Source organism: Xenopus laevis, chromosome 5L, assembly GCF_017654675.1.
Source record: "Xenopus laevis strain J_2021 chromosome 5L, Xenopus_laevis_v10.1, whole genome shotgun sequence".
NCBI lineage: Eukaryota > Metazoa > Chordata > Amphibia > Anura > Pipidae > Xenopus > Xenopus laevis.
Window position 1 is genome coordinate 52,048,520 of NC_054379.1, and position 113,971 is coordinate 52,162,490.

Here is a 113,971-nt window from a genome sequence, read left to right on the forward strand (position 1 = left end):
AGCAAGCCCAGCAGCCATAATATTGCCCCCAAGTATCAATGTTGTATTATGGGTTTTTCTTTATTTCTGTTTAAATGGCTTCAGTGCGAGCAGCGAGTCACACCAATGCACCAGCTCTATGCAGCTCTCTGCCGCCCAGCCGTGTCAGTGACGTCATCGGCGTGCGTGCGAAACGCCACACAGGAGTATGTTAATGAGAGGCGCCTACGGTGATAACTACTCGCTGGCAAGAGAGAAGTGAGGGAGGTGGCGGAGGAGGTTCCGCCCACAGTATGCTAATAACGCAACGAGAGGGCTGTGGCTTTGTTAAAAGATAAGAAATTTTAAAAAAACCCTTTTCTCTTAAAGGTGCGCCCCTCAATGATGGCACCCTAGGCAGCCACCTACTCTGCCTACCCCTAGTTCCGGCCCTGCAAGTGTGTAAATAAAAGCTACTTACTTTACCTGGAATAGGAGGCAGAAGCCACCGATGCAAAGAACCTTTGTCTGCACAAGAGCATACCTATGACATTCTTGACAGATAAAGCCTTTTACCTGTATCCTCCAGCAATAAAGAAGTTATCAGTGCCCTTCAACTGAACCTGCCTGTTCAAGGGAGTCCTAGATTCTCCTGTGGCATGCTGGTTCTCCTGAGGGAGACTGGCCAGGCGGAATCTCCTTATGCACTAAAACAACAGAAAATGTTTTTCTCTGCTGAGGAGATTGACCCCCATGAAAGGGCGAGCATGTGCAGTGACGCTGCAGCAGGGGGAGCACATCTATGAGCCAGGGGACAAGGACCAAGAATGAGCTGCCAGTGGGGACATGGGCACAAACTAGGTGTAAGCAGACAGAGGAGGTACGTGCCTAGCACCCCCTCCCAGAATTGCACCCTAGGCACATGCTTCTTCTGCCTACCCCTAGTTTCGGCTCTGTCGGGGGCCTCCGGTAGAAGGTTTCCAACCACATGCAGAGGGCAACAGTGCTTTTGCCTCCATACTCCCTCCATCCCTGGATGGCTCCAGTTTTCTTGGAGGCCGGGTGCTGGGTCCGAGCTCACCTCCCTACCACCATGAGCCTTTGACAAGTTGGTCTGGACCCCCAGCCACCCCTGGTGTCCACAGCTCCCTGTTCTCTGGAAGCGGCAAGGAGGAGGAGCAAGTAAGCTTCTCCACTAGGGGGCTCTCCCCAGCCCAGGCTAACCAGGAAGGTGTCCTGCGCTTGTCCCGGGGCCCGGGCCAATGGATTGGTGTTGTTCCCCGATTTGGGCACTGGGGGGCTACCCTAGGACCAAAAGAGAGAGAAACCTGAAATAATACTACTACTTCTGATAAAAAGAAAGAGAAGCGCGGAAGAAATAAATAAAAAGAGAGAAAAAGACAATATTATCCACTAGGGGGCACTGCTGGTGGGTCCTCCCCAGGCCTAGGCCTGACCAAACAGATGGCTCCTGCTCAGCCCCGCCGCCCTGGCCACTGGGGGGCACTTGTAGGGAATGGGGGAAGCTAGTGCGAACCAGAAAGAAACCCAAAATAATACTGCTACTACTACTACTACTACTATTACTACTACTGATAAAAAATAAAGGAAGGGGAAAATGTAAAAACATTAAAAAGAGAGAAAAAGCCAAGTTTCTCGACAATGAGGTAATGCAGGCAGCCCTGCACAGCTCATGGACCAAAAGAGAGAAACCAGAAATAATACTGATACTACCACACTCTGCATGCGGTCCTTCTCCGGGCAAGTGCCATCAGAGCAATGAGGAGCAGTACTTCTGCAGTGCGACAGATGGCACCTTGGAAGCCCAGAGGGGACAAACTCGGTCTCGGCAGCCATGCCTGTGGTGTTTATACAAATGGCCTGTAGATGGCACTGTGCTCATACTTATACTGTGCATACCTCCTGGTAGCTTAAAAGTGAAAGCTTACTGTTGTGTAATGCCTGCATGACTCTGCTAATAAAGCACTGTTATACTCTACTCATCCTCGGCTACCCAAAACATAACAATGCCAGTGTTCCAGGAGCCTGAGGAAAGAATCCAGTGGCCTGTCAGTGGGCACCACTGTCAGTCGAGGGCTACTGGTTGATCCAGCCAGTGGCATGTGATTATCTCATAGATTAAGCCATACATGTGTAAGTATGCAAGGCCAGTACAGTGCAACTGTGAATGGCTCATTGGAGAGCTTCCTTAGTACCCTTAAAGGAGAACTAAACCCCCATGCTAATAAAAAAACCCTACCCTCCATAGTCCCCCGTCCCTGCTCCCCCCCTGCACAGGTGTTAAGACAACTAAATGCCCCTAAGCCAGTAATTACCCCTCATTGCAGAGTCAGTGCAGCGGAGCTTACGGGGGCCATCTTCAGCGCTTCGGTGATCTTCAGTAAGTAGGCGCTGTATCGACGAATGCACAGTTGGAGCAGTTTGGGGGTTCATTATAATTGCGCAGGCGCCAAAAGTGAGGAAAATTACAGAAGCGCCAGAAGAAGACCCGGAGATTACTGAAGCGCCAGAGAATGGCGCCCGTTAGCTCCTCTGCACTCACTCTGCAACGAGGGGTAATTACCAGTTTAGGGGCATTTGCTTGTGTTAACACCTGTGTGGGTAGCAGGGAGGGGGTACTATGGAGGGTAGGGGTTTTTATTAGCAAGGGGGTATAGTTCTCCTTTAAGGTGTCCATACACGGTCAGATAAAAGCTGCCGACAGACCAAGTCGGCAGCTTATCGGCCCGTGCGTGGGGCCCTCCAACGGGCTTTCCCGATCGATATCTGCCCGAATTCCCCGTATTGCCTACATTATGATCCGATCGTTCGGCCCTAGGGCCCATGATCAGATCAGCCCGATATTGCCCATCTCAATGTGGGCATATCGGGGAGCGATCTGCTCGTTTGGCGAAATCGCCAAACGATCGGATCTCTACGTGTATGGCCATCTTTACTCTTTCCATTTCAGAGATGCCGACAAATATGAAGCATTCATTATAAGTAGAGAGTTTCATGATCATTTCTTTGTTATAAGTGCAAGCTACCAGTCCTTCCTAATGAGATATTTGCATGCCTCTGTCATTTCTCTAAACCACAACTTACTGACAGTCTGACCGCAGTCAGAAAGGACTTTACTAAAAGGAAAGGAATTCCCTAAGAGTCCATCACTTTTGGTCACAAACACAAAGGGAACATGACGAACTCTGATTTCTTTCCTACTTGGAATGGCCCCTCCTTAGCAGGAGAGGGGAGAATGTCTGACTTCCAGAAAGGGAGGGCTTTGGCATCACCTTCTACCAGACTAGAGCACATTGTCAGGTCTGGGGAGGATTATGTCATCCCAGCTATGGAATGATGAGCTTTTTTTTTAACTTCTTAAAAATGCTTCCTTATGGAACTGATTGACAGAATGGAGAGAAGAGCAGAGTATATAAAGAGACTGAACTCCTATTCCAAGCCACTCCAGACAAGGCTCCCCTGAAAGGAAAACTTTTGAACTTCAATTCATGGTCACCTCTGTGCACTTTATTACGGATATTTGGCTTGGGCTATAAACAAGGCAGTCAAGTTTTACTCGGCTTTGCTCCTTTTTTATCAGGTAAGATATATAATGTAAACAGAACTGTAATCTTAGGTGACAATGAGCAGCTGTTCTATTTGAAAAATGCCTATAGTGAATCATGATAAAGATAGAGTGAGATGAATAATGACCTCTGCACTACTCTATGACTTATGCATGTGCTGCTTGCATTTGTTTCTATTGTGTAAGTTAGCAGACTCAGCAAAATGAATTTCTGTGGTCCCCTGTCTCAGAAATGGAAGCTGCAGGGATGTTACGATTGCCTTGACATTAAGAAAAAAAACACCTCTGTCACTGGTACATGTAACCCCTTGAGTACCTCAGAGACAGAGATAATGTTGGAATTAGTAATGTATTATGCAATTATTTTCCTGTTGAGGTTTCAGATGATAAAGAAGCTTGGTTTTATTCCCTGTTCTGCTGCTGTTGATAAATGCTGTGTTTAATTGTTAATATAACTTTTCACATCTTGCCTAACATTTCTGTGCACATTTATGAAACTCCATTATGCTAATTATTATGGGATATAGATCTGTATGTTTTTCAGTTTCCACTTCACACACACACCTGGGAATACACAGATTGGTGCAAAAAATCATTTCCAGGGGAGCATGATTGCTTCCAAATTGAAGAAGAATGACTAGCTGCTCACATGAGCTAAGCTGCACATAGTTGGCCCTAAAGGGATGCAGGGGGAGCCAGTTTAGTGTAACTTTGCTGCAATGTGATGGCCATTGAGAGCAAAGCATTAGCAATGTTCCACAGCAGCAATTTAACTGATGAGCAAATGCAAAATTAACCCTTTGCAGATTTACTAACAGTATTTCAGATAGATTGATACCCTGTTCACTTCTACATAAAACTTATTGAATTGTACGCTGCTAGTTATTTGTCAGATACATCCATTATTAATTACTTGGTGCTATCTTTTACCTGGAATAGCCTTAGGTGTGTACAAATAAAATGCTGCTGATGCCAATTGTATTTTGAATGCGCAGAAATATTTTATTATATACTCAAATGTTTGTACGGTGACTTAATGAATACAGTAGAACCCCAATTCCAGGAAACCATTAAATCCTGGAAAGAAAAAACTGCATCAATTTCAGGAAAAAAACATGTATTCACAAACTGCTGTATACAATAGGATAGAGGGATTTTAGCCTGGGCCCTAGGGTTTTCCAGATAAGGGGTCTTTCTGTGATTAAAAAAAAATTAAACCAAAGGGGATTGTTTTTCCTCCAATAAGGATTAGTTACCTCTTAGCTGGGATCAAGGTACTTTTCTATGATTACAGAGAAAAAAGTAATCATTTTTTAAAAATTAGAATTATTTCATTAAATCTGAGTCTATGGGATATGGCCTTCCCGTAATTTGGAGCTTTCTGGATAATGTCTTTCTGGATAACAGATGTCATACCTGTATTCAAATGTGCTGTTTTCAATCATTTAATTGCAAAGTCTTTGTTGTATGACATTTACAATGTTAATGCAACTTCATGGTCACTTCTTATATACTCATAAATATCCGTTGGGGATACATTATTCTTTCCTTATGTAATGCTGCTGCAGCTGTTAAGTTTTTACTTTTATGGAAACCATTACATTACTTACAGGACAGTATAACAGTATTAAAAAGCAAAATGTTCTATGCATATTGCCACACATTGCTTAATAAAGGATTTCAAGAAAATACTCATTGGAAAGATATATCTGAAAACATATTATAGTATTTCTAGTTAGAATGTTAATAAATAATAGCCATGGCTTTCGCAGTTTAAAAGGAAGCTTGTGGCTAAAATACAAGTTAATCATGTGATAAAGTTTGAAATACAACTGCAGTCTGACTTTTAGACCAGTGTTACCATTGTCATATGGTCCAGGATATATCCAGTGCTTTGAGAAGTGCATGTGGGTGAAGCTGAGAATAGTTTTATATTTAAAAGTTTGTAGAGACACTAGACCTCTGTACAGTTCCAGAGTTGGGGGGGGGGGGGGTTTGGTGCAAGTGTATCAACTTTACAGTGGTTTGCAAACTAATGCACCACTTCAGTACGCATGTGCTAATCCAGTATTCTGCATCCCATATACTTTCAGTTGCTGTTTTCATTCTTCATACGCATCTCCATGCACAGTCGTAAGGGTAAAGTCACACTGGGCGATTTGGGGAGATTTAGTCGCCTGGCAACTAATCGCCTCGTCTTTGCGGCGACCAATCTCCCCGACTGTCTTACCTCTGTCTTGCGTCGGCTAAAATGAAAAATCGCGAGGAAACTTCAGACGATTTCAAGGAAAACTTCGAGGATACTTTGCGCAATTCGGAATATGAAGAGACACGTGTGCCATGCCGCAGGAGATTTTTCATTTTAGCCGGCGCAAGACAGAGGTAAGGCATTTGGGGAGATCGGTCGCCGCAAAGACGAGGCGATTAGTCGCCAGGCAACTAAATCTCCCCAAATTGCCCAGTGTGACCTTACCCTAAGATTTAGAATATTAAATGAATGTGCTGTTTACCACCAGCTGTAGTTTATTCTCCTAAAAATTACAAAATGAAGAAAATTTCATCACCATATGTCTGAAAAACAGCACAGCCAATTTTGTCTTGTATGATGCTGGTGATGCCACACATAGTACAATAGCCGCAGGTGTGGATTTGGATGGATTTTGCAGCTTCCATATGGCAGGGCCAAAAAATGGTAACATTTCAGTGGTAGTTATCATCTACATATATTAATATTATAGTAATATGAATATTATTAACATAATTGCTCTCAAACACTTCAGATGCAATGTTCACATCCACCACCTAAATTACTATGATACACTGTGTGTGTGTTGCACCTCTCTCCTGTGCAACCACTGTCATGACTCATACAAACATTTGAACCTTCATCCTTACTCTGCATCTTTTTCCCTAACATCTGCTAATGCCTCCAGGAGAGAAGATCAGGCCTGGACTGGGAGTCAAAATAGGCCCTGCCATTCCATGTACGCAGAGGCCCAAACAGCCCCCTACCAGCCCAAACAGCCCCCAACCAGCCCACTCTATGGTAACTTTCTATGGAACCATACAGCAGCCCCTCTGGCATTTGCCAGAACCCACAGATTGCCAGTCCGGGCCTGGAGAAGATATTGTAGTATATAGTAATTTATGCAGATACTACTGTTGGACTAATTAGATGCCCATACACATAAGATTTATTTGGTACCATTTTCTGTACCTCTGGGCTTTAAACATTTCATCAGCTAATGCAGCGTGTTGGTCATTTCACAGTGCAGTAATAGAAGCGGTAGTGAAGTGGAACACTGTGAGCCCATAAGACCAATGGACAGAAAGCTAGCCATACAATGTAGGTCCCAATTTCTGGTATCTTTCTGTTTTGCCAACTGGTCAGCTACTGAACTGACCAGTACATGTATGGCCACCATAAAAAATGCATTTTCGAATTTGTTATTGTGCAGCAATAACAGGTGACAAAATCCTAATTCATTATATATGCCAGACAGATTATTGCTAAAGGCCTGTGTCTCAGTCAGGTTCCTAAGCAATCTCCTCTTGGCAGCGCCAGTGTATGCCATAGGCCAGAGGTCCCCAACCTTTTTTACCCATGAGCTACATTCCATTGTAAAACGATTTGGGGAGCAACACAAGCATGAAAAATGCTCCTAGGGGTGCCAAATAAGGGCTGTGATTGGCCATTTGGCACTTATGTGCACTGGTAGTCTAAAGGAGGCTCTGTTTGGCAATACATCTGGTTTTACGCAACTAAAACTTTCCTCCAAGCCAGGAATTCAAAATATGTACTTGCTTTGAGGCCACTGGGAGCAACAGCAAAGGGGTTGGTGAGCAACATGTTGGTAGTGAGCCACTGGTTGGGGATCACTGCCATAGGCAATGTGGTTTTCATTCATGAGTAGGCTCTGACTGCAGACAGAGAAGAGCACTTTGATCATTGTGGTCCTTTGTGAGGACTACAATGGTCAAAACTCTTGGTCTGCTATAGAGCACTGCATTTTGAGTGATGGAGATGCACCAATAAGCAACATCTACCAGTTATTGCTGGTCAATCAATCTATAGTCTTTTCTCTTTGCACAATGACTTGAGGAAGGTGATTGAGTTGAAGTTGATAATGGAAGAAATTGTAAAGAATAAATACAATACATAGATATTGTGTTTTCTCGGTTCATCCTTAGAATAAGTTTACTAGAAATAATTTTAGAATTATTTGTCTAAAATTATTTGTTTAAAAGCTTGAGATTTCTGCCTTATGATTTTATAAGGTCACTGAATTCCTTGGTGATTTTTAATACCCTTATAATATAAGTTGGAGCTTACATCATTTGCTATATAATATCTGTACTGAAGATAAAAATTTAAAAAAAAAATAGCCCAGGCGTAAGGTTGGGTACAAGGTAACTGCGGTACAACGCATATTCAAATGTATTTATTTACCCAGCTGTGAGGAAATGTTGTTTTGCACTTTCTATGGACTGTGGTTTCATTATGATTTCTTAGTCTATTACAGAGGATGCTTAATTGCTTTATTCTGTGTGCTACTGTTGAAAAAGGTCAGAATAATTCTATTTGCATCAGAACATTCTTAGCATTATGCTGCCAACCTTGGCAACATCTCTTTATTGCTCACATAAATTGGTTTTACATTTGTTTCTTTTCTATTATATTTGTTAAGCATATTGCATTTCTTGTGTGTTAGATAAATCACACAATCTTTCATCAGTAGGTTGATTTTTCAGTATTAGCAGCAGCGCCTGAGCTAGTGGTAGACAACAGGGTACAGCCATTTTGGAAAGGGAAGGAGCACAACTTAAGAAAATATTTTATTGCTATTTATTTACAGAATTTAAGCAAGTCAACAATAGCCTTGCATCAAATGAATTAGCCTGGACACCCTTTTCTTAATTAAACTCTATTGCACAGTAATAAAGCTGGTCTGCATAGCACCTCTTTGTATTTGACCAGCTCAACATTAGACCCGGAAAGGGGAGGGCCTATATTACATTTCACCATCAATATAACCATCAATATCACCATATAATAAATTTACATCTGCTGATATACAGAAGCTAGTGACCCCAAAGATCTTGGTCAGCACTAATGCATCTAAAATGATTGGAAAAGAGCAACTCAACTTTAGAGCATTTGAAGTTCAGTAGTCCCTGACTTTATTGCTACCGAGAGAGCCATATAAATACTTGCTCTATTATTTCTAGACCAAAAAAGGCAAAATTCTCACGGTCAGGCAATACATTGTGACATGCATCATTCTGCTTTCATTTATAGCCATAAATGCTTCCCATGGAGCAACCGGTAGCCCCTCGGTGTTCAAAGTGACATATAATAATTGCATACAGGAGCAAAAGTAGATCTGTTGATTTATACAAGCGGTTTGGTGTCACATACTGTTCGTGGAATGTCAGATTCCTAGAACTAATACATACCACATAGCCATGAGGCTCCATGATGATATCTTAGAGTAGACCAAGTGAAATTTAGAAAAACACAAATGGGGTTGATTAAGAAGACAATGGACAGAAGTGGGAAAGCGTGCCCCTCGTGCTCATGAGGGCATACTCTGTTCATCCAGGGAGCAATTCGTTTGAAGGTCTGGCTGTGTTCTGTGCTAAAAAGGTAACTCAGCAACTGACATGATCTTAGTCTAGACGGATTTTTTGTAAAAGTACTGAATTGCTGCTGCCTGCTGTCGTCAAGCCTATCCAGTAGTAGTGGGCTGGAGTTCATGAGAGTGCCCAGTGGGCGGTTTAAGTCTTGTAGAGTTGAATTATAGTCATGATGCAGCATTCCAACAATAAAGAAATTGCTAAAATTCAGCACAAAGCTATGTCTCTTGGTACAACTGATTTACTATTTAAGTGGCTGATAGGAGTTAATGATTGTGATCAATGTCCAGTTACCAGTCAAATTCTGTATTTGTTCCAGTCATACCTGTTCTCATTCTGGGACATTGTCCTCTTCAAATCTATAGGGGTAATTTATTAAGTGCAGTTATATCCATATGTTGCACTTGTAATGTTTACGCTCCTACTTGCACTACTGTGCAACATTTCACACCAATATGCTTTTTTTTATAAGATATACCATTTACATGTGAACACCATGTGGACGAGGAATGAGAGAAATGTGCAGTGAGTTAATTGTCTGATGTGATATCATCTCTGGGGATTTCTCTGCACAGTTCTTTTGTTCCTTCCTAGCTGTTAAATTTAAAATATTAACAAGGCGACGAGTGAAAGAAAATACAATTTTGCATTTTTTTAGGGGATTAATCGATTATTCAAGTACTTAGTGGAGGTATATGACAGTTTCTTTACAGGATAATCTAACCACAGGATTTTAGCCCAATCTTTCCAGATATGTAGTGGTGTCTCAAAGGAACTGCATTCTAGTCCCTACATGAAGCCCCTACTTTGTGGGGTGTCACCCTGAGGATTAAACCCACACTGACCCTCCTTGAGTAATATGACTAGACTGACACTGAACAAAGCCCTCATTACTGAAAGTGGCCTCCACACCATAGGGTAAGGTCTTTTTTCATTAAGCTGTCTAGCAGCATCTACACACTCAATTAAGTGGAGTTCAAAGAAAATTACTATGGTATCCCTTCCCTTTATATAATAAGGAATACCACTGGGCCAGTTTGAATACATCCTGCCCACAATGCATAGGTTACACTACAAAGGATTTCCCACAGTAGTAGAGGTTAACATCCCCTACATATACCGTATATACTCGAGTATAAGCCGACCCGAGTATAAGCCGAGGTACCTAATTTTACCTACGAAAACTGGGAAAACTTATTGACTTGAGTATAAGCCTAGACACAACTACAGCCCTGTCTCCCAGCAGCGCACATTCCGCCGAAGCGACCCCCCCAGCGATCAACCGGACTTCTTTGCAAAGTTGATGGTGACAGAGAATTGCCAAACGGATTACTGTGTCCCACTACCATGTGCAGAGGGTGCTGTGTGATATTGCCATCACTGTTAATCTTTCGTACAACCAACAGAGGGTGCTGTGTGATATTGCCATCACTGTTAATCCTTCATATAACCAACAGAGGGCGCACTGTTATTCTATCATATAACTAACAGATGGCGCTGTGTGATATTGCAGTCACTGTTATTCTTTCATATAACCAACAGAGGGCACACTGTTATTCTTTCATATAACCAACAAAGGGTGCTGTGTGGTATTGCAGTCACTGTTATTCTTTCATATAACCAACAGATGGCGCTGTGTGATATTGCAGTCACTGTTATTCTTTCATATAACCAACAGAGGGCGCACTGTTATTCTTTCATATAACCAACAGAGGGTGCTGTGTGATATTGCAGTCCCTGTTATTCTTTCATATGACCAACAGATGGCGCTGTGTGATATTGCAGTCACTGTTATTCTTTCATATAACCAACAGAGGGTGCTGTGTGATATTGCAGTCGCTCCCCAAGCAAACTGACTGGAGTATAAGCCGAGGTAGACTTTTTCAGCACGTTTTGGATGCTGAAAAACTCGGCTTATACTTGAGTATATACGGTATATCTAAATAAGTAGTAGAAAAATCCCATTTGGTTGCATGACATGGCTGTCCAGTTCTTTTGGATCATATTATTGCATTTCACAATGTCCTTTTTTCCCTTACACTGATCTTCATGTACTGCTGGCTATATAAAACAGAATGCTGAAAAATAAAAAAGCATATAATGTATTAGACTGACCAAGAAACATAATTGCTAACACACCATTTAGGATCTTTAAGAAATTAAAATTCTTGAAAACATGCTAGCTGGTTACCTCCTCTGCCCTTAATTCTGCCAATTAAGTTTAAGATTTAAGATCTGATGCTGGATCTGACTTAGCAGATATTCAGTGCTAACTGGTTTCCTTTGTAATAATTTAACACGTGTACATGTGTTTATGTGCCAAGTTGTTTGAATCAGGATGTAATCATTTTAACAAAATAAATGGTTTTGTATTACTTTGACTCCCTTTGTTTAATGTTTTTGTAATTATTGACAAGAAATTTACATTCCTGAAAGTCAACCAAAAACAACTTGCTTTCATTGTGATTATTAATGACCATGAGATTAAAGATCTTCTAAACTAAACCCTTTTTTGTGTATTTGTGTGTTTCTTTATTTGCTTTTCTGAAATTAAATATGTACATATTATATGTCATGTGTATTTGTAGAGCCTTTATTTACTTTTCTGGGTGTTTTTTTTTTAGAATAATTACAGTTGTGTTGCAAATTCTAATACTATTATGGAAATATTTGTGCCTTATGATGTAAATATTCTTTTAATGTAATGTTCTAACACTATGTAAGTGCTTTGTTAAAAAAAAATGAAGTGTTATGCAAATGTATTATGTCTTTGTTGAAAAGATCAAAGGAATTATATGGGATGTAAATGAATGGCAAAGGAATTTTTCATTGCTTTGATTTTGTATTCTGCATATTTGTTCTGGTGAAGGCCAATTATGGACAACCTTATGTATGATTGGGGTAGCGTTTGCTGAAAACTGCCTTCAGCTCAGGAAGGAATGAATGTGTAACATAGTCCTTTGTATCTTGAGTTCTTTTGGCATAGTGAACTTTATAGTACCCTGATTGTATTTAGCCAGCACACTGGTGCACATAACACCTGCTTCCCTCCTTTGGGCATTTACAATGATGAAAGACTTCAAATGAAATTATATTCAGGGGAGTGGAGAAAGATGCACAAATGTACTAACTCATTTATTGGAAGAAACTGACATTATTGTTTCCAACTGACCGAGGCTAAACTATAGCAGATGTCTATAGAACATAGACATTTACTTGCACCACAACCCTTGATGAATATCTTCATCAATCATATTACGCAGTATAATACCTGACAGAGTTTTCTTTCATCTCTCCATATTGACTGGGTCTTTAGAACTCTACTTACTGAGTTCACTTATCTTCATTTGATTCATGGATGCTTTGGGCATAATCAAACATAGCTAGAGTTGTAGTAGATAGAATTTGGCCCTCTTGAGGTGCAGAATGATTGATATTGATTATGTTATTAGATATAATAATAGATATTGCCACCCAGCTGTTATTAGATGTTACATTGTTGTTGTTAGGTGCTCAGAGGTTCCATTATTGTTCTACAAACCTTGATGGTAAAAGAGTAGAGGATAACCTATGTTCTAATATGGTGTGTCATGCACCTCATCCAACTGTCCTTTTTGTGAGCATACTGCAACATATTTTGCATTATTAATATATATATATATTAATAATAATATATATTATTAAATGGCACACTGTTGGCTAAAAATTTAGCCAACAATAGAGAAGGTGTCTCAAGGCAGGGCATGGACATATGCTTTAATATTCCTCCTGTATTTTTAAGGCAATGTACTCACACAAGTTGACAAGAAATTGTAAAGCAAACTAAAAAAAATGTGTAGGCATCCAAAGTCACAGTTTTCTTTAACCAAAAAGCATTAACATTATCTGCAATCCCAGGGCTGCTGAAATCCCATTACATAGGTTGGTAAGGTCTGCTTGATGAAATAGGAAATTTTTGTTATTGATATTTTAATATGCACCAATATTTTGGTCAAATTTGTTTTACTGCTTCATATCTTTCCAACACAGACAGAAACCAGCAAAATTCATCAAAGTAGCAAACATTGCCAGTTTTGAGAATTCATCAGGGTCCATCATTTATCCTTAGACCCCTACTAAAAAAATAAAGGTAACTGGTAGTCACATTTTGAATTGACATTATTTGCCCTATGTTCTGATCATAAAGCATCTCTGTCCTCTTTGTATAAAGCACCTTCACTTTTAATTTACAGTATAGAGTGCATTATACTATTTATATAACCAGAGGTGTATAATTATACTATTTATATAATCAATATTTCAACTTTCTGTACTTTCCTTGTTAACAGTCAATAAATAAAATTTAAAGGCATATAACGACATTCAAGAAGCAAGAACAATAGCCCTATACTGAGATTTCAAGAAAGGTCCTCAAGAAATGGCACATTTGTTAGCCCAAGAAAGCATTAAATTATATGGTTATTACCCACAGTTATTTTAAGAGCACATTTACAAAAAATAATGCACAGTACCTGTTTCTTGGATCTTTTATCATATTTTGTGGATCTCTCTGCTTCACTTATTTGTAGTCAACCAATTCTCTATGGGACTATTATACTGGGTAATAACAATTGTAATTTGTTTTTTGAATCAATAGAATTCCACATTTAACATGGAACAATGACACATACAAAATTTAACTTCATGCTTCTGATAACCATTTTCAGTGTGGGCAATTTTGAAACAACAGGTTCTTTCACTTCTCACTAGCAAAGAAAGGACCCAGTATTTGTTAATGATTTCCCACAATCTCATTGGCAATTTCAAAAACACTTTCATCTTTAATTACTACAAAAAACCATAGTAAGCAAACTTGGAATAGCTGCATTTAGTGGCCTATGTATTAGTCCAATATATATAATTGCTAAATCATGGCTTTTAGAAGTAGAAGAAGTTAAGAGTATACTTTTTAATAATTGGCATACAAATGTTGTATGTGTGTGTATGTATAATTCTAGATGGAATAACAATGGAGAATAACATGGTATAAAAGAAAGGGAATAGGTTATACAAAGGAATTGTCTTCTAACTTGCTTTTTCCTCTGATTGTCTATGCTGGAAGGGATTGATACCACTGGCACATACTATGATTCTACACATCAGAAAGAAAATTATTAAATTGAACATAAAATTGATATTAAAATATCAAACTTGGTGGTAGAATTTATCAAAACTCTCCATCTATCATATTCAATACCTGTGTCAACTACCTAGCAGCAGCAGTGGCAACCAGTCTGAATTCTTGCTCCCCAATTTGTATGGAAACATTAATACTTTATTTGATTATTAAATCATGAACCATTGTTACCTTTTTTACAAGCAGTACATTTGTATGTAGATTTTAAAGGACTAGAAAAGGCAAAATACCATTAAGTCTTATTTTGATTCAGCACATCATACAATTTTCACTAGTAGCAGCAGATTGGGCACATGGCTGGGGTTGGGCAGATGGACACTACATGGCTATGAGTGTGAAGGTATGGTAAATTAGCTTTCCTTGTGTTTTTTTAAAGTTCTTTTTTTTTATAGTCTTTATATTGTGGAGGTATTCCCTCAGCTCAGCTGGCAGTAGCAATAGCAAAAGACAGGGGCAAATAATCAAACTTATTCAGCGAAGTGAAACGGCCCATATTCGCCCATCACTACTTATAATCATCATGCCACAGTAAGTTTATATTTCTTTTCTATTGATTAAATCAGTTTCATTTGATGGCCACTGGTAAACAAGCCAAGACAACTACAAAAAACATGACATTATTTTACCCAGACCTAAGCATCAATAGATAATAAATCTGCCCCTAAATGTGCTATATGGACTTAAAATTCCGGTTACTGTATTTTAAAAGTCTAATATTCTAGGTGGCTTAATCTGTAGAAATATGGGTTTAATGACATTATAAAAAATGGTACAATGAAAGATACAGCTTGCCTGCATATGGTTGTGCAATCAAAAGAATTTTCTAGCCTCAAAACACAGATACCTACAGTTACTGATAAAGTTATTTAGAACCTGAGGCATTGTTTTGCTATGTGAATTTTGTGTTTCATGAGATTCTTGTTCTAGTTTTATCTTGCCGTTTTAAAAATAGCTTAGGAATTTGCAGCATATTTTTAGTTTTATATATTTTGCATATTCAGCATCAGTGGTTGATACAGTATTTGAGCGTAATAGCTCTCAAAAGTACTATGCAACTATGTGCTTTTTTTGCTGCTAAGACAAATGGTCGCAATGGTCCTTTAGTTTAAACTGAATATGAGTAATCCTTATTGATTTACTGCAGCCTGTATTTTATCCCATTTATTACCACCACATTCCTTACAGAACACTTGTAACAATCACTCCATCACTGACCATGAGCATGACCATGTAAAGCAAGGAACATGTTGTCTTCAAGTGCGCATGCTCCTATCTCTGCAGATGCCACCTTTAGTAGAACAAATAACAAAAGTGCTTTTAATGAGTCACTTAAATCAATTTAGGGAAACCCACTGGAGATAATACATCCCCATTTTCAGTCTTCAGTCTGCCTTGTTTTTTTTCTTTGTTCCTTTCCATCTTAGGTCACTTGGCTTTATATTATGCAAAGGGAATGCATTGTGAAAAAGGTGCCTTTATTGTAGTCACAAGGCAACATTTCCGGCTCTCATCAGCCCTTCATAAAAGTTTGATGAAGGGCCGATTAGAGCCCAAAATGTTTTCTTGTGTGAAGTTGTAACCACAATAAAAACCCATTATTTGCTTTGCAACTAGATTGTTGCTGTCTACATGTGTAATATAGTATACTAGACACAGCAGGTGTGTTGCACCCATCCACACCACAATCAATCTGGCTATTGAGCATTTCCTGACCCATGACTCCATTCTGTTCTTGTGTAGCCATGAACATTACAAATTTAATTGATCAAACAATTAATGTCTATGTCCATGTATGTAGCCATATTGATTTCCCCAATCTGTGTGGATATTCAGACCTTTTTTTCCTTAGACACTTTTCAAGAATATGCTTCCTCTGTTGATTTCCAGAACTTAACTCTGGGCTTTGACTTCTTCTTTCTAAGAGTGGGAATTGTGTACATAAAGCATGATTCATAACTGATTTTCCTGTAAGAAAATTAGAGCCAATATATGTAGTGCACGGTAGACGGTTGCAGTATTTCACACATCTCTTGCAGTTACAGGCATCAGTTTATAGCTTTTTCCAGACCATTGCTTAAAACAAGAAAATGTGTTAAGGATTATAAATCTAATACCTTACACCTGTTAGTAAAATAAACCACATTTTGTAAAACCTTGGAATAAAACTAGTATTGAAATGTCTATTAGAATTATTTTGGTTAGCATAATCAAAAGAAAAATGTTTAATTAGTACTTTTATATAATTATTGCATCTTTGACAATTTGGTTTAAAGGGGAATTATCGAAAATGAAAATTTAAAATACAGTAAGCTTTATAATACTGAAATAAGAAACTTTCTAAATATGATCAATTAAAAATTCTGTATCATTTCTGAAATAATCAAGTTTATCTTCACTATCCACCTTTCAGCATCAGCTTCTCTTCATTCTAACTTTCATACAGGAGCTCAGATTTTCATTGTTAGATCCAATATACCTTATAGGGGCATACCATTCCTAGCAGATGTATTACAGCTTACGCAAATAACTGATTCCAGTACAAACAAAAACTAAAAAAATAACTGCCTTTGGCACAAATTGTGCATGTAGAGAGATGAGTTGTAATGTAGGGTGTCCCAAACTCAGAACAAACCCAAAGATCCTGGTCATGTTTCACTCTTTCGCCTATAACAGCCGCCTTTTGCTTTGGGGGGAGCCCTTTGCTAATCGGATGCCACCAGGTCTTATAGTGAGGCGACCAAGAGGAAAGTCCAAGGGGAAAGACACCAACGTCAATCCCATGCGTCAAAACCTAGATGCGGCACAACCGGGTATGAAGCGGCTGGTTTCCCCGCCGGTGGAGTGGTGGGTGTCCCTGCCAGCCCCTTAGACCACCAGGTATTCTCACATGAGTTTTCTAGTGATTTTAATAGAATGAGCTCTAATACAGTACATCTTCCGGGAAAGAGGAGGATCTAACAGTCAATCAAAATCTAACACCCAAAAGGTTCATGAAGAGAGATAGATGCTGAGAGGCTACCATTCCTAGCAGATGTATTTCAGCTTACTCAAACAACTGATTCAATTACAAACAAAATCTAACAAAATAACTGACTTTGGCACAAATTCTGCATGTAGAGAGATGAGTTGTAACGTAGGGTGTCCCAAACTCAGAACAAACCCCAAGATCCCGGTCACGTCTCTTTCATCTATAACAGCCGCCTTTCGCTTTGGGAGGAGCCCTTTGCTACTCAGATGCTGCCAGGTCTTATAGACAGAGGACCAAGAGGAAAGTCCAAAGGGAAAGACACCGGCGTCAATCCCATGAGTCAAAACCAAGAGTCGGCAGTGCACAATGAGGGATAAAGAGGTGGGTTTCCCCACCGGGAGAGCGGTGAGCATCCCTGCCAGCCCCCTAGACCACCAAGTATTCTCACATGAATGAGCTCTAATACAGTACATCTTCCAGGCAAGAGGAGCCCTCTAAAAGATATACTGGGTCTAACAGTCAATCAAAATCTAACACCCAAAAGGTACATGAAGAGAGGATGAAGAGAGATAGATGCTGAGAGAGGATTAGCGAAAAGTAACTTGAATATTTCAGAAACAGTTCAGAATTTTTAATTGATTGTGTTTAGAAAATGTATTATATCGGTATGATGAAGCTTGTATAAAATTTTCGCTTTTGTGACAGTTCCCCTTTAAAGGAAGATTGATAATATGAGTGAAAGGTTTGCAAGTGTTTACATATTCTGTGAAGTATGCCACATTCCTTTAAGAGTATATTTGTGTAAAAAAAGACTTGATATTTCCTTGATAAATATGCATGCATAAATATATAATAATTCATGCAAGACTACTATAAAGGCAGAAATTAAAACTATTACCATTCTAATAGGGAAGAATGTTGATACAGGTACATAAGGACTATAATAGTTAAAAAGGGTAATACTGCATGCAAAGGATGATAAGGGTGCAGCAAAAAATGAGATAAAAAAAAATCTTGTCTATGTAATTATAATTTACCAAATTACAAATGTGTGCCATCAAGTTTACCTTTAATAAAAGGCAAGTACAGGTATTATTTCTGTTATGTGGAAACCCGCTATCTAGCAAGCTCCAAATTATGGGAAGGCCATCTTCTATAAATTCCATTTTCATCAAATAATTAACATTTTTTAAAATGATTTCATTCAACTATAAAAGAGTACCTTGTACTTGTTCCTAACCAAGATATAATTAATCCTTATTGGAGGCAAAACAAGCATATTGGGTTTATTTAATGCTTACATTTTTTTTTAAGTAGACTTAAGGTATAGAGAACCAATTTATGGAAAGACCCCTTTTCCGGAATACTTTAGGTCCCAAGCATTCTGGATAACAGGTCTGTACCTGTATATTTATTTGACAAGATTTTTCAAATAATTCCACACTAATTACTTAATATAATATTTTCCCCCAAAGTATATACCTTGTGTTACAGCACAGACATTATTTTTTGAAAGTAACTGAAAACAGCTAAACTAAGTTAATATGGCTAAAAATTCCATATTTTTTCTCAATAGCAGCAATGATCCAGGATTTCAAACTTGTCAAAGGGGGTCACCATCTCGGAAAGTGTCTGCAACTCTCAAATGCTGAGTGGGCTCTAAGCAGCTGTTGAGAAGCTAAGCCGTCGCAAATAATCAACCAGAAAATTAAGTTGGCCTGTAATACAAGCTGATGCTACAGGGTTAATTATTAAATTCTGATGCTAGTTGCACTAGTTTCTGTGCTGCCTTGTATTGTGACATTTATATTATACATAATCAGTATATTGTGCGTTGATCTCAGTAAGTGACATCAGCGCAGAGCATGTGCAGTGAATCAGCAGAAAAGAAAATGGGGACCTACGAAAGCATCTTTGGAGACTCAGATCTTGTGATTGCCTTGGATTGATACAGAAGTCCAAAACATTATGTACAACATTTATAGCCTACTTCTTTAGTTAAGCTTTAGTTCTCTTTAAAATCTTTGGAATGATCACAGCAAACTGTGTATTTTATTAAAGCAGCACAATTTCAACTAAAAGTTTTTCAAGGAATTATACAAACCAAGAATTTCTTTAAAAGCCACTATATTCCAGGGCTAATCATGTGTACCAACCCATTTTGGGTCACACTTGTGTGGCCAGATTTGGCAAAGATCTACTCAATTAGTGATTTATCCAAATTATGAATATTTATGGGTGTGGGCAGTTTAAGTTAAAGAGCAGTAAACATATAAAATCTCATTTCTCAATAATATCAAAGACTGCAAACAATCAACCACGCCTGTTGTGATTAGCAGAAAGAGGAATAAAATATAAATGTTCTTCAGCTCCCATTGATTTAGCAAAGAATTTCAGCCCTGTTTTTTGTCTAATTAAGCAAATCAAAATCAAGCTTTTTATGATGGGAGAAATGTCAGTTATTCTCAGTGACATTTGGTTAGGCCTTATTGTGTAATACTTCACATTTTTTTATTTAGATTAGAAAACAGTGCCTTGATGGTAAGTAAAGCTCCCCATAGACGCGACGATTCTTCTTGCAGAACGACCGATTTTAGGGAAGCCCGACCAATCATTCGGAATTATTGTGCGGTTAGTGGGATTTGAACGATCGTACATCTTACGATTTTTCGGCCGACATCTGTCAGGAAATTGATTGGCCAGGTCAAAAAATCTTTGTCGGTCCCAGTGCAATCTATCTATGTTTGCAGAGCCAAGCAGGCAGCTACCCTTTGTTTTCCTGGCAAATTGGTCTTTTTAGTTGATGGTAAATTCGTACGATCGTACAATCGTTCTGAGAAGATCGTGGTCTCACGATCAGGATCTGATCTTTTAAAAATCTCACCATCTATGGCCAGCTTAAGCTAGCATGAATTGATGTTGGTGGCAAACCAAAGTTTAAAGGCTTAATAGACTTAAGTTGTGGAGATGGCAGGTCCCAAAAATTCTGCATCCTATACCTTAACAAAAATTATTTAGATTAAGCCACTTAGATTTTTAAGGTCTGTGGGGCAGGGACCTCCATCCTCTTGTCTCATTAACACTTAGCACTTAATATTTAAAGGGATACTGACACTAAAAATTTTATTTTCAAAATATTAATTTTATTCTTGAAACTTTATCATATTTATTTTAATTGACTTTTTGCTCATCACACTGGGATATTACTTAATATGTCTTTTTATGTTGTTTTTCTAGGAGTTATGCTACAAAGAAAATTGTTGTTACTACACATCTTGATATCATTCGGTGTTTCTATCTATGGTCAAGGTAATCATCTCCCTTACCTTCTATTCATACAGTTTTTAGTTCCTTTTATTATTTTATGGTCTTGTTTAACTACCAGCAATACACTCAAAAACCTACTAGTACTCAGACACTATCATAGATTAAATACAGCCTATAATATGCCAGTATAAAATTTTCTAGATTCTCGTATGATCGCATTATAAGTTAAAGGGTTGTTCACATTCCAAAACTTTTTTCAGTTTAATTATTTTCATTTAGTTCACATATAAATGTTTTTCAATTACTTTCTTTTTTCTATTTGTGACCGTTTTTGTAATATGTGAAATTTTAAGTATTATTTTTCACCTTCTTAAGTCTTTCTAAAGACGCTCTTTTGGAAAATTGGGAAGAAATAAAAAATATAAAGCAATTGAAAAAGAAAAAACATTATTTCTGGTGAACAATCTGAAAACAACTGAACAGAAAAACGTGTTTGGAAGGTTAATTAATACTTGTAAGAATACTATTTGAAAACGTTGTCCTAGAGTGCAAACTCATACTTTTCAGTTAATATACTCCTCCTTTTAAGAAAAATAATGTAAAGAACTGCACTCCATTGTTTGAGTGTTAGTTAACTAATCCCTTTACTTTATAGTTCTAGTGTTACCTGAGTGCCTCTATTCCATACAGAATAAAGTTGTATGGAAGGGTTTTTCCATTGAGATAGTCAGTACCGCCGCCGGGAGCACACATTGGCGCGTCTTCTCCCAGTGGAGCAGAATCCAAAATGGCGGCGCCCATGCGGCCCACGTGGCCCATGTGTATGCGGCACCGGCGCAATGACGTCATAGACGGCGCCAAAGTATGATAAATGAGTGTCTCAAATGCTGTATCCTTGCCAAAGTATAGGAACTGTTTGCTACTTTGTTCCTGGGTGATTTATAATATTGTAATAGTTTATTTGGATCTTGACCCCTGCCTGAAACTATCTTTCAGGCAGCCATGTCGGACAAACGTTAGAGGTGATCTTGGAAAAGCTAACTTCTTACGCCAACAACAGCAACACCAGTTCCAGTTGCTGGAGTCGCAGCTCCACATCCTTCTACCACTGGTCCACGTATTGCGGGCACCACCTCTCTATAGTGGAGATCCCCAAGCATGTTGTGGTTTTGTGAACCAGTGCCAGATCCAGTTTGCTCTGCAACCCACTCAATTTGAGTCTGAGCGAGCCAAGGTGGGATTTGTAATTACTCATCTGGCTGGTAAAGCGCTCGAATGGGCATCTCCGCACTGGGAGAAGGAGTCTCCGGGAGTTCCGGACTGTGTTTGACGGTCCCGTGTTTGTGTCCGCTTCATCACGGCTGTTTCAGATTCGCCAGGGGAGCCGCAGTGTTGCTGAATATGCTATTGAATTCTGTATGCTTGCTGCAGAGACTGTCAAGCCTATCATGCTGCCTTCTTCTATCATGGGAAAAAAAGTTTTTTCAAAATGCATCAGTTAATAGTGCTTCTCCAGCAGAATTCTGCACCGAAATCCATTTCTCAAAAGAGCAAACAGATTTTTTTATATTCAATTTTGAAATCTGACATGGGGCTAGACATTTTGTCAATTTCCCAGCTGCCCCTGGTCATGTGACTTGTGCCTACACTTTAGGAGAGAAATGCTTTCTGGCAGGTTACTGTTTTTCCTTCTCAATGTAACTGAATGTGTCTCAGTGGGACATGGGTTTTTACTATTGAGTGTTGTTCTTAGATCTACCAGGCAGCTGTTATCCTGTGTTAGGGAGCTGCTATCTGATTACCTTACCATTGTTCTTTTGTTTGGCTGCTGGAGGGGAAAAGGGAGGGGGGTGATATCACTCCAACTTGCAGTACAGCAGTAAAGAGTGATTGAAGTTTATCAGAGCACAAGTCACATGACTTGGAGCAGCTGGGAAATTGACAATATGTCTAGCCCCATGTCAGATTTCAAAATTGAATATAAAAAATCAGTTTGCTCTTTTGAGAAATGGATTTCAGTGCAGAATTCTGCTGGAGCAGCACTATTAACTGATTTATTTTGGGGAAAAAAAATTTCCCATGACAGTATCCCTTTAAAGACGACCCGGTCTCCCATGAATTACCTACACTGGTAGAAGACCTTATTGCTTTAGCTGTCAAGGTGGACACTCGGCAAAGCGAACATCAGGTAGATAAGGATCGTATCAAGAGATTCCAACCCACGTTGGCTCCCCACTTCCAAAGACCCCTGTTGCCTCTGTCACCCCAGCAGCCTTCTGTAACTCCTTTTGAGGAACCCATGCAAATCGGAAGGACACGTCTTTCGGAACAGGAAAAGCTCCGGAGGCGTCTAGCAGGACTATGTCTGTATTGTGGGGGTCAGTCTCATTTTGCCAACTCCTGTCCTGTGAAGCCAAAGGGTCCTCTTCTTCAAGGTAAACCTGGGAAGACATATGTGGGTGGCATTAATTCTAAATTCCAAGAGAACTCTCACAGATTTCTTCTGCCTTTACAGATTAGTCTGGCCACTAAGACTATTGTCGGCTCTGCTTTCATAGATTCAAGGGCAGCCGGGAATTTCATTGATGCTCTCTTTGCCAAATATATGGAGGTTCCCCTGTATCCATTGTCCACTCCCCTATGGGTTACAGCAATTGACGACAGGCCACTTAAGTCCGAGATAATTTCCATGACGACAGGGGAATTGCCTGTGCAGGTTGGGACTTTACATAAAGAAAAGTTATCATTCATTTATTTCCTGTACTTCCATTCCTGTCATCTTGGGTCTACCCTGGCTTCATCTACATAACTCCTCCATTGATTGGTCTTCAGGGCAGATCTCTCGTTGGAGTCCATACTGTCAAGAACATTGTCTTCCCGCTAATCCCCTCCACAGGGTGACTATCTCTTCAACAGATCTGTAAGCCCTGCTTTCCTGCTATAAGGAATTCTCAGACGTTTTCTGTAAAAAGTCTGCATAGTTCCTCCCTCCTCATCGTCACTACGATTGTCCCATCGATCTCCTTCCTGGGACCATGCCTCCCAGTGGTCGCACCTATCCCCTCTCTCCAGCAGAGATGCGAATTCCCATTGTGTTTCATGTTTCTCTAGTGAAACCAGCAATTTCCTATCACTTCTCTTCTGATCAGTCTCCTCCTTCAGCTTCTCTGTGGAAGGCCAACAAGAGTACGAGGTAAAGAAGATTTTGGATTCCAGACTTTCCAGGGGTTCCCTCCAATTCCTCATCGAATGGAAGGGCTTTGACCCTGAAGAATGCTCTTGGGAGAAACACTCTGATGTACACGACCCTCATTTGGTAAGGGAATTCTGCAGACAATTTCCCCAGAAACCCAGACTTGGTGGTCCAGTGGCCCCCTGTGGGGGGGGTACTGTCAGTACCGCTGCCGGGAGCACACAGCGGCATGTCTTCTCCCGGCGGCAAAGGATCCAAAATGGTGGCGCCCATGCGGCCCACGTGGATGCGGCGCAGGCACGATGACGTCATCGCCGGCACCGAAGTATGATAAAAGAGCATCTCAAACGCTGTAAGTATAGGAACTGTTTGCTACTTTGTTCCTGGGTGATTTATAATATTGTAATAGTTTATTTGGATCTTGACCCCAGCCTGAAACTATCTTTGTGAGCCTGTGCTGCCTGCCTCCTGAATTCCTGCCTGGACATTGACTTCTCTCCTGTTTAACCCCTTGATTACCGTATATTGAACTTTGACCCAGCTTCCTCCTTGGTCCTTACTTCTCCCGGCTGGGAGCCGATAGGCCCCCTGACAGAGATATACATGATTTCGGGCAATAATAGAAAGAATAATTTCTGTCATTCTACTGGTCACATATTTTCCTTGCTTTAATGAATAGTTCAGTGTAAAAATAAAGACTAAGTAAATGAGTTTGGACATTTTCTTTTCATCCCTTTTCATGTACCCCCACAAAATGGCATTCTAAATGTCATCAATCCAGCTAGGTATTGCAACTAGTGATGGGCGAATAAATTCACCAGACACTAATTTGCGCAAATTTTCGCATTTCACCACAAGCTAATTAATTCGGAAAACTGCAGCGGCAATTTGCCAGCAAAAAATCTGGCACTTCAAACAAAAATTGGCGCGCATCAAAATTGGCACACGCATCAAAATTATTTGGACGCCCATTGACTTCAATGCTTTGCTAATTTTTTGCCATTTTGTGAATTTTGCTGTAAATTTGAGATTTTCTTTGCGAAACTGCACAGATTTGCCCATCACTAATTGCAACCTTTACCCAGAGGAAGCCACTCCATGCCTATAAGGACTACTTAGGATACACAAAGAAGGGGCCCGATGAGGCCAATTGTCAGTAGCATCAGCATCAATTCTGTGACTTATAATATCTCAAAATACCACCTGTAGTTGGTTACATGGAACACCAAATCCAGAATTCAACGCGCTTTGTCATCAAAGTTTGTGAGGCAAAACTGGAGAATGTGAAAGACAACACACTGGCATTTTTGGACTGTTGCATATTCATCAAAGAGGGTGGAAACCTGAACATTAACATATAAAGGTAACCCACTCATACTGATCAGTATTTGCTGTTTGATTCACACCACAATCTGGAACATACATTTGGGTTATAAGAACCATCTGGTGGAAATGGTGAAAACCAATGCAGAGTCTAAGAGCAAGGAATACAAGCATCTCAAATAAGCTTTGATAAGGTGTGGGAACCCAGACTGTCCTTTGTCAAAACAGCAACAAATTCAAGCAAAAACACCAGACCAACAGAAAGAGGGGAGGCTCAGAGTAGATGAAACAACATAGTCATCCCATATGTTTTAAGAATATCTGCAAAACTTTATAAACAAACATCACATTCCTTTATTTTTAAAACCAAGCAACACCCTATGGGGCAAATTTACTTACCTTCGAAGTTGCGTCAGCGTTGGCTTCGCCGAACTTCGACAGGCGAAGTTTCGACAGGGCGACGATAATTCACTAAAATCCGAAGTTGCGCTCAGGGAGGTGAAAGAAAACAAAATTGTGCTACAGTTAATTCGTCAAGCAAAGCGAAATTATGCTAGCGATGCCTTATTTGCATACAGCGCCAAGTTAAAGTACAATGGACATATATGTAGCAGCAAATAAATTACACTACACAAGCCTGGGAAAGCTCGGTGCCATATGTTAGGAAATGTAGGGGGGAAGGGGGGTACCCCCAAAAAAATGTACAATCTTTTTCAGCCTATTACCCTTAAAAAAGTAAACAATGCCAGCTTTTTTTTGGACTTAGAGAAAATTTTCAACTTTTTTTGAAGCAAGCCCTATCTACTCTATTGCACTTCACCTGGTCTGAGGTGGCGAAGGCAAGTCTGGCGCAAGAGGTAACGTTCAGTGAAATTTGAAAGTTAGTGAATTAGCATAGTTACGTCCCTTCGCATAGCGCAACTTCATAGCGCTAGTAGCGCTAGCGTAGGTCCACTTCGCCAGCAAATTTACTCCAGCCCCCGTTAGTAAATCGGCAAAGTAACGAAGTGACGTCACGCTGGCGAATTTTCACTAGCGTTGGCCACTTCGCCCCTTATTTTTAAATTTGCCCCTATAAAAGAAACTGGTATATCTGAAAGAACCAACACCAAAGCACATGAAAATGAATGTGATCTCTGCTGTCCAATGTAGTGAAGAGTACACAGATCTGTGCATATGGGTTAACTGCTCAGTAAGCAAATACTGAGGGCTAGCGCTCCAGGACAAGACACAACAGTCTATCTACTTATCTGAAAAAGGACATTACTTTGAGGACAGCATATATTTTTGACAGAGAAGACAGATGGCGTGAAAGAGGGCTGAAGGTGGCCATTCATTTCAAACTGGAACAACCATACCTAAACAGAGGGTGGGGGCATGGTACTTCTTGTCAGCAATGTACACTGCGGATTTGACATCCTTACTCTGGCAGTTTCACTAAAACTCACATTTCCTTTCATGTAAATTGAAGAATTGGATTTTGGTGGCTGACTAACTTGAACTGAAGAAGGAGCTCCAATAAGTTGTGAAATGTTTTCAAGAATACTCAGAGAGTTCAGTAGCTTTAGACTTATTTCTACTGAATAGGAAAAGTGTCTTCCAGACCACTGTAAACACATTACGACGTTGAATAAACCCTTTCCGTTGTTGCTGACTGCACAGTCAAAACTCTCTCCAGCTGTGCCCACAAGCTACTCTACTGCTTGTTTCTATGGCCTACATGATGTGCCTTACATTGTACATAAGCTGCCTTATTGGAACACAAATTGGTCATCACTTTGCTGTGGAGAGAGTGGGTGGTGTTAATTCTGTATGTTTATGGCTTGGAGGGTTTATATACTCTGCAAGCTATGACTGTCCATGTGACAGAAAATTTTAATATATATTTTGTGGATTTATGTGTACTGTTATCGCACTGAGCCAGTGGGAATTCCAGTGGCTTAATAGAGGGGAAAGGGCCAGCAGTTTGCTTTATGCTTTGAAACTGAAGCTAGAGGATTAGGGGCTCTACCAGGATTAGATTGCAAATGTGTTGAATTTGCCTTAGGGAATCTATTCAAATAAAAATAGATAAGGGTGGACTTCCCCTTTAATATTTAGCCATGTAATTACACTTGTTTTCACGAATATTGTTGCTCAGATTCATGAAACATTTTTCTAGTTCTTAAAATGACTTGTAAAGACGGGAATGTTTTGTTGTGTCAGTTTTATGACTATTATGATTTATGAGAGTGTCCTAAATATATGTAAAGATGAAAAGAAAACCCTTTACAATTCCAGCTGTGATAGAAAGAGTAATGTTAAAGAATCATATGTATCTAAAGTAGGGATGCCCAGATTTTAAGTTTGAGTGGTCTACTTGTAATGAAGTTAGGATATCAGGGTCTTCCACTGTATGTGTTGCACTTCCATGGAAGATGGCACCTCATTATGTAACATAGAAAGAATCGGTTATATAAACTTAATTTAAATTTGGATATCTGGAAGTACCCAGTAGGAAGCTGTAATTGAGCTTTATGTTACAATGAAGCAGTGGCCTAACTACCAGGGGTGTGGGGGTGCAATTGCACCCGGGACTGCACCCACTTGGGGCCTTGGGGCCACTTGGGGTCTGACAGGGCCATGATAATTGTTATTGTCGGTGCAGGGCATGGGGAAATTTCTCAGGGCATGCATCGGGAGCGCACTGACACACAATTCTTTATAAAGGGGGCCAATGTCTGTCAATCGCTAGTTACGCCACTGAATGCAAGGTTCCTATAATCTACAGTTAGAACCCAAATTTACCTTTTGAACAACCCTAATCTAAAGTAATTTTACCACTGCCCTTCTTTCATGCTGCTTATAAACAGCAAATCTTCATTTTAAGAATGAAACATTGTTGAAAAACAAATCTGCTTTTAAAATTAAAGCTGTTAAATTTAAGCTGTAAAAATAGCAGCTAAGTGGGTCAGGCAAATCAGTGATTTTTATTCAAAATACTTCATGTCTTGCATCTTCAACAGATGTTTCTGATACCCAAATGTAGAATCAGATTATAGAGAGGTTTTCTGTTATATTGTTATGTCAGTGTATTAAACCTGCAGTGCATGTAAGAGGTCAGGAAATGATAAGGTATGCTACTCCAATTTTCACAAGTCATCTATTTATTCTGCCCATGGGATTGTCACCATTTAAGCCAATACATGCTGGTCAGTTTTCCCTATCTAAAGCTCAGAGTCAGCTTTAAAACCAGGAGAATAAGCAAAGCCCATCTGTGCTTTATTGTGCTGCAACCTTGAGCAGACATATTGGAGCAGAAACTAAAATTAAGTAGGCCTATACAGCTTGGAGATGGGCTTTAGGGGATGTTTATCGGCTAGTTTAAAATCTTGCTATAAAAGGTGAATGGCAATATTCCACCTAAATACAATGATATTAAATAACATACATTCTTTTTGTTAAAGCTCAAAGCAGTTCCAAACAAAGCTAAAGTTTTAGTGCAGCATTAAACCCAGAGGCCTACCAACCATATGCCAAAATAAAAGGAAGATTATTTCATACTTACCGAGATCTTCCTTTCCTAGACGTACTCCATGTCAGTACGTTACGGGATAGCCCCTCCTCCCTGCTCCAATTAGAAGGAACCTCCCCAAGCCTTTAAAAGGCCAACCACACCCACCTACCGGCGTCTTTGTAACAAGCTCTTAAATTACCGGAAAAGAAAGGGCGGGTGTACTGACATGGAGTACGTCTAGGAAAGGAAGATCTCGGTAAGTATGAAATAATCTTCCTTTTTCCCTAGACGTACTCCATGTCAGTACGTTACGGGACATAGCAAGTTAACGTTATCCCATGGGAGGGAATATGCTTTAAGAAGAAACTGTAATAAGGAAAGGAGTATCTCTGACTAGATAGTCCACCATCATGCAAACTCCTTACCTTAATATAGAGAGTCCAGGTGAAAACCCCAGAATAAGTTCACCAGGCTAAGAATAGAGCTATAGTATAGCATATACTATAGAGAAAGAGAGAGAGAGCGCGAGAGAGAGATGTTAGCCCACTGAGAGTGAGGAACAAGTTAGCTCACTAACCACCACTTCACCCTCCAGAAGAGAGAGAGAGGAAGACAGTCCTGTAAAAGGCGAATTCAGCAAGCTGAAATACTTACTCTCCTACTCACCAAATAGCATTCATCACATGTATGCCTAAATTCAGTGCAAATTGCAAGGTACCTGTAAGAAACACTTGGTAGGAGTAAGAACCCAAAACAGACAATATAGAAATGATCTTCTTAGGATATATCCATAAATGTAGGATATCCAATGAACCCTGAGGTACCCAAGGCCAGTACCATAAATATCTTCATATCAGAATGCATGTTAGTCAGGACTGTTCTAACCGAAAGCAGATCCTAAAGATCGGAGACAAGGGCACCTGAGAAAATAATTGGGATTCGAATTCCTTACCCTGTGTAAGGTCCTGTGATGAGGCAGACTCTATTAACTGTAAAGAGTTGAGCAACTCCAGTACCTAAGAAAGAGCCCCTGTTGGTTGACCCAACCTAGTACTCTGAGAGGTATAACTGAATACCCCTAAGGTTACAGCTCCCAATAACCACAGTGCAACTAAAGGACTAATTCCAAGATTTATGGAGGCAGATTATATGCCCTGGATAAATGTTTCTAGTCACCCACAAACCTGTGTTCTCTCTACCCATAAGGGACCCACTTATATGTGGAATCAACTATACTACATATGTAATCGTTGAGGCTGACCTTGGAACTGGAGGGACGCTATGGATGTTCCAGTAAGTGTCAGAAGGGCCTCTGATCTACTAGAGTCATGCTGGGTCATATGTATCAGGAGTGGCGCAGGAATGTGAATCCGAGAACAAACCAGGATAATAGGAGTGTTGTATCTGGAAGTTACCTGGACATTGAGCTCTGTGCGAATGTTTCAGACACAATTTTCAGCAGGTGTAAATGTAATCCCCCTAGCATAGGGAATAATGTGACAGACATGGTCAAAACAGACAAAAAAAAAAAAAAAATACTTCCAAGCATCCCATTTGAAGCTAGACAAACCTGTATGACAGATACATAAAATATCCTTAATTCATTCTCAATGAAATTAATGACTAGAAGTGGTAAGAGATTACACTCTACTGTAATGACTGCAACCGTCCCACTTAAGGGAAGACTATGATCCTGCTCAGAAGAGCCAAGTACATTTTCGGCCGAAACAATAGGACAAGTAGCAACTGCAGTATGTAACTGTAAGGAGGAAAGATCCAAAACTGCTGGTGTTCCAAGAGGGCACAGCCATAGAGAGGGAAAATAATTAACGCTCCTAGGACGCCTCCATCTGCTGTCCAATCAGTTACCTATCTGGTGTGGAAGAACAGCCAGCCCTGTATTCTAAAAAAAACACTAACTAGGGGATTGAGAAATTGAAGAAAAAAATAAATAAATGGGCCCAAAATAAGTGCCTTCTGGACACAGAGCCTTAAATCACAAATCCGTTTTGATGATAGTATAAGGTAGTATAAGCAGAATATCCCTATCCTGGGCCAGACTTGAACAGAGGTCATCTCTATGGACTAACAAGACACTTTGAGGACTCCTATAGCCTGAAAACCCTTGGTTTGAAATATATACCTTATGCAAATTCCCAGTGGCCTGATATGTATGTGTACCCTGTCTCTATAGACACCCTGTATTGGCAGATAAAATGTCCCATCTATCCTGACATTAAGAATATCAGTAGAAATAGTATAGGAATAACACTGGGTAGTGGCTCCCCTCTCTAATTTGTAGGAGGCACTAAGGAGTCACCCTAGAAAATGGTAGAAATACATCTGGGGATCCTTCAGCCAAGCATAGAGAACTGTATACCTTGTTCTTCCTTAAACCTATGAATATGGAATTTCCACAGGTTGCACCCCTAGAAACTAGCCAGATGTCCTGGCTGCTATAGTGAAATTTATGGATGAAGAGTTCAAGTACTGATTGTTCCAGGAATCTTCAAAAATACTATATGTTGCATAAAAATATAGGTTTATTGAGCCAACGTTTCTGGTTCCAAAAAAGAACCCATCCCAAGGACACAAATCATATATAGATATCTGTGCAAACATATATACACACTCATATACATGCCTTAGTATTAAAATATATGCACCTGCCTATGGCCCTCTTATAGATGCAAACATATATGTTGCTTGGTAGACCAGTTGTATTATGGAGTTTATCCATTAATTGAGCATTTGTTCTGAAGGCAGTAGAATCCCCCTGCAGGATGTGGGCCATGGTGCAAGCATATATTAAAATATGTGATAATAATATGTACCTCGGTCAGAGTCCTAAGCTCCTGGTAGAGCACAGTACCCGACCCCAGAGCTCGAGCTGCGTGGGTAGTAATAAACTGCACAATTGACTGGGCAAAGCAATTATCTGGTCCTCCATTCGTTCAGGCAGTGATCGGTGATACAAGGCTGCTGAATCTGGAAAAATGTACATTCAATGGTCCCAAAAGTAGTACATACCTGTGGTTATTGTTAACCCAGCAATCCTTATGACAGACAGGCTTCAGAACTCCTGTAGTGTTTATCAAGACAAAGTTAAGCTTACCTGCCATCGGGAAAAAATATTGCATAGTGTCTAATTTATTAAGCCATATCTTATCCCAGGAGCAATGCCATGGAATGAAAAGACATTCATATGTAGGTATTCCTATCAGTAGTCATCTGGATTAAACCTGAATGTACCCCAGAAACAATTACAACCCCATGTAATGCATAGTTTAGGTTAGCTGCAGTCAGAGCAAACCTATATCCGACCTTCATAGCCACCCAGTCCAGTGATCTACATCTATTAGAGCTACTGGTTCAAGGTGAGCAATAATTAGAGCATATCATACTGCAGAGAATAGGAGCATACCGATATGATCACAGCAACATGTAATACATAAAATATTAGCTACTGCTTAGGGCAAGCGTAAATCTGGTCCTAGCCGTTCCCAGGCCTGTGCTTTACATACCTTAGGGCTACCTATTCCAGGTGAGCCATAGCCAGGGTATATACTGCAGAAGAAAATATAAGCACAGATTCAATCACAGTAACATGAAATACATAGTTTATATTAGCTGCTGCTTAGGGCAAGCATATCTCAGGGCCTAGCAACTCAAAAGGCCTGTGCTCTACATCCATTAGGGCTACTTGTTCCATGAGAGAAATAGCCAACTCATAAACTGCAGAAAACCTGTAGTACATAGTTAGGTTAGCTGCTGCTTATAGCAAGCATGTATCAGGACCTAGCAGCAAGACAGATCTGTGCTCTACATCTCACAGGGCTACGTGTTCTTTGTGAGCAATAGCCAGAGCATAAGCTGTATAACAAAATAGTAGCACAGCTACAATCACAGCAATATTAAATACATAGTTAGATTAGCTGCTTCGAGCAAGCATGTCTCAGGGCCTAGCTGCCAGCCAGACCTGTGCTCTACATCCTGTAGGGCCACGTTTTACCTGTTAGCAATAGCCAGAGCTTAAGCTGTAGAACAAAATAGGAGCACAGGTACAATCACGGAAACATGAGGTCCATAGTTTAGATTAGCTGCTGCATAGAGCAAGCTTATATCAGGCCCTAGCATTCAGCCAGACCTTTGCTCGACCTCTATTATGGCTACCTGTTCTATGTGAGCAATAGCCAAAACATAGAATGCAGAACAAAAATAGTGCAATACATATTATGGATTATCTGATGTTTATAGCAAGTATATATCAGAGCCTAGCAGCCCCCCCAGCCCAGTGATCCATATTCAATAGGGCTACTGGTGTCCTATTTGTAAATGGCTTGTGCTTTCAGGCAGGAAACAATCATAACCAGGCACAGTGCAGATAAGCATATGAATATATAGCATGCAAGCAGTTAGTTAGACTTTAGTACACTGCAGAACAGCATATGGACACACTCCTTACCTGCTGCTCATTATGCAAGGCTGGAAGCAGACCCTTTAATGTCACAAATTCCAGGACACTCTATTGTTAACGGGAAAACAGGCCTCACAAGTTTACTGACAACAGCAGGACTTACCTGAGGCTGCAGCTTCCTCGCTTGCTGAGTTAGAGAGTGGGCGGGGCCATCTCCACTTGCTTTAGCTGGACCTGATTATCCTCAGCTGGTGTCTGCACTCAGTGGGGGGTTGATTATACTCAGCTGGTGTCTGCATAGGCAGGGAACCCAAAGCAACTGCGTAGGTTATACTGAGGCGAATTGGATAATTAGTGTTGGTGCTTCCTGCACAGGCCCAAGTTTGCTATAATATGAAGCCTATAGCGAAACTTTTTTTTTTTTTTTTTATATTTTTTATTTTTTTATTATTATTTTAACTACCTCCACCTTAGGAAAGTCTGTTGAGGGAGGCAGTTGGCCATGACCTGCCCCCATTAAAACAAAAATAAAACAAAGGTAACAGGGGGCAGTAAGGTTCAGGCCCCTAACTAAATAGCCTAAGTTAACTGCCACCTCCCTCGCCCATTCGTAAAAATGGGGTGTAGGGGCCACATACACCAGTGCCACCTGAGGCCCTCTGGGCAGGTCGGGAGGGCACACGAATGGGGGGACAAGCACCTGCCACCCAATGCTCTTGATAGCAATACAGGAAGGCAACTGAAATACAGGCAGACAAGGAGTAGCAAACATTGCACCTCAGTGCCTTACCTGATTCAAAAGCTGAAGTTCAGAAGACTCCAGGTCTGAGGTAGTGTGCTGGGGGGAAAAAAGGTCCCATGGACCAAAACCCCTGTCCCTAGGACGCCTTCCGGGCAGGCCTAATGCTTTCCTAGGCGTAAAAGAGAAAAACAAAAATTTGCTTCTAATGATTGAGGCCTTTGTTCAGAGAACAAAGCCAAGAGCATAAGAGAAGGAAAAAAAAGACGCCGGTAGGTGGGTGTGGTTGGCCTTTTAAAGGCTTGGGGAGGTTCCTTCTAATTGGAGCAGGGAGGAGGGGCTATCCCGTAACGTACTGACATGGAGTACGTCTAGGGAAATAAATTTCTCTACATTGTACTACAATGAATCATGGTGATTATATAGGGATATTATTTGCCATTCTTTTGGTCTTGGTCTAGTACCCCATGGGAGATATTTGGCTATTTAACTGTTATTTAAGTCAATGGAAATATCACAAAACTTTTCCAATGTTGTGTGTTTTCAGATGAAGAGAAAGAAGATGAAACAAATTTTGATCTATTTGAAATCAGTAACATAAATAAAAGGACAATTGGAGCTAAAATATTTCGTGGACATGAATCCAGCTCTCCAGCATTTCGATTCCTTCGTTTTGATCACATCCCTCCTGTTAATAGTGAGAAGGTGAAGCAGATAACCGAGCTGATGCAACAAAATGAAGGCTTTATTCTTACAGCCACAATGAGACAAGACAAGCACAACAGGGGGACTTTAATTGCAATTGAAGGTCCTGGTATCTCCAATAGACTCTTTGAGCTAGTTTCAAATGGACGAGCCAATACATTGGATCTAATTTATTGGGTTGATGGATCTCAGAATGTTATATCCTTAGAGGATGTTGACCTGGCAGACTCTCAATGGAAAAATATTACAGTTCAGTTGTTGGGTGAAAACTTTAACCTTTATATTGGCTGTGATCTGATAGACAGCTTCCAGTTAGAGGAAACATTTTATGAGCATCTAAAGGCCGATAACGTCAAGATGTTTTTAGCTAAGGGTTCAATACGTGGAAACCACTTTCGGGTAAGTACAATAGTATCATCATTGTTAAAAATATATTGGCTACCTTGTACTGCAGATTATAAGGATTCCACTGCCTTTATAAATGTTATGGAAAATTGATCTGGCATGAAATATTCAGCATTTTCCCTTTGCTGGTAATTAGGACAAAGTAAAGACTTTGTGGCCTTCAATGCAATGCAATGCAAAGGACACAATGCAAATACAAATTAAAAGGGTGGTTTTGCTTTTCAAAAACTTTTTTCATACGGCCCTGACATTTTGGACAATATGGTTATCAAAAATCACCCCTCTTCAAGCTTTTTTTCTTTTAAAAATCAGCACACTGAATCCATGTCTCACTAGAAGAGAAAGTTGTTGACCTTCTGCTTCATTAACTTTATGCAGAGGTCAGCAAATTTTCATCTAGTAAGAGCCAGGACAATGCAAGCTTCTACAATACATGCCCTGTCTCTTCCTTGGTCATTTGCATGATATTAATGTTATGCTAATGCTATGTTAATGAGTAGGAAGACACTGTGCATGCACAGCAGTGAGAGCTCACAATGCTCTGACTCTTTCAGGTCTTACCTTGACCATGGATCAGATAAGTGCTTTCTTTTAAAGACGATGTATTGCATATCTCAAAATCCCCTTAATGTTGTGGTCAATAATGAACACTATATGGTGGTGGTTAGAATCTGCTAAACATGACCATTTACATTAAAATGTCCTCTTTATTGGAGATCCTCATAGATCATGTCCCTGCCAGTAGCATGGCAGGAGGCAGTAGTTCCCTGGCAGGCTAGTCAAATTACTGTCTGGCTAGCATCCTACAGTGCTCAACCAGGGCTAACCAGTCAGCAGAAAGTGGAATAGATGAGTGGTACAAGTAGGATTTTTTGGGAAATGTCCAATAAAGCAGTACAAAACTTTCTAAGCATGTTCCATCTATATTTTGAGGAGTTTAATACAACTGAACATTCTTGATTTTGACACAATATGTCTCCTTTAATTGAAAAAATAAATCTTAAAACATAGTGCTTTTTGGTTTCAGCACTGGGGCGAATTAGTCCTTTGAAGGAGAACTAAACTGAAAATGAATATGGCTAAAAATCCAATATGTTATATAGTGACCTTATTGCATCAACCTTAAGTTTTAGCTTCTCAATAGCAGCAATGATCCAGAATTTCAAACCTGTCACAGGGGGTCACCATCTTGGAAAGTTTCTGCGACACTCACATGCTCATTGGGCTCTGAGCATCTGTTGAGAAGCTAAGCTTAGGGGTTTCGCAAATTATCAAATAGAAAATGAGGTTGGCCTGTAATATTAGCTGATTCTACAGGGCTGATTATTAAATTCTGACTGGTTACTACTGGTTTCTGCCATGTAGTAATTATCTGTATTTTAATAACTTATTATTCTATGTGTACTGTATATTGTGATTGGGTCCCTAAGCTCAGTAAGTGACAGCAGCACAGAGCATGTGCAGTGAATCAGCAGAAAAGAAGATGGGGAGCTACTGGGGCACCTTTGGAGACACAGATCTTCCCTGCTAAAGGGCTGTGGTTGCCCTGCGCTGGTACAGAAGCCCAAAACATAATGTGCAACATTTCTAGCCTACTTCTTTAATTAAGCTTTAGTTCTCCTTTAATATTCAAAAAACTTAACAGATAGGTATGTGCTATCAAATGTCCTTTTTAAAGGCCTTGCGATTCATATGGTTATATGAAGCAAACTCTTCAAACCAAATAAAAACCTATAAAAGTTGCTTTGACATCTTGTTCAGTACTGAGCTAAATGGCCAAATACTAGACTGATGAAGTATCTAGTAACAATGAAGTAACAATTACCAACATAAAATTTTTAAAAAAGTCTATAACAGAAACCTAGAAACAAATACATATCTAGCGTATTTGTAGTTCACACCATCAGAACCTTATTTCCTCAAGTCTAGCTTTTCATGGGTTCTATAATTTGTACTTTTTTGTGCAACCTGACAGATGTCAGAAGTGGGGAATGTTAGTAATAGGTTGCCATTCTTGATTACCTTTTGCAGGGACTGCTTCAAGATGTACGTCTAATTTTTGACATATCAATTGAAGATGTTTTGAGAAAGAAAGGCTGTCAGCTAAGCCACACAGGTACAGAAATGATATGCATGTGCATAGTTGTTTCCTTCATTGTCCCAAACAATGGGACATTTATTAGGCCTCACTGAAAACACAATTAGTTCTTATATTACTTCTTAGCCTGGGGGACAAGGATCCTTACCATAGAGAGAGGATCATGCATTTATCCTCCCTGACTATGCAAACTCTGGCTGCTGAGGGTGAAAGGTAAAAATAAATACATTGCTCTTAGTCCAGTCTATTGGCCCCTCCATGTAATGGGGGGGGGGTCCCAATAAATATGCACTTTGGTTCCCATCCCATAAGTGCACTTATATTTTACTTGCTTAAATTTAAAGTGGTAAATGGAAAATATTTTTTCACATTTAGGGCCAGATTCAATTCAATGAGAAAAGGTTATCTCACAGTTTATCACGTGCAAACTCATGAACGAGATTTAATTCCAGGAGGAAAAAACTTTTTTCCAACTGCAGTTCCAGTTTTTTCCCATAGACTTCAATAGGGTTTTCAAGTGATAAACTGTGAGATACGTTTTTCTGAATTGAATTGCATCTCAAATTAAATCTTGTCCATGAGTTTTCACACGATAAACCTTTTTTTTTTTTTACTGAATTGAAGCTGGCCCAATGTACTGGACATTGAATTGGTCAGTGGAGATATTTCTTTAGTCAAAATGTCTATATTAAACTGCTTCAAAATTATTTCCTGCTAGCCTGGATCATCTTCCTGTTGTATACATACAAAATTACAAGTATACAAACAGCACAAACATTTGCTTGTATATTTCTGTTTGAGAGTGTGAATGCTCTCTATTGATATCTACTGTATATTCTTATGTGAATTTGTTTCTACAGAACAGATGGTTATTATATTATAGAGACTCAATCTTCTTTTGTAGTAATGCAACTCACAATGAAGTTTGCAGGAAGGGAATTTAGCATATTATAGGCCCATGAATAAACTAGCTGGCTACAGAAATTGTCATAAGAGAGGACTGCCCATTGTGAAGACTTTTTTTATTTTCTTTGGCTCAAATTCCAAGTGCTTGCCAAGTACATGACATGCCTACTCTCAGCAAGGGTCGTAGTGGATTTAATGGGAGTTTAAATGTTTTAGCTGCATTCCCTTAAGAGACATTGGATTTTCACAGGGGCTTGTCAGAAGGTCAAAGAGCACTCCCTGTGCATAGCTTTCATTGTCAACAATGTGTAAAAATGTTAATTGCAAGATTGCAGCTGTTTTTATTTAATTAAATCATCAGCATTTTAACAGGATAAAAGTATAAACATATATACCTTATTCAAACACAGATCCAACAGTTCATACATATCAGTGTGGAGCAACCTGATATACCTGATGGATAATTTTTTGTTATTTGCAACTCTAACATGAGCTATTTATCTCAGAATTAAAATGCTACATCTCTCTCTCTCTCTCTCTCTCTCTCTCTCTCTCTCTCTCTCTCTCTCTCTCCCTCTCTCTCTCTCTCTCTCTCTCTCTCTATATATATATATATATATATAGCAGTCCATGAAAGCACTCACAGCAATCGCCATCAATTATGTATCAAAAACTCATTATTTGGTGCATGGTGTATCAACGCGTTTCGGCTCACATGGAGCCGTTGTCAGGATCCATGTGAGCCGAAACGCGTTGATACACCATGCACCAATAAATGAGTTTTTGATACATGATGGTGATTGCTGTGAGTGCTTTCATGGACTGCTACATTTAATTTTGGTTAGCACCCGGCATAAGACTCTACGAGTGGTGAGTGCCGATAACCTCTGTATATATATATATATATATATATATATATATATATATATATATATATATATATATATATATATATATATATATATATATATATATATATACTGTAAGGGGCTGATTCACTAAATTCGAGTGATGGATTCGAAGTAAAAAAACGTCAAATTTCGAAGGTTTTTTTGGGCTACTTCGACCATCGAATGAGCTACTTTGACCTTCGACTACGACTACGACTTCGAATCGAAGGATTCGAACTAAAAATCGTTCGACTATTCGACCATTCGATAGTCGAAGTACTGTCTCTTTAAAAAAAACTTCGACCCCCTAGTTCGGCAGATAAAAGCTACCGAAGTCAATGTTAGCCTATGGGTAAGGTCCCCATACCCTTCGATCGAATTTTCTGCGCTAAATCCTTTGACTTCGATATTCGAAGTCGAAGGATTTAAATTCCTAGTCGAATATCGAGAGTTAATTAACCCTCGATATTCGACCCATAGTGAATCAGCCCCTTAGTATGTATGTATGTATGCATTTTCCTTCGTTTGATGAACTAATTACAAGATAGCATTGTAACAAACTTCATTATATATAGATAGGCCAAATAATTCTGCAATAAATCACTTCATAGGTGAAGTCAATACCATCAGTGAAAAAACAGAAATTCTTCACCTCTCTCCTATGACCACTGAATATGTTGGCCAGAAGATAGAAAAGCAGATTGATTTTTGTGACCACTCTTGTGATGAATTGGGAAGTATGTTCACTGAGCTGACCAGGCTACGCATTCTTGTAAACAACCTTCTAGATAACCTTCAGAAAGTGGTATGTAAAATAAAATGATACAATCCCAGTCTATTAAATAAAGTACATCAGTCTGCAGTGAATGTGCCCCAGATGTAATGTTTCTAGGAATTCATGATCAATTTGCTTGGCATTCAGCCATTTTGTAAATATAGACATATGTGTCCCTTCTCAGTGGTATCTAGAGATTTGATTCATATGGCTGAAATACAGGATTTATTGCATAAATATGCTTTAGTAATACATTTTAAGCACAATGCATTATTTGCATTTGGTAATGTGTACAAATACGTAACATATACTACATTCAACATTGAGTTGCTAAGGTGACAGAATAGTCTTTTGATATTGTAAACTGTCAGTGGATCTCAGTAGTATGTCTAAATGTAGTAAATACAAAGTATAATAATATTTGAATAGGAGAACGTATTCAAGATGAGTCCTCTTTATTATATTTTAGGTTGATACAGGAAAAAAACACCCGGGGGCAGATTTATCAAGGAAGTAAATTCGAGGGAATTTTCGAAGTAAAAAAATTCTAAATTCGAAGTAATTTTTTGGATACTTCGACCATCAAATAGGTTACTACGAATTCGACTTCGATGGATTTCATTGTTCGATTTTACTTCGACCGCAAAACGGTCAGCTTCGGTGAAGAAACTTCAACTTCGATATTCGAAGTAGGAGTAAAGCAATTCGATGGTCGAATTTTGAAGTATTTATCACTTCGAAATTCGACCCTTGATAAATCTGCCCCCTATGTGGCCCTCAGAAAACTTACTTCCAGACTTAAAGCATGTCAGTTGTGCCCTTACCTGGATCTGTATTGTTGTAATTGAATTAATAACAGTAACCTCTGATTTTCCTACTTGAGCAACTTATATTACAAGGATCTGAGGGACCTTTATATAGAGAGGCCCAGGGCCAGGGTATATCCATCTTGAGAACACAATCCATTAGGATAAGCAGTACATTTCCATGTTATCATCATGTAGTAATATTCAAAAACTGTATATAATGGTGCACAAAATAGCATTTAATCATGTATTGCAGTCTGAAGAAAACCAAGTATTGTGGGAACTTATTGGGCCCAATAAAACTCTCAAAAACCAGTCAATGTGCTGGCAAGATGGACGTGTGTTTGCAGATAATGAAGACTGGATTGTGGACAGCTGCACAAAATGTACTTGTCAGGTAAGAGTTTTACATTTGACAGCTTAATGTCACGGAAATGACCATATACAGAGGTATACAGAACTTTTTTAGGAAAAGAGTGACAAAATGTTGCTGTAAAATGCAGTATCCCACAGATAATTGGAAAATGCTAAACCCATGCTGCAGTCAATCAGCCACTGTGCAGGCAATAGCTTTAATGCTCCAGACAAATGTTACATGAAGTAACTGCCTTAAGCAGGCAGTAAGTAGAGGGCAGTCTTTGCATGTTGCGGCTATTGGAACTGAGATGTTATAGAAGGTTGAATCATATGCAGTTGATGGGCATGTAAGCGTCATGTCTCATTTGCATGCAATTTACAACTTGAAGCAAACTTTTGCTTGCCGCAGTCAGATTCAGTTTATCTGGAATTTTAGAAATTAATATTTCCTTGTATGTTAAAAACAGACCAAAATATATATTTTTGTCTATTCCCAAACACTACAGTAACGAGCAGAGTTATCATGGGTCGAATTGAAAATTCAAATTTTTAAATTCGAATTTCAAGTTTATTCTATTCTATTTATTGGAATAGTCCAAAAATCTGAAAATTTTCGAATTTTATTCCGCAGCTCGATCCTATTCACCCGTTTTTTTAAAAAATTGATTTTTTTTTTAAATAAATTTCGATTGGTAGTTTTTTTTTTCAAATTTCGAGTTTATGTGAGTTGATGGGAATTTTTTTAGAAACTCCCATAAACTTGAAATTCAACCCTTGATAAATCTGCCACTAAATGTAGGAATAACCAGTCATGTATTTATCAAAATATCAATGGTTTTTTGCTTCTTTGCAGAATTCAAAAACAGTTTGTCATCAGATTACTTGCCCTCCAGTGCACTGTGCCAGCCCATCCTTCATTGACGGCGAGTGTTGCCCTATGTGCTTCCGTAAGTACATCTTATGTGAAATAAATCATACTGTTGTCACAAGGTTGATTAGAAGTAAAAACAGATCTAATTTAAAATATGTATCTTGTCCTTATATTATACAGTTCCCCAGTGTTTCCCTGGATGTGACTTTCCAATTATTCATTCTGTCACCTCCAAGCTTTTTCAGTTTTCCTTCCCAATTTGAATATATGTTGGTCATGTCACACATTTTCTTACTCTGTAGAGAGTCTAAGATACTCCTTATAGGCCTACTTTATTAAGAAATCAATTCCTGCTTTCTAGACTTAGTATGAAAATCACCCTGTAATATTGGGGTCTTGGTAGATGAAGTAATATTACAGAGGAAAAGGAGTTTTACTAAATATTGATTGTGAAATCTTTGGTCATTTTCTGTTATCACAAAGTTTGGTAACAATGGATTTCTTATAAACTAAAGCAATGGATAGTGAAGCTGGCTGGTCTCCATGGTCTGAGTGGACAGAGTGCTCTGTGACTTGTGGCTCTGGAACACAGCAGCGAGGAAGATCATGTGATGCCACCAGTAGCAGTTGTGAAGGTTCATCTATCCAAACTAGGACATGTCATCCTGGGAAGTGTGACAACCGCAGTAAGTATATTATTTGAAGATGAAGAGACACCTAATTGTGCATGGAAATATCAGAGATGTAATGAAACGCAATAGCGTTGTTCCAATTGTTGGCATCACAAGATAAACCAGTGGTACAGTTGACTCAAATGTATTTTTCAAGGGGCAAACTTGAAACATACTGTACATATTTAAACAAGACTCATTGCTAGATCTTATTTCGGTATAAAGGCTCTAACTACATAAAATTTACAGGGGAAGTTTACCTTTGGAAAAGTGTCCAAAAGTGAATAGCCCATGCCATTACAAAAAGTTTTCCAATTGATCCTGGTTTTTCAAGATATCTACCTCAGCAGCTGCTTTTTGCTAATCCTTAAAGAATTCCAGATTCAGAAGCTGTTACTGAGATTTTACAGAACAGAAGTTGTTTTGGTCTTTTCTTACCACAATGTTAATGTATGTTAATCTTTGTTTAATTAATACGTATCTTGACTTAACACATGTTTTGAATTCCAACATGATCATTATGTCAAGTCAAGCTTGGCCTGCATTCAGATCATGTCGTTAGCAAACATATTTACTTCCCAGAATTTTGCTTTAAGGTTCCTGTGCAATACAGGGAAACTTACACCGTTAACATAATAATGGTCACAGGGCCAGAACTGTATAAAGTAAACATGTTGGTTCTAGGCACTTTTCCTGGCTCTGCTACTCTTTTTCTCCTGGGTTGGAGAAATTGGTCTTTATTGCGTGCCTCAAATGTCTCGTAGGGATCCTTTTTAAAAGAATGACCTCAGAGCTGTACTTTGACTTGTTCTTCAGTTCCCCCCTACAATGTTTTCTTCCTCCCTTAGTGTGTTTGAGAATGAATACACATATTCAAATCAAGGCATGAAAGCCAAGCTGAGGGCATTAACCATTTATATGGTGATTTCTGCATGTACAGTATGCTGAGATAATCGAGATATTGTTTTTGTTACACCCCGAAAGGTGTAAAAGATATATGTGGGAAGTTTCTATCTAATTCAATGCTATTATATGGATTTTTTCTACCAACCACAAACCGACCAATCAATCCCATTTAAGTATATAGTGCTTTATTCTCATTTGTTAAAAACATGTGCTTGTTGATAAAACAGCTATACATCCAAGAGTGTAGAGAGTAGAGTTTAAAGTTGGTTTATAACCACAGCTCAAAACATGTCTTGACCTTTACAAATGTTTTTGAAATAATTTTTAAAATTAACAAGATATCGAAAAATAACTTCTACCTATTCTATTTTGAGAGTAGCTGGCTATGTTTGTTTTATACATGGATTAAATTTAATGATAAATAATTTCTATTTTGATTCTCTGCTTTCAAAAAGTACGTCAGGATGGTGGCTGGAGTCATTGGTCACCTTGGTCAGCATGTTCTGTCACCTGTGGAATTGGCAATATCACACGTATTCGACTGTGTAACTCCCCTAAACCACAGCTAGGTGGGAAAAACTGTACAGGAGCTGGGCGTGAAACCAAGCAATGTGAAGGAATCCCATGTCCAAGTAAGTTCCTCCTTGTAAAAACATTATACATACTGATGGCTACTGATCCTGCATTGTGGCGACTCTGGTTTATGTAGCCATTCATTTCTTGATAAGTTAACAGGCATGATGGTATCTTGTCACTTGCTGTTTATAGATCCCCATATGTAGTACAAAAGGAGCATACTTAATTTGATTCTGGACACACTCACATTCTTACCTGCTTAAAGGAGAAGGAAAGCTACCAAAGCAGTTTATTGCAAAGAGATTAGCCACAATAGTGCTAGATATAACTATGCTTTACCATACCTGAGCAAACAGCTCTAGAAAGTTTTTCTGTTTGTTTAGGATAGCAGCTGCCATATTAGTTTGGTGTGACATCACTTCCTACACAGGATAAGAAGTCAGCACTCACCAAAGGGATACAACTTTAATCAGGTGCACGTCTCAGGCAGCCACTTCCTGCCGAAGTTTACACACTTTTTCCAATTAGACAGCACCAAACTTTTTTTTCTTAAAAAGACTTTATTCCAAGCACTTTTTCTCAGACAGAAATAAAGCACAGCAACGTTTCAGGCTTACACTTTCCTTGAGGAAAGGCTAGTGTAAGCCTGAAACGTTGCTGTGCTGTATTTCTGTCTGAGAAAAAGTCCTTGGAATAAAGACTTTTTAAGAAAAATTACCTTGTTTATAGCTATGTTGCTGTGCTGTATCTCTCTTAAAATCCCATAGGAATGAATAGAGAGTGCCAGATTTTATATGGTGAGCTATAATTTTACAGATAATTCTGCCACTCTGTTTAGGGCACCAATACAAATGTGCTCTATTTAGTACTCTATATCCTGCTATACATCTTGGCAGACAATTATGATCCATTGCTAGGAATGAATAATACATTGTAGCTAAAAAAAATCACTGTGTTATCGGTATTGGATAAACACTTCTGCTGGGAGTTTGTGATGGATGAGAAAGGAATTCAGAGGCAAGTTAAAAAAAACAGTCAATACTGCATGATATCCATGCAGAATTCTAATTTTTAGATCTCTGAATCTCTGTGGTCCAACATTGGTTGGAAATCACTTAAGATGCTTGGCAGCCCAGTAAGTGCTGACAGCCTGCAGCTAGAACAGTGAGTGTAGCCAAATATACTTACCATTGAACTGTGCATGCAGGATTTCCTCAACACTACTCCCTTCTTACTGCAGAAATGCTAAACTACCTATCTTCATTGCAGGTTGTAGCCCAGGTTTGTAAATTGCACAACATGAGCGGTTTATTACAAAACGGTATTCAGATTGGAGCAGCACCATCAATTCTCTTTAAATTAAGTGAATTCACTTTTATGTACAAGTGGCTAGTAGCCATTGAAGAACCTGCACTGCTGTATAGTCCTCACTTATTGTTGTGCTGGCTACTTGCTACCTATAGTTTAATATAAAAAAAAATCCCAATCATACCACTTTATATTTACCTTTTTTTTTTTTAAAGTAGGTGTTATTTTTATAGTTACTGTTGCTAATTACTATATGGATTACCAGTTAAGGAGAGATATAGGGGGTTATTTATTAAAGTCTGAGTGCCAAAAACTTTGTTCTTCTTTAATATAAAATCATTCACGTAAAATTTTTCATGACTTTTTTGTTAGTGACAAAATGACAGTATTTAGTGCAGTTGAAGATAATAATTATTTGTAATTGTCACATTTTACTATAAAGTAAAATTGTGTTCTTAGAGGCAATAATTCAGAGTTAAGCAATATTATTTATGTACCTCTTGATACTTTTTTTTATAGTATTTGTCAAAAAAAATATGTTCAGCATATGTTCAGTAAATTCAAGTTATGAACATTTTGTTGTTGTTCTTTATTTCTAGTAAATGGGAAATGGGGACCCTGGTCACCTTGGTCCAGCTGTACTGTCACATGTGGTGGAGGTCTGCGAGAGAGATCTCGTCTCTGTAATAACCCCAAGCCACAGTATGGAGGAAAGAAGTGTGGTGGTGAACCTAAAGAAAAGGAAATGTGCAATAAGCAGGACTGTCCTATTGGTAAGTAACATGATCCAGAAGGCAAATTATGTCGGCTTTTGTCACAGTTATGTTGCCGGAATAAATGGCAACTATGCCTTATTTCTGTGATTTTCTACATTGATTGTCTTGTGGAAATAGGAATCAATTTTACATATTTTACATTGTCTTTTTGCCCTAACTTGTGTGGGTCTTTCTAACTCAGCTGCAGTTTCATTTTTTTTTAAGAAGCGATTGTCTATCCATCTGGCACTAGGGTTTTGCATCATCCCCAAAGGCTTTCTGTTGTGTTATATAATAGAGAGATACCCTAAATCTATGACTCCATTAGTATTCAACTGTAGTAAGTACAATTCTGTAGGGAAATCTAAGCATATAGTGATATTTTAATATACTAATTAGTATACTATTGGTCTTAAAAATGCATTTCCATACACACTTAAATATTTAATAGAATATTAAACTTCCCTGATGAAAGCTTTTCCTTTTTAATGGTCAGCAGTTCAAGAAAATGTGCTTGTGTGTTAGATAATGATGTTCTGTATTGTAGTTTAATCTGATTTTGAAACATATTAAAAAATTAACACTTAAAAGTATAAGTGAGATACATGGCATACCACACGTCATACCACCATTGCTAAATTATTTGGATTTTCAGTGGCAATCCTCTCTTTATGTAATGTAAATATTTATAAGAAAACAACATCTTTTTAGAAAGGCCTGTTTAATTAAACAGCCATGTACATTTTTCAGAATGAAAGGAACTACCCTGGTTATATTAATATACATAGAGTTACCCTTGTTTTGTAAATAATTAACAATATTTACCTGACAAATATTTCAGAGGAAAATGATTGTGGCGACATGGAATTGTTGTGCTCCAACAAGTCATTTAATTGGTCTTTACATATCGTAGACTTGGGCAAAGGAAAAATAACTCTGCTTCCAGGAATGCGATTGTTTGTGTGATGCAAATATTATTTGATTGCAAATACATAATAAGGAATATTAAGTTGAGGCGACATGGCCATTGTTGACTAGTTTGTACACTAGCCCCATTTATTGTGTCTCATGCTACAACATATCTATTTTTCAGATGGATGTTTGTCTAACCCCTGCTTTCCTGGAGCAGAATGCAATAGCTATCCTGATGGATCCTGGTCATGTGGAGCATGTCCGGTTGGTTTTGTCGGCAATGGGACCTTCTGTGAAGATCTTGATGAGGTGGAGCATGAAAGGAGATCATATATCTCTTTGTCTTATCAGAATTAATTTGTGTAACTTTTGTTGCTATAAATTGCATTTTCTCCTTTAGTGTGCCCTGGTATCAGATGCTTGCTTCCAATTGGGTGGACTTCATCGCTGTGTGAATACAGATCCAGGCTATCATTGCTTGCCATGCCCACCTCGTTACAAAGGTACCCAGCCTTTTGGTGTAGGCATTGAAGTAGCAAAGAAGGACAAACAAGTGAGTATCGTTTTATCTCAGTAAGAGTTACCTTTAGTAAAAGACATACTTGTAAGCTTTTCCATACAGGATATTCCCACAAGGCTGACAAGGAATCCGCTTTCTGTTTTTCTTTTGCTAACCTATAAGACCAGAAAAACAGTCAGAAGCAAGTACTCTCCTAAAGCTTCAGTCAACAGAGGCAGGGATAGCTGTCATCCAGTCATTAATCTTTATATTGTGTTGTGGTCAAATTGCTTAAACACATAAATGAAAGACAGCTGGCAAAACTAAATCAGATTCCACTTCTGCAAGTGTCACATCTGAAGTGAAATGAAATAAATAATTCCCTGTGGAAGAGATGGGGAATCAGTTTTAGTTAGTTTATTTTTCCTTAGTGTTTGAGCCAAAAATTTGATTCTACAGAATTCAGAATGGATTGCATGTAAAGATTTTTTTCAATCATCTCATGAATTTTATAGGATATCAAACCAGTTTGTCAAATGTAATTAACATTTTTTCTTTTTCTAGGAATGTGAACCTATAAATCCATGCAAGGATAAAAGTCACAACTGCCACAAATATGCAGAATGTATATACATTGGCCACTTTAGTGACCCTTCCTACAAATGTGAATGCCGAACAGGATATGCGGGCGATGGTATTATCTGCGGTGAAGACTCAGATTTAGACGGATGGCCCAATAATAACTTGATCTGTGCTGCCAATGCCACTTACCATTGTATTAAAGTAAGAGTAATAGTTAATGATGACATTTATGAAATGTAAAGAATTTGTTCTGCTAGTCAATAGGTAGAGTTTATGAAATACTAACAATGATATTTAAATATTAATCTTATTAAAAATATTTGAAACATTTGTGATATGTGCTTGATGATTGCATGAGTAGTGCAAAATACACCAGGATGGATACCTCCTCCAACACCTCCATGGACAGTGCCCCCAATTTTATATTTATTTTGTTTCACATGATGAAACCTGCAATAACTGATTTATTTACCTGGAGGTCTACCAATCATAGTAATAAAATTACATTGCACATCCAAGGTGTAGCATACCTTTTGTTGAGTTATTGTGTCTTTGCTGGAAGGAGATGTAGGAGTGGAGGATTTGTTATAAGTTTAACAGCTTGTGTTATATATCTAGTATTCAATGACAAAAATACATTTCGTCCAACAATTCTTATATATTTCAAAAATGTAAAAATAATTTTGTGTAGATCTTTCTATACATTTTTTGCAGGATATAAAGTGATCAGATATGCTCCCATTGAAAATGAATATTCAGTAAAAAAAAAAAAAGTTTTCTACAATATCAATATGCGGCAATATCAGACCATGTGCAGTCTTTTGCAGTTTCCCTAAAGGCAATCTAAAGGCTATGGTAGACTTGGCATAACATCAAACAAGCCTTAGCAATAAATAGACTTCAAAATAATTCTGAAAAGAAAGGACAAAGCAGATATAGCAGTTAAATGTGCACTTATTTCCCCATATGTTTTAAGCATGTTTATCAATAAAACAAATAGTCTTGCTACATCTTCTATTAACAGTGGGGTATCTGGAAATTAAAATTTTGCTCTAAAAAAAGTGAACAATTCTGATGCAATTAAAACATGAATAGTAGAACATGAATGTGGCTTTTTATGGTGTAATTTGTGTTTTTACTACCAATTGATATGGATTTTAATTGCTGCCTATGAATTGCTGTAATAACTTGATTATCTAAAAGTGTATTCTTGTTTCGGCAGGATAATTGCCCTCTCCTGCCTAATTCAGGGCAAGAGGACTTTGACAAGGATGGAGTTGGTGATGCTTGTGACAAAGATGATGACAATGATGGGGTGGATGATGAAAAGGTAAACTTATCTATTTATACCAACTAAATTTATGCTCCCGTGTCTGTAGTGTGCTATAGTTATTAGGTAACTAAAATATTTATTGAGATTTATGCCTTTACAACTGGAATACAGCCAACAATAACAACGAATGGCAGTAAAACACAGTTCACTTTAGGGAGAAAGTGGGTGTTACATAGTTACATAGTTAAATCGGCTTGAAAAAAGACAAATTCCACCAAGTTCATCCCCTCATATACTAACTATAGAATTTTGTATCACAATAGCCTTTGATATTATGTCTATCCAAGAAATCATCCAAGCCACTCTTAAAGGCATTAACAGAATCAGCCATCACAACATCACCCGGCAGTACATTCCACAACCTCACTGTCCTCACTGTGCAGAATCACTGTCCTCACTTTGTGTTATGTTATACCATATTGTTGAACTTCCAATAGAGTTGACTTACTTGCAGCATATTATTGGCCAATTGTAATTTTTTAACTTTATTTTTAAATTTTTCACTGATATCAAACAAAGGCTAAATAAAGTAAAGATATAATTTTTCTGTGATTTACAAATCAGAAGCCAAACCCACTTATAGTGAAACACATCAATATGAATAAACCATGACCTTCCTATGCTATCTCATGGCAACATCTAGTCTTTGCTATTTGAGTGATTTTACTTGGCAGATACCACATTCTGACATTTTAATTGAAAGCATTGACATGCAGCATATCTGGGTAATTAATCCACTTCAAGAATGTTGTGACATTGCACAGACCTCACTTATTACTGAGTCTTCCCTCTAATCCATTTTTACAAAACATTTCAGTAGTGTGCACAAATCAGATACTGTTAGAATTAAGAATGTAGATATACTCCTCTACAAAAATATCCTTTACCAAGGCTTATTACTGATTACTGACTAATAAAATAATTTTTTAATACACCCACCAGAAGGGAACATTTATGGCGAGTAAAGCTATTAGAGGCTTTGAAGTTGCATTAGTTATAGACTGAGGACACAAATTTTATGTTAGTGAGCAGTGGCGTAACTAGAGTGTGCTGGGCCCTCGTGCAAAAAATCTTCAGAGGGGCCCAGCGCAATCCGATCCCCATCCTCTGGCCCACTTCCCACCCCTGCTCAGACTCCACCCACCCCTGCCCAGACTCCGCCCCCTATATACCCAGTGCAGACACGTTCTGCTTTTCCACAGCAGGTAAGAGAGCTGCTGGGGAAGGGGGGGTTATTGTTGGCTATAGAGGAATCAGACCCCACAGTCCGGGACCCCCTGTGACTGCTTCCTCTATAGTTACGCCATTATTGGTGAGTCTGCACAAATGTGATGTCATATTGTAATTCTACTTGACAAATGCTTTAGTGTGCATTTTGTACGCCAATACAAACAGATTCCTGCATTTCAGTTCTGCAGTGATAGGATATTTCATAGTTTATGATTCTTTCCTATGAGGAATGCTTATTTAAATGTCCCTAAGTAAACTTGTGTCTGCATATTGCTGGCAGCTAACTTATCTCCATTTTCACAAGGCTAACCTTATTACTTCTGGTCATGCACAAGCACTTACTGTTCAAAATAGGAACACTGATTGAAATCTTATTTTTGTTAAGCTCTTTCATGCTACTTAAATTAAATGTGAGTTTTGTGTGTGTCTTCTTGTTCTAGCTCTGATAAGTACTCTTATAATGGTTTTCCTAATATCCCAAATTATAGCATTTGAATTTTAGCATTTCTTTAGAGAACAAAAGCACAGAAGCAAACCTGTGTTAGGGGGCCTTCTAGTAATTTAATGTATAGTAAACAACATATTTCCAGTAGGATGCAACTAGATTATGATGTTGGTGTGCTACTGCTTGGAACCGCACATTTTTATCATTTTCAGTAAATACTAATATAAGTTAAACATAAAATATGGCGTTACCTATAAATATTAAAATATTAAGCTAATTTAATTAATAGTAAACAAAATAGACAGTTACATGTATCATCAGCATCATCAAAATATTGAGTCACCCACATTAAAAACCTCAATTTACAAATTACTGATTTACTATTTTAATGAAATGAAATGTATATATGTTTTAATGCATATAATTTAATTTTCCCAATCATTTTATTATTTACTGTGTTTTTAAGGTTTAAGTAGTAATTAGTAGTATTGTAAATGAAGAACTTCTCCTTATTTCTTTAGAATTTCTTGTGAATTCAAGAAACACATAAACTAACAAATTGTAACTACTAGTTAAAGTAATAACAATTCAGCTATGTAATTTTCATAAATGGTTTTACATTTTTCAGATATTTAAGTGTAAAATGCATATGGCCAACAAGCTAGAACATAAACATTCTCTTTCCTGAACTTTGCCAAGTCACGCTCACTGCAAAACAGTTAGTGCAAAGTGAATAAATCAAAATTGCTTCATCACAATATACTTAGGGAGCTATAAATAAAAACTGGGTGTTTGCTTAAGACTTGAATATAAGTCTTATATATTTGTTACTTTTCTCCATTAAGATAAAATGTACCCCATTTACTAGGGAAAAGGACAATAAAAGGAAATGCTCTTTTCTATCTTGCTTGAGTCAGGTGGAATATTGCATATCTGTGGAGATAAATGTTAGAATGTGATACTGCTTGAAATATGGTATATATATTTTCAGTGCATACTCAATGAATTGTATACCTATTCCACCTCTTTGCACCTTTAAGGGTGGTGGCAGATGGTGAGATAAGTCTTGCAGTGAATAATCTCCCCGAAATGCCTTCCTGCATACAAATCACTTTTGATTCCTTGTGAGGCAACTTCAGGTGACTTAAGAAATCCAAAGTGATTTGTATGCCATCCTGCCACCATCTACCTTGTTGCTTATCAATCTATTCATACTTTCTTCTGGAGAGTGATAAGGTAATACACAAAAATTTTTTTACTTGTCTTACAGGATAATTGTCCCCTGCTTTATAACCCACGTCAGTTTGACTATGACAAAGATGAAGTTGGCGATCGCTGTGATAATTGTGTCTATGTACACAATCCAGCCCAGATTGACACTGACAATAATGGAGAGGGAGATGCTTGTGCTGCTGATATTGATGGTGATGGTATGTCTACAGCAAGCATATTTTTTTTTTTTATTTAGTTAAATGTGAGAAGATGTGAAATGTGAGAAGAAAGTGGATTAGACTGTGGCCTGTAACAAAAAATAATGTTTTTTTGGGAAACATGGGTAAGAAATCAATACCATTCTATTTTGAATTAGGGCCAATGACTATTTTTCCTATCCCTGCAATATCCTTGCTTTGCAAAATCATTGCTTTGTATGAATGCATTTTACTTTATTTTTTGTTTCTTCTCTGAAACTGATCTACTATTAAATGTTGTATTTCTTTCTTTTCAGATATCTTGAATGAGCTTGATAATTGCCCATATGTCTATAATACCAACCAGAAAGATACTGATATGGATGGTGTTGGGGACCAGTGTGACAACTGTCCTTTAATGCATAATCCAGACCAGGTACTGTTAAAAAATATGAACATATGTACATAATTACGTGAATATTACAAATGGCTGCCCTAACCTTAGTGTTCCAAACTCCTTACTTAAAATAGTGTGTGCTTGGCCTTGATTTGCACTGTCATTCAATGTTCAGTTAACCCAGATATTTGATGATGAATGTTCACTTACATGCAATCTTACCTTCTTCAGGCTAACAAAAACTAGAAAAAGTCATTGGTAGTGTTTTGTACCCTAAGGGCTTTGTTTGGTTCAAGACAGTTCAATGCAAAATTCAGAGATTCGTATGTCTCATATCAGATGAGACTCTCCTGCAAATTATGATCTCTCTCTTTAAAAACAAAAATTGTGCTGTATGAAATAAATAGTGAATAAAGTACCCCCTCTTGTAAAATATAAGGATATTATTAGTTACCGAGGAGTTTCATGACCATATAAAAACACGAGGCCGAAGGCCGAGTGTTTTTATACAGGTCATGGAACTCCGAGGTAACTTCTAATATCCTCATATTTTACAACTGGGGGTACTTTATTTATTATAATACACAAATTTCAGTGAGTCATGTGACAGAAATGACATCAGAACTCACCGTTTATAACTGATGACATCAGAACTCACCATTTATAAGGATATAATTTACAGGATATTCATGGCTTTTGTGTATTATTATGTGATATTACCATTTCATTAAAACAAGCAATAACAGTTACATCATTTCAGAAGTAGATAATGTTGGTACAAAAACAGTTAGGTTAAAATGTATGAAGTATATTGTAAAATAAATTGTACACTGAAATTCCTTTTAGAGTCTTTTAAACTCTTTTTTTATTCTTCCATTTCTTATCGACATATATAAAATATAGCTTAGATAAAATTTAATTTATAATATTCAACTGAAGAAAACTTATTATATTGAATATATATATTCAAAAAACAAATCATAATTTAATATTATCTGTTCAAATCTATTTTTTTACAGCATTAATAACTTTTAATGAAAATGTTTTTTGTAATTCATTATTAAATTCTTGAAATATCATACTTTTTGTACCATTGCTTCATAATTATTATTTTTTCTATAATTACTGTGATGTATTTTGCCCCCAGAGGTTTGTGGTATCTTGCGCATACCTTTCATATGTGCTTAAATGTACCCTTTTTAATTATAATGCACTTGTTTTTAGACTGATGTGGATAATGATTTAGTTGGTGACCAGTGTGATAACAATGAAGACATTGATGAAGATGGTTATCAGAACAACTTGGACAATTGCCCTTACATCCCTAATGCAAACCAAGCTGACCATGATAAGGATGGTAGAGGGGACGCTTGTGATTCAGATGATGACAATGATGGTGTTCCCGATGAACGAGACAACTGTCGGCTTGTTTATAATCCTGACCAAAAGGATTCTGATGGTAAGACCTAATTAAATTAAGTGATTTTCAGTACATGTAGCTGCCTAGGTGTATTATTTAATCCTTATTCTGTATTGCCAAATTATGGGGTTATTTACTAAACTTCAAATTTATTTGCTCAGGCTTTTTGGGGCAAAAAATTTAATTTTTCGTGGAAAAAGAAAACTCATATTTTTCGAGATGTATTATACCCCAATACTGCAAAAAATCCATCCATCTCAAACCTGTCTAGGTCCTGCATAAGTCAATGGGAGAGACACCTATCTCAATTTGACGTTTTCATGGTCTGCCCCGGGTTCAAATTTTTAGAGCTTTTTTAAAAAAAATAGGAAAACCATGAATTTTCAGAGATTTGTGCAAAAAATCGAATTTGTTTGTTAGTATATGGGCCCCTTAGTGCTGAATGAATGTCAACAATAAATTTAGACTTTTTCAAGGTTCTTGGGCAAAAACTCTGGGAAAAGCCAGAACATTTTCAATAGATTTTATTGAGTTTTTCCACATTCTGATTACATCAAGTTTTTTTATTAATAAATAAGCTAAAATCGGGCATGGGAGTTAGGTCGTGATTTTTTTTAAAAAAAAAACACAGGGTTGAATTTAATTACTAAAACTTAGTAAAAAATTCAATTGGGCTGGGAAGCAATCAAGACACAGGACAAATTCATTTGTTAGTAAATGGGCCCCTTAGTGCTGAAATCTCAGGGCTCTTGTTATTACTCATTCATCTTCAATATTTTTCACAATGCACTGAAAGAAAATGGGGAGAATACTTGTAGGACCAAATTAATTAATGACTCATCTAAGTCTGGCAAGAATGATTTATAAGAATACCAAAAGACAGGGCTGCTATTTGTGTCATGAAGAATGGAGCCAAAAAGTCTATGTATTGCACTCACCCTAAATTGACCAGCAAGTTTTGCCAAATGATAAATATTAGACTGTACAAAGATTGCTTAAACTGATATTTTAAAGTTAAATGTCTAAAGTGTATCTCACAAGTGTTTTATGCAGATGAAATAAAAATACACAGTCACCTTAGTGACATAATATTTAAAAAACCTTTTTTCCTTCTCCGTGATATATATATATATATATATATATATATATATATATATATATATATATATATATATATATATATACAGTCTAGAAATTTTATATTAGAAAGTAAAATGGTCATCTCTCATGTCCAACACTGAATTACAAGGTTATAACTTCTTAATCCAATGAGCGAACATTATAAAGCCCTATACTGTAAGTCTTTGAATTGGCATTATAAAGCTTCACCTTATGGATGAACTGTCTGCTCTGGATATTAGATTCCCCTGCTCCCACCTTAGTTTACTACGGCTATTATTTTATCACTGTGCTGTATTTCTAATGCCTGTAACTGGAAAGATTCTCATTTTTCACAGATACATATGGCCTAAAGCTTAAATTTTGTGATTTACTGGGACTTTCTCATGATAGAGAACCCTCAAGGGTATGTGCTTGTTATTAAATATCCATAATGGAATTTTGCTGCAGGGTTTCTTGTCAGGGATAAAAGACCAAAGACAGTTACCTCTAAATAACATACCTTACAGCATGCCAGAAAATCATGAATCAAGAGACTTTGACTTCACCATGTACCACTGCCAAAGTTACTCTGAGTTCACAAAGATTAATAAAATTTTCTTGTGACAGATATGACCACAGATATCATATTAAATTAATTGCAGTTTACAGTTGCAAGAAGCCTGTAGTAGCTCCACGATTTAGAATGCTATCTCATAATATTCTTTCAGGTGATGGTCGGGGTGATGCTTGCAAGGATGACTTTGATAATGACAGCATTCCAGATATTTTTGATGTGTGCCCTGAGAATAGTGACATTAGTGAAACTGACTTCAGGAAATTTCAGATGGTACCTTTGGATCCAAAGGGAACTGCACAGATTGATCCCAACTGGGTGATTCGCCACCAGGGCAAGGAATTGGTACAGACAGCCAACTCCGATCCTGGCATAGCTGTGGGTAGGATAATTTTATTTCTTAATGTTTTACCCTACCTCCACTTTCAAAACTTATTCCGCTGGAGGAAAGAAACAAGTGTACATATTTTAACATTTGTATTTTTAAAGAAGGATAAGCTTACTCAAGAGTTTATTTGGTTTGCTACATGGGTTTTCTTTTGTTTTTTTAGTGGGGGGATACATGAACTTAATAAAACTACTGCAACATTTTGGATTCTTATTGATTCAAATAGTGGTTATGGCCTTAAATTGATTAATTTTAATCACCTAGTCCATAGGTATATGAACCCAATTCACATGTAGAGTGTGGGTTAAGGAATAGAATCACATAGATGACTCTAACACACATACACTTATACTTTACTAGCAAAGTAGTATGAGGGTCAATGGTGTGTCAAAAGATAAATGATGGTGTGGGGGTACCTTTACTTCTTTGTTCATTACTCCAGCTGCATTACTTTTACAGTGAAGAAAAAAAGAAATGTATACTCTTGATAATGATTAGGGGACCTGAAACAAGTGTATCTCTTTAATCCCCCTTGCACCTAAGCACATGGGGAAAGTCTGAGAGACTTGGTTTATAACAAAAATTTTAGACCCTGCTCTAAGGATTTAGAAAAATCACCTCTAAATGAAGCCTTCTATTCTTACATCATACTTCATAGAGTGAAATTATAATTCATGTTAAACACAGAAAGTATACTCTTTATATATGAAATGTGTCACTTTGTTTGATTTGTGCAGGTTTTGATGAATTCAGCGCAGTTGACTTCAGCGGTACATTTTATGTGAACACAGACCGTGATGATGACTATGCAGGCTTTGTTTTTGGTTACCAATCCAGCAGTAGGTTTTATGTGCTCATGTGGAAGCAGGTCACTCAGACATACTGGGAGGACAAGCCATCTAGAGCTTATGGATACTCTGGTGTGTCTGTCAAAGTTGTCAACTCCACAACAGGAACTGGGGAGCATTTAAGAAATGCCCTCTGGCATACTGGGAATACACCAGGAGAGGTATAATTGTTAACTGTGATTTATTTGAATGTAACATTTGCACTGAAGTCTTATTAGTTAGTTTACTATAATATCAATTTGCTACCTACCTTAGGTAAGAACCTTGTGGCATGACCCCAAAAATGTTGGCTGGAAAGATTATACTGCTTACAGGTGGCATCTGACTCATAGACCTAAGACTGGGTTTATAAGGTAAGTCATAATCTTTTTAGGGAATAAGTCAAACATAATTTTGTAAGCAGCTACTTTAATTACCCTAGGAAAAATTAATTGTGGTAATGTTCTAATAGAATATATTAATTTGTAAAATTCACCTTTTGACAGTTGTTCTGTTCCTATTTGTACAGTTCTTTCTCTTTAACTGCCCAACAATAGCAGCATACCTTGCAGAATTCAAAAAACTCTACCCAACAAAAATTATCTGATGTGCACTTTTGGCTTTCAACAGTACTGATGTGATTCAAGTATAAATTTAAAGTACATATACAAGTGTGCCACTGTTAAGCAATCATAATAGTAATACATATATTAGTCATGATTAACTTTAATGACATATGATGGCTTATAAGATAAAAGCGAGGATTTTGTATATTTTGATATTATTGAAAATCCTAGGAAAAAAATGTTAATTATTCTCATTAAGGTGTTTTGTTGTCCTCCTGGTGACTAGATGAAAGAGCTGTGCATTTTCAACTTTAAAACATAATCAATTTTCATTAATCACTAAATTGTACTAAGTACTGTACAGTACGTTGTGGGTTTTCATTTTTGCTGTGGCAAATACCGTGCTTTAATATATTTAAAATACTTTCCAAATGAACCTTGATTTTTGTCCATATTAAAGGTTTTTATGTTAGGATGTGAAAGTTTTTGGACAAAAGCCAATCTAGAGATGGATCTTTTCATTTCATACTCATTTTGAAACATGAACATAGTTTTGATTTTGCCTTACAGAGTAGTAGTATATGAAGGGAAACAGATCATGGCAGATTCAGGCCCTCTTTATGACAAGACGTATGCTGGTGGACGACTGGGGCTCTTTGTTTTCTCCCAAGAAATGGTTTACTTCTCTGATCTGAAATATGAATGTAAAGGTTAGTGTTTCACTCAAAACCCTATTTGAAGTGTTAAATATGTGCAAACTGTGAATAATCAATAAATATAATCAGATTATTTCCTATTCAACATTTTGATCTACACATTCAGACACATTCTATTTGGTTTCTTCCTGACAGTGAGGTATGAAGATCTTCCTGACATGGAGGAAAGTGTTGTTCATAGGATATGGATTCCCCAGTTTGGTCTCTAATATATTTATAAAAAATTTTAATTTTAAGACTAATTAACCAAAACTCTGTACAGGTATGGAACCTATTATCCAAAAGCCTTTAACCTAGAAAAATTCAAAAATCTGAATTTCTCCCAGAATACTGTTAAATAAACAATTCTTAATTTTTGATGGATTTAATTTTCTCTGTAGTACTAACATAAAGTGCTTTGAACTTGATGTTAATCAGCCCACATATATCTGAGTTTGTAGTGAGCCTGTGTTCCACTGTAATAATATGACAATACCTCATACCTGATGTTAACCAGACCATCAAACACATGTTTTAATGAAAAATAGTTGTACTGGGTTGTTCTCATTTTTATCAGTAGGTTTTACGTTTGTGGTTAAAATTATGAAAACACTGCTTTAAAGAATTTTGTTGCATGTATTTGTGGGTTATCATCCTGTTTTTTTTTGTAGGTCATAAGCAAAAACAAAAAAAAATATGTAAGACTACATGTTCTCAAAAAGGACATTTCTCCTTGGTATTCCATAGCATAGTACCTAATGATAAAATGTTTACAGATATTGCAAAGCTAATAGTCTGCACCTTAAAAGATGGAAAACAATTGAGACTTGTCATCAATAAAGGCAAATGTAAAACTGATTCTTGCAGTGTAGACACGACCCTTTGCGATGGGGTGAATTTGGGGACAGAAACATAATTACAGAGTGAGAGGAAAAAGAGAGAGTGGCACTTTTTTTAATGTTTGCATTATACTTGTCACTTGTAAAGAAAACCCCTTAACACTGAACAAACTTTTAAAAAATTACTAATGTTAGCTGTACTTTTAAAACATTACATATACATTTTTAGTCATGTGATACTGGGATGATACAAAACAGTCCCATCATATTATACTACCCAATTAGGCATATTCTTTAAAGCACTTAAATAAGTTGACGATAAGGCCAGTGGTTTACAACTCTTGCTATTTGTTTCCTAAGACTTTGGTTTCCAAGTAGAAACAATACATAAAAAGAGAGGCTAAGATCTGAACTTTTAGCACAACGTTCAGTAACTTAAACAAAGGCCCCTGAATGAGGGTTTAAAGGAAGTAATAATGAAAGAAACCATGGAAACTGTTTTGGCGAATATTAAGCAATTATCCCTGATCTATCCAGAACATATTGATGGAAACAAGCCCGTTCTTATTAATATGTCCATATGTTTGTACAGTGTATTATGTAATCTTTTTGCAAGCATCCAACATTCATTTGCTTTCAGGATTACTGCATAAAGTGCTCATGGGATTCAAGACCTGAACATCTGTTGAATTCTGCTGTCATAATTAACATAATAGAGAAATGATTTATGTACATTTGGTTTCAAAAGACCACCTTTGTTTCTAAATGGCTAAAAATGTTAAAAACAACGGCCAACACTGCTAACTGTATGCAAGGGGTAACTGTGTGGTATTTTGTGTTTGGTCTATGGCAATGTTATTTTAATGTTCTTTTTGTTGAGCAAATCCATGTTCTGGTGGCTTACCCAGCATGCTGGGCTGTAGCATGCCAGAGATTATAGAGGTACATTAATTTGCACACTTTATGCATCACCAACCTTGCTATTTTGCCTTACTAAAGCTAAAAAATCAGACCTAAGAAATCACAATAGGGAGTTTTCTAATTTCTGATTGAATTTCTAAAGACTTGTAGCAATTAAGGAGCCTGTTTGGGTGCACTAACCCATGAATTTGTTTGATGTACAATGTTTCTGGATTAAGGGGTTGTTCATCTTTAAATTAACTTTTAATATGACATAGACATTGATATTCTGAGACAATTTTCAATTGTTTTTAATTTTTTTATTTTTTAAATATTTATTATTATTATTATTTTAATTATTTGGCAGCCCCCCAGTTTGTAATATCATCTGATTGCTAGGGGCTTGTTTACACTAGGAATCAGGCAGTGGTTTGGATGAGAGGCTAGAATATGAATAGGCGAGAGACTAACCATAAAAAGTAAAAATAATACAATTGTAAGCTCAAATAGCAATAGATTTGTGGCTGCTGTAAAGAGGCTGAAAGAGGCAAAAGATGATTAAAAAACTATATAAAAAATAAATAATGAAGATCAATTGCAAAGTTGCTAGACTAGGGCATTCTAAAAGTTAACTCAAAAGTGAAACACACCGTTAAAGCCCTTCTCCAGTACAACAGGGACTGGTAAATAGAGGTAAAAAAGGAAAATAGGCAAGTAAACTAGTCCTATTTATACAAGTTGTACACTTGTATCATCTCTGCAATGATCTGTAGGCTGTACAATTAAATAACAACCCTAAAGATTGATTTTTTTTTTTCCTGAGTGGTTCTTTGCCTTAATGGAGTGTGTGCTGTGTTTTTTTTATTTTCATAGGGGGTAATGTAATAAATTTCACAAAGAGAACAAATTCGCAAATACAAATTTGCATGTCGCAATATAATGTTCTTCCTTAGGCCTTTATTGCGAATCTTAATTGCACATTGTAAACACCTGCTTGAAGGTGGTGTAAACTTTTGGAGCAAACTTAACTTTTCCACTAAGTTTTATTACATACACTTCGCAAACTATAAAATTTGCAATCACTATGCTACTGTCGCTTGAGGGGCAAAGTGTTTGCAAAGACAACATGTTTCACTTTGCGAACATTTATTTGCACTGCAAAGAATTTTTGTGTTAGATACCAATTTTGTATTCCCCTGTAGTATTTAAAATACAAGTGGTTTAGTCGAAAACCCAAGCATTCTGAGAATCAAGGTTTAAGTTTTAACTGACTGCCCTCTTGACTTTTATCTTTGCAGATTTCTGAAATCACATTCATGCCATATGTGGAATGTACTGTAGATCCTGAGTGACCAAGACACCTCAGCTCACCCTGGTATTTCCAGACTTCATTCACTTTACCTCTACAGGGAGAGCAACACCTCATGTACTCTCTGAGATGGAAACAGAGCAGATGATATTTATGAACGCCATACATAGAGAAAAGATACAAATGCATCATGACAGCTGTAGAGTTAATGAACCCGCAATATAGAGATTTGTACATTCTCTAGTGATACTGCTTTAATATAACTTAAGATAGGGTTACTAGACATATCTCCTAACCCATAGCTATTTAACCTGTTTCTGTCGTCTTCATTTTGCCAACAAAATGCCTTTACTAATGTTTGTTTTGAATTGATATGGACTAATCCAATGTAAGCCCAATATCATGCATTGGTAATGGTTAGTTAATAGTTCTGCCAATTATGTCTGTTTCCTGGCAAGAAACATTTCTATATATATTACCTGTGTACAAAAAAATTGAGAAACTGAGTTTACGAGGAAGATAATGTTATCTCTTGAGTTTTAGGGTAAAAGATCAAAGCACTTTGTTCCCACACACCAATACACGCACCCATTATAGAATACCAGAAATATATAATAACATACTATACATAATTGATATTATGCCCTTGGTTATCATTTTAAGCTTAAACTAGCACAATGAAAAAAGTGTTGTATAAATGAAAGGTACATTTAGAATATTTAGAGGTTTAAATACACATGCCCATTAAAAAGGACAATGCTACAGATTTTGCTGTTTAGGTCATCATGTTTTACATGCCCCAAATATACTTCAACAAAATGCCCAAATACTTGCATGTTTTGAAACAAACAAATTAAGCAGCCAAAATGCTGTCATTATCCCCGGTGCCATTGCAATAATTGAGTGCCTTTACTCACAATAATTTTAGTTTGAAAATGCAAAGCAGTTTATTAATTAAATTTAATTTAATTTTATGCAGGCCTTAAGGATCAGTGTGAATCATATATTAGCCATTGAAAGTTCAGTTGTAAACAGCTACACGTAGAGGCCCATTTATCAAGGGTCCAATTTTTTTAAATTCGAATATATACTCACAATTCGACTTGGAGGTTATTTAAGAAAAAAATTGAATGTCTAATAATCAATCTAATCTTATTAATTTCAGAATTGATTTGTATGAATTGAGTTTTTCTCCAGAAAAAAACTTTTGGCTATTAACATCTCCAAATAGCTCAATGGACCTCTGACTTGTAAATTAGCTCGGCAGGTTTTTGCCAAATTCTCGAATTAGGACTGTTTCCATGGTCAAGGTGTGATAAATCTCACATTCAAATTTACATTCGAATTGGAGGATTAGAATTCCAATGTGTGAATTTTGACACTCAAATTTACTATTTGACTCTTGATAAATCTGCACCTTATTGTCTGTAAAAACAAGTGCCTTTAAGTGGTTAAGAACCATTTTTCAATGGATAGTTCAGGGATTTTTTCCATAAACAGCTGATAAACATATGGGATCTATTATCCAGAGCCTGGCTTTCTAGAAAGCTCCAAAAAAAAGGCAATGGCATTTTACTTAGAGACCTATTTGACAAATTTGCTTTTTCTCTGTACTAATATGGCAGTATCTTAGTTAGCATAAATCCATGTTGGTGACAAAAAAAATGTTTAAGTAGCTTTAATTTTTAAGTAGCTTTAAGGCATCGTGCTTCCGAGCATTCCAGATATGTACAATATATTTTTCTGTTTCATATGAAAACATCCCACCATCATTTTTGAATGAAGACTAGGTTACAGCAATATATCTATGAAGGGCTTCCCAAAGTAAAGTATGCCAATTTATCGGCAGTATTTTCATTACAAAAGAATCAGCATATTCGTTAACATATTAATTGTATTAAGCATCAGTCTATGGCCTATTGATTTTATAAAATAAATTATTTATATTACCAAAGCACAAGAACCAAGAGCTGATTGAAACGTTACCATAAAGTGCAAGTGACTTTTACTCATTTATGAATTCACAATGTGTCAGTCAACTACATATAACTGTGTTTCCTTTGACATCTTCATGCAATGTGTCATATGATATGCATCAAAGCAAATATTTTTTATTCTATGTTTCATTTACCAGGATCATTTTTTAATAAATATATATATAAACAAAAACATACATCCTTTATATATATATATATATATATATAGGATGTATGTTTTTGTTTTCCCAAAAACTAGGGCCTATAAAGTACCTATTTCAAAAATACTTCAGGTAACCGTGAGACACTTTAGACTTTATAAACTCTTTTGCATTTTAAGATAATAATCTGGTCACAATCAGTATGGTACTTTATTATACAATTATATCATGAGATATTTTCTATAAAATAGGAACAGATTTTAATTGCTTATTCTTTATTTAGAATGCAGAAATACAGAAAAGGAAATATAACTGTGTATAGAAATGTATGTCTGAAAGTCATAAATGGAAAATAAAAGAGATCATTTTTTATAATGTACTACAACACACTTTTACTATACTTCTAGAATCCTGGTGTGTTAATTACCAACATGGTTTTCATTTAATCTAACAGCTGCTTAGTGAAGCATGTAATGCCTTATTCTGGTTTACTGTAACATGATGGATGCGTGGAGTATTTCGTTTGTAGCAAAATCCCTTGCTGATTTATGACTGTTTTTACTGTACTTTGTTTTTGTCGTATATTTTTGTTGGATGAATACAGTTGTGTTTTGTAACTGTGTCTGTAAATAGAATTGTAGAACATTACCACAAAATTCTTTAAAAAACATTATTCATTTTTAGTATACTCCTTTTTAATAAACTTTCAGAGTGTTTTTTAATAAACCGATTTTTTAAGAACATCTAATGTACAGATAGAATTTAATAAGGAAATTATATATTAATGGAAACTCAAATGGGATTACGGTATAAATGTTTATTCCATTATTCTTTCTTTCTCTTAAGTTAAATGAGGCAGTTTTGCCCTGTTAAGGCTTTTGTTGAACTGTCCATACACAGTTCCATACACCACACTTTATTAAATCTATGCATTTTCATTGATGAGTTGTTTACCTGGGGTTGCGTTCCACAGATCTTTGAATGGAACTGATGTTGATATATCATAGACTGTACCATAATTTTACCTTTGTAAATTATTTATGTGATGTTTCCTTTTCTTACTTCCTTTATTAGTTATGTTACCTAAAAAAAGTTTCATTTTTGTTTGACAAAAGATTGTAAATAAATAATTATTTATTTGGTTACTTAGTCACACTGAGCATCCCTAGTTTAGTTAGTCACTGCTTGTTATATGCTAGGAAATAAACTATGAATAAGGTTCAGCAAAACATTTTGCTTTAACTGTTCTTTTGGGAGTATAAGTTTTTTAGTACACACAGAAAGTGCATTTCACTTAGACCAACTGCCTACTGTAAATACTCTTTGGATTCAGAATGTTCATTTTTTCCCTGGCCAAAACTGTATATGCATTAAGATTTGTTCTATGGTGAAAGTAACAGATTGATAAAAGTAAGCAGTATATCTGAAATATAGCATTTGTATATCAAGTTGATGGAAAAATCTGTTAGATGACACTAGCCCCTGAGATGTGTATAGATATTCCTTTTCCTAACCAATTTAAAATACTACATGCAACATAAAATTAAGGTTGAATAGGAATGTAAACATTGTAGGAGCTATATCTGTTAAGAAAAAAAATTCTTATAGGACAAATATAGAGGCTTATGGAATATATTGGTGCTTCATAAATATGTTAATAACTTGAAAGCACCAAACTATTATACAGCAATTCCATTACATTTACTAATCTCGAATGTTGTTGTGCTGACATATCCTACAAAGGGGGTTAAAACGAAATATCTTCCCCTTAAATATTAAAGGGGAGCCGATTATCCTTTCAGTTTTCAACTTCTTGCAGGACTCCTTGACTACCCTGTAGGTAAGTTTTCGATGTTTCTATTTTGAATATAAAATGATAATCTTTAGAATACATATTGGAAATAGGAATGTTAAAATGACGTATTCTGGTATCAACCTCTTATGTAACTAACTTAAAAAGATAATAAAAGCAGAATTAAACACAGTGACAATGCTGGGGTGACTATTGCCACTATACCAAGCTAAGTATGAGTTGTTGAGAATGTGTGTGGATATTTTTTTTTATTTGATGCTTTAAAATAAAAATCATAAACATTTGCACTCTTTGGCTGTCTTGAAGTATCTTAAGTGTGTAGAAAAAAGTTTTAGCTGAGAGAAAGTGAAAATCTATTCATATATATATAGTGGATAATGTACCCCCTACTGTAATTTATAAAGATATTATGTTACCGAGGAGTTATGTGACCATATAAAAGAACGAGGCCGAAGGCCGAGTGCTTTTATACAGGTCACATAACTCCGAGGTGACTTCTAATATCTTTATAAATTATAGCAGGGGGTACATTATGCATTATAATCTACAATTTCTAGGTGCAGTGTCCTGATTCATAATGATGTCTGGCTTTGCTTTATGAAATATAAAATTAGTCTGTTTTGCTTCTGTCCCATTTGCTGTTCGACAGTACCTGTAGTTGAATTGCTAGTTTTTTCTCCCCTTGCCTTCTTGCCTGCCATGGTTAACATCATAGGAGAAAAGCCAGGGAAGGAGGGAGATTGAAGGTGGGAGGGGGAACAAGAGTTGAGAGAGAGATAGAGAGAGAGAGAGAGAGAGAGAGAGAGAGAGAGAGAGAGAGAGAGAGGGACTGTGGAAAAGAAGGGGGGGCAAGAACAGAGATAGACCATGTGAGGGGGAGGGAGATCGAAGAGGGGGCCTAGACAGAGTGAAAATGGAGAGGCAGGTAGCGAAACTTGAGACGGGGTGTGAGAGAGATAATGGGAATAGGAAAGGGAGAGCAGTAAGGCATCATAGGATGAGGGAGCAGACGTGGATGTGCGGGGGCGGAGTGAGACATGAGACCGAAGCAATGAGGGCCAGTATCTGAGCAGCGAGAAAGGTTCCATGCCTAGGGGATAGAGGGCTTTGTTTTATTTGCTTCCATCTATTCCGCGAGACCCCCTCAATCCCAGCCTATCCCAAATGTGCCCAGGAACAACCTCTGCGCTGATCATTCCCCCAATTATTTTCTTTTGGAGTACAAGCCTTTCTGCTGCTGCTATTAGAGAGCCTGCCCTGCCTGCGTTGCCATTTCATTAGAAGCAGCAGCAGCAGGGCTATTTGGCAGCCCGAGCACTGTGTCAGGCTGCAGCAGTCACTCAGCACTAAACAAGCGGCGCTGCTCCTAACAGGAGGGGGAGGGAATCTGCGCCACATAAGGTGAAAACCCAGCCTCCTTAGACGTCACGGCTGACAGCACAGCTCCCAGGAAAGGAGGAGCGTTCTGTGCTGCGTGTGCTGCGTAAGTACCGGTAACATTTATTCCTGGCAGTCAGATGGGAGTGGGGGCAAGAATGAAGGTACAGTACAGCTGCAGGGAGACGGAAGTACTGAGCAGCGGCGGAAGTGCAGACCCAAATAAGGATATAATTTACAGTCTGGTCCCATTGGGAAATGACCAGACTGTAGATTATAAATATATATATATATATATATATATATTATATATATATATATATATATATATATATATATATTATATATATATATATATATATATATATATATATGGATATATGGATATAATAGGGATAGATATATATATATTGAGAAGGCTAGGGACCTGATCGAAACGTTAGTCTTTTTCTGTTAAAATAAAAACCTTATTTTCTCCATAAGTCCTGTGTGTGCTAGCTTCTTTTGAGCCATTATATATATATATATATATATTATATATATATATACACACACACATATACAATACAACAGGAAACCCATTACCCAGAAATCTCCGAATTACAGGTAGGCTGCCTCCCATAGACTCTATTTTATCCAGATAATTCATATTTTTAAAAGTTATTTCCTTTTTCTCCTTCATAATAAAACATTTCATTGTACTTGATTCAAAGTAAGGTATAATTAATCCTTATTGGAGGCAAACCCAGCCTATTGGGTTTATTTCATGATTAAATTACTTTATTAGACTTAAGGTCCAAATTACAGAAATATCTATTATCTAGAAAACCCCAGGTTCTGAACATTCTGGATAACAGGTCCCATACCCATGTGTGTGTGTGTATATATATATACAGTATATATATATATATATATATATATATATATATATATATATATATATATATATATATATATATATATATACTATAGAAAGAGACAAAAAGACAAATTCTATGCATTTGAATGAAATGTTTGTCAACTGTATTACTGACCAGGATTGGTTCCTCAGTAAACTTAGGCTAATATATTTAATATCAAACCAGTTACTTGGATATCAGTCTTCGGTTTGCATAATACAAGGATGAAATAAGTGTAAAGTAAAGTTTCCTTCCAGAAATAGTATGTAATGTTAAAGGTAGCCATATGGCTTCGACCCTTTGGACTTTTTATGCATTTTGAAAGAATTTGGTTTGATGCTACGCTGATGATTTGCTATCTGGACTATAATGCATGAATCTTTGCACTAACAGAATAACATCTGTTTGTCCAGTTGCTGGTGCAACATCTCTATTATACACATTTGAAAAAAACATATCCATACACCATAAACTATTAGATACAACATAATTGCTTCAAAGTGATCTTAAATATCCAAGTGTAGGAGGGTAAAAAATTTTAATCCCCAGGGTTTGAGTTGGCCAGCAAGGCTGGATCCTTTTTCCCAGAGGGGAGGGGGAGTAGTACCGTGAGGTTATAAAAAGGGATGTCCACATGCCCTCTGCCCCTTTAAAGTGCACCCAGTAGTTGAAGGAAGTGGGGTGTTGCTGTCAGAGGTGGGGTAGATCTCAGTATAGGAGACATAAGTGTCAGGACAGAAATTTTTATAGGTCACTCTAGGAGTGACAGTTAGGATCAGGAAAGTTAGTGAGCATCTAAGGCTCCAACAAGGAGTTTAGTGAGGGGTTAGTACCCTGCGACATCTCTGCTGCCATTATAGGAACCAGAGAGGTCAGGCTGAGGTAGATTCTTGAGCAATACACCTCTACAGGCTTCGCCTAGGGATGGGGAGTTGGTGACCATGAAAGATTGTGAGTGCTTTCTATGTAACTGTCCTGTTGCCACTTGCTTGTTATATCAACTGAGCAAACTCTGCAAATTGAAAGAGATTGGCATCCTGAAGTGCATCATGTGATAACTAAATTGATTCATTATTTTTTAGAACCACTGGTGCCCAAATTTATTTGAGAAAAAGTGAATGCTATGTGTCCATACCCGAGTGGTATCCCTTCCTCAATTTTATAAGCGAGGGCCCACAGGAAGATACTGAGTCAACTTATATTAGTGCCTACCAGGACTTACTGGGAGTTAGAACACTTGTCAAGGTCTTGACAACAGTAGCTAGCTAGTTAACAAGAGTAAGAATGGGAGTACCCCCTGACCCATACACCTATTACATAAGTAAAAGAACATTTCTATATTTCAAAACTTCTTTTCTCACACTTATATAAGTTTATAGAGGGAGAAGTGTTCCACTTAAATATAAGGATATTCACTATCACCATTGCCATATATACAGTTCACGGAGGAAAATATTTTACAAAAAGGGGTATTACTATGTTTTTATAATACACAAAAGTCATTTGGCACAAATTACATTAGTGAATACTTGTTGTCCAGTTGACCCTCAGCTATGTATGCACTCAAGTTTATTTAGCACTTCCCTTTCCCATAGACATAACTATGTAGGGGAGCAAGATATATGATGGGGGCAGTAGGATTTCATAGAGATGACAACAATAATGCATTAGAAGGCATAACAGTGGAATGTAATGATATACAGTGTAATTATATTGTCATAAAAGCAAAACAATAGCCACCAGTACAGTATAATGGAAATATTAAGTACAATGTGTTTTTATCATCAAAAAAATATGTAAGACATTCCAATATTTGACTAACTCAAGTTGAAAATTGGTTTATATATATATATATATATATATAGTTACATAGTAAAGTTGGGTTGAGAAAAAAGACCATGTCCATTAAGTTCAACCCCTCCAATGAACCCCAGTGCATATATATATTATATATATATATATATATATATATATATATATATATATATAGTCAAATACAAGAGTCCTCTGCACTCAACCCATTATCAATATATTTAAGACAGCGACATTTTGTGCATACTGCTACTAAAAAATGCCTTACCCTTTAAACAAACAGGGATTGTTTGTCCATATATTGCAATATATTTAAGCTGGCCAACTACGTCAAAGTCATCCCATATCTGGCCAGTCCTATGCTCAATTTTATCTGATTCATTAAGAATTCTATTGCTTCATTATACATTTTACAAAGGGGACTAGGACATATGTATTTTGTGGTCACAGCCTCATTGCACCCCCGCCTAATGGTTTTAAAAAATAGTGGTGAGCACAACTTTCCCTTGTTGTTATAGTTTATACAGGAGCAGTGACCAGCTCTATGTTGTAGCTCCCACCCTTCCCAGCTATAGTCAGGTGATCCCCACTGGTGTCTAATAAAAGGGCAGCCAAGTATGGAGGTTTACTTTGAAAGCAGCAAGTTAAGTTGCAGGTAATACCTAGTCCCTTTGTAAATGTATAATGAAGCAATAGAATTCTTAATGAATCAGATAAAATTGAGCATAGGACTGGCCAGATATGGGATGACTTTGACGTAGTTGGCCAGCTTAAATATATTGCAATATATGGACAAACAATCCCTGTTTTGTTTAAAGGGTAAGGCATTTTTTAGTAGCAGTATGCACAAAATGTCGCTGTCTTAAATATATTGATAATGGGTTGAGTGCAGAGGACTCTTGTATTTGACTATATGTATTTTGTGGTCACAGCCTCATTGCACCCCCGCCTAATGGTTTTAAAAAATAGTGGTGAGCACAACTTTCCCTTGTTTGTTATAGTTTATACAGGAGCAGTGACCAGCTCTATGTTGTAGCTCCCACCCTTCCCAGCTATAGTCAGGTGATCCCACTGGTGTCTAATAAAAGGGCAGCCAAGTATGGAGGTTTACTTTGAAAGCAGCAAGTTAAGTTGCAGGTAATACCTAGTCCCTTTGTAAAATGTATAATGAAGCAATAGAATTCTTAATGAATCAGATAAAATTGAGCATAGGACTGGCCAGATATGGGATGACTTTGACGTAGTTGGCCAGCTTAAATATATTGCAATATATGGACAAACAATCCCTGTTTTGTTTAAAGGGTAAGGCATTTTTAGTAGCAGTATGCACAAAATGTCGCTGTCTTAAATATATTGATAATGGGTTGAGTGCAGAGGACTCTTGTATTTGACTATATGTATTTTGTGGTCACAGCCTCATTGCACCCCGCCTAATGGTTTTAAAAAATAGTGGTGAGCACAACTTTCCCTTGTGTGTTTTATATAGTATATTATATATATATATATATATATATATATATACACACACACACATACATTCATAAAAAACCTATCTATACACTCAAATATATTATCTATATATACCAATATCTATGCTAATTGTAGATTATAGTATCACAATAGCCTTTGATATTATGCTTGTTCACGAAAGCATCCAAGCAACTCTTAAAGGCATTAATAGAATCTACCATCACAACATTCCACAACCTCATCACCTTTACCATGAAGAACCACGTATGCTGGAAAGTTCTGTTCCTGTAAGAGGTGGCCTCTGGTGCATTGATCATTTTTATGGGAAAAAAGATCCCCCACAACTTTATAATAATATTATCCAATCTCCGCTCATCTCCCTTTCACTGCTCGCTTAGCTCTCTCATCTGCAGTCCACCTGCAGTTCAGGCAGATCGGTATTTCAGATACAGATTCTGGAGAGGGAGAGGAGCGGAAATTTAAATCGGCGAATCTGCAAAGAAAAAGGGAGATCAGAGAGCACTGTAAGACATGCAAACGACATTGTGAGTATTTCTTGTATGCGCTGGGGAGACGAATGGCTTAGCAGAATTCTCTATTGGAGGCATTGTACATAGGTGCAGTAACAGCCAGTACAGTTCCGGTATTGGAAGCAAGTTTCCGGTATTGACATGTGCTGTTTTTGAATACTCTGTGTAAGTAGATCTCATTAGTGTGATGGCTCTCTTTTCCCCAACATGTTCACACTATTGGGCAATCTTTCAGCTTTACAGATTTTCCTAAGGAAGAAGCAAAAGTTTCGGAGCACTTCATTTTGCAACTATTTCTATTGTAAGTGGACCTGTGGATCCACGTGTGTTGTTGCAGCTGTACTTTATTCATTGGCTTAGCACAGTGTAATTTCTGTCCTTTTCCGTTTTTTATGCAAGACAGTACTTTATTTTCTTTTGTAGTCACAGAATGACACTGCCTGAACAACACAGCCATTTAGGGGCTGATCTACTAAAACTCAAATTAATCTTACTTTTTTTATAACAACAAAGTCAACCAAACTTCCTTTCACGAATTAAACTCATTTATGAATAATTTTTCTTGAAAAAAATCAGAGCTACAAAAATCAAACATCAATTCTTATCATATGATTGACACTCTGAAAACTTGATTTTTTCAAACTTTTTTTAGATTAATGGACAAAAAAACCCAATTTTTTTTGGATTATCCAGCACAGATCACGATGTCAAGAAACAACTTCAGGGACATCTGCCATTGATTTCTACATGACCTCGACAGGTTTGAGATGGCGTATTTTTAGATTCAGATTTGGGATATGATATATCTCTACAAAATTTGAGTTTTTATTTTTCCATGAAAAATTCAGGTTTATAGAGGACCCATAGGTCAATGGGAGCCTTGCTGATCCTTTTGGACCTTTTTATTAAGGGGGAATATAAATAAAAGTCAAAGCTTTAAATAAAATGGTGTCTTTGTGAATATTTAGCACTGCTTGCAACTTCAATCAGTCACTGCTTAATATTACAGTGCGCATTTTCGCTAAGCAAAGGTTTAGCATTAACACCTTCTCTGGAGTTTCATTCAATATTTTGCCGCTAAAAGGACTTTGCGCTTGCCAAATTTAATTACATACACTGCGAATGTTCACAAAAGCCATTTGTTTGCAAACTTTGCGATGAAGTCAGTGAGTCATTGTCCAAAAACTAGAATTTTTGGAGGTTTTAGAGATCTTTGAATTTTTAGTGCATCATTGAGTGTTTCTTTTTTTCCCCGTTTGTATTTTATAATAAATTTTTAATAAATGACATGGCATTCATGGTTTTAGCGAAAATGAGTCTATTTGTGGATTCAAAAACCTCTAAAACCACTAAAATGAAAATGTTGATAAATGGGCCTCCCTGTGTATTGACCATACAACTTGTGTTGATTGCATGACACTTGACATACTTGGTATGTCTTAATTCTCAGTGGCTGAGAATCATTTGAATCCTGCCCCTGTTTTAACTCATTAATAGATTTAAATTTGCATTTATGTTGCTTTGCATTCTTTCATTCTTGAAAACTGTTGCTGTTGGAGGCTGCTGAGGACTGAACATGGAATCCTGCAAGCTAACTCAAATTCTCTGAATCAAAATATCTGATTCTGTAAAATACCTGATTTGAAAATATTACAATCAGGACAGTTAAAAGGGGAAATGATGTTGAGCATTTCAGTAATAGGTATGGAAGCTGTTTTAAATTTATATTTGTGCAAAAGCAAAAGCTTTCATCTTGGTGTTCCTAATACAGCAAAGCCTAAACTTTTATTTCTGAAAAAATCCCTTATTTGACAATTTGACATTACACATTTTGTTTTTAAAAGGGCTCATAAACAAGTCTATCTTAGTATTATCACGTTCTACTGTATATACTGTATAAAGTCAGAAATGCACCAGTTGATGATGCTAATTCATTTGGACCAACAATTTTCAAAGATATCTTCATAATAGCATATTCCAGTGCAGTCCAACTTCTGTGGTACCGAGGGCCGAATTTTTTCCAGACTACATAGTGGAGGGCTGATAATGGAAGCCAGTGTCGACCACTTCCTGTTTTTAAACCGCACCCACTTTAAACCACACCCATGTTACCACAAGATCATGTCCACATTAATTGTGGTAGCACACCAAAAAAAAAAATGGTTGGTGCTCACTGCAGGGATATCAATTAATCATATGTGAAAAAAAAATTCATAATAAGACATACCCTTAAGTCCATATGCCTCCTCTTCCCCTTGGATAACACAGCACCCCCAGCACATGATTAAACACCTAAGGGGCCCTTAACAATACTTTATTTTCAAATGCTAACAAACCCCTAGAACAAATACCAGGCCTATGCTCCACAGGAAGAGCAGGGCACACACAGGCAGAGCAGGGCACACGCAGGCAGCGTATGGCACACACAGGCAGAGCAGGGCACACACGGAGCATGTGGAAGACAGAACAGAGCAAGAGACAGGGAAACCTATCAGGACCACTCTAATATGTACTACATACAATGACACAGTGCTGGTGCCCCATTAGCATTTTGTATAAAGTGTGCAGGGGGATCACAGGTGTGAGAAGAAATGAAAGAAAATCATCAAAAAGATTAGAAGTTATTCTGACCATTTTGCGATATACCTGTTGTTGATATTTAACCTTTTGTTATGTTTACATTTTTTTATTGCAGCTCTCCCTCTGTGATTCCAGTCACCACAAGCTCCATCTGGTGGAGACAGGTGCGACATAGAATGTGGGGACACAAACAGTGCTGATATGGCTTTTTACAACTGTTATTAAAGAAATTGCTTTATGCAATGAAATTAAAGTTACCTGCTGGTGATGTGGAGCAATGAAGTTTAGTTTTATGAAGCACATTTTAAAAATTAAAATGTTAATATATAAGTAATATAAATAAAACATAAACATGAAGCAATATTGAAACAATTTAAAAGTGCAAACTTTGACTTTAATGGAAAGGTGCACAGTTGGTTCCACAAATTAAAATGGTTTGATGAATGCTAAAATGTAGCTATATTTATCAGAGCTACTGTGAATTTGCTAAATTCAGCATCTCTCTCTTTTTTAATTGACTGAACAACTTTAGCCATGGACTGGGCCAATTATTCTATAAACTTGTTTGTGGGTTGTATTTTTTGCAATTCCCTTGCTAGATGTTAGAAGAGGATGTGGCCTAGATTCTCTAGGAACTGATCTGAGTAACAGGAAATGTTGCCAGCTAAAGAGGAAATTAAATATTCCGCAGCAGGGATAACTGTGTAAAGAGAGATGACAAAACTGTTCCAGCATAAGTATTCCCCTGCATGAAGCATTTTTTCAAAGTGAGTAAATAGCGGCACATACATACTATTCTACAACCCAATCCCAGCTTTTTAACATGCAAAAAAAAAGTCAGTGGCAAGTAGACACTGTGATAAATCTCAAACTGGAGACAAAATTGCAAACAATTTAAAGAGTAAATTAAATCTACTTTGGAGAACAAATTTGAAACAGATTGATTATGTTACATGAATACAAAACATCTGCCATTCTTTAGTCCAATTTGTTTTGAAATGTTGCACTTGTTGCCGTAAGATCACCTATTTACATTATGGGGCAGATTTATCAAAGGTCGAGTTGTGTTTTCCAGAAATATTCGAATTATTCATAGGTAGTTTTCAGTCAAAACATTTTTGGGTTAAAAAAACATCGAATTTTGAAGATATATTATACCCAAGCTGGAAATAGTTCAAATCCAAAAATACTCCAGCTAAAACCTGTCAAGATCATGTAGAAGTCAATGGCAGAGATCCCTTGAACCATATGAGGATGTTAATAGCCTTCATGATGTTCAGGTTTTTTTTAGTGGGTTTCGCCCCCAAAAACTCAATTAATTTGAGCAATTTGAGTTTTTTCCAGAGGAAAATTAATTTGAGTTTTATGGTTGTTCACCTCGAATTTGCCATTCCAGCTTTTTCTTGATGTAAAGGCACAAAAATAAAATCCTATTTTTACTTTCTTTAATGAAAAAGAAACCTATATACTTTAATTAAAAAATGTCTACCGTTTTTATAAGAAACCTGACTGTATGCAGTGAGATTATCCCTTCATTTACTTGCTCTGACTTCTGCAGACGGTCCCTAACTGCAGGGAAACAATCATACTTTCAAACAGCAGGGGGGATGGACTTCCCAGAACTCGAGCTTTGTTTGTTTCCCTGTAAAACAGCTGGTGACCATGTAGAGATTCATATCTGCAGCAGTCAGAGCAAGTATAGTAAATGAAGGGGAAATTTCACTGCATACAGTTAGGTTTCTTATAAAAAATTTACAGATGTTTTAATTGAAGTATATTGGAGATTTCTTTTTCAGTTAATTTAAAAAAATGGTGTTTTATTTTTGACTTTACAAACTCCAGCTGCAGGGACAAAGATCATGGAGCCTGATTTAAAAAATATAAACTGGGATTCTATTTGGAGGATTTTGCTGCAGTCACTGGTTCTGGAGAGTTAGAGAAAGTTTGTATTAAACAATACAAAAACTATAAAATCCACATTAGATCACATCACTACACAGGACTCAATGCAGTCTTCATATTCTGATTATTAATCAGTCTTGCTGTAAAAGCTTCTATGGCAGATATTATTTGACTTGTGCTATTTTGACGATCCCTAAGCAGCAGCCCAGACCACACTGAGCATGTGCATGGTCTTGGTCTTGCAAAGATGTTTAAAGGACAAGGAAAGGTAAACTAAAGAAGTAGGCTACAAATGTTGTAAATTATGTTTTGGGCTTCAGTACCAGTCCAAGTCAACCACAGCCCTTTATCAGAGAAGATCTGTGCCTCCAAAGATGCCCCAGTAGCTCCCCATCTTCTTTTCTGTTGATTCACTGCACATGCTCTATGCTGCTGTCAGTTACTGAGCTGCTATTGACAAGCTGATACTTTAGGCTGGTGCAATAAATTCAGTATATAAAACATGGCAGTTTTAGCCATATTCATTTTTATGGTTTAGTTCTCCTTTAACAAAGTTACATTATGGTGACCCCCTGTGGCCAACTTTGAAAGCATAAATCATTTGTTTAATTAGGCTTATGGTGCAGTAAGTTCATGTTAATGCTTAGTATACAAAATACAGCATTTCTATAATTATTCTAGACTTTAGTTTCCCTTTAAATAGATAAAAATTTGAGTTGTTCATTCGAGGTTTAAAAAACCTCACAAACTTCTAAAACTTAACTTAAAAGTTTGAGTTTTTGACTGAAAACTACCTATGAAAAATTCAAATTTTTCAGGAAAACACAACTCGACCTTTGATAAATCCCCCCTTAGTTTCAGGGCTTTTGTTTGTAAATAATGTTAAAAACCTTCTATAAATCACCAACAATTTTGACTAGTGATGTGTATTTTGTTTTGATTGCTTGAAAATAAAAGAATCTTTCAAATTTCAAATTCTTTCATTATAATTATATTTTGTTATTTTGCTCATATATAGTCAAAGTCAGCTATTTTGTGTTCTTGTGAGACTATTCGATTAAAAACTGCAATGCTTATGAATTGAGGAAAACTATACCCCCCAAATGTAAGTCTCTATAAAAAGATATTGCATAAAACAGCACATATGTAAAACCCTGCTTCATCTAAATAAACCATTTTCATAATAATATACTTTTCTAGTAGTATGTGCCATTGGGTAATCATAACTTACGTATTTATTTTGGGGGTATAGTTTTCCTTTAAATTCCCTAATAAGATCTTGTACCTTGGTCCCTCATGAGGGTGGGATGTTTTCCATTAAAAGATAATCAATTCAATAATTAAACAATCATTTATTGAGCATTATGACTCAAAATTCTGCCACTTTATTGATTATTTGGGATATTTAGGAGCATATTTTTCAAAGGAGGAAAACCCTTTAACTCATGGCACATGAGATGTATTTTCTGCCAATGTCTTTCAGTAAAAGAAAAAACTATTTAAAAAACCATGCAGACTGTTATTTATTTATTTAATTATTGGAATCTGTCTGTTACTGTTGGTGAAGGTGAAATTTGGGCATACAAATACCAGCAGAGAATAAACCTTGTGCCATTAAATATATGCTGGAGACACAGGACTGAAATGTCCAATATCTTGAAAAATTTAGCAACTCGTGTTGGAAAACAACAGACAGAGATTGTTCCAGTAGATGTCACTTAATGCAGGGAGGGTCTATTGTTGCTTAGCAATGTGATGTCATGTTTGACCTGTAACCCTGTGTGATTTTCTTCTTCCTCTTCCTGTGTATGCTCTCTATGAAAAGTTCCTGTTGCAGACATGTTTTGCTGATTTGTTTATGCTGAGTTCTATAAAGCAACCAAGTTACTGTTCACACAGAAGTTGGTGTGTCTGTCCTAGGGTTGCTAGCCAGCCATTATTTTAGTGGCCTAGCCGGTAAAACACCCGCTAAGGCCGTGGCCACTATTACAAATTTACCTGCAATTTAGCTGCCGGTAAATTTGTAATATCCCTAACTAAATCCCTTGGCCCTCCCCAATTTGCTAAAAATGTACCTTTTCTTCGCCGCCTGGCCAATCGCACGCCGTGACCCCAACCCCAAATTTATTGAAATGTGGCAACCCTAGTCTGTCCTCCCTTACAGAGAAGCTTCACATGCAGTTCAGATCAGCTCTCTGCTAACAGGTTATGGGCCCAGATCACAGAACCACTGGTGATCCTGAGAATCTCTGGAGAGACAGAAAGAAGCTGAGCACATGGTAAAATGGCAGCTAGTCTGGAGTTCAGGTCAGGCATAGCAAAGCTGAATAACAGCTGAATAATCAGCTATGGAAATTTAAGGTGGAAATGCTTTTATGCAAGGATGACCTGTGGGAGGTACTCAGCACAGAGAAACCAGAAAACAATCCTAAAGATTGGGATAAAAGAAAGCAGCTATTAGCCTATTGGTGGAAGATGATCAACTGATTCCCATCAGGAAAGAATCTACAGCAAAAGATGTGTGGAATGCACTTAAGTTAATTGATGAATATGTAGGGATGTGAAAATCTTGGACACCCTTACACTTTACAGACAGGCACATCCCTAGTAATATGGACACCTTAGTGGGTCCTTATGGGGACCTTGTGCTTATGTAACTAGGCGCCTTGGCCCTAGTAATTAGACAGCTATACTCGTTTTATAGATCGCTCTAGGAGTGATAGAGAGGTTAAATAGTTGAGCAGCTCAAGGCTCCGCCGAGGAGATTAGAGGGATTAAGATCCCAGGGTATTACTGACCCAGAGTAGGGAACCAAGTGTTGAGATAGGGATGTCAGGAGTTCCCCTAGTCTGCCACTGGAAGATATCCTGAAAACCGGGCAATACCCATCACATGCTGTCAACTTACTCTCTGCTGTATATTCCCTAGCCTGTGGGGATTCAGCCTATACGTGCTGTGAGTATATGCTTCCTTTATGCTGCTGTGTAATTTCTATACTCCATTGTGGATCAATGTGCTAAATGATCTATGTGCTCTTGTTCAATAAATACTGTTCTTGGTTAAACTGTTAAAGAACTACTGGCGCCCATCATTGTGCTATCGCATCAGGTTACAGTTACACTACACCCTTGCCTCCACCCCGCTGCGAGGGCTTACCCCTGAGAAAGAGAGCTCATCGGTGGTCTCAGCCCACCAAGTAAAGTAGAGTAAACGGCCCTAGCCCAAGTCAGTTTACTATAGCGCTACATTTTGGCGCCCGGTACGTGGGGCTTGAAAAGGGTTTAACTGTAACATCGCACGCGGCCTAGTGTGACAGGCGCTGCGTGTGCGGACTCAGTAGGAAAAAGGCACCTAGGCGGGGAAAGTCTGTAGTTCTTATTCCCCGAGCGGTGTGCCTACTGATTATATTGTGAGCGTGTATCCCTCACACATTTCGGTCACAGCAAAAGCATAATGGCTCCCCTGTCTGAAGCAGCATTGTGGGACTGGTCCTTGGGAGCGGATCCTGACTACACGTTTGTAGTGGATAATGTCCCAGAGGGGTGCCCTATAGAGGTTGTGAATCATTCCTTAAGGGGCAACCCCATATTTAATGCTTTTGAATATGTTGCACAAGAACCGTCTGATGAGAAAGGATTTGTCCGGGTCTTGTATTGGGTCCCTGCCGAACCTAGCAGTGACACATGGCCTTCCAAGGTATACCCTATGGGAGTCTCTGCAGAGGGGTGTCCGTGCCGGTATCAGAGCCTGCCTAAGTCTGCCCAGCCTATGAGCAGTCCCCCTCCTCTGTCATTGCTTAATTTGACTTCTGAGTGTGAGGATCCGATGATAGATGAATCTTACTATAGCTCCAGCCTATGGGAAAAAGGGCTGTAGTATCAATGACACAGAGTACGCTGAAATTAAAATGTCTACCCCTGGGCTAAATCCATTCCTAGCTGCTGATGCCATAGACTTTAATGACTTTATGCTAGCTGAGGAACCTGTTTGTTTGGCCCTGGGAACAGAATCATTGGTGGACAGTTGCCCTACTACACCATCACCTTCACCGCCACCTATACCACCTCGTGTAGGAAAAGTTGCTGTGAAGGAATTTTGTGTTGCGCAACCTCCAGAGCCAACGCCCTGCCCTGCATGGGTTAAGAAGGGAAACGCGCGAAAAAGTAAAAAAAGGCATTATCCCAAGGGGGTGTTACCCGAGCTATGGCGCGACGTCCCACCCTGGAGGATAGTACCGCTGCCATATTGAATTTGGTTTCCATGCTGTTAGACTCGGCTGAGTCAGATAGGTGTGTGGACAAACCAATTGCTGAGTGCGTTGCTGAACCGGTTGTTGAGCCTGCGGCTGAACCTGCTATTGAACCAGAGGTTCCGGAGCCTACTATGGAGCCTTTGCCCTGTGATACTACCCGGGTGGAGCCCGAGCGGCAGTATGTATACCAGGGTACCTTTACCCCAACCGAAAGGGGAATGATGATTCCGGCCTGTGGCGTGTGTGATATGGAAGCGCCCAACGCCTTGGAGGGCCCGGATGGCGTGTGTTCGCAATGCAAGACCCGCTTATGGATGGGACCATTCAACCGGGCTGATCAACCTCCATTGGTGGAGAAGATACGGGACAAGGTGAGCGGCAAAACTATTCTTGTCTACCAAGACATAGAGGATGTCCCGGGGGTGTCAGCGGCTGCGGCCCCCGCACCCGAACTTGTCCCAGAGCCCGCGCTAGAGCCGGTCTTTGTACCTGTACCCGTACTAGATGAGTCACCCAGTGAGTCTTCACTCAATTCAGTTTGTGCCTCCCCAACCGAAGTGGTTCCGCTTGAGGGAGATGTGCCCGTGACCGCGGCTGCGGTCAGTGAAATCACCCCGTCCGGCTGGACGGCAGATGTGTGCTCCACTACCCCTTAGTTGAAGCCTGAGGGCTTGTGTGATGTTTTGATGGCCGTGATGCCAACACCTTTGGTTGTGTCTACCACAGTGTTGGATGCACCAGGGGGAGACGTGTGTACCCCTTCTGCTATAGGGGCCTCCATTTGTTGTGTGGCTGCACCAGAACCGCTACCAGAGGACTGTCTGGAAAGGGCGTGGCACGCGCCTGAAGTTGATGCGGCCTTCAGGCCTGACGCTGTTCTTATATCCTCGGAGGAGGAATACTTTCAGCATGTGTTGAATTCTGGAACAGAGAACCCGCTGGTTGAATCTCCAGTTTCCAAAACTCCTATGGTTGTTCCAGGAGCTGCCGCTCCTCATGTGAGGTCTAATTCTTCTGAGTCAAAGTCTTCATCCCGCAAAGTGTTGCTCAGTGATTCGAAGCCTTGTGGGGATTTGACTGTCACCATTTATACAGCCCTTGCTGTTCCTACTCCAACTCCAGTCATAGGCCATGATGTGGACTGGAGAAAGTTTTCATTCAACCGATTGGGGCCCATTGCACCCATAGCACCTTCCATTCGAGACCCTCCAATATTGGAGGATGATGAGGATCTGCTGGATAAGCTGATGTCATTCAGTGTGAACAGTGCTGATGAATCCATACTGGAAGTTCCTGCACAGATTCGGTGCCAAAGCAAAAGGTCTGTGGTGAGTGAGCCAACCAATCCTGTCTGCCCCAAAGTGATTGTGCCTCAAACTCCTAGTGAGCCTGGAGAGAGCACTCAAGTGGCTGAGTTGTACCACTATGAGTGGGGAAAGATATCCCTGGAGAGGGAAAAGAATTTGCTGGCTGCTATTCCCAAGCCTAAGGATGACAATCCCTTAGGACCAGTTCCAGGATGGGAATAATATGAGGAGACTCCAGAAGCTGAGCATGGTCCAGGTCCTCCTACAGAAGTGCCTCGTAGCTTTATCGCTCCTCCTATCATAGGTCCCGAGGAGGAAAAAGATTTCTGGGTGCTGCCAGGACGGGCAGATCCCAATGTTTTCACCTCTGTGTCCAGAGTGCAGAGAGTAATCAACTTTCATGTCCATCGAACCTGGGGTTACTTCATGCCCTATGCTCCTCTGTGGGTGTACGAAAAGGTGGCTGCATCTTATGAGAATTGGCTAATCAATGAGATCCTACGAAAGGAGAAGATACACCACAGTTGCCTCACAAACCCAGACAAGGTGAGGCGTGAGCAAGATTGGCAATACCTGCGCTCCATTGAGAAAGAATGGTGGTATGGCCGAACCATTCTCCAGAATGCAGTGAAAAGTTGTGGCAAGTACAACCCCACCAAGTATTTCAACCTTGAAGTCTATTTGGGAGATGGACAATGGGTGGACAAACCCCATCCCAAATACTACATTCCCTATGAAGATACCAAGGCCAGGTTTCTTCACATGATTTGAGTCTACTGGTGGGTGGTGGTTTGTTTTTCCATTGATGATGCTCCATTGGGAGTGTGTTCGGTTACATTTTTCAGTCCCTCCACAGTGATTGAACTTTCTTCAGGGAAGGACTTTTCTTCTTTTGCTCCTCTTGGAGTTAGGTCCAAGGACTGTTTAGTTAACACCTGCCCGTGGGTAGGTTCCTCCAATTTTTCCCTTTTACCCTCCTAAGTGCATTTGAAAAAGGACTGTGGGTTCGACTATTTGATGGACTAGAATACTGATGTGTTTGAGATGCAGTATCTCTAACTTGTATCTTCTTTTGCAGGTATTTACTGATAAAGTTTACCTGCTCATGAATGAAACTGTTACTATTAATATGTTTCTTTCCAGCTATGCCATTGTACCTGGGTTACTCAGGAGAGTTACCCCGAAGAGGTTATAAGGTAATGGTATAGAAATGCAATATATTTTTGGTCTCTGAAAAGGTTTCTTGCATGATGTGCCTTAACTGCTTTATTTTCAGTATTGCTCTTTGAAAGGTTCCTTGCCGGGATGGAAGGAATTCACCAGGGGGAGAATGTAGGGATGTGAAAATCTTGGACACCCTTACACTTTACAGACAGGCACATCCCTAGTAATATGGACACCTTAGTGGGTCCTTATGGGGACCTTGTGCTTATGTAACCCCTGCAGTTCACACAGTGTACACTAGTGGCACTGTGTCAGAGTATAAAAGGTTTAGGAACCATGTGCTCTGGGTCCATTGCTTTAGCCCAACCAAGCAGGCTGGAAGGGAATGGGTGATGCTGACCCTAGGCGCCTTGGCCCTAGTAATTAGACAGCTATACTCGTTTTATAGATCGCTCTAGGAGTGATAGAGAGGTTAAATAGTTGAGCAGCTCAAGGCTCCGCCGAAGAGATTAGAGGGATTAAGATCCCAGGGTATTACTGACCCAGAGTAGGGAACGAAGTGTTGAGATAGGGATGTCAGGAGTTCCCCTAGTCTGCCACTGGAAGATATCCTGAAAACCGGGCAATACCCATCACATGCTGTCAACTTACTCTCTGCTGTATATTCCCTAGCCTGTGGGGATTCAGCCTATACGTGCTGTGAGTATATGCTTCCTTTATGCTGCTGTGTAATTTCTATACTCCATTGTGGATCAATGTGCTAAATGATCTATGTGCTCTTGTTCAATAAATACTGTTCTTGGTTAAACTGTTAAAGAACTACTGGCGCCCATCATTGTGCTATCGCATCAGGTTACAGTTACACTACACCCTTGCCTCCACCCGCTGCGAGGGCTTACCCCTGAGAAAGAGAGCTCATCGGTGGTCTCAGCCCACCAAGTAAAGTAGGGTAAACGGCCCTAGCACAAGTCAGTTTACTATAGCGCTACAAATATAATCGCAGAAAGGAAAACAGAGCTGTGAAAGAAACTATAGCACCAGAAACAGCTCTTAAAGTGGACCTGTCATCCAGACACAAAAATCTGTATATTAAAAGTCCTTTTCAAATTAAATTTGAAATCAAATTTCTATTTGGATTCATAGCTGGGGTAAGCTCATTTAAAAATTTCTGCTGTCAATCAAATATTGTCTGCCCCTCCTCTATGCCTTAGGCATAGAGGCAGGCTGACAATTACTTTCACTTTCCATTCAGCACTTCCTAGATGGGCTGCTCTCCACATATTCCCCTGTTTTCTACAAGGCTAAAATTGCCATTAAATTGCCTCATCAGAAATGCATTCATACATGGCACAGCCATCTGGGACACAGACATCCAGATGCAATACATGAACTGTTAAACAAAAATATGACTTCTGATATGGATATCTCACCATGCAATGCAATCATGAAATGCATCTGCTTTATCAAAGCAAAGGGAACAAGGTTACCACTACCTAAAACAAGTCAGAGCAGGGCAAGTCAACCCTTAGAGTTGATCCACAGTGATGTGCGTGGACCTAGGAGAAAACAGACCCCAGCTGGAAACAAGTATTTTGTGACTTTCATAGATGATTACTCCAGATACACAAAAGTATATCGAATGATTCCCAAAAGTGAAACACTGGATAAACTCAAGGAGTATATAGCAGAATCCACAAACAAATTCCAGGGCAATTCTGTGACACTAAGATCTGACAATGGAGGGGAGTACACATGCATTGAAGCTAAAGCTAAAGGAACAAGGTATTTAACATCAAACAAGTGCTCCATACACTCCAGAACAGAACGGTGTAGCAGAAAGACAGAATCGCACACTTGTAGAGATGACAAGGTGTATGCTAAATGATGCCAACCTCCCACACAAATTCTGGGGAGAAGCAATAACCACAGCAACATACCTACAAAATCATCTACCATCAAAATCTATAGCAGCTACCCCTTACGAGCTGTGGAATGGTAAGAAACCTAGTGTAAATCACTTGAGAACATTTGGTTGCAAGGCACGTGTGCACATTCCAAGTGAAAAATGCCACAAACTGGGAGACTACAGGAGGTGTATTGGTTGGATACAGTGAGCAAAGTAAAGCTTACAGAGTTCTAAATCCTAAAACCTGCAAAGTGACAGTAAGCCACAGCTTCCTTATCAAAAACCATGATACTTGAATCCTCTAAAGAGACAACAGCAGTGTATGTGACAGGAGGGGTAGAACCACTTGCCAAAACAGGTGACTCTGTGAAGCTCATGATGGAAAATTCACAAAGTACACCTCAACAACTAAATGTCACAGAGAAACTGAACTGCGAAGGTCAACCCGCATCACAGAAGGATACCAGCTCCCAGATCCTCTTACAAAGCTCACACACAAGAAATATTTAAACCAAACTCCTGGGAAGAGATCAATCAGCTACCAAAAAGTGAAGACACAAAATGGCAAGTTTCAGCACAAGAGGAAATTGATTCCTTGAACAAAAATGAAACATGGACTTTGATTCAGTTACCTCAGGGTTGCAAGATGATGAAGACCTATACATGGAACAACCACCTGGTTTTGTGAAACCATAGATTTGGTATGCAAGCTTCAGAAGGGCTTATATAGACTTAAACAAGCTGCCAGAGCCTGGAATGAGAAAATAAATCAAGTCCTTTTACATGGAGGATTTTCCAGAAGCAAGGCAGATCCATGTCTTTACAGTAAGAAAGAGACCAACCAACAGATGGATATATGTATTGATCCATGTGGATGATGTGCTAGTCTGTTATGAGCAAGAAGGGGACAGTGATGATATTGGTCAAAGACTAAAGGCAAACTTTGAAATGAAGGATTTGGGAAATGTCACATATTACCTTGGAATACAAAGAGAGAGATGAGGATGGAAGTTTCCTACTTAATCAGAAAAATAAAATTCAAGAACTTATAACCTATTGTGGAATGAAGGAAGCAAAGGAAGTGAAAACTCCTATGGAAGTTGAATATCTGAAGGGCGAGAATGGTGAGCGATTGTTGACAAACAACCTACAATATCGAAAGGTTATTGGCAAATTGTTGTTCATAGCACAGTGACAAGACCAGACATTGCAGCAGTAGAAGGAATAATTTGCAGAAAGTTTTCAGCTCCATCATATCGTGATTGGAATGCGGTAAAGCGCATCATGAAATACCAAAAAGGGACTATCAATAATAAGTTGAAATTGCCAGCAGTACACATAGCAAAGTTAACTGGTTATGTAAACGCCGTCTGGGCAGGTGATGTAAAAGATCGCAAGTCAACTACAGGATTTTTGTTTCAACTTGGAAAAGGCACCATAGTTTGGACCAGTAGAAAACAGGCCACAGTAGCCTTATCATCAACAGAAGTTGAATATATTGCCGCAGCACAAACTTGTCAAGAAGTTATCTGGTTACATCAACTCTTGATGGACTTGGGTATGGAAATACAAGAACCAACCCTACTCTTGGAAGACAACCAAGGATGTATTAAGTTGTCACAAACAGAAAAGGTGAACCAGCGATTGTTCCAGTGGATGTCACTTAATGCAGGGAGGGTCTATTGTTGCTTAGCAATGTGATGTCATGTTTGACCTGTAACCCTGTGTATATTTTCTTCTTCCTCTTCCTGTGTATGCTCTCTATGAAAAGTTCCTGTTGCAGACATGTTATGCTGAAGTGTTTATGCTGAGTTTTATAAAGCAACCAAGTAACTGTTCTCACAGAAGTTGGCGTGTCTGTCCTCACTTGCAGAGAAGCTGCACATGCAGTTCAGATCAGCTCTCTGCTAACAACACGTTAGCAGCCAAATTGTTCTGTTTTGATGGGCCAATGTATTTTTAGATTGGCCAGTGCTTCCCTCCTAGTGAATACAGGGTTGAGGAGGACAGGTAGCCCTGTGTTTATCAGGGAAATGTGTGTTTGTGTGCTATGTTTTAAAGAGCTGAGACCTGTGACAGTTTTCATATGTGCAGGGTGCTTTGTGCCAAAAACCTGGTGGATTGCACCCTTTTTTTGCCCTGCATAAACGAAATTACCCCTATATTTACTCCTTTTGAATTCTCCTGCTGTGCGGGTTACATTGAGCAGCACAGACAAGGGCACACAATGGATGTTTTTTAATTACATTCACAATGCACTTTTGTATTTCAGGGTCTTCAGAACCCAGTTATTTTCTATGAACAAATATGTGGTATTGTTTTTTGTCAGATAGAAATAAATAGAACATTTATGCTGTATATTTTAAGCATAGTATATTGTAGGCTGAGATTCTGAGAAATCCACATCCAAGCTTTACTATGATTTATGCTATACTTTATAAATATATATGACGTTGTGTTTTACAAATATATATATATATATATATATATATATATATATATATATAATATTTTGGGGTTACTGTACTTTAGTGTTTGAGGCATTGATAACAGATTTTGATGGCAGAGGTCTAAATACATAATTGTTCCTCAATGGTTTACTTAAGGGATGGACAGAACTATTTCTGGATTTGTCCGATTTCTTTATGAAAGATGTGGCTGTACGAAACCAATATGGAGCAGGCACTCAATAAGGCAGACTTCCACCAGGTAATAGTTCAAAGTGAAGAAAGTTTATTGTGTCCACAGCCTGACGCGTTTCGTGTCACAAACACTTAATCATAGGCTAAACTCCTAGAGCCATGCCTCAAATATTTAAACAAAAGTGAATCAATCAGATCATCACATCAATTATCTACCCACCCAATCCCAGAAACTTTACTCAGGTGCATCAATTAGAACTCCATTTTAATGGAATTTAAATAGAGTTCAAAGTGAAGGTCAAAGGGTACAGGCCTTAGTAATTCTTCGGTGGCCATCTTTGTACGCCCCTAACTGAATGGAGTGACATACTGGTACACCCAAGGTCCGTTTAAAGTGCCAGTGCCATATAAATACATAAATACATATAAGACATTAAAGCAATAGCAAACTATAAACCCTGACTTTATGCAGGGATATATGTGGACCATAAATATAATAAATGTATATATAGTGTGGAAAATATTATCAAATGGCTACAAAGATGACATTTGACCAAATTAAGGTACAATAAAGCTCACTAAGTTATAATTAGTACTTAGCTACAAATGGTAGGAAAATAACATAATTAAACAATTTCCGTTAATGTGGTATGTTATTCTCTTTATATTAAGCACTTATCCTTTTGTTAATTATGTTGACACAAAATGCGTCAGGCTGTGGACACAATAAACTTTCTTCACTTTGAACTATTGCCTGGTGGAAGTCTGCCTTATTGAGTGCCTGCTCCATATTGGTTTCTTCAGTTTGTCCGCCCCCCGTGCTGAGGGCTCAGGGCCAGGCCCAGACTGGCAATCTGTGGGCTCTGGCAAATGCCAGAGGGGCTGCTATAAGTTGCCATAGAAAATCTGTATTTAGTGGGCTGGTGGGTGCTGTTTGGGCCTCTGTGTGGGCTGATTGGGCCTCTGTGTACCTGAAATGCCAAGGCCTATTTTAATTCTCAGTCCGGACCTGCTCAGGGCGGTGCACCTGGGCCACTTCCCCTGTGTGGTGAGTTTACCTTTATACTCTTTGGAGACCCTAACACCACAGATGTATTTTAGTTGTGGCTGTATCCCAAACCAAACCCTAATTTAGATATGCAAATTAGTGCCAGGAAGGATGAAAGAGAACCATGCATGCAGTGCAAGGTTAATATTTTTTCACTTCCTTGTTTGTGTGATAAAAAGTCACGTGATTTTAAGGATTCAGATATGGTTTGGTCAGGTACTTGGATTCAGCTGAATCTGAATCTTGCTGAAAAAGGCCAAATCCTGGTCAAATCCCAAACAAAATCCTGGATTTGGTGCATCCCTACTTTCTTTAGAAATGTCCTCTACTCTTCAAACTGCATTGAATGAAATAAAACATTCTGCAGAAAACTTTGATTTAGAGGTGAAAATACCATACTTTGGCTTCTTATTTCCCCCTATGGAAAATTTTTCAAAATGGCAAAATTTCAGAGATTTTGTGCCTAATGTAATGGGTTTTTCACCATTTTGGGGGGATTTTAGACAATTTTGTTTATAACTATTAGCAGTTTTTCAATATCACTTTTCAATTGCCATTTTGCAACAAAACAGAGAAATTATAGAAAAAAGTTCTGATATGAGATAATAGAAGATTGTGAATTTAAATCAAACTTACTGTGCAATATCTTGGGAAAATTACATCTTAGACCAGTGTTTATATTTCTGAAGAATACATGCAGACATTTCTAATTCTGCTTCATGGCATCATAAAGGTCTGTTTCCACTCAGAACTGAATAACATTTATGACTGACCTTTTAAAGAAGATGAAAACTATGCTATAAACTTTCTAAGCATTCAAGCATAAATTGATCCCATCTCAGACAGCTCAGACAAAATACCACCCGGGTGTAGAGATGGAAGACAGACAAGTATCTAAAGGTGAAGAATTCTGTTTCATTTTTTATGCCATATTTTATCTTTTTTAAATAATTAAATACAGAGTAATTTGCCTCCCTATTTAGCCATTGTATTTGGGCAATATGAAATTCTTAAAGGTATTGCAAAAAAAAAAAAATAAAACCATAAAGCTTTGCAGATACAGGTATGGGATCCGTTATCCGGAAACCCGTTATCCAGAAAGCTCAGAATTACAGAAAGCCCGTCTCCCATAGACCCCATTATAATCAAATAATCCAAATTTTTCAAAATGATTTCATTTTTCTCTGTAATAGTAAAATAGCACATTGTACTTAATCCAAACTAAGATATAATAAATCCTAATTGGACGCAAACCAACCTGTTGAGTTTATTTAATGCTTTAATGATTTTCTACTAGACTTAAAAAGATCCAAATTACGGAAAGACCCCTTATTCGGAAAACCCCCAGATCCCGAGCATTCTGGATAACAGGTCCCATACCTGTGATAGCAATAGTATCCAGTAATATGTACTGCTTTCCAGAGCACAGATATTCATTACAGAAAATAAAAGTTCTTGCTACAAAGAAGTTTAAAAAAACAGTTAAGGTTAAAGACAAATCCATAGTTGAATTTGAATATTAAGCATCCATTGGCCCCACATTCACCCAGTGAGGGGTTTTGGACAATCAGTAGTGATAACAATTATCTCAGTATCTGGCAAACACACAAACCTGACCTAGAAATATAACTGCCTGGACTGGTTCTAAATGAATGATCCTATTGGGAAGCTGGGCTGCACAGTATTTTTTTTCCTAGGATACAGATCATTTAGTCACTGATAAATGTGATATGAAATTTGCAGGTATGCATATTTCTTTGAGGGGTACATGTGGATAAGCAGTAAAAGTAATGATCTCTGCAGATTTTACAGATATTCAATTTGAAACCAAAGCAGTGATTTTTATGATAATATTAAAAACATTGAAAGAAGCAGCTCCTTTGGGTGCTCAGATACCATGAAATATTAAACCATTTTGATTACAGATGTTCATACCTTATCCTGTAAGGCAGTGTCTGATGTGAATAATGACAATGTCTGTAAAGGGCTGCATAAACATGTAAGCACTATATACATAAAGGGCCCCATTTATTAAACCTCAAATTTATCTGGTCTAAATTTTTCAGGGGAAAACTTGCATTTTTCATGGAATTTTTAGAGATTTATTATACCCCAAAGCTGCTGAAAATGCAAATCCTAAAATACTCTTAAACCTGTCGAGGTCACGTAAAAGTCAATAGCAGATGTCCCGGAAGTTATTTCTTGACATTGTAATCTGCACTGGATAATCGGGGTTCTTGAGTTTTCTAGTTTTCGCAGCAACAATTCAATAAAGTTGAGTTTTTGGAGCGTCAATCATACGATACGAATTGATACTCAATTTAATTGTAACTTTTTTTGCTCCGACTTTTGGAGAAAAATTATTGATAAAGAAGTTCAATTCGCTGAAGGGAGTTTGGTTGACTTTGTTGTAATAAAAGAAAAACATTAGATCAACTTGAGTTTTATTAAATAACCCCCACAGTGATATAAAGGATAATATAAAGGATACAAATTATTTGCCTTAGTCATGTGTGACACACAATAGCATCTAATAATTACAAAAAACTAGAAGGTATACTTATACCTGCTTATGACAGGTTCCCACAGAGTAAAAGGGGCAGATTTATTATGGGTCGAATTTTGATTTTGTGGGAGTTTCTAAAAACTCTCATAAATTCCCATAAACTTTTTTTTCCCACCAAAGTCCACCAAACGGCTCCAGATTGATTGTGTCCTATCACCAATTAGGCAGGTTTTAGATGGCGAATAGTCGAATTTGAATTCTTAAAGGGACAGTACATGATAAATTTCAAAATTCAAATTTCAATTTTTTTTTTAAACTTGAATTACACTAAAATAAACTAAAAATTTCAGATTTTCAATTTGATCCTTGATAAAAATGTCTCAGGATGGCAAAAGTCTCTTAAAGAAAAATGGCTTTTATTTCAGATGACAGCAAACTGGTAACAATAAAGGCACCTTTTTTAAAAAAAAAAAACAGTTTGAACAACAAAAATGGCTTTCAGAACAAACAATAATTCAAGTACAACTTAAAGGCAGCAGAATTACAGACCTCCACGTGGGTGACTGTGTGCGCACAGGGACAAAGGTTCCTTTGTGTCAGGATCACAGACTTCTTTCTGTGTCTTTTTTAAAGGAACAGTTCAGTGTGAAAATATAGACTGGGTAAATAGATAGGCTTTGCAAAATAAAAAAAAATTATAATATAATTAGTTAGGCAAAAATGTAATATATAAAGGCTGGAGTGACTGGATGTCTAACACAATAGCCAAAATCCTACTTCCTGCTTTTCAGCTTTCTATCTCCCATTTAGTCAGCGACTTGAAGGGAGGCCATATGGGACATAACCGTTCAGCTCTTCTACACTGCTTAAAAACTGATGGTCCACATATTTTAAGAAGCCAAACAAGTGAGTTAGTGTCCTGAATGCCAGGATCAACTCTACCAAGAACAATGTTCCATAAGATCACCAAGAGCTACCCACTTACTGAAAATAACAGAAATGACAAAATAATATGGAATCTGGAATCTTGGATAATGTATACTGTGTTTTTGTGCATATGCCTTACCATTGTCATACTTACAACTAAATGTATGTAAAATATAAAAGTACCTCAAGAAAAACAATATGTGGTTGGTCAGGGCAATATATTTTAAGTAAAGTATTAAATGTTAATTAATATAGCTAATAATAACCTGGATTTCTAGTTTGATAATTGGACATGAATTTTTGATTATTTTCTGTTTTTCTGACATGTATTTCGTATGATGTCTATGTAAGAGTCAGCTTACAGGGTTAAATGTTTTTAAATGGGTGGGGTTAGCCACTGCTTATTTAGGGGGTTAATACCTTATGCTTCTGAGGAAGTGGCGTGAAGCCACGAAACGCATCAAGCATGGTGTATGATACATTACTGCATATCGAGATACAAGTTCGCTAGGATCCGGAAGCATGGTCACAGGGAGTTTGTCTGTCCATCTGCGTGGAAGTGGATGAATGCTCTGCCCTTTGTGCTTGTTTTTGTGCACTGATTTGTCCAACAAGATATATATTCTTCTCATAAGATACATAATAGAAGTGAGGAAGTAACCTTTTCAAATAGAAACAAAATGTCAACAGACCTCACAGTTCTTTCTTCCATTAGCCCCGAAACAGGAAGTGTTGGAAATATACACTCTATATACAAAAAAACATGTAAAAGTGTAATACTTTCAAAAATAAAATAGTTTAAAAAAATTTAAATTGAAATACTATTGAAATTATCAGATGAAAAAAGTTAACCAAAATCTAAAGAAGACTAACAGATCACTTGATATCATAGGACTCCTTATGTGGCTAAATAACCTCATATTTCATATAAGGTAAACGGAGTATGCAGTAGTGATAGAGGAAAGCAGTAGTAAAGTAAAGTACAGTATAGTTAAAGTAAAAAAGAATAAAGCACAAGTATAGGACCTGTAACCAGAATGTTCGGGATCTGGTGTTTTCTGGGATAATGGATCTTGCTGTAATTGAGATCTTCATCTTCTACCAAAAGTCTACTAGAAAATCATGTTAACATTAAATAACCCCAATAAACTGATTTTGCTTCCAATAAGGAGAATTATATTTTAGTTTGGATCTAGTTCAATGTACAGTTTTATTATTACAGAGAAAAAGGAAATCATTTTTAAAAAATTGGAATACTTGGATACAATGGAGTCTATTGGAGACGGCCTTTCTGTAATTCAGAGCTTTTTTGAATAATGGGTTTCCGGATAATGGATCCCTTACCTGTAACACATTTAGCTAAGGTAAACATATTTTTTACTAATGGAAATCAATGTACAATCAGTGGAATATACCTACAGAGGATAGCAGGCATGCAGAAATGGAACTAGAGGGGAGCGGGCCCTGGCACAGGACGCGCAGCCAGGTCCCCCGCCCCCCTCCGTAAACCCGGAACTGACCAGGATTTGCGCGGCTCGCGGACTGCCGGGGGGCCCTGAGGGGGTGCGGGCCCTGGCCCGCTTGCACCCCCTGCTCCCCCGGTAGTTCCGTCCCTGCAGGCATGGTTCTGAGTTTTTCAAGGTTTGTATGTGTTTTATTAGTGTTAAGACAAATTACAATAACCCCCAGGCCCAAAGCATACTAGATAATAGGTTCTGTAACTGTACATATAATTACAACGTAAAAGCATCTTCATTTGTAGGCTCATAGAAAATGCCTGGAATTTCCCAACCATTTGATCAGTTCCAAAAAAAATTTTGCACTTAAATGTTATTAATAAAGTACTTTTAAGACCTTTTTTATGTCTGCCTAGAATGCAATAAGGTGGAGCCAATGATCCTATAAAGTACAACAGAATTAGGTTATCTTGTAGGTTTATCTTAGATAACAGGAAAAAACAGGCAACAACTCCAAAACGTAAAAAGCAGACACTGCCAGTAGTGCAATGTTTCAAGAAGAGTATTTAAAATGCAATTTTTACCACCTCCATAAACTATTACATTGAAATGATTGATAAACTCAAGGAAAGGGAGAACAAGAATTGTGTTAAAAAGGTTATAAGAGAAAGATGAAGAAGGAGAGTATTAAAAGGAAGAGAAGAGATATGATGGGAGACAAGTTGGGAACAGGCAAGAGAGAAAATTGTGAAAGAAAAGTGAAGAGGGAATATGAATGAAAAGTAAAAAAATGTATTTTGACGAGTGGTGCACCATCTAAGTTTCTAACCTTAGATAGTAAGTAGTCAGTACTGCTGTTATTTTATATACAGCTGTGTATCCCCCCCCCATGTGTGTTCAGTTTGGAACACGCCACACATAATAGCATGATAGATAATAGTTTAAATCGTAGACGTTGAAATGACTTACTTCTGGAGATTCAATCAAATATACAGGATTTGTTTTCAATAAAGCACATTCTTGTGCAGGAATGCAAGGAGATATCAAATATATTCTGCACATTTTAGTGCTTTTAAGTGATTTTGTCTGTAGCTGGTATATCCAATGGGCTTATCTGCAAAATCATTGGGGGGTCAATGCAACCACCCCTTTGTACACATCACAAAAGCTATTTTGGATCTCCCTTACACTATTTTAAAAGCTCCATTGAGTGGCGTTTTCTTATGCCATTGTTAATTCGTTAAATATGTCATTGTTGATAAACCAAGCAATGCAGTACCACATTTAGTAATATCACCCTAAAATTGACTTCTGGAATTTTGTAGGCAGTAATACGCAGGCAAGAGTCTGTATATCAATCCTTGTGCAGTTCTCAAGTATCATAAACAGAAAGTTGATGGGAAAGATTATTTTAGATTATACACCCACTAATTACAATAAACATAACCAGAATGATTTTAATGGCACAATCTGAGAGGTATGGTGAAACAAATAAAAAGCAATTAATAATTACAATAATTTTAGGGATGGAAGGTGTTAGGCTTAGTTTGAAAAGCCCCAACTAGGTTCAGTTTTTATATCTTTTTTAGTCGTACATCCCTTTCAAATGCTGAAATGGTTTCCAAACTTCCCCATTTCATTTGTATTTTATTTTTTTTGCAGTTGTGTAATTTAGTAGTCTTTAGTTGTTGAGAACAACAAAAACATATGTGTTCTTCATCATCTCGAGCCTTTAACTTGGATGTCAAATGGCATTTCAATTCCAAGTTCTTTCAAGCCTCCAAAAATGCATTACAATCCAAAGACATAGATAAATTAGTAGCGATTGTCTTACTAAGTCTGACAAGTCTAATTCTGGTGTTTATTTTCCCCCAGTTTGGATTCTAGAAGACCACACTTAAAATGGCTACATTACTTAATAACAGAAGAAACATTTGGCAAAGCGTATTAAAATGCATGTAAATAATGGATCAGTTGTTATTTTCTATGTTAGGGCAATAACCTAGTTTGCTAATTATGGGAATAGAACTAATTGTTCCAGGACAGCGATAATTATATTTGTATTGTAAATACAATATAATTGAACAATTAAACCTAATCCTATTTACAAGAATTAATTTTTTTGTCTGTACCATGTTTATAAAATATTGTGCAATTTTTTTGTTCTGCTGAATAACAGCAGCTGTGCCAACAGTACACCATGGGTGTTACATAATCACAGAGATGACAAAGATGCATCTGATTATATTATTCTGTGACTTCAGAGACAAAGCATGTAGATTTGGGCTTCAGCTAAATAAGATTTTGTTCTTTTGAAATATTATTATTAACATTAACATGTATTTATAGAGCACCAACATATTGTGCATCGCTGTTCAAAGGAAAACCTGCTATTGTGTAGAAGGCTTTGTGTATTGGCAACACTGCTAATTTCACCTGGCCTTAGATGGTAAATGGAGCCTGTTTTTGTTTTGGCTGATCGTTCTTGCATTTCTTTCTCGTTAAATAGATAACATGAGTGCATATCTCATTATATGAAAGAGAGATTTTTTATCTGTATTTTTATATGTATGCAAATGATTCAGAAATAAGTTGGCTCTTTTGTAATTGTTAGAAATATTTAGATATAGAACTGCCAAAGTAAGCAATACAGCAGCATCCACTTTAACTTGGCACACTGATTACTCTGCAGGGGAGGACATATAACAGGCTGAGATTATTCCACGGCTTTCGTTTCCAGGGAAAGATCCAAAGGAAGAATGTCCCAACAGCCATGACTAAATATAACATTTTTCTTTGCCAAGCATCTGCATAACGCTGAACTGTTGAACTGGAATTATAGCAGCGACTGCCCCTTTAGTTTTAAGTAACTTTGATTACAATATATTGTGTATAGCGTGTATCAAGCACATATTCCCTGATTCCATATTCATATAATTCTTTATGAGCGCACATGTATAGAGGTTTTAAGTTTTTAGTTGCATATTTATCATCACAGATTGCTAAGACACCATACCAAAAACCGATGCTAAACCCATTAGAATATCAAACTATTTACTACTGCTATTATTAGTAGGCTGATCCATCTCTGCTTTGTTATATATATTGGAAGGGTTTTCAAACTATGTAAATGTATTGTTTGTACAAGAAGGCAGCCCAGACTTCAATAAAATAGCAACTGCAGCCTAATGTACATTTTTCACACACACCCCTTTTATTTTACAGGCATTTTCTGGAGGGGAATTTTCATTTACCTTCTCTATTGTTGCTTTAAGTTGTTTTTATATAACTAAACTTTTTGTTCTACAGATTTGCAGTTTGTTATTTCAGCAGCTATCTGGTTGCTAGGGTACAATTTACAGTAGCAACAATGTAGAGGTTTGAATAAAAAACACTGTAACTTGAAAGTATACAGCTTACAGGTAGTCACTAATAACTGCCAAACACAGGATACCTCATCTTCACCCAGTTGCATAACTAGATATTAATAGGCCCCATAGCAAATAATTTTTTAGGCCCCAAAAATGTCTAGAGGTTGACCTTTTTTACCAGTATTTATTGAAATTGTATATGAATCAGGGTCTCACCTCCTGGGCCACCTGCAGCTGCAAGGTCTGCTTCCTCTGTAGTTACGCCCCTGTCGTCACCCCAAAATAATACAGAATATACAATCAAATCAGTAAATAAAACTATTTATCACTCAGTGAAACATGTGGTTTAAATAGCAGTCCTGCTGTAATATATATAGTAGCTGAATAACAAGAGCACACTGCTCCCTCCCAGCAAAAGAATCCTCATAGGGGCCTGGCACACTCAGAGCTGCTCCCCCCTCCCTTGCTGCAACCCACCCTTCCCTTGACCCATGCTTGCACAGGTAATCGCACCATAATTTAAAGAAGAAGAGCATTGGGGAGGGGGGCAGGTAAAACGAGTCCCTTTTGTAAAATGTATAATGAAGCAATAGAATTCTTAATGAATCAGATGAAAATTGAGCATAGGACTGGCCAGATATGGAATGACTTTGACGTAGTTGGCCAGCTTATATATATTGCAATAAAGGGTAAGGCATTTTTCAGTATATATATATACAGGGTTATATAATTAAAGGCACTAAGTTTGCCCATGTATAGTAACCCGTAGCAATCAATAAGCAGGTAGCATTTACGGGTCACCTGTTTAAAAGCAACCATCATATTGCTGCTATATGTTACTGCTCCTGGGCAAACTTAGTCCTTTTTACATTTACATTACATTTGGGGGTTATTGCCTTACATATATATATGGTATAGATAGGAAACAAGAAAAAAGGACCGCTACTGCTCCCCACAGGTACTCCTCCAGGTGCTCTGTCAAGCAGTATCCGACTGCTAAGCATACAATAAGTTGAGGAACAAATAGACGGCACTTCTGGAAAAGATTTATTACTGCTGTATGTCCTGACGCGTTTCGGGAATTAATCCCTTAGTCATAGGTAACAGTGCATACCAAACAGCCACATTTTATACAAAAAATGACAGTGACCCCTAGTGGGTACTCAATAAAAACATATTATTTTTTTATTTAAATATCTTTAAAACGTCTTACATGGTAATACTGTTAAAAAAGTTAAAACCCAAACAAACTGTAGACATGTAAATATACCTTGTGTATCTCGGTCTAATTCGGTTTAACGCTGATTAGAGGTCATGAAGAGGAGGAGGTGGTGGGAGAGGGTCGCTGATTAGAGGTCTTCATGACCTCTAATCAGCGTTAAACCGAATTAGACCGAGATACACAAGGTATATTTACATGTCTACAGTTTGTTTGGGTTTTAACTTTTTTAACAGTATTACCATGTAAGACGTTTTAAAGATATTTAAATAAAAAAATAATATGTTTTTATTGAGTACCCACTAGGGGTCACTGTCATTTTTTGTATAAAATGTGGCTGTTTGGTATGCACTGTTACCTATGACTAAGGGATTAATTCCCGAAACGCGTCAGGACATACAGCAGTAATAAATCTTTTCCAGAAGTGCCATCTATTTGTTCCTCAACTTATTGTATATATGGTATAGAGTCTTTAGTATAGGAAGCCAACCCCATGATCTGGGCCCCCCTGCGGCCATGGGGTCTGTTTCCTCTATAGTTAGGCCACTGATTTATAGATAAAAATTTGCAACCAACAGCAATGCAGAAATGAAAATACAATAAAATCACAAAACAACACAAGGCTAAAAATATGTGTTAGCCTTCAAACTCTCTCTTTATGCAACAGCCAGAGCTGTGGGAAGATTGGCCTTTAGGACCAGTGAAATAGACGCATAAACGCTTTCCATCATACATCTGTAACTAAGTCTATAAACCTCATTTACAAATAAGATGCAAGTGTAAAGTGTTAGTTTGGATGCAAAATTGAGTGTGACACGATTCACAAAAGGTAATTGCTCCCATAGATGAAAGTAGCAAATTGTGGCTACTTGCGCCCATCCAGTCTGCTTTGATGAATAATGTGCATGAACACTCGGAAACCCTGAAACTACTACAGGTATGGGACCTGTTATCCAGACTGCTTGGGACCTGGGGTTTTTCCGGATAATGGCTCTTTCTATGATTTGGATCTTCATACCTTAAGACTATTAGAAAATTTTTTAAACATTAAATAAAGCCAATAGGTTGATTTTTTTTCCAATAATGAGCAATTATTTATTATTTTATTATTTATTAGTTTGGATCAAGTACAAGGTACTGTTTTATTAATACAGAGAAAAAGGAAATCATTCTCAAAAATTTTAATTACTTGGATAAAATGGAGTTGATGGGAGTTGGCCTTCTTGTTATTCAGAGTTTTCTGGATAATGGGTTTCCAGATAATGGATCTTTCTGTAATTTGGACCTTTATACCTGAAGTCTACTAGAAAATCATGTAAACATTAAATCAACACAATAGGCTGGTTTTGTTTCCAATAATGAGTAATTATATCTTAGTTTGGATCACGTACAAGGTACCCATTGTACCCAACACAAATTGTAGATTTGTTTCTGACTTTAAAAATGTATGTTACGTTATGTTTAAAAAGATAGTCAACTGATATATTGCCCAGTGGCGGCATACACTGTATGCATATATTCATTTAAATTATACTACTGTGTCCACATAACTGTACTTTTCTACAATACAGTAATATAGTACAGTTAAAAGCATTGCAATAAAGTACAAATACATATACACACTAACAAATAAATATATACAATAACAAAAGATTAAATAGTGCAGGCTAGAAGAGACAAGGGGGAGAGATTACTTTATTATGCATTTGCTTTATATAAACACCAATTAGTAAATATTCTCTTGTCCCAAAAAAAATGGATCCAGTTAATTTTCATGACCTCCATTAATTATTTGATGGGAATCAAATGATGGGGATAAGATATGCCTTTATGTGGTGTAAAGGCATATCATAAGTCTATCCTGTTCAGAGAGTAATAGATCTTGGGATTTACCCTGATTTAAAAACAATGTAACTAGATGGCCACCAATATTCATATATATTAAAGAGATACTGTCATGGGAAAACATGTTTTTTTTCAAATAGCATCAGTTAATACTGCTGCTCCAGCAGAATTCTGCATTGAAATTCATTTTTCAAAAGAGCAAACAGATTTTGTTATATTCAATTTTGAAATCTGACATGGGGCTAGACATATTGTCAATTTCCCAGCTGCCCTCAGTCATGTGACTTGTGCTCTGATAAACTTCAATCACTCTTTACTGCTGTACTGCAAGTTGGAGTGATATCACCCCCTCCCTTTCCCCCCAGCAACCTAATAACAGAACAATGGGAAGGTAATGAGATAGCAGCTCCCTAACACAAGGTAGCAGCTCCCTGGTAGATATAAGAACAGCACTTAATAGTAAAAGCCAAGTCCAACTGATTCAGTTACATTAAGTAGGAGAAATAGCCTGCCAGAAAGCAGTTCCACCCTCAAGTGCAGGCACAAGTCACATGACTGGGGCAGCTGGGAAACTGACAATATGTCTAGCCCCATGTCAGATTTCAAAATTGAATATAAAAAAATCTGTTTGCTCTTTTGAGAAATGGATTTCAGTGCAAAATTCTGCTGGAGCAGCACTATTAACTGATGTTTTTTGAAAAAAACATGTTTTCCTATGACAGTATCCCTTCAATATATATGAATATTGGTGGCCATCTAGTTACATGCGTTTTGGAAAAAACATGTTTTACCATGACAGTTTCCATTTAAATACAATTTTCTGGACAAGGAAACATGTTTTAAGATAGTTAAATCAAGGGGCACAGCACTTTGTAATGTAAATTATATGTAAGTGGGGCAACCTTGGTCCTTGTAACATATTCCCCAGGGGTGTCATTAAAATATTCAACCTGAATATAGATTGGTATTGCCTGTAACATATTATGCAATGTATAGATATGGGTTTTATTTTTTGCACTGGGGTATTTCTGTAATGTGGAGCAACAAAGCAACTAAAACATCATGGATTTATGCTAGCTTGATTAAAGTACTCTAAAATAATAAAAAAAAATTAAATAGAAAAAGCAAATCACTATAAAATCATTTTTATTAAATAATTAGAATTATTTGTTTAAAGAGATACTGTCATGGGAAAACATGTTTTTTCAAAACGCATCAGTTAATAATACTGCTCCAGCAGACTTCTGCACTGAAATCAGTTTTTCAAAAGAGCTAAATCGAAATCTGACATGGGGCTAAACATACTGTCAGTTTCCAAAGAGCCCACAGTCATGTGACTTGTCACTCTTTACTCCTGTACTGCAAGTTTGAGTGAAACCACCCCTCCCTCCTCCCCTAGCAGCATAACAATAGTAAGGTAACCAGATAACAGCTCCCTAACACAAGTTCCATGGTGCAGCACTGGCTCTTTCTGAAAGCACATGACAAGGCAAAATGACCCGAGATGGCAGCCTACACACAAATATTACAACTAAAAACTTGTTGGATTAGGAACTGAATTTTATATGATAGAGTGAATAATAGAGTGATAATTTGCAGTGTAAACAGTGTAATTTAGAAAAAGTAATACCATAAAAATCATGACAGAATCCCTTTAAATAGGCCACAATGTTAAATGGTATGCTGCATTCTGTGGCTTTTTGGATCATGTTTCCAAATAAAACTGCCCAAAACGGCAAAATTTCACTTGAAAGGACTGCAGAAAGCTAAAATGTCACTCTTATTGTGAATTAAATGTTTAGCAAGCAGTGTCCAAAATGCTTTGCTAGAAAGGGTCCTATTAGGCGCAGATTTATCAAGGGTCGAAGTGAATTAGAGGGAATTTTCTAAGTAAAAAAATTTGAAATTCGAAGTAATTTTTTGGATACTTCAAACATCGAATAGGATACTACGACTTCGAATTTATTTCAAATTCAATTCGAAGTAAAAATAGTTTGAATATTCGACCATTTGATAATCGAAGTACTGTCTTTTTTAAAAAAAACTTCGACTTCAATACTACTCAATTAAACCTGCCGAAGTGCTATGTTAGCTATGGGGACCTTCTACAACCATTTTCTAAGTCTTTACACATCGAAGTAAAATCATTCGATCGTACACTAAAATCGTTCGAATCGTACGATTCTAATGAACTAGTGATTTGAGCAAACGATTTTACTTCGATCACAGGATGTCCAAATTCGGTGAAAAATACTTCGACTTCAATAATCAAAGTCAAAGTATTTCAATTCGATGGTCGAATTTCGAAGTATTTTACACTTCGAAATTCGACCCTTGATAAATCTGCCCCTTAGTGTGGCTAAATTGGCTGATTGGGAAAATGGTTAAGAAATGTGGGGTAAAAAGCTTTCCTTTGCAAAACATGCCAATGTAGCCACTGGTTTGAACAGATTTCAGAATGCTCACGCTAGTATACTGAGAATACTTGGGAGAAATCACGAGAAACGTTTCTAAATACCAAAAATCTTGATACACTGTATATAAGAATAGCAATTTTTCGTTAAGATAAATTTAAATTTTTTTATATATACTTAGACACTTGTTGGTGCAGATCCCAATATGCTATAAACACCATATACAAAGAGAGTGCGGATATGGGCCCGGCTATCCAGAATACTCGGACCTGGGGTTTTCCAGATAATCTTTCCATAATTTGAATCTTCACACCTTAATGCGGACTTGTCACCCAGACATAAACATATATATATATATATATATATATATATATATATATATATATATATATATATATATATATATATATATATATATATATACAATAAAAGTCCTTTTCAAATTGAACATGAAACCCAAATTATTTTTTTCATTAAAACATACCTGTTATAAACGCATTTAAGTATCTCAGCTGTCAATCATATATTTCCGGCCCCTCTTCTATGGTTTAGGCATAGTGGTGGGGCTGTCAATTACTTTCACTTTCTGTTCTGCACTTCCTAGATGTCACTGCTCTCTCCACATTCCCCCCTCCTTCCTATCCGTCTAATTTTATAGCCAGTGCATCGGCATGTGAAACAGGTGTGAGCTGTGCGCAAAGTCCAAATGGATAGTGGTTAGCAGCACCGAAGATAATTATGGATCCACTTGTCCACAGTAATATTAAAGTATATGCAATATTCAGTGCGCTGGGGTATAATCAGTTTTTTCCTAAATGGAAAATAGTGTATAATGGGGTCCGTTTACTAAAGCGCGGTAAAAATATGCGCACAAAATATAGACAAAACTTGTCGCCAAATATGTTTTCGCCAGTTTAGTAACCTGCGGTAAATTTTCTTTGCCAAAAATATGTTTTCGCCAGTTATCGTATTCGCTGTAATAACGCTGCGTACACATTAACACCTGGTTTACTAAACAGCGAAATGTGCAAAACACAAAAGAATATTCGCAAAATTTTACTGCCACCTATGTAGTGGCGTAAAAGTATTTTTTCACCAGAAAATTCTTAAGGGGCAGGAAATATCCCATAATACTTTTTTTTTTTTACCCATCATTCTTTGTTGACAGGAGAGAGATCTGTAGCTATTGCTGACTGAGGATGTTTTGGCTTCTGCTTCTATCTGCTGCATCAGCAGCAGTTTCAGCTCAGAGGCATCTCATTGGCAGTGGGCATCACAATCCAAGGATTTGACAGCCTCTATGCTTTTTTGGTTTCATTGTTAAACTGTGCATTTCTATGAAGCAAAGAGATTGACTGGTAAGATTTCTTTTCATATGATTCTATTGGAAGAAGGGTTTATATGATGCATACATGTTTGATTGGTGTTACTCTGGTAATGTTGTTGGATGGTATAATCATCAGTCAATAAAGTTTATGAGTTTTGAAGATGCATTTCTGGCCATAAATGTCACAGTAAAAATTGCGATAATATCTGCCATGAAACAAGACTATTTTATAGCATAAATATTCGCAAAATGTAATTTTTTCGCCAGAAAATTCACAACTCGCTAAAATGACCGCTAACGTAAGCTGGTTCGTTAACGTAGTTACCGCAAGTGATCGCAATGACTTCTGAGCGAATCGCTGTTTAGTAAACTTAGTCGCTGCAAATATACTGGCGGAAAAATATTCTCAGCGATAACACGCGACAACTTAAAGTCAAATTTACCGCACTTTAGTAAACGGACCCCTTAGTGTATTACGTTAGTTTCGCAGAGTATAGAATAATAATACTCACAAGGAATCGCCAGTTTATAGCGCGTCGTAGAGGTTGGTGCTGCACGGAAAGCCAGTATTTGGCTTATGAAGACTCTCTTGTTTGTAGCGTAGCGCAGAAGTTGGTATTGCAGGAAATGCCGGTAATCTGCTTATCTGAAAGAAAGATCGCAATAGTGCAATATAGTCGGACATCGTCTTTTGCCGTGCAGGCAATTACACTTACTGAGTCCTCCAGACGTAAAGAGCCTTTATTAAAAGACGCTGTCAGCAGTTCTGTCACGGAGCAGTTGTTTGACTGATCTCTGCTGATCGACCGATGGTGTGCCGGCATCTCTGTTTCTGTGTTGGCGGCTGTTATTTTGTATGTCTGGGCTCAGCAGTCCGAAATTAGGTGCGAGGGGGTTACGTATTAAATCCCACTTAGTTAGCTTGACTAACATCATACTGTGATATAGGATTTGGAATTATCTCTTAGGGTGACAGGTCCCTTTTAAATCTAGTAGAAATATTATGTAAATATTAAATAAACCCAATAGGCTGATTTTGCTTCCAGTAACAATAATTATATTGTTGTTTGGCTCAAGTACACAATACTATTTTATTATTACAGAGAAAAAGGAAATCATTTTAAAAATTTTGGATTATTTGGATAAAATGGAGTCTATGGAAGACAGCCTTTCTGTTATTCGGCGCTTTCTGGATAACAGATCCCATACCTGTAATAGGTTTTTAGAACAGCTAGCAGGAATTTAAAGCAAGAATTTAATATCATCCACAGCAAAACATGGAGAGACATAACCGCTATGAAATGTTTTTTTTTTTTTTAAAGAATGCTTTTTATTGAATTTTTAACAACACAAAAAAAAGAAAGGGAAAGATGATAGGAAAGAAAAAAAAAACAATAGACAGCAATAACTTGGCTGGAGACACAAGTGACTGTTACAGCGAGGTTGCCAGAGATTCAGTCCACGGAGACCAGACATCTTCAAATTTCCCTGGACACCCTCTCGCCACATATGTAAGTTTGTAAAGTTCCAGGTGAGAGTTGACAAGGGCGATCCAGTGCCGCAAAGTCGGGGGTGATGGTCCCATCCAATGGAGAGCAATAGTCTTTTTACCGTAGAACAAGAGCAGCCTCATTAAGGTTCTAGTTCGGGCTCTGGGCACCATGGAATCTACTAATCCCAACAAACAAGTGGCAGGGTTAAGTACCTGAGGTAAGGCGAGTTCTGTCCCCATAAATTGAGTAATCTGGTGCCAAAACCTTTGCACAGCAGGGCAATGCCACATCATATGAGAAAAATCAGCCAGCTGTTCACTACACCTCGGGCACTTAGGTAGATCACGTTTACCCATAGCATGCAGTTTTTGAGGGGTAAAATAGGTCTGATGCACAATTTTAAACTGAACAAGTCTATCCCTAGTGCTAACAAGGGGTTTGTATAAAGAACCGATAATTTCGTCCCAGTCATCTGGAGCTAACTGAATCCCACTGGCTTCCCATTTATACTTAACTCTAGGGCGCGGATCATATTTCCGAGACAGAAGCAGTTTGTAAGTCTTTGAGAGGAGCTTCGCCTTAAGTGGGCGAGAGATCAGGTCCTCAATGTCAGTAACCTGCACAGGTGGGGGCGTGGGGAATTGGGTAGTACACAAGTGTGCAATCTGCAGGTATCTAAACTCAGAGAGGTTAGGACGGGAGGTGACCTGTTGCAAGAGGGGAAGGTTAGTCAGAGCATTATCAGTGTACAGGTGTCTAATATGCTTAACTCCAAGCCTAGCCCACGTCCCCGCCTCCGTAAAAGTAGAAAAGTGCACTAGATTGCTATTGCCCCACAGTGGCATTTCAGGAGAAATGCTCCCCGTTTTGTCAGTTAGGTGTACCATGGCATCCCAAGCTCTTTTAGTAGCATCAAGCACCGGTGGTAAAGGGCTTATATCCTTCCTGCTCCTATACAAGGCGTTCTTAAGGCTTTCTATGGAGGTAAAGTAAAGAGCTTCCAAGGTCGATGCAGGATTCTCAGTATCAAAACATCGCCAATTAGCTATGTGAGTACTCTGCGAAGCTAAGTAATACAACTCATAATTAGGGGATGCGAGGCCTAGATGTTCAGGTAAGGCATTCAGAGTTGCACGGGAGAGTGTCGGGGTTTTTTTCCCCCAGATAAATGCGGACTGGATACGATCGATCTCCAGTAGGGATTTTTTCGGGATATGACACGGTGTGTTACCCAGAACGTACAAAAATTTTGGCAGGAAAACCATCTTGCAGATATTGATCCTGCCGATAAGAGTAAGGGGTAGGTTTGCCCAGTGATCCAGGGTCGTTTTGAATTTGTGTAGAAGTGGCTGGAGATTGTGTAAGAGAAACGAGGACGGATGCCTATGAATGTGTAATCCTAAGTATTTGAAAGAGTGGACAATTTGCAGTTCACATTGGGGGTCCAACATATCTGGGGATAGATTGTCTAAAGGAAAAATCATAGATTTATCCCAATTTATTTGGAGGCCTGAGAAGTTCCCAAAACGCTTGACAATACCCAATGAGGACTGCAAAGAAATGTGGTGGTCGGCAAGATAGAGTAGTGTGTCGTCAGCGTACATTGAAATCTTTTCCTCAACTGTTTTATAGAGAAGCCCTCTGACTAGGGGGGACTGCCGAATCTCAATGGCCATAGGCTCAATGGCCAGGGCGAAAAGGAGGGGGGAAAGAGGGCAACCCTGCCGGGTGCCCCGGGACAAGCGAAAGGCGGGTGAAAGAATCCCATTGACCTTAATAGCTGCTTGGGGCTCACTGTACAGTAGTTGGACCCATTTAATAAAAGCAGGGCCGAATCCCATTCTAAACAAAACTTCCCAGAGGTAAGGCCACTCAATAGAATCGAAGGCCTTGGCCGTAGCAAGTGAAACCACCAATCTGGATCCTACATTCTCATGAGACAATTGTAAATTGAGGAAGAGCCGAGACAATTGTAAATTGAGGAAGAGCCTTCTAAGGTTAAATGAGGTAGACTTGGCAGGCATGAATCCAGATTGGTCAGGTTCCACCAAAGTCGACACTACCCTGTACAGTCGATTAGCTAACACTTTGGCAAGGAATTTAACCTCCATATTCAGAAGGGAGATTGGGCGATAGGAGGAGCATAGTAGCCCATCCTTCCCTGGCTTTGGAATAAGGACAATAGTCGCTTCAGCAAACGATTTTGGAAAGGAGAAAATCATTAAAAGAAGACAGTGTTTCATGTAGAATGGGGACAAGTTCCTTAACATGAATCTTGTACCAGTCTATAGGAAAACCGTCCGGTCCAGGGGCCTTCCCTGAGGGAAAGGATAAAATGGCTTCAGCCAATTCAAATTGGGAAATGGGGGCATCTATAAATGTAGCCTGGTCCAGAGAGAGTTTTGGTATGGGTATGGGCTTAAGATAATCGTGTAGTTCCGCTTCGGAGTAATGGGCGGTAGAAGCATACAAAGCTTTATAAAACTCACTGAACGCCAAGGAAATATCTTTAGGAGAGGTAAGGAAAGCCCCAGAGCACGTTCTAATTTTGGGAATGGCTGTAGAGGTTTCCTGGGCTTTGGCTAAAAACGCCAGGGGTTTCCCATTTTTATCCCGAAATGTTTTATTTTTAAATGACATAAACCATACTATCAGAAAAGTAGACAATTTTGATAGGTCTTCTTATATATCGTTTCAGAACTATGAAAGCATATAGGGGCATATATTGACAATGGGGACTTTCCTAAAGCTTTTAATGATTTTCCATGAAATGTTAAAGTTATTTATAATTGATATGTGTTTTCTTGTTTATAAATTGCAACTATGTTTTTTCAGAAATTAAAAATCTCGCCACCTAAAACCTACCAAGGTTTTTATTTAAAAAAAACACACAATCGTGGAAAAAAATGGAAATATCAATAAAACACGTTAACACTGCATTGACCTTTGCCTTCTGAGGAAGAGGCCGGTAGCCACAAAATGTGCAAAGAGAATTGTTTCACTTCACTCACTGTTGTTTTGCATGTGTGTTTTAAAATTGCCTTGATCTGCTGGTACAAGTAACAAAAAAGTTCTCAGTCTAATCTCACCATCTTCTTTTAAGGTCAGTAATTTGTTGTTGCATAGAACATGTGTAATGTATATTAGTATTTATTGTAAGGATAAGGACTGTAAGGAAACAGCTGGAAAAAATTGAGGTTGCAAGAACTGATCTTTAATTAAAACACACAGAACAATAAACTGGGTATGCTTGTTAAACAAAATACATTTAAGTGAGATTACCATTGCATGTGTTTGGACTTGAAGTTAACCTTTCAAGATGATAATTGTTTTATAGGCTTAACAGAAAAGCCATAACTAGACATATGTTGAGGTCATATAGAAGTCAATGGCAGAGGTCCCTTGAACCATTTGAAGATGTTTTTTCCTCATGATTTTTTTTCCGGTGGTTTGCTCTCGAAAACTCAATGAATTCGAGGTATTCAAGGTTTTTTAACCTATATCTTGATCAATTCTATGTATTCAAGTTTTTCCTCCTATTCAATCAAGTTTTTTACATTCAGGTTTTTTCATAAATAAGCAAACATTCAAGTTGTTTATACGAGGTAAAAAAAAACCTTACAAACTCGACCTTTAATAAATAACCCCCTTAATGTAAACATTTAATTGGTTGTTACAGATTACTGTCCCGGTGCAATTTTGCCCACTGTTGGTAACAAACCCTCTTATGGGAGCCTCTGGTGAACTTAATCCATAGGTGAGAACCATCCAGGCTTTAAGGAAGGGGCAGTGCTTGAGTTACTGTACTGCACTACCTTTAAGAAAAGTGGGAGTTAAAACAGGGTTAGGCTGACCCCCCAAGTACTGGGAGAAATCCTGGTGTACCACGGCCCTAGTAGCCACTCCACCCCAGGTCTGTGCATAGTTAGATGCAAAGTTCTGTGCAGCTTATCACCTATTGCAACCTAGCCACAGGTATTATTTACTGAAGCTACTGAACTGAAGTTACTACACTTGGGCACAGGGCTGTATTTAGATCCGATGTTTTCCTAGGACCTGACTGTGTCATCAGTTGGGTAGGCTGAAAGACAATAATCTCATAGAAAAATACACTGGCACTCGCGGCAAATTCAAGCAGGGAGGACCCATTGCGTGTTTATTCACAGGAATGCAACATTTCAGGGCTATATCCCTTTGTCAAGCATAAAACAGTGTGAAAGTGAATACAATTTAACATCAACCACTCAATGTGATTGGTTAATTAACACATTTACATAATTACTCCAGAGTACCTCTTAGGTAGAACTAGCGCATATAACCAATTGTAAAAAGATTTTTCTTTAAATATGCAGTTAATATAATAGTGTGAAAACCAAAAAATATTATAACAAAAGTTTGTGAAAGAGTCCAAAAAATTTGTCAAAAAGTTTTTCATAAGTCCGAAAAAAGAATATTAAGCAAAAGCTTTAACCTTAATTAATGAACTTTGTTCCGCATAGTCCTTTCACAGCAATACGGAAAATGGAAGGAAACTGATGAAAATTCCAGTTCAAAGTTAAGCAGTACACAATTATTCAGAAGACCTACTTGAAACTGTATAATTAAGTGCAACAATGGATACAAATCCAAAGGTTATTACCAATTGTAACCAAACAGCCTTTTTCTTATCTATAATCAGGTTAAATTCAAACTGTAGCAAAAAGGTAGAAAAAAGGTAACATTCATTATTATTATTTATATCTTACCCTACAGGAGGGGAATGAGAAAGTGAAGTCTATTCCTGCAGGAAATTTATGCAGCCTGGTTATCTTAATTATCTGGAAAAGGTGGGAGGGTGCCGATCCCTCCAACACTGAGCACCAGGCATCCAGAATTGAAGGCCAGGGTGTTCGAGCGGGCCTATTATCCAATATGAAAGACAATAATGACAACCAGGTTGGGATAAAACAGGCCACGGCTTTATTAACAAATTGCTGTTAAACATTATATTTACTAAATAGCAATATTAGAATAACCTTATTCTAATATACATGAACATTATACACCCTAAATGGAATGCTTGTCCACCATAAGACACCACCAACCGCCTACCTGCCAAGCTGAACACCTGCAGTGATAAGTGGGCAAGTAGGAGCAGCAAACCATAAAACCACTGTCCTGGGACCCTTGTCCGAGGAGACCATAATCAACCTTGCAAACTTGTGCCTAACTAGGGGCATAAGCCCCCCACCCCTGGCAAACATTCCTCCACAGCTGTGACAAACAACATACTCCATAAGGAACTCCATCTTCCTCCCATAACTTAACCCAACAAAAACAGGGCAGACGGCCGGGTGGGTGGGATGTTGCTCGTCCTTGTGTTGCCACCTAAAAAAGGCAGGTACTTCCTCCCTGCTCTTCCCCTGTCCCCTATCCCCTCCTCCTGGTCCTTCCTCCCTACTAACTGGCTTAACCCTCCCGTCGCCCCACCTTCTCTTCCTGCTTACCCTTCCTTGCCCAGTCATGGCCCTTCCTTTCATTAAGTTTGAGCCCCATTCCTTCTGTGATCAATACATGCACAGATCGTCCTGTTGTACAGCACATGCACTGATCACAGTCAGGTACCTGCCCCTCCCCCTCAGCAACATCCCAGATTTAGCCAGACAAGAGGGATTCATTTTAAATTGGGCTTTTTTATTTACTATATAGGCACTTAAGGCTACTGGAAAATGAGTTCAAATGTTTACATCTTGCAAATACAAAATGATTCCCATTATGTGTTCCATTTCTGAGTGTTTGATTCCATGTATTTCCCTTTAATGCTTTGCAGCTATAATTGGTATCCATCCATTCCATTCAGCCACATCCTAAGGGACCCAGTCAAGTGCAGGAAACAGAGGGCAGGAGGCTGGCCCATGTCTGCTTCACATCTTTACAGCCACTCTTTGTTTCTTGCTGTAGCAAATCATTGCTCACTGCCTAAAGGTAGCAAAGAAATACAAAAGTTCAGAAACACACCAAAAAATTAGCACACATATATTTTTCAGTTGCATATCCATTGGAATGTTATTTTATCTCTTTCAAGCACATTCCTAAGGGACTGCTAGATCCCAAACATTACAACTCTGAGTTTAAAAACTTTTTAAGTTTAATTTTGCTGACGCAAGCATGTTTGCAAGGTAATCAGAGGATAAGAAGCAAACGCTTCGATTTAAGATCCATGTCTCTTTTTTGTATGCTCAGATGTGACAAAGGGTGACAAGGGAACACATCCAGAGAAAAAATACATATAAAAGGACAAGTCATAAATTTGACAGTAGCTTTACTTCTCTTCATACCAAAGACAACATTTTCCCGCTAAGCTATTTTATAGTTCCATAATTATCTTTTAGTGGGAACTAGGCAATGATCCTACTTTAAGAAACTATGTGCATTTCTAGTTTGAGACCCCCCCCCCCACAGTAGCAGAGACAACCCTTTTACCTGCTTATATTTATAACAATACAAATGATAAAAAATAAATATTTATACCCGTATAGATCATATCTTTGTGGCGCAGACGTTATTGCCGAATATTACTTCTGCTAAAATTGTGCCACTCGCTTGGTCAGATCATTCTGTAGTACTAGTGGATTTATCATCACTGATAAGCAAACCTACAGAATTTCGATGGCGATTGAACAATGCTTTACTCGCTACGCCTCAGTTGCGATCCCAAATTGAAGGTAACATTCAGCAATATTTTGCATTGAATCAGGGTACGGTGTCATCTCCAATTACACTGTGGGAGGCCCATAAATCTGTATTGCGGGGTGACTTTATAAGTATGGCTGCAGCTCGCAAAAAAACAAAACAAGCTAAAATCCAGGAATTGGAAAATAAATTATTGATCTTGGAGAAACAAAATAAAATTATAGTCTCTCCTAAGTTGCAAACAAGTATCTTGGATGTTAAAAGGGAATTGGACTTGCTCTATTCGCAGGATATTGACAATGTACGTCAATGGCAACTTAATAGGCGTTATCGCAAAGGGAATAAACCAGATACTCCCCTAGCACGCACCTTACACTCAGTAATGACCCCACATTCTCCACTATATAAAATTCGAACCAAATCTGGTTCAATTACTGGCAACCCGAAAACAATTTTACGAGAATTTGTTGCTTTCTACTCCAAAATCTATCAGGATCCATCCACTTTTACTGTGCCACATGCAGATAGTTTGTTTTCGGCTGTAAACTTGCCTACTTTGACTCCTGACCAGCGCCTCTTAATGGACAATAATGTTACTGTGGAAGAAACTTTACTGGCAATTAAATTACTCCCTAGTTCTAAAACTCCGGGACCCGATGGCTTTTCAATTATGTATTATAAAAAATTTGCCCCAATCTTGGCTCCGCATCTTACTAATTTATTTAATAAATTAATGCACGGAGGTAAACTGCACTCTGATTCAATATTGGCGCAGATTGCTTTGCTCCCCAAACCTAATAAAGACTCATTAGATTGTGGTAACTACCGTCCCATTTCCATATTAAACAATGATATAAAAATTTTTGGGAAAATACTAGCTACACGCCTGAACTCCTTCTTAGCTACCTTAATCCATCCTGATCAAGTGGGATTTGTCCCTAATAGAGATGGTGGGGATAACGTTCGACGTTTATTACAATTGCTATACACCCTTAACTCCTCCCACACCCCAGCAGTACTATTAGCGCTGGATATTCAAAAGGCCTTTGATTCCGTCTCTTGGGAATATTTATATTATATTTTGCGCAAATGGAACTTTGGGGATAAGTTTCTTTCATCAATTCAGGCACTATATAACACTCCACAAGCCTTTCTTAAATGGGGTCCTTTTGCCTCTGATAAGATTACCCTCCACAGAGGGACGAGACAGGGATGTCCCCTCTCCCCACTTTTATTTATTCTGGCAATTGAACCTCTAGCAATACTGATTAGGCAGGACTCAAAGATTACTGGTACGACAATAGCCCATCACACTCACAAACAAATGCTTTTTGCTGATGACTTATTGCTGACCCTAACGAAACCGCTGACATCTCTCCCGCATTTGTTTAATGTTCTCCATCACTTTGGGCGGGTATCTGGACTGGTGATTAATTCGACTACGTCTGAAGGCCTTCCTTTGAATATTTCTCCCTCCCAAGAAAAATTACTTAAGCTTAATTTTGATCTGCAGTGGAAAGTCAAACAGTTAAGTTATTTAGGGGTGCAAATTACTTGAAATCTCGAAGGTTTATATCAAGCTAATTATCCTCCACTTTGGATGGATATTACTAAGTCTCTTGCGGCCTGGTCTAAACTACATATCTCATGGTTCGGAAGGATAAATGCAATTAAGATGGTTCTTTTACCTAAACTATTATATTTTTTCCGCGTTCTGCCTATTGAAATTGCAAAATCACAATTATACAAAATACAACAAAAATTTGCGAATTTTATTTGGGCCGGGAAAAAATCACGTTTGGCCCGAAATACCTCTTTTTTACCCAGGAATAGGGGGTGGCCTGAGTGTCCCTAACATTTTTTTCTATTATCAAGCGGCGCAAATTGCGCCGTTAATTCATTTTTATAGACCTATCCTCCCATTATGGGCTCAAATAGAAGCCGCACAACTCAAGCCGATTAACCCTGCAGTGTTACCTTGGATTTCCAAATGTAAACGGCCCGTCGCTTCCACCCCAATTTTGAAAATGGCGCTGGCTGTATGGGACCAAGTAATATTAAGAACTCCATTAAAATCACCCCATTGTCCGGCTATGCCTGTTCTTGGCAACCCTGTTTTTCGACCAGGTCTACAAGGTACTGATTTTCATTGGTGGCACTCTCACAACATGCTATATGTCACTCAGTTTTTTGGCTTGCAAGGCCTCAGGAAATGGTCCACTATAGTCGACCAGTATAATCCTCCACGAGCGGAAAGCTTTCGCTATGTTCAGATCCAGCATTTTCTGACTGAAGTGACTAAAGGATGTGCTGATATCCTATCCTCTTCCGCTTGGGAACAAATGTGTGTTAAGTTCCCTTGTAGTGGGGGTATAATATCTATGTTATATAAGGACATTTTAAATTCAGCAATTACTTCCCCTCCACATTATACTACTCAGTGGGGACGGGATCTGGGTAATATAATAGACGATGCCTCCTGGCAACAAACGTGGGTGAATACAGCCAAATCCTCCATAAATACATTGGCGCAGGAAACTCTATACAAGGTGATCTCTAGATGGTACTTGGTTCCTACCAAACTGCATAAATATTATCCCGCTGTCAGTCCCCTCTGTTTCCGAAATTGTGGAATGGACGGCACTATGTTACATGTTTGGTGGCAGTGCAGACAGGCGTTCAGATT

General features: G+C 37.9%; 1 protein-coding gene across 1 annotated transcript; it reads left to right on the forward strand.

Annotated features, from left to right (window-relative positions):
* The first annotated feature begins 3,271 nt into the window (after window positions 1-3,271).
* On the forward strand, window positions 3,272-65,457 carry thbs2.L (thrombospondin 2 L homeolog). The gene is made up of 22 exons (XM_018263068.2): window positions 3,272-3,559; window positions 20,563-20,634; window positions 34,308-34,864; window positions 36,902-36,986; window positions 39,376-39,569; window positions 40,602-40,742; window positions 41,556-41,649; window positions 42,089-42,259; window positions 43,606-43,782; window positions 45,634-45,807; window positions 46,883-47,010; window positions 47,102-47,254; window positions 47,765-47,983; window positions 49,005-49,112; window positions 52,061-52,220; window positions 52,517-52,635; window positions 53,821-54,055; window positions 55,846-56,073; window positions 56,817-57,088; window positions 57,183-57,280; window positions 58,043-58,182; window positions 61,205-65,457. The coding sequence occupies exons 2-22, from the start codon at window positions 20,568-20,570 to the stop codon at window positions 61,210-61,212; spliced, it is 3,528 nt and encodes a 1,175-aa protein (XP_018118557.1). The 5' UTR covers window positions 3,272-3,559; window positions 20,563-20,567; the 3' UTR covers window positions 61,213-65,457.
* The last annotated feature ends 48,514 nt before the right edge of the window (window positions 65,458-113,971 follow it).

What these genes read in the sequence shown, in the direction of transcription:
- thbs2.L (XM_018263068.2), top strand. Translation starts at nt 20,568, where the DNA reads ATGCTACAAAGAAAATTGTTGTTACTACACATCTTGATATCATTCGGT. An exon ending in GTGTTGCCCTATGTGCTTCC is followed by an intron (nt 41,650 to 42,088) that starts GTAAGTACATCT and finishes TATAAACTAAAG; the next exon opens with CAATGGATAGTGAAGCTGGC. An exon ending in CCTAAGACTGGGTTTATAAG is followed by an intron (nt 57,281 to 58,042) that starts GTAAGTCATAAT and finishes TTTGCCTTACAG; the next exon opens with AGTAGTAGTATATGAAGGGA.